This window comes from Scardinius erythrophthalmus (assembly GCF_964197995.2).
Source record: "Scardinius erythrophthalmus genome assembly, chromosome: 9".
Classification (NCBI taxonomy): Eukaryota; Metazoa; Chordata; class Actinopteri; order Cypriniformes; family Leuciscidae; genus Scardinius; species Scardinius erythrophthalmus.
In genome coordinates this window covers 15,116,999-15,238,894 of record NC_138229.1, presented here as the reverse complement: position 1 = coordinate 15,238,894, position 121,896 = coordinate 15,116,999, and the positions used below count along the sequence as shown (strand labels likewise).

Genomic DNA, 121,896 nt, shown 5'->3' with positions numbered 1-121,896 from the left:
AAAAAATCTGGACAAACTATAGGGCTATAACGAGTAGAAAATGAACCAATTTTATTAAGTGCTGAAAGAAAAGTCCAGTGCATCTAGACCAAGAGATCTACCATTTGTTATGAATGCGACCACTGAGGTCGACAGTCAAGTTGTGGTAGTGTGCTAGCTAGAGAATTTCAAGTAATTACTGTAAGTGAGCAAGGGGGCGGGGCCTGTGACGTAGTTCAGCGCGCTCTTCTGTGTACGTCTGGACCGTTTTCTACCAATGACGATGTGATGGACAATATGGCGACGGGAGTAGACTTAGCTTGTGAACCTATCGTTGTCTAAAAGACTGGCGATCCGACAGGATGAACCTCTGCGCCCAATACTTACGGTGAGTAAAATCCGGAGATTCTCAGACTCGAATAGGCGACAGAGACCGTGTTTCTATCATTGAGGCCGAATGTGGTTTATCGGAATGTTGTTCGGCTAGCATTGGCTGTCAGTGCTAGTGCTTGACGCTAGGCTAGTTAGCATGCTTGCCTGTAAACGAGACACGAAACTGAATACAAGCAGAAGTGGATGACGTATTGTCCGGACTGTTACCAAAAACACTGATAGATGGGTGGTTAGGCAAATCGCGACATTTACTTGATCTAACGAGAATTCGTGTGTACATAGCAGCTGTTGTAGGAGGGCATGCTAGATGCTATGTTAGCCCGCGTTAGCTACAAACATACCACTGGATGAAGTCAGAAAACAATCCGGTTACACATGCTCGCTACATTAGTCACGCAAAGCTTCGGGTGAGTGATTATGTTTGCAAATTAGCCCGAAAAAACTAACCAAAACAAGGTTTCATATGTTGCGTATCTGCTAACGTTAGTTACATAGGTTTCCATTTTCCTTTCATTTCAGCATGAATAACGAATTACAGTGATGAGCCATTGGTGACAGTGAACTGATATGATCATTACGCTTTTATAAAGCTGTTATGTTGTTTTATGTAAGGTATGTGAATGACAAGTGTGTTTTGACCTTGTTTTATTCGTGTCACTCGATAGTTTTACCTAACCGTTAGCGTGCATTGATTTTGACATATAACATTCAGATCAAAATCAACATGTAGGATTTCTTAGGAGATGACTTTATCTGTGAGAATGTCTGGTTTGCAAGGCAGTGTTTTTCTTTTTAGTATCCGATGTACTTCTGTAACCTTGGGTTGGTTCAAAACAGTGTGACACGAATCGACCGAGGGAGTATGTAAATAAATTTGTCGGCTGATAATGACAAATCCAGGCCATTTGATCGTGAAAGGTTGTAAGCTGTGTGCCGAGTAGATGCGTTTGTTGTTAAGGAGTTTTGTAAAGAAATGTTGGTGATGTGATGACAGTTGGACGGCACATCTCAGCTCTAAAGTGACTGAGCACAGTAGATGACTTCAGTACTCTGGTTTTGTACTTGCTGACTAGAGACAGCAGAAAAGCTTTATGTTGTTGTGCTTTAATGTCATATAGGGCTTGCATAACAACATTTAATCTGATCTAGGTGTGTGGTTTCATTCTGCCTGTTTGTAACAGGAATTTCATTTAGTATGCAATCCCAAATGTTTGGAAGGGACTTTTTGACAACATTAGGCATGTACTTTTTTTATTATTTGAAGCTGTGCTAAAATTATGGGGTTAGAATTGGTCCTGTACTACAAATAAATATGAAATGAATGTAAAGAGATTCACAAAAATGGAATTATTCACAAATAAGTAGATTGAGGTCCACAAATAAATTTGCAGACGTGCTAATATTAGGAAAAACGGCACCCTTGCTTGTGTGATATTGCTATCAACTCATACAGGAGCATTTTTACCCCCATATATTCAAATTTCCACCTCTGACTTGAGGGCAGTATGTATATTATGACACACAATTCATTTACAAATGTTAAAATCACATTTTAAGGTTTTATATGATTGATAAGAACCGAGTATGCAAATGTTGCTATGTTCATGAATAGAATTGAATTTATCGCAAAGATGGTTCTAGAAACGAACTATTACACCTCTTTCAGAAGTGGTCAGATGAGCAACGGACGAACTGCGAGAATACATTTCTTATATAAATCTATTATAATGTTGAAAAGTGATGTTTGAGCAGCTTATTTTTAAGATCCTTTCAGACCATGTCTCCTAATAAACTGCAGCGTGCCGTGAACAACTATGTGCAACGTCTCTTTACAAAATAAACTGAAGCGTCGGGAAACACTCAATACCACATAAGATGAGAATTATTCTACACAGGGTACAGCAGAAAGGCAACAGCACTCAAAGACTCTTGTGATGTTTTTGCAGACATGCGTGTTCAGAATAATGTTTTAAATAGTTTACCTGCCGCACATACAACATTACTTGCGGTACTGTATTGAGTTGACAATACTACCATTTAAAAAATACAGTGGCATCGATAGTATTTTAAAGCTTTATTACCGGGCCACTCTACTGTGTTCATGAGAATACTCACCAACACTGGCATTTTGACATCATTTTGTGTGTATTTTTGTGTATTGTGTGTTCGTTTAAGCGCAGTAAGCCATGAAAAAGAACTCAATTTGGTAATTGTGAGCTGTTTGAGATGCTGCTTCATGGATTTAAATTCTTGCCCCGTAAAAGCAAGAGATCTACCAATTGTTATGAATGCGACCGCTTTGAGGTCGACAGTCAAGTTGTGGTAGTGTGCTAGAGAATTTCAAGTCAGTTGATTGAATTGTCTCTTGTCCAACTGGTCCGGTGCTGCATTGTTTTTATGCCTTGCTAATGTTTTGTTTTCTATGATGTATTTTGTACATTGTTATTGTACTGTTCATCTATTGTATTCAACTATTATTGGATGTGTGTTACCAATGCAACATTATCAAGCTGGCTTTTTTTTTACCCGTCTGAGGGTGTTTTTGGGCCCTGGTGAAGTGTTGATTTGCCCTGACATTTGTGCTTTGTATTTTTTTTTCTCTTTCCTTTTTTTAATGTTGCCAGCCACCGCCAGTATTTTTGGTAATTTTCACAATTTCATGGCCCCCAGAATATTTTTTTTTGTGTGTGAATATCTGAACATGCAACAGGCCTATATCAAAAGAAAGAACAGACCTCTCTGCTTTTAAACAAAAAAAAATCTGTTTCATTCTAGCTTCATGCATTCTTTTTTATCACCAACACTTGAAGTTTCATAAAAAAGTTACATTTTGAGCAAAAAGCTGAGAAAATTTTATTTTTGTCAAAGACTACATCTGGATCAGATTCAGTACGATGATCAAAACATAGGCTAGGCCTAGATGTAGCAGATCAAGTCCATCAACACCCCCAAAGCTTGCACAGTCCTATAGCACTTCCTGGGCAACATTTCATTCAGTAACATTAGGCCATTTAGATTTATATGCTGTTTATTGTTGATGATCGCATTATTTTTCAAATGCATCTGCTTGCATATGAGATCCATTGTTTCTGCTGCTTCTTTGCCTGTGTTTTGATCTGGAGATACTGTACTCTTTCAGGAGATGTGTAATAGCGCCCCCTACCGTATATCAGTGATAACACGAAAAGCTGTAAAATCTTGACAATGCAGGGAAGCGTTGTCTCATGAATTACTAGATAACTTGTCAATGGCAGGGAAAGAGTTAATGGCTAAAGTCTGATTACACTGTTGAATTTAAAGCCCTGTAGTAGGGGTGTAACAATATATCGTGTCACAATATATCGCAATACAAAAATGCAACAATATGTATCGTGGATAATTCACCCAAAATAAAAATTACTGTGAGAAAAAATTTTTTTTTCAGAGTTTTAGTGTCAGTACTACATTTAACTACTATATATAATGTTGAATATAATGTATAATAATAAAATGGGGGAATCTTTGTGTAAAAAGTGGCCTACATTATTTTAAATATATCTATAGTGCAGGAATATTCGTCTAAAATAATTCTGTATTTTCAGCTTCAGAATCATGAATATTGTTATTCTGGTGTTTCTATTGTGCTGTGTTTCCAGAATTTCAGGCATATTCATTTACACACACAATGTAATATCAGATTTAGCATTTTAATCAACAGTGCATTTTTTGTTAACCTTTTATCATATGTTTTGGAGTATCGCAATAATATCGTATCGTGAGTTCAGTATCGTGATATGTATCGAATCGTGACATGAGGGAATCGTTACACCCCTACCCTGTAGTCAATAATTTTATTCCTTAAAACTCATGTTTGATCACCAAAATGCCAATGCCAAGTGGCATATTTAAACCTTTTTCCTGTGAAAAAACTGTATTCATGCCTTAATATATATTAAATGTAATTTTACACCTTTGCTTCATTTAGTATACGTGTATCCATGATTATGCAAATGAGCCCGGCCTTCACTCACTCATACAGGCTCATCTACAAGTCAATGTATCAGAATGGTAATAATGCGTTTTATGTATCGCTCTCTACAACGTCGGACAAATAACGGTAATTAATATGATTAGCCTTTGGCTGGGCTATGTTATCAAACAGCTAATAATGTTTTGCTAATATTACACAAACCCTGTTCCCATTCGCCATCTCAGAGTCAGACAGCTGCCTTCTAAAAACAGTATCTGTACAATTGCTTTGAAAAACGTAGAACATTAGTGGAGAAAAATAGTTCATCATAACATTGAATTATACATCATATACATAAAAATATATCTGGATAACCTGGCTTCTCTTGACGCTCCCCAGCTTCGCAGTATAGTAATGATGATATGCTAAAGCCCTCACGTTGTTGTGATTGGCTACATGTAGTTTGTCACGTCCGAAAACACCAGCGATGTCAAACTACGTTTTTGAGACTGTCTTTGGTTTACTGCAGTTTCAAGGAGAAAATACTCTGCAGTGGTGTTGACTTTTGAGTTTGCACATGGTTTGTCTTAAAGCATATTGAAAACACCACATAGACATAAAGAAAATTAAAAACTTGATTTTCACCACAGGGGATCATTAGGGCCCAAGCACTGATGGTGTGAGGACCCTCTTGGAATTGCTCCGTTTATTAACAGATTGAATTTAGGCTTTTATGTAGGCCTAAGGGATAAAGTTCAATATTTTGAGAGAACCACCGGCTGGATGTACATTTTCCCGCTTATTACACGGCTACTTGCCACATAAGTAAATAACTAGACATGAAATATTGATCTGAGTTGAAATATTTTATTAGGTCTTTAAACGCAAAGCTTCTGCGGAGAGAGCAATTGCAGCGCGACAAGTTCAAACTAAACGGACATTTAAGAGATACGGTATACAGTCATTCATATCACTTATTACACAGCATTTCACCACATAAATAATAAATTATGAAAATTATGGGGATGAGATACATTGATTTCAGATGTCAGCATGTAGGCCTGTCATGATAACTACTTTTTGTTGAGCGATATATTGTCACAGAAATTATTGTGATAAACGATATTGTCAATAATTCTTTTAACTTTTAAGAATATTTAGATACTAGGGGTGTAACGATACACCAATGCCACGGTTCGGTTCATATCACGGTTTTGGAGCCACGGTTCGGTTCGGTTCTGTTTGCTGTGGGGGCAGGGTTCATGGCAGGGCACCACCAGCAATAATAACACTAGATTCACTTTTAACTTAATAAAAACAACAACAACAATAATTTAACTTAACTTTATTAATTTTATACATTGGCTTCATGTTTTCTTTAGAGCAGTTAGCACACCTGAGTTAACTAAAATGAAATAGCCTAAATGTCTCCACTGACTAGTCAGAAATAAACACACCTGAGTAGGGTTGCCAACTTCAGAAAAGTAAAATGCGGGACAATTGTGGTTCTTTATAGGAAAATAAGGGACACTCAAAATATTTACTGTATCGCACAATGTACATAATTTCAGTGTCTGCAAACTGTAGTTAAGTATAGGCTATGTTTAAAAGGTTATCAGACAAACACATTTGTATTGCTTAACCTATTTATGTACAATTTAATTCTAAAAATAATTTTAATGTCATACAAAAAAATATGTCACATTACAAACAAACCACCATTCAAAATAACCGCATTTATCTGAAATGGAAAGCTTTTTTAACATTATACATAGGCCTACAGTTCAAAAGTTTGAGGTTAAGATTATTTTTTGGGGAAAGTAATTAAAGAAAGTAATTGCCTACTTTTATTCAGCAAGGATGCATTACATTAATCAAAAGTGACAGTACATTTATAGTGTTATACTAGTGTTATAGTGGACAAAACCGTTTTAAACAAATAATAATCAGAAATGTTTTGTGAGCATATTATTCCCTCAGGTAGATTACATATTTTCTTGCGTGGCTGGATGTTGGACTCGTGAACAATAATCACGTTGTTTGCATTCGCCAAAAGTGATTTGCCGAAATCAAAACGTGGACAGTGAAAGGGAATTACCGTTAGCGCGAGACGAGTCAGGCCTGAAGCGGAAGCGGCCAGACGGCAAAGGATTATGTTCGCAAATCAAACAATGATTAAAAAAAGCTGTGATATGTCATCATATCGGATGATGACAGGTGTCGGTGATCATTCTCAAGATTCCTGATCAGCACTGCTGCTGTTGCTGCTGTATCAATATCAGTCAGTGGTTGTGACCGCAGGGTCTTCAATCACAATATGCCGTGGCGTGGAGTTGCCATCCTGAAGTGCGTATGTAAACTCCCGAGCGTGATCGATCACCCAAATCACGTGACATGCACTTTATTTAGTAAATAATATTATAATAATAATATTTATTAAAACTACAGCTCTTATTAGTTGTTAAAAGTGTACTCATTAATTACTATTTAATCAAATGTCAAGGAAGAAAAAATAGTTTTGTGACAAAGTGAAGTGAGAGTTGGGCAGCAGGGGGCGGGGCGCGTTCGGTTCGACATGAGAGTATCGCGGTTCGAACCGTGGCTGTTGTATCGCGGTTTTTCGGTTCGGTTCGAATATCGTTACACCCCTATTAGATACTGAAAATGCTGTCAAAAAATAAATATCCTAAATAAATAAAAAATAATATTTATAAAAATAGTATATTAACTTTTTCTAACAAAAAATTGCATAAGTAGCTAATAAGTATAAAATAAACATCTATGCACAGAAGGGACTTGTATGGAGTTTTTCCTTCGACAGTAAGTAAGGGTTCACACTATTGCTGAAAAACAAACCCAGTTGTCAGATGTTCATATGAGCGTGTCGTGTCCCATGTGAAACAGCCTTAATACTAGCTGTGAGCGTGCACCATTTCGCACTGTGACATTTATGTACCGGAACAGTGGATTGTGGCTTTAAATGTGGATTTATTCTACCAAACTGTCGGTAGTAACTGTCTACCAAACGCCTCAAAATGACGCCGCCTTTTCACCTGTCGATATCCGCTGTGTGAATGAAAGAGCTGCCTGAGCCCCACTTTCGCCTCTGACACAGAGAGCAGACGAGATGACAGTGCGAACGGCAAAATGTAAACATAAAGGGCAATATGTCACGTCACCAAAAATATTGAGGTCATAGGCATATATCGTGCAATAAGTCGATATATTAATTATCGCGACAGGCCTATCAGTATGTAGCCAAAAAAAGAAATAAGGGCCTATAACTAGAGCCGTCATCCAGCTGAAGGCACTGGATACAAACTTGAACATACCCACCAGCCAGGCCCCTCATTACTTATTTCAGTAATGTACTGACACACTTGCCTCTTAATTTCTTTGAAACGGCCGCTGTGATATGGCGTAATGGTGTGTGTCCACTGGTGCGATGCAGAGGGAGCGTTTTTAGTTAATTCCTGTGGAAGTTCAGTGTCATGCTCACGCATGAGCAGGACCAGGCTAGCAAAAACAAATCAACCACTAAAATATCTAACAAGAAGTTATTATTATTGCCAATTACTTATTTGGCACATTTCTTCGTCAGTTAGACCAATGGCATTTCTTTAATGTTGCTGTGTGTCATCACTTGAACTGTGCTTATTGGTCCGTTAAAACAAATAAAAATTAGGTGCAAAATGGCCTTGGGTTTGTGAATATATATAGTCTAACATTGAAGCCCTTAAACTGGAATTCTCTTGTGCTTGTTCCAGAGATGTGTTCACTAGACCTTGTCCAATGATTCTCTCTTAAATCATCACCTCATTAACATATTCATTTCTTGTTTTGAGCAGGCAGGCAGAGGCCCTGAAGGCTGACATGACAGGTATGTGCTACCATCTCTAGTTTAGTCTATTTAGTTAGGACTTGAAACATTTGTCAATGTCTTTTTATTTATTAGCATGCTATTTTGATGCGTTTATCTAACTTGTGATCTTTAAAATAATAATATAATGGCAATGGTCATAAGTTGCACATATTAGAACTATTGATGTGATGTATGAGCTTACTTGGAGTCTATTGCTGTTTCATATTTGTCATCTTATCCCTGTCACTTTGGTAACCATGGCATTGGATGTGGTTACTAAGACGTGCAGATCTTTCTCCAAATGAACTGAAAGGCACTGTTAGACACAGTCACATTCTACAGTGCCGCTGCAGCATTAGCTTTTTAACATGTTCCACTCCACATGTCATGCAGATTCTAAGCTTGGTGCTGCGGAGGTCTGGACATCACGGCAGGCTCTTCAGGACTTGTACCAGAAAATGCTGGTTACGGACCTGGAGTACGCCCTGGACAAGAAAGTTGAACAAGATCTGTAAGAATGATAATACATTGCTTAGTGCTGGGCGGTTTGACCAAAAAATCAACATCACGGTTTTTTTCTAAATTATACCGGTTTCACGGTTTTTACCGTTTTTTTTTTTCAAGCATGATGGGTGTTAACCACATTTTCTACTGAGTGAGAGAGGAAATACTGCAGTAGATTTACTTATAATGCCCTATTTTATTGTCATGAGTGAATATTATAGAAAAAATCCACACTAATATTAATAATACAGGTTTGCAAGGCTGTTTACAAAGAGGTGCCAGCAGGACGCGCTTTAGGAGCGGCAGAAACAGTGGTTTCCCCGGTAACGGCTGTACACAAAGCAGCAACGCTCATAAACACTGCTTTATCAGGAAAGATAAAGAAAGATTCAATCGTAATAACAAAGAAACTTTTCTAAAGACCGTCAGTTCAGTTCAGATACGTTAATACAGTATAAAAACACGCGCGCCGCGAGAAAAAAGACACTCTCACCCCCACACGTCTCGTGCCCATTCTAGTCAATGCTTGTGTTTCAGATCGAAGCTTCCCAGAAGCGGCTCTCCGCGCCGCTTCGCTAAATATAGGCGCCTAGTCTATTTTGACGCACCTCGTGGAGGACGGAATAAAACCTTGTCGCAGCTGTAATGCGCCGCAGACGTGTGTTGTAAATGAGGGGTGAAGACTGTGTCGCGCAGCGCCGCGTTCCGATTAAAGCGACATACACCGGTATTGCGGTATATTAAAAATTCATATCGTAACAAAAATAAACACCGGTATTCGGTATGAACCGGTAAACCGCCCAGCACTAACATTGCTTAATGATTTGCATAATTTACATGCATCATGCCTTGTCTAAGTTTGTGTATTATGTTAAAAATATCTGACTGTCATTTTGTCCCTCAAATACTGCTGTTTCAGCTGGAACCATGCTTTTAAGAATCAAATAACAACACTACAGAGTCAAGCTAAGAACAGGGCCAACCCCAATCGAAGTGAAGTACAGGCCAATCTCTCCCTGTTCCTTGAGGCAGCTAGTGGATTCTACACACAAGTAAGCAATGTATTGAAATGATATTGTAATCATAATTTTTTTTTTTTTATTGATATGCTGTTGCTTTTGCCATGAATGCAGCCATTGCTGCTGATATGGTGTTAAATAATAAATAAATAAATAAACACAAGGAAGCAGTGTTATTGTACAGTGCTCAATGCTCATTGTTAAGCAGATTGATGTCAGTCTGTTATTCTTTGTTGACTGTTTGCCACGACCTGTAGTGACCTTTATTAAAATCTCTTTCTGGATTCTCAGTTGTTGCAGGAGCTGTGCACGGTGTTTAATGTGGACTTGCCATGCCGTGTGAAATCATCTCAGCTTGGCATCATCAGCAATAAACAAAGCAGCACCAGTGCCATAGTGAAGCCCCAGCCCAGCTCCTGTTCTTACATCTGCCAGCACTGTCTCGTTCATCTCGGAGATATTGGTGAGGTTGCTAAGTTGCTGACGTTTTTGTAGCTATTTTGGGGAGAGCATTAGCAACCTGCTCTCCAGCTTTTATAAATATGAAATATTTGGATGTTATTCACTGGGGGGTTTCATTGGTTGTCCATTATTTTACGAAACCCACAGCACGTTATCGGAACCAAACCAGCCAGGCAGAGTCGTACTACAGACATGCAGCTCAACTTGTTCCCTCAAATGGTTTGTATCTGTTTCTGTATGTTTTCACATACTCAAGCCCACCACTGACAGTGAATTAAGAAACTTTTCTCCCTCTGCTCTAAGGTCAACCTTACAATCAGCTGGCCATATTGGCCTCCTCCAAAGGAGATCACCTTACAACAATCTTCTACTACTGCAGGAGCATTGCTGTCAAATTCCCATTTCCTGCTGCCTCCACCAACCTACAGAAAGCTCTTTCCAAGGCCCTTGAGAGGTCAGAATGTCTTTGAAGGGCTTGCAGACATTTATTACATTTATAGGATCATAATATTTTGCTCACATTATCGTAGACAAGTAAGAAACTAGTGTTTAATTCTCTTGCGTCTCTTTAACCCACAGCCGTGATGAGGTCAAAACAAAATGGAGCGTGTCTGATTTCATTAAGGCCTTCATCAAGTTCCACGGCCATGTTTATCTCTGCAAAAGCCTAGATAAGCTGAACACCCTGAGAGAGAAACTAGAGGAGCAGTTCCAGGTGCAGTCAAAACCACCAGCTATAGCACTTCATATCATTTTCTTGGACTGAATTTGTATACTCAAATATTCTCCTGACTGATTCGCTCCACAGAGGCTGATTCTTCAGAAAGCTTTCAGCTCCCAGCAGCTGGTCCACATCACGGTTATAAACCTGTTTGAACTGCACCACCTCAGAGACTTCAGCAATGAGGCAGACGAGCACAGCTACAGCTCGGACGAGCAGATCAGCTGGATCCAACTCCTTGGCCTCTTCAGTATGTCCTTTATATCACACTGCGTCCAAACCCTTTTGTGGTCTTTCTAAACCCTGGGTTAAACACACTTGTAATTTTAAAAGATCTACACATTCAATAGTTGGGGGTGGATATGATTTTTTTTTTTACGTTTCTGAAAGAAGTTTGCATTTATTTAATAAAAAATGCTGTGTAAACAAACAGTAATATTGTGACATTATAGTTTAAAATAAACAATCTCTAATTGAATATATTTTAAAATGTAATTTATTCATGTGGTGGCAAAGCTGAATTTTCAGCATCATTACTCTAGTCTTCAGTGTCACATGATTCTCCAGAAATCATCTTAATTTGCTGATTTGGTGCAAAATAAACATTTCTTACTATTATCAATGTTGAAAACAGTTGTGCTGCTAAAGATTTTTCTGGAAACCATGATGTTACTGTTAAAAATGTTATTTCCCTAGTGTCTTTCCTGGGCGTGATGCTAAGCCGAGCTTTACTCAATAAGAACCGAGAGGAGATCATGGGGGAATGCCCTCTTCCTGCCATCAAAGTGTCTCTGGACTGGCTGAGACTTCGACCCAGTGTGTTTAATGAAAGTACCATGGACAAGCGCCAGTAGTAAGAAAGACTTCTATTTTCTTTCCACCATAGGGCTGAATGCAGGGTTTCCGCGGAGTCATAAAAAGTCATAAAACGTCTTAAATTTAATAATAAGAATTTTAGGCCATAAAAAGTCATAAAAACGTCCGGATTTTCCATACAAGGTCATAAATTTAATTTAGCCACGTCATAAATTGATATGCTCGTTCATTCGTTGGTTCTGCCATTGCCTTTTCCCCTTGAAAATGCACTGGCGGCATAATGTTAAATGCACAGGTTAAATGCGCCAAAAGCGGAACGCTCATTTGAACCGCGCGCCACACGGACCATTTACCCGCTCGGCTCCAAGTCCAAACGGCAGCGCAGCGCGAGCTCAATAGAGCAGACGCGTTTACTCTGATCGGTCTCGGTCACAAGATCCAGTGAGAAGTGCTTGAATTCAGCGAAGAACACACTGTCTCAGTTATTTAAACCAGTTTAAAGGCAGATGAAACAGCGCTGACCAACAGGAGAAACTCTGCACAACGATACAGTCAGAAGGCTTTTCAGTCTACAATCTCCCATCATTTACCATGGATATACTGTAACGTTAGCCTAGTAAAATTAACTGCACCATGTGGGATATACATATTGAATTTTATTATATTATTAGTGCTGATAATGTATTAAAGGACTAATGGAATATTTACAGTATTTAATAATGTATTTAGGCTACTGTTTTTCATACATTTCCTGAAGATACGTGACATCAAAGTTAGGCAACACAAACCTGTTTCAAGACTTGACCCCTATTAGCACATGCAGAAACTAAGTAATTATTTTCCCAATAAAGATATTTATTTTGTTAAGGACAAATGTTTGAATGTCCTACCTCAGATTTGTGAAATGTTCACCTGTTTTAGCAAGTGTTTGTCATTATATTTTCTGACAGTAAAGAGTAAAGTTAGTTTAAAACCACAATTAATGCTCTGGTTTCTACAACTTTCACTTAGAAGCAACAGTCTGCCTTTACATTTGAAAGAAATAAAGATTTGACATTTATCGTGATAATTATCGATATTGACTAATATAAAACAATTATCATGATAATTGTTTTTGGCCATATTGCCCAGCCCTAACTGAAATCTCCCGGTCTATCACAATGGGAAAGTGTACATTTAACGAGCCATGGCTCAAAGATGGTGTGTTTAGTAGTTGGCTCAAGCCTGTTGCAAATAATCAGTATCAAGCATATTGCACACTGCAAGAAGGTGTTGGAGCTGTCTTTAGGCATTTAAATAATACATCTTGTTACTTTCAATGAAAGTCAATAAAAAAATAAAAAAAAACTTTTGAAAGGAATTTTAATGAATTTTTCGTAATTCGTGTAGGTCATAAATTTCAATCATAATGGTCATAAAAAGGTCTTAAAAAGTCTTAAATTTGACTGACCAAACCCTGCAGAAACCCTGTGAATGCTATTTGAAGATGTAGGTTTTATTTCAGTTTCAAAACAAAAGCTCAATTTCAGTAGTTCTGTTGATTTAGCATTTTTAATGAGTTTGTATTTAGTAGGGAACTTGTAGTAGTTTCTTAAAAGGCTGATTCTGTCTCTTTAATCCGCAATCTGCATAATCCCAGCAGCAATACCCACAATCCATTGCATGCCATGTCTGTTTTATTTTTTTTCATGATGACACATAATATGGTTCTGCCTGAGCCAAGATTTTGAGGTATTGAATACTGTTAAAATGACACATCTTTGGCATTTCACAGCATCTGGCCATGGCTGGTGTCCATTCTGAACAGCTTTCAGCCTAAGGAGGAGGATGTGTCGAATACATCAGGTATGAGTGCTGCATCACACTCTTAAATTTGCTTATGAAATATCTTTTGAACAGTTCTTTCCATTAATGGTCATGATTGTTTGTTTCACAGTTATTCCACTGCCCGAAGAGTTCGAGCTGCAAGGCTTTCTGGCCCTTCGCCCTGCTTTGCGGTAAACCTTCATTATAAATTGATTACTGTTCTTGTTTTGACTCTTTATTTTACATACATGACTCTTTTAGCTGTGTTTGTTCTCTTAAGGTTGTTATTCAATGATTCCAGGATGCTAGACTTCTCTAAAGGGCATCAGAGTGTTGTGGAGAGCCTGTTAGTTCATGCCCGACACCAAAGACTCATCAGCCAGGGCAAGTGGGTGGCTGACAACCAACCACGGTGAGCTGTTGTTTTACTTTCATTCATTTCTTATTCATGACTTTTTCAGTCTTTCTTGGACTTTCCTGAAGTTTGGCACCTTCAAAACTGTCTTAGTTCTTTTAGCTGTAAAATATGCATTAAAATACATATTTTTTTTATGTTTGCTTATTTTTTCTTTTTTAATTTGTGTCTTCTTTTATCTTTTTCACCTTTCTTGTTTTTCCTTATTCTTTCTCTTTTTGTCATTTAATAGCACTTTTTTCTTTTATCTTTTTTTTTTTTTTTGAACTTTTTGTGACTAATTCAGATTTTTTTTTTTTTTTTTTACTTATGACCTGTGTTTTAATATTTTTCTCAGCTTTTTGCTGGCATATGTGCAAAAAAAGTAATTTTTTCTTTTGATATTAACAGGTTGATCCAGTGTCGCATAAGTGATGGCCTTCTGCTCTTCATAACTGATATCCCTGAGATGGTGGTAGAAGAGCCACAGGAAAAAGACACACCAGTCCTCCAGGAGTCATCTAATGGTGAGCAGACCTCCAATGACAGCACGCAGGGCCTGAAGTCTGTCCTCTCGGCTGGAAAGAACCAGAACAGTGGGCTGGATGGTAGCGAGAGACCTGTGGTCACCTTCAAAGAGAACATTAAACCTCGCGAGCAGAGTAGAGAACAGAACCGGAACCAGCACCAAAGGGATGCAGGGAAGGACAGAGTTGGATTCAATAAAGGAAATGGAATGCAAGGGAAGAACGAGCAGAAGAAAGAGGGCAAAAGAAAGAGTGAGGTGAAGAAAACCAGTCATGATAAAACAACGGATGCTGGGAAACAGGTAAGGGAGAATCAATTGTGCCTCATTTTGCTGTAATTCTTATTCAAATGTGTAAACTTAAGCTCCTTTTTGTTTTTTGCTACAAGGTGAAGACTCAGACTGAGATAAGGAAGACTCCAGTGTCTGAGGCGAGGAAGACTCCAGTCACACAGACTCAAACCACATGCTCTTCACAGTTTATCCCCATCCACCACCCTGGAGCTTTCCCGCCTCTGCCCAGCAGACCAGGTACACTTAGACACTTTCATACATGCCACACCTGAACATTATTATACATGGGCTGTTCAGTCATTGCTCATTTCCTCATGTTTTTCCTCCTTCAGGCTTCCCTCCACCAGCATATGTGATCCCACCTCCCGTGGCATTCTCCATGAGCCCGGGCTTCACCTTCCCCACAGGTGTATCCGTACCTGCACCCTTCCTCCAGACCGCCTCTCACCCTCAATCTGCCAATCCTGTACAGGCAGGGAAACCCTCACACATTCCCTACAGCCAGCAGAGGCCCTCAGGCCCTGGAGCCCTAAACCAGGGCCCTCCCCAGCCTCAGCAGACACAGCCGCCCCCTCCACAACCATCCCAACAAGCCTTGCAGCAATCTGTGCAGCTCCAAGTACAGCAACAGCAACCGCAGCAGTCGCCCACCAAGCAGAGCTCTCAGCTTGGCAAAAGTCCACCACATCATCACAGCATGCAGCAGGTAATGTGACGCCTTTATTTAAAGCATGTGGTATTACATGAATGCCGACTTAATTTGCTCTTGTGATGCTGAGGTCCAATTACCATGGAGACTACATAGAAACACTTATGTTGCTGACCTTGTTGGGTAATTTCTCTACTTTCTCCATTTTATTTTGTCCTTGCAGGCTTACATGCAGGTGCCTGAACAGCCTGGTCAAATGTGGAGCCAGCACCAAACTCAGCCCACCATGCAGAAAATGCCCATGCAGATGCCAGTCAAACAGCCTTTCTTCATGCCCACCCAGGACCCAATGAAGCTCTTTGATCACCCTATGAGCATGCAGCCCCCTCAGCCCAGCATGGACAAGAAGATGAAGTTTCCAGAGGTCAAAATGCAGGATTTCTACTGGGAGCCACCTTACCACATGGGAGGAGAGGGCAGGAGCGGAATGGGGGACAGGATGGGCAAACGTCAGCCTGGAGTCTTCTGCCCCGACCAGGAGAACATGCCCAGAGGGCCTCCATATGAAGTTAGCACTCTTTTTCATCTGTTTATACAGCTGTTGTATGTTACAAGAAATTAGTGTTAGGCTTAATATAATATGATGATAGCATACTATTGTATTTTAGTTTTCTATGAGTTTAGCATGTAGTATGCATGCTATATGTATAGAAAACAATAACAATAAAATGAACACATATGTTTATAAATATTTCAATAAAAAAAAAAAATATATATATATATGTTATATTTAAATATAAATAAATATATGCATAAACTACCAAAACTGCTCAAGGTTTTTTTTTTTTTTTTTTTTTTTAAGAATTATCTTATGCTCACCAAGGCTGCATTTATTTGATCAAAAATTATAGTAAAACAGTAATATTGTGAAATATTAAAATTAAAGCCACAATTAAACAGCAGTAGTGACAAATTCGTTATTCTGTATTGTGTTGTATAGCTAAATGTAATGGGTTATAGAAAAATAAATGTAGGACAGGGATTTGGTTCTGTGTACCTGTTGTTGTTTGGACTTTGAGATGTGGGCGTTGCGCTGAAATTAAATCTAGCTTGCTGGACTAAATCATTGGAGAAGTCCTGCATAAGTAACCAGAGAGAACTAATATTCTAGTATCAATGTTGAAAACAATTAAGCTGCTTAATATTTTTTTTTGGAAATCTAGATTTTTTAATCTTTTTTCTTTCTGGATTCTATCTCTGGATTATAAATGTTATCACACTCTTTTTATATCAATTTAATGCATGCTTTTGAATGGTAATGTTAAGGCATTACCAAAGAGTTAAAGCATTTTAATCAAATATGGATTGAAACCGTTTTAATTTCATTTTTAAAAACTGGACATCACTCATTAATTTAAAACATGCAACATTAGGTATAGCATGCAATGTAGTTCATTAATGCTTTAAACATGTATAGTTTCATAGTGTGTTCTGTTTCACATTATTTATTCATAGCATTCTGCTTGGTGCAGTGTTCCCTAAACAGTAAGCAAGTATTCTAATGTGAACACGACCTCAGTCCTCATCATTCTCAGTCAATTCCTTCCCCTTGCCATTGGTTTATGTAGGCTCAGCCTCTGAAAGAGATCTGGTATGACTCTGTGATTATCATGGGTTTTCCGGCATAAGCTGGGGATCATTTACATCCACATTGGGTTTTATAGAAACTTGATCTCAGTGGTTGTGGAGAAGCGCATGCTTTCTAATTTTTCATCTCTTCTTTCACGTTTCCACCTCTGTCTAACTCTGCTGTGAAGTATTCTGTGATTCATTTGTGACACTATTTTACATTTGAGTCAGTCAAAGAGCTTTATCACCAGCCGTGAGCAGAAGTCAGTTTGAGAATGGCACTGATCTTCACAGGCTGCTGTTTTTCTCTCAGATAGCTCTGACAGGCTGCTTCCTATTTTCTTACATTCTGTTTCTCTCATCCTTTTTCCTCTCTCCCTCTCCCTCTCTCTCTCTCTTTCCTTCCCCTTTGTGGCTCGTTTCTCACTAGGACAACAAGAGCTCCCCTCTTCTGCCCCCAGACCTGTTAAAGACTCTGGCGGACTTTGAGGAAGAGGAGGAGCTGCTCTTTACTAAACCTCATGATTTCTACCAGGCCTTGGCTGGCCCTCTTAATTCTGCTCCTGGAAGGAACATGTTTGTATGTAGTTCTCCTATCTTGTCGTCTGGTGGGAGTGGATAGAGAGTTTTCATATGAGCTTCTATGGATAAAAACAATCAGGTCCCTGTTTACAATACCAGTTGAAAGTTTGGACATACCTATTGTTTTCCAATATATTAGAGCAATCGTATAATAAGTCATCGTAACTAAAAAAATAACACAGTGATGGCATACATGTAACATCATGAGATGCATCCTGGGATACTTTTTAAACAGTATTGAAAGAGGTTCTTATTAATATCTAGGTATTAGTTGTTATTATTTGTCTATAAAAAGCTTTTACATTTTAAAAAGGTTTTAAGATCTTAAGAAAAACCAATTCAGTCTAATGTGCCCAAATGTTGGACATGTATCAAATGAGTAGTGTGCTATTACGTACTATATCTTTCATTTGTTGTAATGTGTGGCTAGATCTAGAAATATATTTTTTTCTTGTACTGTGGTTTGCCTAAAACTGATTTATCTGTTGGAATGCATGTTCTTCAGAGTACTCATCTTTTGTGCTTTTCTCCCTCTGTAGTTGCCAAATCCATCACGACTAGACAGTGGAGCTGATGTGATTGGGCAGTCTTCTCTTCTCCCCCGATTTTCCATTCAGGTAAAGCTGCAATGCTTTTGTTAACACTTTTGTCCACCTTTGCATTGTGAATCAAAAGTCACCAGGTGGCAGTGTTTTCCTTCAAAACACTACCAAAGTTTGTATTTGATGGTCTGGATGTTGCTTTATTTTTACTTGCCAACCATACACTGACTGGTAATGTTACTAAAAATTTCTGGGGTTTTTTGCCAGCTCTGACTAGTTAATTTGTTTAAGAAGTACAATAACCAAGTTTGAATTTCCTGATACTATTTTTCCTTTTTCTGTCCTCTGTTTTACAGGACAGCTCCTATCAGAACAACAGTATTTTTAGCGAGGCATACGGTAAAAATATGGCCCCTTCGTCTAAGCCGGATGCACCCATGATGCACCAGGAGCCCTCACTCTACTCCCTATTTGAAGGAACCCCATGGTCCCCCTCCCTTCCTGCTAGCTCAGGTACCATATAGTGATTTTGCTTTACTGTAGTATGTGAGCATTAACTAGATGGCTTAGAGACATCATATAATGAGGATTCATTTCATTCATAGCCTTTATTTTAGGTTTGTACATGTGAACTAACAGCATCGGTTTATTAATATTCTGTTTCTGTCTTTTGCTATAGATCACTCAACACCAGCCAGTCAGTCCCCTCACTCTTCCAACCCAAGCAGCCTGCCTTCATCCCCACCCACCCACAGCCACGGCTCCCTGCCCTTCTCCAACTTCGGCCCCATTGGGACACCTGACAGCAGAGACCGTCGTGGAACCGACCGATGGAAGGCCGATAAGACTGGTAATTCCCATGCTGAGAGCATACTCTGTTGGTTCTATGTATCTCTTCTAGTGGTCGACCTATATATTGCCAAAGCACACTATATTGCCAAAAGTATTGGGACACCCCTCCAAATCATTGAATTCAGGTGTTCCAATCACTTCCATGGCCACAGTCATATAAAATCAAGCACCTAGGCATGCAGACTGCTTCTACAATCATTTGTGAAAGAATGGGTCGCTCTCAGGAGCTCATTGAATTCAAGCAAATTTAAGTCGCCAACTTTCAATAGCTACAGACCTCCAAACCTTCAGATTAGCTCAAGAACAGTGCATAGAGAGCTTCATGGAATGGGTTTCCATGGTCGAGCAGCTGCATCCTAGCCTTACATCACCAAGTGCAATGCAAAGCGTCAGATGCAGTGGTGTAAAGCACTCCTTCACTGTAAAGTTTGGTGGAGTGGGGATTGTGGTGATGGGTTGTTTTTCAGGGGTTGGGCTTGGCCCTGGCCCCTTAGTTCTTGTGAAAGGAACTCTTAATGTTTCAGCATACATCAAGACATTTTGGACAATTTCATGCTCCCAACTTTGTGGGAACAGTTTTGGGATGGTCCCTTCCTGTTCCAACATGACTGCGCACCAGTGCACAAAGCAAGGTCCATAAACAGGGTGTCCGCGGGGTTGTAAAAAGTATTTAAAGGTAGTAAATGAAATTAGCCAAAATTAAGGCCATTAAAAAGTCTTAAAAAGTAATAAATGTCATCTGTCGAGGTATTAAATTTTCGAACCCGTATCCAGCTAGGCCTATGAGTTTCAATTTGTGTTAAGTGCAGGCGTTTCTTCTAAAATTCGCGTGGATTTATTTACAGGTTGCGAGTAGAACCTGAGCGATATCATGTGACATGGTTTTTGTTCGCGCGCGCGCTGAAACAAACTGGGTAAGTTACCCGGCTGGCTTGCTGCCAAACCTGTTCGCGAGTTCGCTTCTATTTCAGTCATTTAAGAGACATTCGGGGTTTTTACTGCATTGAATTTTTTGGCGGCCGCCAAAGCCTTATTTGATCGGTGAGTAGCCTAATGTAGATGACTGCTGCGCTGACAGGGTGCATGACATGTTAACTGAAAGAATGAGCAGAGAGAAAGAGCCCCGGTCGCGCGGGCGCGCGCACTCTCTCCTCTCTTGCTCTCTCGCCCTCGCTCATATTAATCAAAATCTATTGACACACGATGGTAAAAGGTCGGAAGACCGAAGTTTCACGTGGCGCATTCGGATATTTATTTCTTGCATTACCGCTGGGTGTGAATTGTGCTAAAATACACTGCCTTATGTTCTCTGAAAAGCGTTCCGCCCATTCAGCTGACATAAACCACATTTTCAATAAACAAACAAAACTATCCAGTAATGAAATGTTTTCTGTGTTTGACACAAAACTTGTGCGATGTCCTAACTGCCGGGATAGTCACACAACACGTAGACGTCCGCTAATGACACATCGCATAATTCACGAACTAATGACTCCTTTGAACCGATTCACTTTAATGAATGCTTAAAATAACTGATCTGTCCGACACTGAACTCACGAGACGTCTGAATCGGTGTGTAACAGATCGGTAACATTTTATATGGTTCCATTTATTAAACTCTAGTCAACTACATTAACATTAACTATTAATAAGTTAGACTGCAGACTGCACTTCTACAGCATTAATTAATCTATCTTAATGCTAATTTCACCATTTACTAGTAGCCTACATTATTGAAATCAAAAGTTGTATTTGTTAACATTAGTTAATGCACTGTTAAGTAACATGAACAAACAATACATGTATTCATGTATGTATACTACTAGTATTTTCAGGTTATTTATATCATAATGTGTAGAAACATTACCAAAAAAAAAAAAAAAAAATCATTTAGTTTAGACTGGAGTGAGGTGAAACCAGAAAAAAAAGTGCAAAGCAAGTTATCTAATAGCTATTTTTTTATCTGGCAGCTAATTTTATTCAATTGTACAGTTTATGGTAGAAAATTACACTATTAGTTAAAATAAACTTTTTAATGCTATACTTTTTTATTCTACTTTTTGATATTGATATGATTATAGACCAAAATAATTATTAGGTCTAGCAAAGAAGGATTTTATCTTACAAAGCTATGAAATCAAGTGGTAAAATCACAGCTTAAAAAAAAAAAAAAAAGAGGGCAAGAAAGGATCGGCCACTAATCTCTATCTGTCTCTGTGTTGGTTTTTGAGTCCAGGCCAGGGTTGAAGTTAAGTTATAATCACCGAAATGTTTTATTATTTTTGGAAAGATATTTCATTACTTTATACCGCTACAGTTGCATCTTGAAGTCGTGCTGGTATTAAAAAATATTGTGAAGGTATTAAAAAAGGTATTAAAAGGTATTAAATTCAACTTAAGAATTTCTGTATATACCCTGATAAAGACATGGATGAGCGAGTTTGGTGTGCAGGAACTTGACTGGCCTGCACAGATTCCTGACCTCAACCCGATAGAACACATTTGGGATAAATTAGAGAAGAGCCAGGCCTTCTCGTCCAACATCAGTTCCTGACCTCACAAATGCGCTTCTAGAAGAATGGTCAAAAATTCCCATAAACACACTTCTAAACCTTGTGGAAAGCCTTCCCAGAAGAGTTGAAGCTGTTATAGCTGCAAAGGCTGGGCCGACTCCATATTAATCCCTACAGATTAAGAATGGTATCGTCAAAGTTCACGTGCCAAAAAGGCAGGTGTCCAAAAACTTTTGGCAATATAGTACATATAGCCAATGTTTTGCCAGTAAGTATTGCGAGAAGGACTTTTATTTTGACAGCAATGAAACCTGAGAAGATGCACAGGACCTCTTCTCCAACTTTAACAAATGTTTAAAAATGGATAGGCAAAACCTATGATACGTTTTAAATATACTGTTGGAATAAAAAAAATTGCACTATATCATAGAAATTAAAGTACAGTGCATGCAAGACTGTCTTTCTGTGCAAATGATCTAAACCGTGTTAACTGAGGTGTGGATAGGAGAGTTTAGCTGTCAATGGACACGTATGAGTGAGCAACAAACTACGATGAGCTAAATCCAGCTTCCCGCTGTCATGTCATATTTACTGTGTACTATATGTATAATTGGCCACTGCTAGCCTCTGTTATTTTAAGTAATTAATTAACTGTTAATCATTTTTGAATATGTACATTTTATGGTTGGTATGTAAATATGACTATCTTCAGGTGTGAGCGGTTTTGGGTTGGACTACCTGCCCTCTGCCTCGTCCTCTTCTGTGTCAGAGACCAACAGCTGGCACCAGGGGGCGCCAACCAGCAGCTGGGCAGCCCAGGACATGCCAATGGAGGACTCATCTACTGTCCTCCTTGACAGTTTCAAGGTAGCGTGAGCATTATTTTCTACACGTTCTAACCGCAGATGTGCTACAACATATTTTGTCAGTTGCTTGGTTGTTTTACTTCTACCCCTTTTTCTGCAGTCAATCTGGTCGAGCTCTATGATGCAGCCCGGTCCGTCTGCGCTGGAGCAGCTCCTGATGCAGCAGAAACAGAAGCAGCAGCGTGGCCACGGCAACATGAACCCGCCACACTGAGAGCCCACAGGAAGACGCACTTGTGTCAAACATGATTCAACAGAAGAGGTGAAACACCACAAGCTCCAATCGGAAATTTCCGGCATTATCTGCGCGCGGAGGCTGGAGACGGCGAACGATGTGAAGCGACAGGCTCAAAATGAACCGCTCGCCTGACCGACGAGGGACGTGCAGCCCTCTCCTCTCCTCTCTCTCTCTCACTCACTCTGTCTGTCTCTCTCCCTGTGCCTCTATGGCAACGAGGGCGTGCAAGCACCTGACCTGTCACGCTGCTCAGCACGTAGCCGCTGCAGAACACTGACTCTGAGGGGACAAACTCTCTCTGATTGCCACCTCGCTTCCTCTGGGGGTCAAAGGTCATTCTCCCGTCTCATCTGGACTTAAGACTCTGGACTAGACGCCCACATGCCACCTGCTTAAATCGCTCTGTGCGACCGGCACGCCGCACGTGGAGGAGTTAGGTGTGGCTGTGCGTGTCGGAAAGGGATGTTTATTGACAGCAGATGTGGCTTTACGAGGGACAAAAAAAAGATGAAAGGAGTGGTTTTGTTTTATTCCAAGTCTGGATTCATTTTCTCAGAGGGATTTGTGTCGCTATGTCCAGAATAAAAAATAAAAAAACGGAATGAATGAAGGATGATGCAATCGGCATGAACGTGCGCATCTAGAGAATGTGCTCGAATATTAGGACTTAGATTGGCACAGGCATGGATCATGGTGTTGTCATGTACAGTCTGTTGATTTGTAAGAAGAGTTTGGTGAACGGGACAGGGAAAGTCTCTAAAGTTCGAACCATTATGAAGCTCATAGCGACATTTATAGCTCAATCAGTATCAAGCGGAGTTGGGGGTTAGACTATAGATGTAGGATGTAGTATCATTAGCTGCAATAGAGACTGCAATTATTAACAATACTGTATTTTGTGACTTGTTCTGTAGCAGTTTTAGCTCTCTGAAATATTATTCAGTAAATATGTTCAATAGTTTACTGCTAACGGGGGAGTTCATTCGATATAAATGTGTGCCTCCCCTTCTCCCTCCTTTCCTCGTTTCTTTACTCTAGCTTACCAGCATAGCGGCTTCTTTTGTTCCTGTTCTGCCTTTTTATTCATATTTTTAAGCTTTATCAGCTCTCTTTGTGCCTGATCTGTGTTTTCTCTCTTCCTTTTGTTGTTCTTTCTCTATTTTTGTTTTAAGGAATCGTTAGCATCGCGGTCACCTTGGCACTGTAGGGAAGGTTTGGGAAACTTAGGCGAACAGGTCAAGCTGCGACGCTGTTGGCTTGTCAGAAAGGGACGCGAGCCGGGGAAGCCCATTTTCCCACAGCAACCTCGCAGCCACTGAATTGTTCTTCTTTCAGGTACCATCTCCACAGGAACTGTACTCCGATCGGTTTAAAAACCACAGACCGGATCTCCGAAAGGATGCTTTCCCGCGCTCCCGTTATGCTAAGCACTAAAAAAGAGGAAAAGCAGTAATCAGGCTGACGCTTCACTCTGAAATCTTAGAATGGATATCATCAGTTGCCTCAGGTTAGCGTCAAGTGACTCACGTCATCATCATCAGACGCCCTGTTTGCAGCCTGTTTTTTTTCCTCTCTCAAGGTTAAAATCGAATATTGTTTATTTCCTCTCTCAAGGTTAAAATCGAATATTGTTTTGAAAACTAACGGTTCTCTTTTCAGTAGAGGTTATAGCACTGAGTAAGCCTTCGAGACCCTGTAATGGGTGCCACTGTTTGGTAAAAGTTCTGGGGCCAGGGGTTAGCGTTGGATAGGCTGAGAAATCTATAATGCGTTCACAGTGGTTAATTCTTCCTGGTTAAGCAGTGCGTTTTTGTTCGGAGGTTATATGAAAGACGTACTCTCTTGTATGATGAGAATAAAGCGTGTTTTTATTTTTGAGTAGAGAACATTTTATTAAAGACAAACTTTAAATGATGTGTCTATTTGCCGTGTGATTGTGCTTCTCTTGTTGCATTTAAAATTGTATAAAAAAAAAGAGGAATTAATAATTACGTGGAATCTTAAAAGTTGAGTTAGGTCAAAGTATCATTTGCAAAAAATAAAAATAAAATAATTCTACAAGCAAAGCAAAGTTTAAGTGGGAGCTGAGGCCCCATTTTGTTCATTTTTTTGTTTTCCTCTTCTAATCGTTCAGCAAGGAGTTTTCAGAAGCCTGTGCTCTGATTGGTTGCTGTGGACGTCTAACATTCTTTTATTTTGGATGGACTTGTAGTGCACAGTCTTGTGTGAATGTGCTTTTTTTTTGATACCCTGTATCTCACTGCATTGTAAATGTGGATTTTTCCCTGTTGTCCAGTATCCATCTTTTAACTGTGGCTTCTGTAGCGATGTACATTACAATGCTGATCACAGGACAACAGCCTTGCGCCTTTGGGCCGTAACATAACATTCCAATAATAAAGCTAAAAATAATAATAATTAAAAAAATAAAAAATAACAGCCAGCTTTTTACATTAAATTTACCACTATGAAAGTTTGTCCCAACCCTGAATTAAGTCTGCCACTCTTGAAATTCTGCATGAAATCCATCTTTCAGAATGCCTTGTATTTTGGATGAGGGAGATATCCAATCAAATTCTTTTGTTTGTTTGTTTTTTAGAGGATGTTGTCAGGGAATAGTTGGGTTTGAGGATATCTCCTTCTATAATGGGCTTGATTTATTGTGTTCTTGTCTCTTTGTGGACACTTGTAAACGCTGGAATCAGCTATGCCTTTAATAAAATAAACCATGTCCTCATAAGCAGACTTTGGATTCTTTTCTGTACCTCACACTTTGGTTTGTCTTATTCCGTCAGGACACTGATGACTGTTACATCCAACATTACTCATACGTTTTAACTGTATTGTTTGTGCCTGTTATTATGCTTTGAGCCAATATCCTATGTTGTAGCTGTTAAAAATATTCAGTACCATTGGGGTGTAACGGTCCAGATATCGTTCTTCATTTGTTTTTGCTTTCACATATGAAAACGAGAAAACAACTCCTTTTTCCGTGTTTTTTTTTTTTTTTTCGAAAAACGAAATTATGACTTGACGTTCTTGCACTGAAATCTGAAAAAACACTTGATATTCCGATTTTTCCCTGTGTGTGGTGCTAAATCTGATTGGCAGATTATGCATTGATCTTTTTATTTATTACAGCAATCTTTTCTTTTTTTTATTTAAGGTGAGAATGTCATGATCAATTCTACTGGTTGATTAAAGTTAAAATAGTGCATTATTCACTTCAGTTAAAATGAAAGAATAAAATAAAGAATAGTTGATTTTTATCAACTAGCTTGTCAATGTGTTTAAAGCATTACTGCATGTTAGGGCTGCATGGTGATATGACACTACATATCATAGTGATGATATAAAGTGTGAATTGATGACTTTCTAAATCGTTTACATAGATAGGCCTATTTGTGGGGTAAGCAAATATCCGTGCAGCTTTTAGTGGGCAGGAATTATTGGAACATTGGAGTGGAAAAATAAGCACTGATGAATGATACTCCATAAAAATCTTTAGCTTTTAGTTTTATTGTACATAAAAAAAAAATCAAAAAGAGGTAAATAGTATCAAATTAATCAAAATTAATTCTAATTTTAATTTTTAGATAAAATTTCTATTATAAAATTTTAAACTTAAAGAAACAAATAAACTTTACATAAGATAAACATAAAATTACTTTAAAAGCATTGGACTTCAAAACTGATATTGAGAATTGTGAAACCATGATATTGTTACTGTGAAGTAAAATGGAGATTTTGGTCATATCGCCCATCCATATTCTTTGCTAGATATCAGAAAAGGTTCCCACAGTTTTACATACAGTATGAATTTTTTTTATAGTGTTCACAAGTAATAGACTACATTGTAACCAGAAATAAGTATATAAATGTCTGCTATTTTGCATAAGTTAGAAAGAAAGAAAGAGAAAGAAAGAAAAAGAAAAAAAAGAAAGAAATTAAGGGCAGAGATGAGGTTAGGAATGAAAAGTCAGTAGGCCTATGTAGTTTCTTCATTCACTGTGACCTATACCTGCACTGGATGGCCAATTTCACTTGTATTTTGTGTATTTTCAAAATACAAAATACTGTATTTGTATTTAAATAAAACATTTTCACACAGTATTTTGTATTTGTATTTAAATATTTTTTTTCACACAGTATTTTGTATTTTAAATACATTTCCATGTATTTATGACCATCTCTGTACATAGAGGAATACATGAAGATGATAATGGTAATTGGAGAAGCATATAATACATGTAACATAGAGCTCATGCTGCTCTAACTGACTTACTGCTGATATCAAGTGTTGTTTACATTTAAATGATCCTAAACATTATATGTCAGTCCAGTTATTGTGTTGATTTTTTGAAATCAACAACTGTTTCTGAAGCCTTGAAGCCTGAACGCACTTGCTGCAAGCTCTTCGCAACTCTACAATTTGGTAAGTCTTTGTAGTTCTTCTTGATTCATTATCATGGAGCAGCGTCGGTCACGAAGAACCAGGGCTCTTCCCACACGCCTGAGGGGATTCTTGGTGGAGGACGTCTCTTCCAGTCCAGACCCTTAGAAGCTTCCACAGCTGGCGGCTGTAACGTTGGTCGGGTTAGATCACACTTACAGCTGCATCTCTGCCAAAGCTCGAAGACCCACGGGTTTGGAAGAACGCTACTTGAAGAACGCTGCTGTCCTTCCTGACATCCGTCCAGCAGTCTCAGTCTCTTCAGTGGACGTGTGTCAGCAGGATGAGCCGATCTCCATCCACGGCTGCAGCGTAGAGGCCTACCAGGACATCTACCGCTCTGTGGTGGAGCCCATGATGAAGACGCCCAGTGGTCGGCAGCATCCCTACAGCCTTAGACTGAAGATCAAGCAGCGACTGTGGGAAGCACTCAACCGCCCTTCACTGGAGGGCATCGAATCCACTCGAATCCACTTGGACATCAGTGAAGAGCCCCTGCCTGAGGAACCCCGAAGAGAGAAGCCCAGACACTGAGTCATCACTGTGTCACATGGAGCATGGAGTATCACACAGCGTGACCTGTATGTAAATACTGTATAGTTACAGAGTAACGTTAAGTTTATAGTTTTATAAGTAAGTTTTATTTTGTAGAGTAAGTTTAGATTTTTATTTTCTAGAGGTGTTTTGCACATTGTTGTGAGGTTGTCAGGGTGTTTTTGGTGATTGTCAAAGCATTGGTATGCTGTTCATAGTTTGCTCTAAGAGGTTTTTAGCGTTTTGCTACACGGTTGTTGGGATGTTTTGGATGGTTTCCTGTGTGTTGACGTGTTTGCCAAGGTTTTTTGCGCGGTTGTTGGCGTGTTGACTCTTCTGAGTGGTTTTTCATGCTTTGCTATGTGGTTGTCAGGATGTTTAGAGTAGCCTAGTTGGTTGATATGCGGTTGCTTTTAAGCAGTTACTGCAGGTTAGGGAAGGTTAGGGTCCCTCACACGGTTTGCAGCTTGACGTGCTGTGAGGGCTTGTGTGCATCAGTGATGCTGAGAGCTACGCCACTGGTATTTCACAACTACTGCTAGGGTCACCCATAGTGGACAGGTCTCAGCTGAGATGCCAGACGAAGACACACCACTTGATTCTGGACAGCAGAAGATTGACCTGATGTTCCTGGCAGAAGATCACTGTCTTGTTACAACGACAACAACATCAGCGGTACCTGAATGGAAGAAAATTCATGATTCAAGAAAAACTGATTATTTGTAGAAGTCATCAATGGATCAATGGAAGCAACTGATCGAACAGAACAAGGTAAAACAGTTTAATATTAGCAAAGGCTGCATTCTTTCTTCAGCATTTTTGTAAATCATTTGGCCAATTAAATCAGAGGAATGCTAATATTATTATGCTAATGCTAATATAAATTATCATAATTTAAAATAGCAATAATGGGAAATGGAAACAAATAATAATACAAATCAATATTGCATGAGTTCATGTTATCATAATACTGTACTTGAAACAATGAATCAGTCCTCCATCGGTCAAAGAGCTCAATCGTCAATCGCTGTTGTCACAGAAATGGACATTTGTTTTCTTTTCTCGTTGTTGTATTTCTGACTGCTGACACAGTGTCGTCTGCTGAGGGAGTCAAAGCTGAACAATAAGAACAAACAACATTTTTATGTTATTTTCATGATTCTAATTGGTTAAATTTAGATGTTTTTATTTTTTTTATTTCTGTGGTGCCATGTACTTACCTATGCTTGCAGGGTCCACAATCTGGTCTTTTTTTTTTTATGTCTTGTCATTATGTTATATGTATGAGCCTCATCACAAGCATTTCAATGCACAGTTTTTCCCTAGTGTTAACTATGCAAATGACAAATAAATGCCTCTTGACTCCTCTTGAATGGCCTGTCCGTCCTCCAACAAGATCTGTGTGATGCCACCTGCAGCTCCGGCATTAGTCACCGAGGTCACACTCACCAGCTGGCCCATGCCGAGCAGGTTCGGGAGGTCACACAGAGATATGCTTTCACCAGCACTGCCACTTGACTGGAGGAACTGGGACGGACTCAGCAGAGCAGGCTGTGGAGGTGCTTCTGGTGGTGGTGGGGTTGTAGGTTGGGCAGTGTCTTGGCACAAGGCAGGCTGTAGCTGGATGGCCTATCAGACGAGAGGAGAGCACTCTTAAAAGATAAGTTTGCCAACCAGCTTTGTCCCAGGCAACCAGGGTATCTGCACAATTTTTAAAGTCAAATTTAAGGCCTGAAGAAATCAAAATTAATACCGTACAATAGGGGTGCGCAATATTGACAAAAATATGTCTAGATATTTTCAAAGTTTTGTTGATAATAATTAGATGATATTTTACTCATTGTGTTTTTGTACTGGTATCCTGGCTAGTTTAGGCCTGTTGTTGACAGCAGTCCCACAAAGATATTCATATTTTTTATATTCTATGCAGTGGTCAGTTCACAGTAGTGACCGACATTAACATTTTTATTAAGGGACAATATTTGCCACCTTAAATTGATTTCCAGGGGCATTTTCACCTATATATGGACATTGTTTCTAAACGTATTTAGAGGTATGCATCACCTTTTATGTCAAATTCTAACAATCAAATTAAATTATATTAGAATAACACAGTACCAATGTCAAAATAAATCCTTGCAGTCCAGAGGTGACACAGAACAGAAGCGGCATCAAAACTGGCATTAGCCTACTATATTTACATTTCATTTACAATTGCATAAATAAAGCTATTCAATATTTAAATATGAAATGATTTATAATTTTTAACGTTTTGAAGGATAGCCTACTTTAAATAAACTAAAACCACCAGTAGGTGGCGGCAATTCACTGTCTTAATAAGCGAGTTGTTGGAGTCATTTATTCAACCGATTCGTTCAAACGGCTGATTCATTCAGAAAAACAAGTGATTGTTCATTGAATCGTTAAAATTATTCGTTCAAAAAGCGGATTTCAATAAAAAAAAAAAAAAAAAAAAAATCGCTGTCTGTTGGACCACGGCTTCATTATGAAAGTCTCGCGGCGATATAAAGTGAAAATTGACAATATTGTGTCCAAAAAGTAACTCACAGTGTTAACTTTATTGTTAATTTAACTGTTGTATAAAATAAATAGCACATTTGCAAATGTGCAAAGGAAAACGGCACTCTTTCTCATGTGATCTTCTAATAGGCTATAACAACATAATATGATATAAATATAAGACAAAAACTCATTTGGGGACATCCATAATTGCACTGACATCACGCAGTGAAAGCAAGCATGAGAGACAAACGCGATGTCAGCTCGCACTCGCAGTGCCAATATAATTTTTATATTGTATACATCTTAATGGGATAAAAATTTCCTCATTTGTATACAAATAAGGCTAGTCTATCAGGAAATTGTTTCAGGGGGGAAATGGCTCATTAAACGGACTGTGATATAATTGGTAACACTTTAGCTTGAATAGTAGCCTATTTAATGCATTAGATTTCATGTAACAATGTTCATCTTTTTTCAGCATTATTTTGGTTAAAGTTAATTTATAAATAAATTCTTTAATTTGTTAATACATTAATGTTGTTTTACGATTTAAAATGCAGAAATTAATGTGAAACTATTACTAAATGCTGTAAAACACATTTGACATTCTTTGATAGCTAATGTTTAGTTAATGTAGAAAAATAGAACCTCGCTTCATTGCGTTACCATTTATTTTTGTCATTGTCTAATCTGAGTTGTCATAAATCTGAGTTGGTGCAAAATTGACTTTATAACTAGGAGAGGGAAATGGTTTAGTGTAAATCACAGAGGAAAGAGCTGTGAAGTTGATGCTGTCTAGAAATGGAAGGGGACGGGTTGTTCTTAGAACACCTCTCAGCTCCTCACCCACTTCCTGACAGGAAACCACAGTGGTTGAAGATCAGCTTACCACATATACGCCAGCTGCCTTATCATCTCTCCTTAATGCAAACTCCATTGAACCGTTTTTGCCAAAGAATATTTCAGTGTGTACTCGGGGGCACGTTGATTCAATATTTGAGGAGCCCCTACAAAAACTCTTGGCATTTGATTTCAACATACATGTGTTTCCTACCCTGTTATATGATGTTAGTTTCAGTTTGACCAGACCCTCAGTCATGGCCTGACAGCTCTTAACACTACCATAAATCACTTAGGCCTACACTGTCAAATTGCACAGTTCATAATATTATTTACTTCTAAAGATGAAGTCAAGAGTCAGAATCAATGTCTTTGAATTTAAACTAAAATATAAAGTTAACATAAATTACAGATTCTTACAATGCTACTGTTATTATACAAAACTGGTACATTAAGGCTTTTTCACACCAATAACTATTGCTATAACGAGCGTGCACACGCACACACCAACGCACTATATCGTTCTGTTTATTATAAACCCGCACTGCAGTTTTGTTGTTTTTTTGTTGTTTGTTGTAAATATTGAGTAATGATGAATTGCTTTGACTTGTGAAAGTGAAAACTGATAAAACTTATGTTAATGTAAACATATTTTGCCGTGAGTTATTGATCACATTTTTCCAGAGTGTAGCTCATTTTAATGACATTGGGTTTTCCTCTTTTGTGCACTTTTACATAATACACCAACACTTGTATCTGTTCCCAAGAAAGTGGTGGCTGAAATATGTGCAGTAAGTGGACATTTTCTAACTTTCCAAAGGAAAGAAAGTATAAGACTTTGTAATGTCCATTTGTTTCCATTGCACTGGACAGTGAATAAACCCTCTCAGATAACTATATGCCATATATGGAGGAACTATAGCCTACCTGCAAGTGCATAAACAACTTTACTTAATTTATACTTGTATGCTTTATGGCTGCAATATGGATTCCACATCTACAGAAAGGCCTACAGAAGAGTCTGCACAGACAGAGAAGACATAGGCCTACAGGTGGGCAGTGTATAGACAACTTTTCCTTTTTATTTGTTGCATGAGGCATAATATCTCTTGTTGCAGGCACTTGACCACTTTTCTTTACAAAGAACAATTGAAATAAAACGAAAAGGAACTAATCATATTTGTCTTTTATTAAACATTTAATGAAAAGTTTTTTTTTTTTTGTTGTGTAATATGGCACATGCAATGTCACAGGCCTTGTCAGGTGTGCAACCCTCAGACTTTTCAGACACTGAAATCTTCCCTTTAGTTAGCCAAAGTTCATTTCATTGTGTGCCATTGTCCTGGCTAGAGCTGCATTGTAACTGGTTTGGGTCAGGGAATGGGGTCATAAAACACCTGTCTGCAGGCAGGAACATGTCATAATCACCTATGAAAAAATGCAGTTCTGTTAGGATCAGTAAGTGTATGTAATACAGTGAGCTTGATATTTAATTGTGGAACTTTCCTAACCACTTTCAAATAATGTGCATAAATGTGAATCTCTGAAAATTCTTAAGTCTTGGTGATCATTTCACATTTGTGATATGGAAGATTTTAGTCAACTGCCTTTTTTTTTAATTTGATATAATATTACTAATCTGGAATATTAAGAATCACCATAGTAACTGGGCCGCACATTTACATTGTGAATCCCCTTTCTGTTCACATAATACCCTTCATTGAGGCCTTGATGGCAGTCTATGGTCTAGCCTAGTACCAATCACGTTAGTGAAGCCTGAGTGACATATCTGTAATCGGCATGGTCATGATTGCATGATCTTCATAAAAAATTATGATAGCCTAAAAAAATAAAACTGCTTTTAAAAAACTGCTTTACAACATTGGGTCTTAAAGGAGAACTCCGGTCAATTTTAACATTGAGCTCATTTTTTGTACATTTGGAGTGCTGTCAATACAGAGAACAACGACAAAAATCGGTGTTGCCTACACCGAGTTATTCTATTTTTAAAATTTGCACCCTGTTGACTTCAATGGGGCGCATAAGTTTAGTTACCTATGATCACGCGCGTGAACTCGGCAATCGACTACTTTGGACTTCAACCGAAAAACAGGATGTAAACAGGTATTTGCGCTGGCTTAAATAACATCATTTTTATACATATCTTTTACATCTACTGCAGTCAGATCCACTCGTGTTCACTCAGAAGGAATCACTCACATTAGCTGTGCACTTGTAATGACACATCAAGGATGTTAAGAGACTAAAAGCAGGTTTAGTAGGTATACTTGCCCCATTGAAGTCAACAGGGTGCAAATTTTAATAGAATAACTCGGTGTAGGCAACACCGATTCTTGTAGTTGTTCTCTGTATTGACAGCACTCCAAATGTACAATAAAATGAGCTCAATGTTAAAATTGACCGGAGTTCTCCTTTAAGTGGATTGGAAATGCCACAAAAAAACTAAAACTTTTTTAAACCTAAAAGCGCCAGGTAAACTCCGAATGACACGACAGACAGCACTTTCCATCAAGTTCTCCGCATCTTCAATAGTGTAGGCTAAAGGAAAGAGCCTCTCGCAAAATAATCTTAGGGCAATGCAAACAGTTTGTGCTGTAGTTAAATTCCGACTCCGAAGTCAAAAATAAATGTGCGTTTCCAACAAATTAATAATGTAGGCTAAACGACAATCTCACGAGTCACGAGAAAAAAATATAACTTATAGCCAGTGGCGGAACTAGAGTTTTATACATGGGGTGGCCAGGGGGTGGCCACTGCTACTTGCGGGGGTACACAGTACACACACACACACACACACACACACACACACACACACACACACACACACACACACACACACACACACACACACACACACACACACACACACACACACACACACACACACACACACACACACACACACACACAGTAGAAAAGCTTATGGAAGGAATTGGGTCACTCTGTTTGTGTCTATAAGTGTTGACCATCCAAAATATTTGCAGAAAACAAAGCTGAAGCACCAAGGAGATAAGATACCGTAGCACGTGTCTGTTATGAACTGCTGCATTTATTTACAAAAAAAAAATCACATTTACAAAAATTATTAATTTTTAATTAGATATAGCAGGCATCAAGCAGACATTTACTTGAAAAATTTAAACAATTTTATTGCCCATCAATATAAAATCTTATCCTAGGAAGATTTAATACAACATAATTCTTTCATTATAATAATTTATAATTATTCTTTCTAATTATAATTATTTAATTTATATTTTTTTTTGTGTGTGTTCATTTTTTGGTGAACTATCCTTTTAATCTGGCAAAATCTTCTCAACTTAAATTCCTGAATTGGGTATGTGATTGACTGCCTGTGTCTGGTAGATGCTCTGACCTGTTGCTGGTTCTGAAGTCTGACCACACTGACTCTGCTAGCCAGTGGTGATGCAAGGGCTGGGGTCTGATCTGCCTGTTAGTCCAGTCATTTTAAGCCAAAATGGGGGTCAACCTTGAACAAATTGCAACAGAAGCAAACTCAACTGATTTTGTATCCTCAATATGTCCTAAGTAAGGAAAAACAAGTCCCGAAGAATCCCATTAGGGGAACGTTTCGAAAAAGACCCAAATATAGCCTATTCATTCTTTCTCTCACATGAATAGGGTAAAAATTGTAACCTTTAAATATTACCATGAAAATTACAGAGTTGATTACTTACATCAAGACAAACAAAAAATGTATTACAAGTTTTTTTTTTTTTTATTGTTTGTAAACATGGACAAATGGTGCATAATCTTATAATGTATGTGCTAATTTGCATAAATACCACAACAGATCTAAACATTGGGTATAGCCAGGTGAAAATGTCTTGTTGAATCTTGTTGACATATAACAGTAAAATACTTAATGTTAAGGTCTGAATGGAACCCATTTAGGCGACCCATGAGCATTAACACATAGAGGCAGGAAGAAGTACTTTAGAAACCAGCCTTTATTTATTTTTAAGAGATGGGGTTTTGGGCGGGGTCCGTGGGACTGTTTCTGGGGGACGAGTCTGAGGGAAGAACAGGAGTAAGGAGAATGCAGAAGACAAAAGGTAGGTAAAATAAAAAGTGAATACCCAGAAACAGTTTTCAAAACTTTCCCCTAATGGGATTCTTCTGGACTTTTTTTTCCTTACTCAGGACATATTGAGGATACAAAATTATTTGAGTTTGCTTCTGTTGCAATTTGTTTAACCTTTTTTCATAAAATGACTGGACTATGTTTGTGCTTATTAAAAATAACTCTTAGCCTATCTCTCCCTTTCTTTTCATGTTTAATTGACCCTGTTCAAAAAAATGCCAAATTTAAAATATGATTCCAATCATATTCATATTCTAATCATCATCCAATTACCAACATTTTTATCTTAACTCTTTCCAGTATAAAAAAATGGTGTTTTTGGTAATTTTCACAATTTCATGGCACCCCAAAATATTTTGTTGTATGAATATCTGAACATACCAAAAGAAAGAACAGACCCTGTGCTTTTAAAAATAAAAAATAAAATCTGTTTTGTTCTAGCTTCGTGCGTCTTTTTTATCAACACTTGAATGTTGGCAAGTTTCATAAAAAGCAACATGAGCTGAGAAAATCGCATTTTTATCAAAGACTACATCTAGATCAGATTTAATGATGACCAAAACACAGTAGATCGAGTCCATCAACACCCTACACCCATAAAGCTTCACAGCCCTAGTGATCGCATTATGATATCGCTTTGTTTCTGCTCTTCTTTGCCTGCGTTTTGATCTCCTATCCTCACATTAGCTAGAACATTTGTATACTGTAACGTACACACGGCAAGGTAGCCTACTTTATATGCGTATTAGGCCGAATGTATTCGGAGCAAACCCCCCTGATGCTAAACCTTAAAAACTTACTTCAAATATGATGTTTTCTTATTCGGTGGTGAAGTTCGGTTTCTTCTTGCAACTATCTCTCGTCCTCTGCTCGTCCATTTGAAAACTGCGCGCGCACCGCGCCCGCGCTGCCGGCGAACGTTTTTTTTTTATTTAATCAGCATTAGCAACTGCCAGTAGCAAATAAAAATTTGGGGTGGCACCCGGGGTGGCCAATCGGACCCCGGACCCCCCTCTGGCTTCGCCACTGCTTATAGCCTATCTCAGAAAGTGCATTATCGCGCTGCGCTGGACTTCCCGTATCAGCTCCGCTTATGATGAAGCCGCAGTCTAATCCTGTGAACATAAAATAAGCCTGCTCGCAAGCAGGTTTAAGTTTACGGACCTGTTGCTATGACAGCAAGTCCAGGATGTGCTTCGAAGAACCAAACAATCTAAGATCATGCCAAATCATCAACAATCAAATCCTATGGAGTTAGAATCATGCCAAAACCTCACACACACACACAACGTGTTTTACTCACACCCAACGATACGAAGAACGGGCCCCAGTTTCTCATGCAGTGAAAAATACATCGCGGAGCAGAGAGGACACTGACAACGCGCTGACAGACAGGACAGACAAGGTTACTTTTTATATGAAACAAAGTCTCACCTTTAAAATTTGGTCTTTTTTTAAAGAAATTTAAACAATAAATAAGCTAGGCCTACCGTTTCATCTCTTCCTTCTAGACTAGTTGATTTGTAACATCAAATAGGCCTAGGCTAAACATGAATGAACATAAGAAGGAATGTGGTTTTAACCGCGGAAAGACGTCAGTTGGCCTAACTTACACATCGTTTTTCAAGTTCAAGTCCTCCAACGTTAATCTACTAACTCTTCTGACTGCTTTGTCGGATAAAAATGGCGGATGGCGGAGTATGATTTGTCAGATCTTACAAACTTAGCACAAGAATGTATTCTTCCAAAAAAAAAAAAAATTGTTGGGAAACAATTATTAGTCTACATTTTCTTGCCTCACATTTATTTATAAAATAATTTTGTACAGTTATGTCATTTCATGTCATTTCAGATTGCAACACAGTGCTGAGTTATGGATACAGCAATAGAAGATCATTAACTGCATATTGGGAACTAACCTTCAAATAAATTTCATAATGTGCACAGGAGGAGATAATTTACCTATTTTAGAAACAAGGAGCCAACAATCAAAGTGAGCATCTGCTCTGGTTCTTATTGCTATTTCTTTGAATATCATTGTTATGTTTGTATAATTTGGAATGCCATGGGGAAATTATGTTATACAAATAAATACTTTTCAAAATATCAATTCATTGCACTAAGAATCAGAGCTGTATGTTCCATTGCCATTAAACTGATTTATTCACAATGAGTTATAAACATTATATTATTTTGTATTTTATTATATATTGTTCTCCTAGATTTTGGGGCACCAACTTTATTTTAATCAAAGGTAAATAAATCCATCTGTTTTTTTTTTATTTTTGTTTTTTTTATCTATACATAATGATGAAAGAATTGTATCTTGTGTATTTATTACACCAGGCCACTGTCTGCATGAATTAATATATTTATTTTTTTTGGAAACCATTTACTTATAACCATTTCTTAATTATTCTTGAATAATGGTTTTAATATAAATCAGTAAACTCTAAACATTTATAGTTAAAATTAATCTAATAACACATTATAAGTGTGTTTTCTAAATGTCATAATAATTTGTTAACAAACTCATATTCATTAGTTCAATGAGCTCATTGTTTCTGCATTAAATTATTACATTTTTAGCTAACTGATTTTTGTATATGTACATTTCTGAAATGCATAACTTAGACAGTTACCTCTGATAACTGAACACTCTAAAATTGTAATATGGACTCATGCACTTTCTGTAAATCTGCTTTGAAATGATGTGTATTGTGAAAATCATGATGTGTATTGTGTATCGCTATACAAATAAACGTGAATTGAATTGAACTATAGTGCCTGTTACAAATAATATAGGCCTATTATTAAGTATTATGTAATTACAGATAGCTCCACAATAGGATCTGTAGTATTCCTCACTTACTGTTCTTACATTGTCACAAGATCCCAAATGTATGATAAGACCAATTATTTACTAAAAGTTTCTGAAGATTTTTCATCGAGTGTTTTAGGCACCAATTTCTCCATATATTTTGTGAAAAGATATTCTGTTTGATGTGTCATTGTTTGCTCTTTCACCCAGAGGCTGGCTGTTGGTTTTTGTTTCGAGTTGTGTCACTGTGGACTGGGGTACCACAGTGATTCACTTCTCGCTTTGCCTCATACAAAAACCTCACAGAGTTTAAATGGCTGCCACTGCGCTGAATGATTCTTCTGAGGTTGTTCTGTCATCTTAGACATGAAGATTTCCACTGCAGCTTGGTGTTTCATCTCATGGCAATGGATTTTTAACATAGATTTAGTCAAATATGTCTATTGAGAAGCTTTTTCAGAAGACAGCATTTCAATCTCTCTTCCGTATAAGACAACCCCCAACATAGGGCACAATTGCGTCAGGTTTTTGTACTGACGTTTTTCATTGTGTCTGGACTACCACAGTGATACATTCTTCAGTAGGGACTGTACAAAAATCTCATAGCACTGTTAGGAAAGAGCATCTGTTTATAAATTGTATTAATAGCTTTAAGCCAATATCTGACTGAAAAACTGAACGATCACAGTTTTGATTCTCACAGTCTTGTTGTTTCTGTTTTGAAGGCTTTTGTTCCAGTCTCCTGTTTGTATCTGAATGGAGCAGACATGGGTTTATCATGAGGACGGACCGGCAGATGGAATTGTCTTTGAAAGAAAATCAAACTATATCTTTTCAACTGGCTATTTCACATCCAATTTCAGATGGGTCTATATCATATTTCTTAAGATATGAAAATACTTTCCATTACCAAAGGATATTGTCAGAGGGCTGAATGAAGTGCAGATCCTCTAACTTTCGGAGCTCCCATCCGTCTCACGGTCAACCCAAGTAAGTAAATTCACTTCAATGTTATTATTATTATAAAGCATTTTTCCAACCCATGCACCTGTTTTGTGAATACATGCACTTTGCTTAGTTAGTTGTTGTAAATAGGGCTTATTTAGGTCAGTTTGTCCGTCCTAATGCAGATGTAGGGTCAGGGGTGTTTTTGTAAGGGTTACGGTAGCAGTGCATTTTCAGCTACTGACACTTTAACATTCGGAAAGCCGATAACCCTCACCGTCTTACCAAGTAAGTACTTATTTTTATTGCATGCTTTTACACCAACCATTTTGCTGTAGAAAATAGTGGAAAACCAATTAGGTTCAAACGATGTCTGTAAGTTGCTCTTAGTTGGTTGTGCTGCTGTGTTGCGTTCAGCTTGAGATCGCAGTATGTTCACTGTTAACCCGTTGCTCTGAAGAAAACATTTGTAGTAGAGTCATTATTTGTTCATAAAACTAAAAGAATAGATGACTGCAACGGTTTTTTCACTACATTATGGGCATAGTTTTGCAAATACCATATGTAAAGAACTGATAAGAATGTAAATGTGTACCTTGAAATGCAATGTAAGTTGTTTTGTATAAAAGCGTCTGCCAAATGCATAAATGTAAATGTAAAATGTAAAGAAAGTACGGTCTTGCCAAAGAATTGAAAAACTGATGAAAACTGCTTATTTTTCTTTGCTTAGAAGATGTACCGTCTACTCCTCCGGTTTTGTCCATCCTGTCCCCTGTGAATACGAAGGGCAAAGAACAGGATATTTGTTTGGCCGCCGGGTTCTATCCTCAAGAAAAGACTATGGATTTGACTTCTGAAAGTAAAAGTCTTGTGAGTCTAAATACCAAGAGCGCAGAACTGTTCAAATCCACCAAAACCTATTATTATGCTGGATTCAATGGTGACACAATCCAAACATGCAAAGTGGATAATATAGAAGCAGACAAAACTGCTACTGAAGATGCTTCTGCTCCTGTGACAGGTTTGTACTTAAATTGATAATTATAGTTTCATTTTTGTTTTATGAGACTTAATATTTTAAGTATTGTACGTTATTATGTATATATATATATATATATATATATATATATATATATATATATATATATATATATATATATATATATATATATATATATATATATATAAGAATTCTTTGTTTTCTACTTAATTCTTATTCTGCAGGAAGTCCTAATAAACCAACTTCACAGTCTTGTGAAACAAATGCTCCTAGCACTCCAGCCTCAGAGTTCAACAGGGGTTAGTAATAAAATAGTGTATTATATGCTACACATATATCTTGCATTAGTTATCTAGATTATGCTATATAAGTAAATTAAACATCAAGGGATGATTCATTTTGTGTGTTTTTTTTTCTTTTTTTTCCTCAGATGATCCAAAAATGAAGTCATTGACCCTTCTTGTGACAGGTCTGAGAATTCTGCTGGCTAAATGTGTTGCAGTCAATGTATTGATGACTGTAAAGGCATTTCTATTTTAAAGGCATTCGAATTTCTTAACTGATGCTTGATCAGAGCCTGGCAAACAAACAAATGCGATTATAGTGAGCCACAGTGACAGTATTTATCTATATCTCTGTCTGTTAATGTTAAATGGAATGATACAATTTGTTACTAATAGTTCAAATATACAAAACATAGATACAACCTATATTGTATTTTTTTTTTTTTTACATTATAAACATTTCTGAATTAGTGCTGTAATGTGCATATTGCTTTGTTGTTGTGTGTTTTTAGATTTTGTTGCAGACAAGTGCAAGTTAGAATTTTTATGCTTTTTAAATCAACAAGATATAATTTTTTTTTTACATATAGCGGTATCACAGAGTTCAAGACTCTTACATTGTCTAATTGTGTTATTGATTCTTATTATATGACTTAAATACTGAGGCTTTGCATGTAATATGATTTTTATTTTTTATTATAAAATAAAATGCCTTCATGAAAAAAATGTCATGCGAGTATGTCTAAACCACAGTTTCAACAGCACATTGGTGCTCTCGGCAGACGTTAACCACACTTTCGGATAAAGATCTACTGCTCGCTTCGGGTTCCAAGAATTACTGTTTTGTTGCTAAGTTTTTTCCCCTCGGTGCCTCTGTGATATAAAACGAAAAACAACTGTAAAAAAGTCTTGCATCTACAGCTTCTGGGGGCATTTTTAAAGTAATTACTTAACTTGATTTAAAAATAAATATTTCACAATTGTTTGTCAAAGCACTGTTTTAATGATGAAATTTGTGAGACATGCACTATACTGTTTTAAGATTTTATAAGAAAAGATAAGATTTTTAAAATGTTTTTAAAAGAAGCTGCTCACCAAGGCTGCATCTATTTGATCAAAAATAAGGCAAAAACAGTAATATTGTGAAATATTATTTACAAATTAAAATAACTTTTCTTTTTTAATATATTTTAAAATGTAATTTATTCTTGTGATGGCAAAGCAGAATTTTCTGCATCATTACTCCAGTCTTCAGTGTCATGATACTTCTGAGATAATTCTAATATGTTGAGTTATTATTATTATTATTTATTATTATTATCAATGTTAAAAACAGTTGTGTAAATTCTTTTTCCAAGATTTTTTGAATAGAAAGTTCAAAATAACAGCATGTATCTGAAATAGAAAGCTTTTTAACATTATAAATGTATTTGCTGTCATTTTAGATCATTTTAATACATCCTTGCTGATTAAAAGTAGTTTCTTTTTTGTTTTTAAATCTTACTTACCCCAAACTTTGAAACGGTAGAGTGTATAATTGTTACAAAAACTTTATATTTCAGATAAATGTTGTCCTTTTGAACTTTCCATTCATCAAAAAAAGTACAAAAAGCACTAATAAGTACAAATAATAATAGATGTTTCTTGTGCACCAAATCAGCATACTGGAACTGATGCTAAAAATTCAGCTTTGCATCACATGAATACATTGCTTTGTAAAAATATTCAAATAGAAAACAGTAGGCCTAATTTTAGGCCTAATTTAAAAATATTTCACAATATTTCTGTTTTTGCTGTATCACTACTATACTGTTTTTGGAAAAAAATAAATGTAGAGCAGAAGAGATTTTTAAAAAAAAAAACATTAGAACAATCGTACCAATCTTAAACTTTTGAACCTTAGTGTAAGTTACTAGTCTCTTCAAAGCAAATATTTGTTCTGTTGTATTTACAAATCACTTAATTGTATTTATTAAATATAATTAATAAGTAAGATGTTTTCACTCACACATTTTATTGAAATAGTGAGCTTGCTGCTAACCGAGACCATGAAATAAAAGCTGTACTGCCCTCTTGTGGCCTATAGTGGGATTTTGCATGCCGTTAGGCCGGTTGTCTAAACAGCAGGCTTGAGTGACACCTAGTGGCCGGCAAAACCACTTTCTGCTTGTATGTGAACGCTCAAGAGCTCAAGGGGATAATGGTTCATGTCCGGCCTGGCTCATGTCCCGATTTTAATCCGGCTTTACCCCGCTATAAGAGGACTCGCAGAATAAAATGAATATCGGCTGTCTGCAAATAACACATTTCTAAAATGACATCAAGTAGCATCGTGCTTTTACTTGATACTCCATCTAATGCAAGGAGGCATTCAAAAGTGTTTTGTTTACAGCAGATTCGTTACATTAGAGCTCGTAAACATTCAGTTTTAATATGCGTTGACAAAACAAAACCGAGTAATATAAGGAAAAGCCCAATGTTATTAACCTATTTTAGACACTGCTTCATAGGTTGACAGGAATGAGCAACAATAACGCCATGTGTCAAGGTAAAACTAGGCCAGTAGAACACTGATGTCTATATGAAGAGGTGAGTTACTATGTATTCCTCATTTGAATGGTTTCTTCACCTAGTCTAAAATGTTCTGTTTTGTAGGTGTTATTTTAATTCTGCAGCTAAACTCATGTACACATTCAAAGGAAGTGCAGAAATATCCCAGGATCTGATGTAAATTGGGAGCAGTGACACTAAGGTAAGGATTTAAACTGCTACAAAATTGAATGTATTTATTCAATTTGTTTCACCGCACCACAGTAAAATATTCTTTGTAAATGAATTGGAAATCACAATATATCACAATCACTGATATATTCTCAGATGTCAGTGATTGTCTATAGCTTCTAAAGACTCTTGGCTACATTATAATGTATCTCAGGCCAAATTTGAGACAAATAGTAAAAATTATTCTATTCTCTAATGCAAAAACAATAATTCAATTTTTTAAATTTCAAAATAATTGAAAATATTTTAATTTTTCTGAATGCATTTGATAATGCTAAAATGTATGGGGAAAGAATGTAAAAATGAAGTATATTGAGTATTTTAAGATAGTGTCATTGAGAGTTTGGTAAAGGATGATTTGAAGATTTCCTGTTTAAATCTATATTTTTTATCTCTACATTGTAGGGAGAGGTTTTATGTATGGGAATGCAACACTGTGGTCGTCTGGTTCAGGCTACAAGCTCTTTATGGGATCTGGAACAAAATTAATTGTGCAGTCCAGTGAGTATATTCTTTTTAATAGCTTTTGTTGTTGCTTTTATAGCATGAAAAGTATGGCTTGAAATTATTATTAGTTTTTTATATTATATTTATTATTCTTTAATTAAAGGGAAGTGGAATGAGTGCAACATTTTCATATCATTATCACTGGTGATAATTCAAAGATTATAAATTAAAAATATTTTGTTTGCACATAGAAATATTGCTCAGTTGAGGATGTTTGCACTGAAGGATATTTGACATGGTGTGTAGTGTTGTGTGAATGACCAGGGAATCAATAAGATAATCTTTGGCACCGGTACAAAACTTATAGTGGAATCAGGTGAGATTTATAATTCCTTATGGCTTTTAAGTCTTCTGTAATGCAAGAAAGTGACATTTATGTTGAGCACTTCTCCAATTATAATAGTTATAAATACCGGTCACTAATCTACTCATTTACAAACCAGTTAGCTCTCCTCTGAAACTATAAAAAAGCTAAAGTGAAAACTGCATTCTGTCTGCATTTGATGGAATATTAGACCCCAATTCAGTGTTTGACTAATGTAGTACATGATGAATGTGTGTTTTTTTTTTTTAGAAAAATAGTTTGAATGGCAATAATCAGAGGGAAATAACACATTTTCAGTCCTTAAATGAGATAAAGTGATGCTCATTGTGTCGAGGCGTTTTTGTTAAGCAGTGTAGCTCTGTGAGAATGCAATAGGGGTTAACCAGGTCGTATTTGGCCAGGGTACCAAGCTCTTTGTGGAATCAAGTAAGTTGTATTTATTTGTTTAACAATTTATTTGGTAACACTTTACAATAAGGTTTCATTAGTTAACTACATTAGTTAACATGAACTAACAATAACAAAAGATGAATAAATACTGTAATATATGTTACCAATAACAAATTCAAATGTGTAAGATTAAAAACGAACATTGGTTGCAGGTCTCATTTAGTGTGTTGTGTCTAAATAGCAATCTTTGTAATTGTAAAAATAGTCTTAGTATATATTTTTGAGACATACAATCATGTTGCATTTACATGAAAACATCCAACTAGCTGTTAAATTTGAAAGACTTTATATTCAGTTACTTTAATCCAATTTCACTGTACACAAAACCTCAATTAAATGTCATGAATTGCTCGCATAAGAAAATATACATTTTTTATTGTTGAAATTAATTTGAAAATATATCTATCTTTAAAATTTGCTGTTTGGCGGGTTTGTGTTATGGTGTATAACTTTGTGTGACTAGAGGGAATGACAAGCTTATATTTGCAAGTGGCATGAAACTAACTGTGGAATCAAGTAAGTTCCGCTCTCTAATCTTAAAAGAAATGTTTGTTAGGTGTGACTTTTAAATACTAAATAAGAAATTTGCAAAAAGTAGTTTAGTAAAATACAACATGTATTTTGTGTAAGTTTTAGAGATGCTTACTTTTGACTTGCAGAGGTTTTTTAACATAAATATTTGCAGCCTTTGTATACTTAATTGATCCTACAAGTACTGCAGTCTTGATGGCAATGCTGGGCTTTTTCAAGAGTTAAAACATCTTATATGTAACATAGAACATGGCATTTTAACAAACAAAATTTTAATTTTAACAAACAAACCTAAACAATAACTTTAAAATGATCAATGTGCAGTGAAATCTCTTTTGATAGACAGCATGTTTTTAGAGATTGCTTCTCATGCAATGGTTTATGTATGGATGTGTAGCCATGTGTGAATACTGGCAGCCTTGGAAAGATAATCTTTGGTAAAGGAACCAAACTTTCCATCCATGCAAGTAAGTTTGCATGTCTGATATATTCAATAATTGCAACATCTTCAGAGTTGTATGTTTTATCCTTTTTTTGTGAGTGCATTCACTCTTGAGAAAGTTCTGCGAGTTAAGTGGTAGTATTGGTCTAGTATCTGGACTAGTAATCCAAATGTTGAAGGTTGAAACTATAAAAAGTGATTCATAAACTGTGTTGCTGAAAGATAATCCTATAGAGAAATTGCTCTGAGGAGGTTGTTGAGTACACTTGGAAAGCACTTTGATTGAGAATGCATCTTATATATGATATCTTAATTCTGTAAATCTTTTTTATATTCTCTTTAAACATGCCCAGCTATTATGGACTTAAAATTTACATGCAGATTTAATTATATGCTTTGAAAACAAAAGGTAAAAATAATGCAGTAAAATAAATTATACAAAAAAAATTATAGTATATGTTTTATAAAAAAGTATATATATATAATTAAAACTGAAACATAGTTCAAGATAGTTGAGTGAACAGTAGCTGTTAGTGTTTGGCAGTATTTGATATGGAGTGTCTCTTTGTGTGACTAATGCTGCAGACAAAATCATTTTTGGGAAAGGAACAAAGCTGCTAATTCAAACCAGTAAGTAACATGCGTATGATACTATATCATGTTTGACAATGGAAACTAAAAACTAAACGTATAAATTATATTAATCCTTTCAATAGTTAAATTCCTGAACACTGAATGACAAACAAAGATGCATAGTCAAATTCTTCATTTTAAATTCTAAAATCAAAGGTACAGTTCTGCAGTGGTTTAGTTTCTATCATTTATTGTACAGTAGAAATGGTTATTGTAATGGGGAAGTGTACTGTGTGAATGTTGGTGCTGGCAATAAGCTGATTTTTGGTCAAGGGACCAATCTCATCATTGAATCAAGTAAGTAAGAGTTGTAAAAGTATGTCAGTTATAGAAACTAATTAAGAAATGCAGATTAAATATGCTGCACTATTAGAATTTGTATAAATTACTAGCTTTACCAAGGCCATTATCATGTGCTAAGACTTAAACTTAAATTTTTGTGTTATATTTTTGCAATAAATAATTTAGCACTGAATATAACTGTTAAAAATATCCAGTGAGGGAATCACAATGAGGTTTGCAAAAAGAGAAAAAAAAAAGAGTTTAAAAAGAGAAAAAATGAAAATTTAAAAGACATTATTGTCCACGGAAAAAGTCAAGTCTATATTTCTATAGTGCTTTTCATCAAGCTTCACCAATTATGAAATGAGTTTGAAATGGCACAACGGGTGTAATATTACACAATACTGTAAATTGTAAAATATTTTCTTAGACACTCTGATTTAAAAATTCTACCTTTAAAGTTTCTATCTTTTATGTTTCTGCAGTGGCAGGTTAGTACCTTGAGTATTTGATACAGGCTTTAGTGCTGTGTGGATGCAAATACTAACAAGTTGTTTTTCGGCAGTGGAACAAAGCTCGTAGTTGAATCAGGCAAGTATTTGAGCAATTTTACAACAGAACACTGTTCACATTGTATTATTTGATAGTGATGTGTTGCTACAGTCAAGCTAAAGCCATAATGTTTTTTCATCTCATTAGATCTTTGACATTTAAATAGCATTTGTTGTCAGGTGCATGTTGTTCACTTGGTTTAGTTGTGTGTGGTAGTTCAGTATGATAGGTGGATCATTAAAGGTTCACTGGCCCCAAATAATTTTGGTGTGAACAATACATGAAATTATCATAAAAATACAACATAAGCCACTTAAGTTTTAGAGGCTGAGAACTAATAGACTGCAATTTAGGGTTAGGTGTTTTGCACTGTGTGAATGCTGGAGGTGGATATAACAAGCTGCTCTTTGGGTCAGGCACAACTTTACATATTCAGTTAAGTGAGTGATACCGTAACATCTCTTTAAGATATTACATTTAGGATGTTTTTCCATGTGCACTACAAATCTAAAAAAAACAACAACAAGGAAATTAAGGTGCATTAGCTTTATTTTAATAATAGTCAACACCAAAGTTGAAAATTAATATCAGAATACACCATTATTTTGTTCATTGTGAAAAGTCATGCAACCAAATAGTATATTTAAGGAAGTATGAGACAAGATGCAAAGATAAATGTTAGATGCACTTAAAGAAATTGCACGAAAAGAATAAATAAATCGCATAAAAGCAATTCTTAATTAGTAGTTATTGTCAGGTATTTATATTTGTGCATCTTCGCTTTATGTTATGCCATGACAGTTGGCATGTATTTGTTAGCACCAAAAGCACTGTGTGTCTAGTAGTGGGGGAACATGGAAGGTTATTTTTGGAAAAGGAACAAAACTCATAATAAATTCAGGTATGTATAAATCTTAAATATAAATACACAAACATACCCAGTCTCATCACACCTTTAGACAGTATTGCAATGTAAAAAAAGCTTGGCTAAAATATCCAATTGGATCCAAATAAGGATTAATTTATATTGATATTTCCAGCAGGTTGATTTCAAAGCCTCTATTATTAAATCAAACCAACCTTTGTTCATGATTTTTTTTTTTGCAAAGTGAAAAGAAAACTATATCTTTTTCCTAATGAAAATCCAGCTCACTGGTTAAATCTTTACCATCGCTGACCTGTTGTTTTTAATAGTACATGTACCAAATATCTATATAATTGTAATACTGCACAACAGAAAATGCATATTTGTAAGAGGAATCACTATTCTCTAATCACATCTTTAGTTATTAAACACTTCTATGCGAACATCAGTTCTCTGCGCTCAGAGATAGTGCATGGGGTATTTGGTATAGGTTGTATCTCTGTGTGAATACTGGAAATTATAAGCTTGTATTTGGTGGCGGAACAAAACTCATTGTTGAACCAGGCAAGTATTTGTTTCTTGAAGTTGAAAACCCTTTTAAAAAGCTTTGCTTTATGTATTTGTTTGCATTTAGTTTAGTCACGTGCTATGAGTTTTCTCATATTTCTCACTCCCTTTCTATGCAGCACATGAATATATTCCCTTCTTCTATAGAGGGCTAAATTGAAAACAGGTGAAAACGTGATCCCTGCTGGGCTTTTGTTACATACCAACTCATTAGATTCATTTACTTGTAAAATCTAAATTATTGACCAGGTCTTTTGCCATGGATTTATTACGATGTTTCCAATAAAAGAGAAAAATCATAGATATTAGAAAATTCATGAACTGTTGGGTGCATTTCACACTGTATTGATAAAGGTTATATTTTTGAGAGTGGAGGGAGTTTTTGCTAAAGACAAAATTGGTGTGTGACTAGTGGAGACTTGAAAGTCTATTTTGGCTCCGGAACTAAACTGACAGTTGAAACCAGTAAGTGCTTTGTATTTGCATAAATGCATAACATATTACTAGCAAATTGTTTTTATAAAGCAATACATATCAAGTTGCAGAACATGTTTCAACAAACTAAGCGTGCCATTGATTGCGATATTATGCAGAAATATAGTACTTAATACCTAGGCTAGTACAAGTGAAAATTATTAAATTAATATTTTTCTTTGTTTTTAAACATTTTTCCGTGTGGAACAGAACCTGTAGACTTCCCTATAGATTAGATATAGTAATAGGGTTTTTGATTTGTGATCTGACATTGTGTGAATGTTGGAGTCGCAGGAAAGGTGTTCTTTGGAACAGGCACAAAACTGATAATCCAAAGCAGTAAGTTCATAAGAATTAGTGATGCTTACTTTAAATTGTTTTATTTTGCATTTCTTAGATTAGAATTGAGTGGATTTAATTAAAATGCAGTTAGACATTAATAAGACATCAGATAACACAGCCATCTCATTATGTGTGACTAAAAAGTACATCTAGTACTAGTATCTTTGGGAGATGCATTGAATTAAGTCAATGCCCGTAAGTTGTTTACTTAAATGCTTACTTAAAAGGAATATTTAAATAAAGTATATTCCATGTTGATGTAGTCTTCAGGGGAAACTGACACATAATATGAAACCTGTTTTAATAACCTGATCATTCTACAGTTAAGTTCTATATGTTTATAGACAATTCTATTTTGAAGCTGGTGTTTGCTTTCCCTTAAACAATCAGGATGTTTTTGTGTAGCTATGTAACTGTGTGTGACTTCTGGAGCACAGAAAATAATATTTGGAACAGGCACAAAGCTCAATGTAAATACAGGTAAATAATTTCTGTTTGATTCACTTTAGATTCAAGCTGAAATGCAAACAAGAATAATCTTGTTTCCACTTGCATTATTATTAATAGTGCACGTACTTTATATAATATTGGATGTACATTTTAGGTAGCATGTGAGAAAACAGTAAATTTAGTAATACATGACATATTACTAGTAATGTATTTAAATAATGCTAAGCATTATTGTATATGTTTAAATAAGGGAAATGTTTATGAATAATTTGTAGTGTTGATTGTTACAGTGAAACACTCATCTAGTGTGCCATAATCAGTTATAGTTATGATGCTTCACATTGTGTGAATGATGGATATGGAAAAATGATCTTTGGTTCTGGCACAAAATTACACGTTAGTTCAAGTGAGTATGCAGAATCAAATATATTTCCCCTTTTTTTCTACTGTTACCAACTTTCCTACATTGACCTATAATGGACAGCAGGAGATTAATTGAGAGTATTTTCGCATGGCATGTGATTGTGGAAAAGGAATTTATCAAATAGAATGTGCCAGTTAATGACCGGTCATGAAACTCTAACAATATTCTATTTTTTATTATGTGAAAGCAGCTTAATCAAATAGCAGATTTGTGACTGTGGTGTTAGAAGGTTTTGGTTGTGTGTTGTCATGTTGTGTGACTACTGGAGGAGGTTATAAGATTATCTTTGGGTCAGGCACAAGGTTGATAATTGACACAAGTAAGTTTATTTATTTCAGCAGTACTTTAAAAATGGCATGACTTACATTCTTTTTCTTTTTTTATCATACCGTATTTGCTTAGAAAGCTATTGTTTGTTTGTAGATACATTTTTGTCTTTACCTAGACATCGAACACTTTAAATTTACCGTAATCTGTTTTAACAATCAAGCCGATTATGCCAGAGCCAAGGGAAAGATGCTAAAAAGATGCAATTTTGCACTAAACAAAGTTGATCCATGAAAAAGTATTGCCAGTAAATACACTGTAAAAAAAAAAAATCCCGTTAAATTTACGGTATAAAACTGGCAGCTGTGATAGTCATAAATTCACCCTGACAATGTTTCCAGTTTTACAATGTATATCTGTACATTTCATTAAGTGATATACTGTTAATCTACCTACTTTAACTGCCCAAATCTGCCTTTTTACCTTAAAATGTACTGATAACCACCAGAATAGTAATTCTTACTTTTTACTTGCAAAAATCATGCATTTGACCATATTTTACAGTAAAATTACATATACTGTGATGTTAAACCATAAAAAATGTTCACCGTATATAAGGTAACGTAGTTAACCAATTAACATGTTTCCTGTAGCATTTTTTAATGTTGTTTATTGGAAACATCTTATAAATTCTATATTCATCATTGTCCTTATATACATTATCCTTATAACCTCACTGTTATTAAACAATAACAGTTGTTATAACTGTTAATAAATGCAAGGGTACATTTTCAAAATCTTAGCCAGTAGTTTAGATCATTGATTTATATGTAGAAAGTTATTGTGATGGTAAACTGCATTGTGTGACTTCATCTGGACTCTCTCAAATCTATTTTGGCTCTGGAACCAAACTGATAGTTGAAACAAGTAAGTGTCTGTTGAGAAGTAGAAACATCACAAACAGTTTCCAGATCCAGATCAATAGTTGTGAAATTGCTGTAATTTATTCAGATGCATAGTCCCATTGCCACAATACTTCTGTTTAATTTTTTTCCTAGTTCAATACGTTTATCAAAATGCAAAATGCTTTTAATTAGCAATGATTAGTTTTCACTTGACATAAATATATTGGCAGGTGAGTTGATTTTGGTCCTTCAGGACAGTTTTTGTTCAGTGATCTGGTATTGTGTGACTACTGGTGGTGGAGGCTACAAGATTATCTTTGGAACAGGCACAAAGTTAATAGTTGAAAAAAGTAAGTTTGTTTATATTGGATTATCAGTGCCTCTTTACGGTGTGCTGAATTCTTCATTGTTTTGTTCATTTGTGAAAAGCCATGATTGAAATATCTACTGTTCATTTAATATTGAAAAGGTTAGCTCCGTTTCAAATTTAAAATTTAGTACTGTTGACAAACAGTAGGTATCGAATGCTTTTACTTGGTAGTAAACCCTGTCTTACAGGATGAAAACTTGGAAAATGTGAGATTTTTAAGGTTTTTTAGTAGCTTAAGCTTTCTTAAGCTTTTCTCAGAAACTTCCTTGATGCTTTTAAGATTTAGAAGAAAGCAGTCACACTTTACAGTAAGGTTCAATCTAGTTCAATGTTAACTTTTACATATACTAATGCATCTAAGCTACTGTAAAGCAGTAACACTTTACAGTAAGGTTCAATCTAGATCAATGTTGATTTTTAAAGATGCATTAGTATATGTAAAAATTAACATTGAACTAGATTGAACCTTACTGTAAAGTGTTACTGCTTCTATATCTTAAATAATAGCATCTAGGAAGTTTTTGTAGAGGCAAGATATTGTGTGTGACTCAATCTGGAGGCATGAAAATCTTTTTTGGCTCTGGAACCAAACTGACCATTGAAAGTAGTAAGTGTTTTGCCAATATAGAAATTGCACACATTGTTCTATAGTATAAAAATGCATTCTTTGGTATGAAAGTGGGCTGTAAATTTAACGCAAAGAAATAAAAAGTCATTTCTTTGGAAGGTTGTAGTGTATAACATAGGTTATAGCATAAAAGGAACAATTCATTTGACACAATGTAGGCAATGTGCATAAAGTCATATAATGGAATATTTTAGTCAGATATAATTGAGGTTTAAATAGAATTGTCTTTAGAGTTTATACAGAACAGACTGTATAGTTATATGTGTGTTTGACAGAGTTTTAACTATGGATACAGATTTGTTTTGCATGTGACAAGGGATTTTGATGTGTGGTGTGACATTGTGTGAATACTGGAGGTGCAGGAAAACTTGTTTTTGGGAGAGGCACAAAATTAACAGTTGATTCAAGTAAGTTCATTATGTTTAGCGCTACTCACATTGACATGAACACTTAATCTGATATCGGGTAAATAGCACTAATAGTTAAAACTAAGGCAATTGTTTTGAGAAGACATTGTTTTCCTTTTATCAATTCCAAACATGTCTTTTGCTGTTGAAAAAGAACTAAATTACACTTTTCGGATTGATTACATGCAAATGTCATTTTTGAGTTGAATTAGTGCAATCAAGTTAAACTTTACTTAACATTTTTACGTAACTTAACTGACTTTCCTGGCTATTTTGAAGCAAAATAGAAAATGCACATCTAATTCACAACATTTGAGACAAATCAAAGTGGTTTTGGGAAAGATAGTATTACATTTGAATGAATAAAAACGCTTGACTAAAGCGTCTCTGAAAAATCTAAATCAGGTTAAAATGATTTAAAACATACTTGTTCTATTCAGCCGAAATGCATTAAGCAATATTAACATGTAGCAGTTACACAGAAAAGTTTAACAGAGCGATGGAGGGCTCTTTGGCTGTCTCAATAGTTTTTGCTGTTTGGTTTTGTAATGTGTGACTACAAGTGGACTCAATAAGCTTATATTTGGGACAGGCACAAAGCTGCTCATTGAAACAAGTAAGTTAGTTGTAATCACCTTTATTTAGAGTACACTAAATTCCTGACATTGTTGACATTGTCCCCGGTTTGGTAAATTAAGAGAGACCTTGGTTTTGGGAAAAGGTATTTGTTAAGAGTTAATGTTTGAGTATTTTATAGGCAAACTCTATAAGCAGTCAGCATGTTTTTGTGTGACTATTTAACTGTGTGTGACTGGTACTGGAGTACAGAAAGTAATATTTGGGAAAGGCACAAAACTCACTGTAAATGCAGGTAAAATTTTTGCACTTCTCTACAATTCACATGTTCTCAAGAGAGCATGAGTAAAAGTATATATGGTAACACTTTACAACACTGAAAAACATGATTTGTTGAATTTAATCAATTTTTTATGGTAAGTGATTGCACACAATTGATTTAAGCTACATTTAAACAAATGCATTAAGTTTAACTAAAATTGAATAAGTTCAACTTAATGCATTTGTTTAAATGTAGCTAAAATCAATTGTGTGCAACCACTTACCATAAAAAAATTGATTAAATTCAACGAATCATTTTTTTCAGTGAATGCGCTCAATTTGTTAACATTAGTTTATGCATTAATGCATAATAAACTATGACATTTCTTAAAGTACTTATTACTCACAATAGATGTTATTTACACAATGATCTGTTAAAATATGTATAAATAAATATTAGAGATTATTAAATGCAATAAAAGTATTGTTCATTGTTAGTTCATGATGACTAATGCGTTAATGTTAATAATTGCATAATAAGACACACTTACACATACTTTTACCGAACAAACTTTACAACTTGCATCATTTCCAGCATGTTTTTGTGTAGCTATATAACTTTGTGTGACTCAGACAGGACTACAGAAAGTGATATTTGGGAAAGGCACAAAGCTCACTGTAAATGCAGGTAAACACCAAGTTTTATAGCTCTTACACATTCTTAAAAGAACAGGGACATAAGAATAAACATGCATTTAAAAGATTAGATAATTTAGACATTCTTAAAGGGGAAATTTGTCATTCAAAATCATTTCATATCAGGTATCTAGGTCATGATATAAAATTAATTGGGTTTATACATGTTCAATAATTTGATTTAGTTCTAAAAATAAATTAATTCAAACATGTATAAAGTATGCCAAAATTGGTGCATCCTGGGCAGGATTTGCTTTAAAATACTGGATTGCTTAATAAGATTATAAAAATTATTTGTAAGTGAAAACCAATCATTGCTAATAATTAATTTATGAAAGATTGATTGAGATACTCTGGCCAGATAGTTTTTGTTTGGTAGTCTTACATTGTGTGACTTATGGAAGTGGAGGCAATAAGATTATCTTTGGGACAGGCACAAAGTTAATTGTTGAAACAAGTAAGTTCAAGATTATTAAGTATTATGTGTGCTGAATTCATTGTATTTGATTTCGTCTCTCTATAATTGTCTTCAATCTGAGTGGAAAAAAGTATTGCATAAGGTAACCTCTTGTCAGATGTCAAAGTTAATCCAGATGGTATTTCTCGGGATGGATTTTAGTGACATTTTACTCATAAGCTAAGAATATAAAATTAAGGTACCTGTATAGCTAGCATGTAATCTTTAGGGCAGATACTGTATAATGGATGTTTAAAGAATAATCTTTTTTTACTCTAAAATTAATTTAGACTTTCGACCCAATGGGTATGTTGGATCTTATGGGCAGAAATGCACTAAGCAAAATACTACAGTAATCAAATTGCAACTAAATCCAATGTTATAATATGAGTTACATTCGGTCTTTGTCGGTCGAACATTATTATCAGAGGCTAAGTTTTATAGTATCTTGGGTATCCCTAGTTTTTGCTGTTTGGTTTTGTAGTGTGTGACTGGAGGTGGATTGAATAAGATTACATTTGGGACAGGCACATATCTGATTATCGAAACAAGTGAGTTAATTTTTACACACTATACACCAAAACTATCACTGACATGGCATTGTTTTATGAAAAGCCTTGTTTTTTCTTTACGGGAATAAAACTTAAGTAATTAATAGCACAATATCTGTTAGCATGAGAGCAGCTTTAAAGCCTAAAATAATATTTTTTCTACTGAAGCTTAATATTTTTGTATTAAATTCTAAGTTGAATTTGTTTTTCCCTTAAGCATTCAGTATGTTTTTGTGTAGCTATATAACTGTGTGTGACTGACACTGGAGTAAGGAAAGTAATATTTGGGAAAGGCACAAGGCTTTTTGTAAATTCAGGTAAAACTCTTTCCTGCTTTTTTCATATCGACTCACTTTAAAAGGACTTACAGTATAGTGCACATAAAAATAGATCAAGTTTGTATAACAATATGGAATTCGAAATTGAATTATAATTGAGTGGCATAAGATGAATTTCTTTTTAGAAAATCAGTGTAAAGACAAACATTCTTAATGTCTAACATCGTAACCATATGCGTATAAGTAATAACCAGTTATAGTTATGAAGTTTCGTACTGTGTGAATGATGGAAGTGGATATGGAAAGCTGATCTTTGGCTCTGGCACAAGAGTATATGTTAATGCAAGTGAGTATACAGAATCCCACATATTTGTTTTTTATTGTTATAACTACTGTTGCTAACTTTACATAAAAATGGGAAGCAACAGTAAAAGATTGTTCCACAAAATAGAATGTAAATTATATAATAACAGGAGCTAAAACGTATTTTTAGTATTAAACTTTAAAATACATGAAAGTATATTCATAAAAACAGAGCGGCGATGAACGTGTTAGAAGGTTTTGGTTGTGTGTTCTTATATTGTGTGACTGGAACTGGATATAAGATTATCTTTGGCACGGGTACAAACCTGATAATTGAAACAAGTAAGTTTTTTAATGCTAGTGGTGTTCTTAGGCGTATATATTCATTTATATTCACTGTGTATTATGAGCTATTATTTGCTTTATTGTACCTGCAAAAAATTATACGATCAATGTCATATTTTTTACATTACGGTCATATTTTTTAAGTTTAAATTTCTCATACATCCAAGTTGATTGAACTTAAAAAAAATCCTTATAGCTTTTATTGCTTATAAAATATATAATACATTGAAATCACTTTTTATTCAAAACATATCAGTTTTTTCATGAGTATGAAGTTATTGGGGTAACACATTTTACTTATATATCTTTAAAATCAATAGTTATATCTGTTAACATTAGTTAATGCACTGTATACTGCGAAAGATTAGTAAATTCTGTAAAAAATATACTGCTATAATTGATAGTTTATTTTTGGTAATGCATTATCTAGCATTAACAAATGAGACCGTATTGTAAAGTGTTAGCGTTATTTGTTTGGTAAACTGCATTGTGTGACTTCATCTGGTCTCAGGCAAATCTATTTTGGCTCTGGAACCAAACTGATTGTTCAAACAAGTAAGTGTTTTGGAGGCTAGTTAAAAAAAAAAAGTTTTTTATACATATCAACATTACATATTAAGATAAAATGTAACAAGTCAATCTTATAGTTATTTGACCGCACATTTAAAATACTATCAAAATGGTTCATTAGTATTGCACTTTTATACCAAGAATCATTTATACTACGCTTTGTAATGCATGTTTAATTCCCTTTATCAATGACAAGTTATCACCTTAATCATTGACTGTATGAGAGAGTCTCTCAGGTAGTTTTTGCTTAGTGGTCTTATGTTGTGTGACTTCTGGAAGTGGCCTTAACAAGCTTTTCTTTGGGAAAGGCACAAAGTTGATAATTGAAACAAGTAAGTGTTTTGAGGCTATAGCAAATAGCACACATTTTTTTTATAGGGAATGCATATCAATATACAAATTTCCGAAACGAAACTGATGCATATTTAATCACATATATACCAGACCAAAATGGTTATTTACACATGTAATTGACTTATGGTTATTCATTGCTTTAAAATACACCTTATAATTACAATTTGTCATATTCATCTTTAAGATTAACTGAGGAGAATTAAGTTTCAGGTCAGGTAGTTTTTGCTTAGTGGTCTTATGTTGTGTGACTTCTGGAAGTGGCCTTAAGCTTTTCTTTGGGAAAGGCACAAAGTTGATAGTTGAAACAAGTAAGTGATTTTAAGGCTATAGCAAATAGCACAAATCTTTTATAGGGAATGCATATAATTTACGAAACGAAACTGATGCATATTTAATCACATATATACCAGACCAAAATAGTTATTTACACATGTAATTGACCAATGGTTATTCATTACTGTGCTTTAAAATACACCTTATAATTACAACTTGTCATATTAATCTTTAAGATTAACTGAGGAGAATTAAGTTTCAGGTCAGGCAGTTTTTGCTTAGTGGTGTTACGTTGTGTGACTTCTGGAAGTGGAGCTTACAAGCTTTTCTTTGGGAAAGGCACAAAGTTGATAATTGAAACAAGTAAGTGTTTTTAAGGCTATAGCAAATAGCAAAAACATTTTTTATAGGGAATACATATCAATATAGAAATTTCCGAAACGAAACTGATGCATATTTAATCACATACTGTATATACCAGACCAAAATGGTTATTTACACATGTAATTGACTAATGGTTATTCATTGCTTTAAAATAATTACTTGTCATATTAATCTTTAAGATTACTTGAGGAGAATTAAGTTTCAGGTCAGGTAGTTTTTGCGTTGTGGTCTTGCGTTGTGTGACTTCTGGAAGTGGAACTTACAAGCTTTTCTTTGGGAAAGGCACAAAGTTGATAATTGAAACAAGTAAGTGATTTTGAGGCTAGTAAAGAGGAATAAAACAACACATTTTATACATATCAGGAATGCATATCAATAAGTTAAAGAGAACTTATGCTTATTTAGTCACACGTATACCAAAAAAGTGTAATTTACGAATGGTCATTCATTACTGTGCTTTAAAATGCACATTTAATACACCTTACAATTACAAGTTGTCATTATTAATCATTGAGATTCAATACCGAGAGTTAAGTTTCAGGTCAGGCAGTTTTAGTTTAGTGCTCTTACATTGTGTGACTGATGGAAGTGGAACTTACAAGCTTATCTTTGGAAAAGGCACAAAGTTGATAGTTGAAACAAGTAAGTTCATGATTATCAGTGCTACTTAATGTTTTATGATTTACTTTTCGTTGCTATTTAATCTTATTCCCTTGTTCCAGAGAGAATGTTTCTGAAATAAACATAATAACGATTGTAACTCTATAATTTATCTGAGATCTGCCATTTAACAAGGTATCAGTTATCTTTTCGGCTTGAAGTTAAAACTGGAATGGTCACTGGTGTAGGATGGTCATAGTTTTAGGATATTAAAGTTTCACCTGGTACCAATTACCCTGCCTTACATTAAGAAATTAATACAACAGGTACATGAAGTTCAATTTATAAGCTTTATTTTATCATTTCAGTGGCAGAGGTATCACAAATAGTTTAGGAAGTTAGTGTAGAGATGGAATATAGTGTGTGACTCAAACTGGAGGCTGGAAAATCCATTTTGGCTCTGGAACCAAACTGACCGTTGAAAGTAGTAAGTGATTTGTAAAAAAAAATCTTGCAAAATATTATTTCCTCCAAAATATAGATTGGTCAAAAGTATTAAAGTACATTTTATAGTTGTATAGAAACATTAACTAGATATAAATAGATATTAAACATATTGGATCATACAATTTGTGTTATAACTTTGAACAGATTCATAGTATGCATGAAGATTGGAGAACATTAATAGTATGCACAAAGTTTTGTTTTATTTTGGTTTGATATAACCGAGTCTTAAATAGTAGTTATAGTTTGAGGGATTTTGCTGTGCTGTTTCGTACTGTGTGAATTTTGGAGGTGGACAAAAGCTTATTTTTGGAACAGGCACAAAGCTAATAATTCAAACAAGTAAGTTTTATTCTGTTATTTTTATTTGTACAGCGTGATGATATATTTGTAAAGATTTCGACTTCTGAGAGGTTCTTTTTTGTTTACCATTGAAAAAGAAAAGAAATATTCTAAATCTATTTTAAGAATTGCTTGTCCCTTTGCTTGAGAACTTCTCAAGGTACATTTATCTCAGGGTAAATGATGTTGGTATTCAAATCGCACATTCAAGGAGATTTTCGTGATTTATTGTCTATGGGCCAGTATAGTAGTTTCTGGCATGGCCCTACTGGTTCTTCTGTCAAGAACTAAGCAAACTTCCCATGTTTCAATGCAGCTGCATCTGTTTCTCAGTATTAGTGTTAATTTAGCTGGAGATTGGAGAACATTGAATTTTCTAGTATTTTTTAAATTCAACAAATTCACATTAATTCAGTATATTTTTAATCTGCAAAATATCTTGACTAAGGCACACAAAATCATGGACCTTAATAGTCTTGTGTCTCTAAGGCACATAGTTTTTGCTCTGTCGTCAGGTACTGTGTGTCTACTGGAGTTAATGTCAATAAACTATTCTTCGGGACAGGCACGAAATTGATAATCGGAACAAGTAAGAAAAAAAACTAACTCTTTTCCTTTTAATAATTTTATTATGAAAGTTATTGATTTTGAGCCTGATGGGTAAATCTTAGGATCCCTATTTAGGTATCAATGCATATAATACCCATGTGTGTCATCTGAGTAATCTGAGTAATAAGAAAATAATAAGTATTAACTGACTACACTTTAAGCTGGTATGTGGCAAGAACATTTGATACATGTACACATACAGAGGTTTGAAGTCAGAGATGTTTTTGTGCAGCTATATAATTCTGTGTGACTAACACTGGAGGTGGTAAAATGATATTTGGGACTGGAACAAAGCTCACAGTACAGTCAGGTATGGCAAAATAGTTTATTCCCCAATTTATTTTCCCTGTCTCTAAAATATCCTGCTAGATCTCCTGTTTTCATCAACAAACTGAAATATATCATCATAAGAAAGAGTCTGATTGTAATTGCAAAAAAAAAAAAAAAAAACAATTAGCAGAACTTTAGATGAGGAAACAATGGCAGGGCGAAATTGTTATGAAGCTCAGCACTGTGTGTTAACAAACTATGGAGGGAAACTTGTACTTGGTGAAGGAACAAACCTAGTTGTTGATACAAGTAAGTGCCTGCAATTGCAATTCATAGTCAACAATAATGGATATTATGGATATGCATTGTTGAACAAATTCAAATGCATTATCCCAATACAAATGCCCTCGGGCACACCATAATAGAAGTTAGAGGTATGAGGTTTAGCAGTGTGTGGATGCTGGATTTGGAAAGCTCATCTTTGGGTCTGGCACAAAACTACATATTTATTCTAGTAAGTCTCTAAAATCTCAAACCTTATACCATATACAGGTCATGTTCTGCATTGATGTGAAAGATGTGCTTATAGACACTTATGCTTAATATAAGAATGTAATATAATGGTATTTAGAATATAATAGTAAGTAAAATGTTGTTGGGGGTTTAACATCAGGTTTAGTTTAGTTGTGTATATTAAACTTTTGGTAAGGAGTTTTTCTTGTGTGGCAATCCACTATATGACTACATCCGGCATGTACAAACTTATTTTTGAAAAAGTTGAATATCAAAACAAGAAAGTTCATTATAATTTACTATTTCTCAGATGAAGTTGTATTGTAAAACTTTAATTTTAAAGAACAGCATAGTTGGAAACTGATATCTGCTCTTGGTGATTGAGAGCATGTTAGTAGAGCAGTCAGAAAATGTCATGAAGTTCAGTACTGTGTGTCTAATAACTTTGGAGGAAAACTCATTTTTGGTCAAGGTACAAATCTGCTTGTTCACTCAAGTAAGTGGTTTTGTATTTAAGTATTGCAATATTAAAATATCCATTATTTGATATACAGTAGTACATACAGAAAATATTTAAAAAAGTAATGGAAGTACTGTAGTTCTAGAGTGAAATGATGTACACTGTAAAAAGCGAACAGTTGGATCAAAAATTACTTCAATTGGTAACACCTAAAGAAATTAAGTTTACTCAACTTAAATTATCACGTTTTTCACGATAAAACGTGATCATTTAAGTTGAGAAAACTTGATTTCTTTAGGTGTTACCAATTGAAGTAATTTTTTTAGGTTGATCCAACTGTTCACTTTTTACAGTGTAGAAAAAGAATGAATGCATGAGAAAGAAATGAAATTACAGATATTGGTCACTGAAAAGCTATAAATTACCATTTGATTAATCTGCACAATTTTATTTGAAGTATAATAAAGGGTAGATTTTTTTTTCACCCTGGTAGATTTCCAGGAATGTTAAAAACACCTATGGCCTTAAATACTTAATACATACATAGTATGCTAAATGTTTTGGTAAGAGTCAAGCAGTCTAATGTAGAGAGTTTTAGTTATCAGGTTTAGCACTGTGTGAATTCTGGAAGTTCTTACGGAAAGCTAATCTTTGGGTCTGGCACAAAATTAGAAGTTCACACAAGTGAGTATCCAGATCCTTATCCCATCTATTCATATTTTATATATTGTTTCAAACTTTTTTGTCATAATTTTAGTCATAACAATACTATTGTTTTGTTTTATTAAAAATCATGCAGGTTCATTTATATAACGTAAATATATAATTTTCCAAGTGGAATTGTAAAATTTTTAATTCCTACAAATGTTAGAATGAGGGTGTTTTATGTGAGCATGTAGAGTAATTGCTGAGAGGAAATTCAGTGTGTGACTGGATCTGGAAACTGGAAAATATTTTTTGGCTCTGGAACCAGACTTAATGTTGAATCAAGTAAGTCAATAATATTTAATGTGATGAAGCTATAAATGTAAATGAGAAAAGTAGCTTGCACAAATTCATTAGAACTTAGAAACACTGCACTGTTTTTTTCTATAGATTTTAAAAAGTCTTGAATTTTCTATTGTGTAATTAAAAAAATGAAGAAACCTCACACTATAGTCGAACACAGATAACGCATTATGTGGATGTAGAGTAATTGCAAGGGCGAACTGCAGTGTGTGACTGCAACTGGAAACTACAGAATCTATTTTGGTTCTGGAACTAAACTTCATGTTGAAACAAGTAAGTGATAAATACATTGACAAACATGGAATTGTAATTCCAAACAAAATTGTACCTGTCCTAAAGATAAAGTTGATAAACGAACACAAAAAAAGCTTTTAGTAGGCTATTGTCACCATATGCAACAAAACTAATTCTGAACTTGTTTCAATTAAAACGGAAAATATTCATCAAAATATAATTTCAGTTTATATATAATCTTTAGTTTCTCAGTAGAATATTATCCACATGATGTTTGTGGTATGAAGTTTAAGAAGTTCCCATAAGTAGTTTAGGAAGTTTGCCATAAGTAGTTAGCATGTTTGTTGTTAAAAAAATGCAAGCACTTAACACAATATAATGCTTCCAGAGATTTCAATATAAAAAAAAAAAAAAACAACCAAAAAAACTTAATTGCAACAGAGTACTATTACACAATAACTTTATTTTGATTGCAAAACTTAAAAATTATAATTTCCCCAGGCAGTACATTGTGGGAATAAGTAATTTGTATGGTTGCTAACACTGTGTGTCATAAGATATATAAGATATACTTTGGTCAAGGAACAATGGTTTTCATAAATCCAAGTAAGTAAAAACAAACCAGTCGGAGTTATTAATTTATTATTTGATGTATAGTGTCTGCATGTTTTCTGGCTGCTTTTCAACCCAAAAAGTCAGGTCTCTGATATATTTGGACCATGCAAAATAATAATAGTAATGTCCTGGGTTAATATAATTCACTTGTGGATCAAGTTCTATAAGACTTGTTTCTCAGGTTTGATAGATTTTGCTGCGCAGTCTTATACTGTGTGACTTATGGAAGTGGAGTGAATAAAGTTATCTTTGGGACAGGCACAAAGTTAATCATTGAAACAAGTAAGTGTTCATTTCTGTTGAGTATAGTTTAAAAAGAAAAACTTGCCAAGATTTTTGTTACCTGACACCATGACAAATAATATTTTAGACATAAAGCATTAACCCACGCAAGGTCTAACATTTATGATGTGTCCCATAAGTATGTTTTAGGGCTGTCATAACATGAAAAGTTACGTTTGTAAAAAGAACAAAACTTATGTCAGCTCATATAATGCTTTTCATAAATGGTTATTTTCATGAACCAATATCTTTAAAGAGAAAAAAAAAACGTTAAATGCTTTATATAATTATAATATTTCAGTTACATTTCTGAAAAAGCAAACAAACATGAAAAAACTCAATATCGCACCATGTAAAAAAGTACTATTGATTATAAAAAAAATCACGATAACATTTAAAACAATCGTTTAACCATGAAATATAGTTGATTTATATAGGTTAATTATAGATTCATATATGTTAATTGTTTCTCTCAATTGATTTCTCGTTTCAAAAATGAAAACATTTGGTTTTGGAACCAAATTAAGCGCTGAACATCTTACATTGACATGGCCAGTCTATAATTTCTTAGTTTTTGTTGCGAAGTTTTTCATTGTGTGAATAATGCGGGACTGGGGAAGATTATCTTTGGAACAGGAACTAAATTAATAGTTGCAACACGTAAGTGAACAGTCTTTGCTCTTGATTAAAGTTTGATTGTATTATTTCCAGAATTTGCCTTTTCAAATGGTTTAGATTTAAAGTTCTCAATAGTGCAACATAAACCTTTGTGAGTTTTTATATAGGTTCTTATTAACCGGAGCTACTCATTACTGTATTAATAATAATCTTACGTTTTTGTAAAGCCATAAAACTGTGTGTGACTAACTCAGCAGGACGTATAATATTTGGGAAAGGAACAAAACTTACTGTCGATTCAGGTAAAACTAAAATCTATCGTCACAGCATTTTCATTAGCTTTTTATATAAATTATTATTATTTTTTTAACAAAGTAGCAATTATGTTTTCCATTATCCTTTTATTTCAACCAGTCAGTTCAACTAGTTATTGTTTTTCTTTAGTCATCTTGAAACATTTCTATAGCCTCATTCTAGATAGTTTTTGTTGTGTAGTTTTTGGTTGTGTGAAAACTGGGGGATATGAGAAGATTATCTTTGGAACAGGAATTAAAATGATAGTACAGTCACGTAAGTTTATCGCCTTCTGACAAGTTTTGTTTGATAAATTAGTTTTTGGTCTCAAATTATGTTTGGAGATTAGGATTAGTTTTCGAAAGTATAGTCAATCTCAAAAAAAAACTTTCTCTTGAGATTTTTGAAATGATGTTTCTTGATGTGTGAATGTGGGATTGGAGAAGATCATTTTTGGAAAAGGCACACAATTACTAATTGTTTCAAGTAAGTGTATAGATCAATGTTATCTGATTTGAACCAAAATATAAAGTTAAATCTTAAGTCTTATGCAGAGATAGACATCATTTTATGTAGACCAACATACAAAGTATCTAATTACAAATATAAAAAGAAGATTGAATGTTTGACACATTTTAACTTAAACATTTAGTATTTCATTATTTTTTAAAACATACCAAAAAGTTACGTTCACATTTAGCAGACACATTTATTCAAAGCGATTGACATAGCATTGAAGGTGTACATTTGATCAGTTCTTATATCCCTGGGGATTGTGGACCCTTGACTTTGGCATTGTTAGCTATATGCTCTACTGTGTGAGCTATATATGCTTTACTAGATTTTATTCATTCTAAGTAATTGCACTCTAAGTAATTGCTAAGGTGTTAGCTACTGTGTGACTTACTCAGGGGACAAAATAATGTTTGCCTCCGGAACATCATTGACTGTCCATGCAAGTAAGTGTATATAAGCTATTACAATTAATTGGCAATGTAAAAAGTTTATAAAAGTAAATTTGCTTGCATCATGTTTTCACAATGTGATTCTGACCCTAAAGTTAAGGATTTTACTCAAGAACACTATATGAGTGCTGCATAGTTATTCTATGACAGTAAAACCCTTTACAAACTTCAAATCTGCTTTATATTAGGGATATCTTTTGAAATGCATGATTTCAAATTATGTTTGTAACATAACTGTGTTCTAGGTAATAAATCAAAAGGACTTATTATATTACCAAAACTGTATAATAGATATTGCCAAAGTTTGCACTATTGTGTGACACTTGCTGACAAAATTATATTTGGTCAAGGGACAAAGCTGAATGTCGACTACAGTGAGTATTTAAATCATCATAGTTGTCTGCATTACACATTTATCATTACCGACATTAAATATTGTTGTACCATTATCTTAAAACAATGTAACAATGAAAGATTTTATACAAATATTTAAAAAATATTGTTTGACACAGTGAAAATGAGTACATATAGGCTTTCAAAATTCAATATTTGGATAAAAAAGAAACAATCATATGCAAGTTTTAAAAATGAATCTGTGAGGTCAGGTAGTGTTTGAAAACGTTTTCACATTAATAATCAACATGTATATCGAACACATTAGCCAATTAGCCCCAGTTCATGGTAAACTGGCCATGTTTTTGGTGTGGTTGTTTCTATTGTGTGGATGTTTCTGGGAGAAAGATCATTTTTGGTCAAGGAACAACTTTAAGAATTGAATCAAGTAAGAGACTTTTAGTTTCTTAATACCACTTTTTAATTTATCCACAGACCAGTTTAGTTAAAAAACAAGACTTTATCAATAAGTTTTTTCATGGCATGCGCACAGATGGTGATATATACAACATCACCAGTTATACATAGCATAACCATCTTGGTGTTTTGGTTATCTCTGTTTTAATTCATATTTAGATGATTCCTGTTATAGTCCTAATGGATGAAACAGTAATGGTTATTGTACATAGAAAGATACATAGTTCTAGGGCTTGAACAAGCTTGTTTTTGTGAGGGCTGTTTCTGTTGTGTGAATATGGGGGCTTCCAGGATATTGTTTGGAGAAGGGACAATGCTGCATGTGGAAGCAAGTAAGATTCCCATTAATGTTGTTTTTATTGGTAGCCTATAAAAAGGTGAAAGGTTGTTACTAAATACAGCGTGATGTATGATAAACTCATATTTAGTCAGGGAACACAGATATATGTCTATTTCAGTAAGTATGATATACATTAAAAGAGCAGTCAGAAAATGTCATGAAGTTCAGTACTGTGTGTCTAATACCTATGGCGGGAAACTAATTTTTGGTCGAGGTACAAATCTGCTTGTTCACACAAGTAAGTGGTTTTGTATTTAAGTTTACAATGAGTATTTAAATCATGTTAGTTGTCTGTGTTACACATTTATCGTTGCCAATTTTTTTTATTTTAAATACTGTATTTTGAACACTTACACAGCAATGTACATCACATTTCTGTAACAACACATATAATGTACAAAAACAAAACAAACACCGGGGCTCATATTACATGTGTATATATATATTGAAAAGTGCAATAGCATAAACCAACATTGGATAATACAAAATGTACTTTGGAAGTAAGAATTAACAATACATTGCAATCAATAATAACCACAGATATAAGCAATAAAGTAGGGTTAATAAAGTGCACGTTAAAATTGTATCGTAGTATAATTGTCTCAAAACAATTTAAAAATTAAACATTACATAAAAACATTTAAAATATTAGTATCATAATACTAAATATTAATATCAACAGTGTAGATGTAGACTATGTATAAAAAGAGAGAAATATAAGAATAAAAATGTATATTAAATATAAAAAAATGGAGTAAACATATGTATCTTTTAATAACAGGTTTTAAAAAATGAAACTGTTTTTGCTGTGAGGTCAGGTAGTGTGTGAATGATGGAACTGGGAAGATTCATTTTGGAAAAGGGACAACTTTGAATGTACAGTCAAGTAAGATATTAATCTTTTATTTTTGAGAAATACATCACAATAGCATTATACATTATACTCATTATAGCATTATACAGTGACTTACATTAACTTTAAAACATGAACTTTAAGACCTAACAGTAATAGGCTAAATGTTTAAAAGACCAAATAGTAATCTCAAAAGAAAATTCAAAACCTAAAATATATTATTTATATAATATTTGTATTATTAATATTATTTTTTACCATTTATAATCAACATGTAAATCAAACACATTAGCCCCAGTTCATGGTAAACTTGCCATGTTTTTGGTATGATTGTTTCTGTTGTGTGGATGCTGGGAGAAAGATCTTTTTTGGTCAAGGAACAACTTTAAGAGTTGAATCAAGTAAGAGACATTTATTTCCTGTAATTAATACCATTTTCTAATTTCTTCAAAAACCTGTTTAACGTGCACAGATGGTGATATTCATAGCAATTTGAACACAGAACACACAAACAAGTTATCAGCACAGATAAACAAAGCTAAGGCTTTTAAAGTAACATCACCAGTGATATATAACATAATTTCATTGAAAATAATGATGTACAACAGAGTCCTTGTTGCATGTGAGGAAGAGTTTTTTGAAGAGATGTTTGTTACTGTGTGAATGATGCACGAAAGCTCATCTTTGGATCAGGGACAAGACTATTCATTGAACCACGTAGGACAACATTTTTATTCTATTTTATATAGTTACAGTAGCATACTCTTTAAAATGATATAATTCAGTGATAAAAATGACCATGATAGCAATCCAGTATAAGGAATGTGTTGGTCCAAGCAGTGTGCGATGTCAAATTTTAAGATCAAAATGATAAAAATTCAAACTAAAGCTTGAATATTGAAATTAATACTCTAAATGAAATCTCAATCCCTAAAATATTTTTGCACAATATTTTGTTTTACAGTTTACCATCAACTATATACATACATATTTTAGCCCCAATTATGTTAAACTGGTCCCATTTTTGTAGTGATTGTTTCTGTTGTGTGGATGCTGCTGGTGGAGGGAGAAAGATCATTTTTGGTCAAGGAACAACTTTAATAGTTGAATCAAGTAAGAGTCTTTAAATTAATATTATTAATTTTTACATCAATTCTGCAATAATGGGATGTGATTAATACCATATATATATATATAATATTGCCATCAGACCACTGACATTGAAACAGTATAAACTTTTAAAAGAATAATTTATTCATCAATTAATATTTATTTATTAATAGGCAATCAAGATGTGTCTTGTCTTGATGTCTTTCGTCACATACACATAATTTGAACTACAGTACTTTATGAAGGGCGTCCTCGTGAACATTTTGTCTGAGTGTTTGTTACTGTGTGAATTATGGGAACAAAAATATCATTTTTGGAAGTGGAACAACACTGACCATTGAATCTCGTAAGACACAATTTCTTCATCAATATTTCATAGATGTGCATAACAAAATCATCATCCATAATTGGAATAATGTCTTCGTTTATACCACAAAATATCTGTCTTACCTTAAGTCAAAGTAACTTTAAAACAACCTTTAAAATTTAACAATAATAGGCTAAATGTTTAAAAGACCAAACTAAATGTAATCTCAAATGAATATTCAAACTGTAATATATATAATGTATATATTTAAAAAATGACCATTTATTGTCAACATTTACAGTTCATGTTAAACTGGCCATGTTTTTGGTGTGATTGTTTCTGTTGTGTGGATGGTTCTGGGATAAAGATTGTTTTTGGTCAAGGAACAACTTTAAGAGTTGAATCAAGTAAGAGACTTTTAGCTCCTGTTGTTAATGCTGCTTTTTAATTTATTCAAATACCAGTTTAATTTAAAAAACATGAAAAAATACTTTATTAACAAGCATTTCATCACATGCATGCTCACAGATGGTGATATTCATAAGTATTTGAACACAATTTAAACTACAAGTTATCAGCACAGATAAACAAAGCTAAGGCTTTTAAAGTAACATTACCAGTGATATATAACATAATTTCATTGAAAATAATGATGTACAACAGAGTCCTTGTTGCCTGTGAGGAAGAGTTTTTTGAAGAGATGTTTGTTACTGTGTGAATGATGGAACACAAAAGCTCATCTTTGGATCAGGGACAAGACTATTCATTGAACCACGTAGGACAACATTTTTATTCCATTTTATATAGTTACAGTAGCATACTCTTTAAAATGATATAATTCAGTGATAAAAATGACCATGATAGCAATCCAGTATAAGGAATGTGTTGGTTCAAGCAGTGTGCGGCGTCAAATTTTAAGATCAAAATGATAAAAATCCAAACTAAAGCTTGAATATTGAAATTAATACTCTAAATGAAATCTCAATCACTAAAATATTTTTGCACAATATTTTGTTTTACAGTTTATCATCAACACCTACATTACATACATATTTTAGCCCAAATTATGGTAAACCAGTCCCATTTTTGTAGTGATTGTTTCTGTTGTGTGGATGGTGGAGGGAGAAAGATCATTTTTGGTCAAGGAACAACTTTAATAGTTGAATCAAGTAAGAGTCTTTAAATTATTATTATAATTTTTTTTTACATCAATTCTGCAATAATGGGATGTGATTAATACCATGTAAAAAAAAAAAAAAAAAAAAAAAAAAATATATATATATATATATATATATATATATATATATATATATATATATATTGCCATCAGACCACTGACATTGAAACAGTATAAACTTTTTTAAAAAGAATAATTTATTCATCAATTAATATTTATTTATTAATAAGCAATCAAGATGTGTCTTGTCTTGATGTCTTCGTCACATACACATAATTTGAACTACAGTACTTTATGAAGGGCGTCCTCGTGAACATTTTGTCTGAGTGTTTGTTACTGTGTGAATTACGACAAGATCATTTTTGGAAGTGGAACAACACTGACCATTGAATCTCGTAAGACACAATTTCTTCATCAATATTTCATAGATGTGCGTAACACAAACTCATCATCCATAATTGGAATAATGTCTTCGTTTATACCACAAAATATCTGTCTTACCTTAAGTCAAAGTAACTTTAAAACTTTAAATGTAATCTCAAATGAATATTCAAACTGTAATATATATATATGTATATATATATTTAAAAAATTACCATTTATTGTCAACACGTACAGTTCATGGTAAACTGGCCATGTTTTTGGTGTGATTGTTTCTGTTGTGTGGATGCTGGTGCTGGGACAAAGATTGTTTTTGGTCAAGGAACAACTTTAAGAGTTGAATCAAGTAAGAGACTTTTAGCTCCTGTTGTTAATGCTGCTTTTTAATTTATTCAAATACCAGTTTAATTTAAAAAACATGAAAAAATACTTTATTAACAAGTATTTCATCACATGCATGCTCACAGATGGTGATATTCATAAGTATTTGAACACAATTTAAACTACAAGTTATCAGCACAGATAAACAAAGCTAAGGCTTTTAAAGTAACATCACCAGTGATATATAACATAATTTCATTGAAAATAATGATGTACAACAGAGTCCTTGTTGCCTGTGAGGAAGAGTTTTTTGAAGAGATGTTTGTTACTGTGTGAATGATGGAACACAAAAGATCATCTTTGGATCAGGGACAAGACTATTCATTGAACCACGTAGGACAACATTTTTATTCTATTGTATATAGTTACAGTAGCATACTCTTTAAAATGATATAATTCAGTGATAAAAATGACCATGATAGCAATCCAGTATAAGGAATGTGTTGGTTCAAGCAGTGTGCGATGTCAAATTTTAAGATCAAAATGATAAAAATCCAAACTAAAGCTTGAATATTGAAATTAATACTCTAAAATATTTTTTGCACAATATTTTGTTTTACAGTTTATCATCAACACCTACATCATATACGTACATATTTTAGCCCCAATTATGGTAAACCAGTCCCATTTTTTGTAGTGAATGTTTCTGTTGTGTGGATGCTGCTGGAGGGAGAAAGATTATTTTTGGTCAAGGAACAACTTTAATAGTTGAATCAAGTAAGAGTCTTTAAATTATTATTATTTTTTTTACATCAATTCTGCAATAATGGGATGTGATTAATACCATGTAAAAAAAAAAAAAAAAAAAAAAAAAAAATATATATATATATATATATATATATATATATAATATTGCCATCAGACCACTGACATTGAAACAGTATAAACTTTTAAAAGAATAATTTATTCATCAAATTATATTTATTTATTAATAGGCAATCAAGATGTGTCTTGTCTTGATGTCTTTCGTCACATACACATAATTTGAACTACAGTACTTTATGAAGGGCGTCCTCGTGAACATTTTGTCTGAGTGTTTGTTACTGTGTGAATTACAACAAGATCATTTTTGGAAGTGGAACAACACTGACCATTGAATCTCGTAAGACACAATTTCTTCATCAATATTTCATAGATGTGCGTAACACAAAATCATCATCCATAATTGGAATAATGTCTTCGCTTATACCACAAAATATCTGTCTTACCTTAAGTCAAAGTAACTTTAAAACTTTAAATGTAATCTCAAATGAATATTCAAACTGTAATATATATATATATGTATATATTTAAAAAATGACCATTTATTGTCAACACGTACAGTTCATGGTAAACTGGCCATGTTTTTGGTGTGATTGTTTCTGTTGTGTGGATGCTGGTGCTGGGACAAAGATTGTTTTTGGTCAAGGAACAACTTTAAGAGTTGAATCAAGTAAGAGACTTTTAGCTCCTGTTGTTAATGCTGCTTTTTAATGTATTCAAATACCAGTTTAATTTAAAAAAACATGAAAAAATACTTTATTAACAAGTATTTCATCACATGCATGCTCACAGATGGTGATATTCATAAGTATTTGAACACGCAAGTTATCAGCACAGATAAACAAAGCTAAGGCTTTTAAAGTAACATCACCAGTGATATATAACATAATTTCATTGAAAATAATGATGTACAACAGAGTCCTTGTTGCCTGTGAGGAAGAGTTTTTTGAAGAGATGTTTGTTACTGTGTGAATGATGCAACACGAAAGCTCATCTTTGGATCAGGGACAAGACTATTCATTGAACCACGTAAGACAATATTTGTATCCATTTTATGTATAGTTACAGTACTCTTTAAACTGTGCACATATTTCACAGTAATTTCTAACTGATATAATTCAGTGATAAAAAATGACCATGGCAGTAATCCAGTACAGGGAACATGAATTTGTTGAGGGTCCAAGCAGTGTGTGACATCAAATTTTAAGATCATTTTTGGAACAGGGACAAAGTTAACTGTTGAAACCAGTAAGTACAAACACATCTCAATGTTTTTATTAGTAAGAGATCTAGTTTTATTTTTAAGAAGTGAAAAATAGTCATTACAAAACATCACAATAGCTTACATTAACTTTAAAACCTAAACTTTAAGAATTAACAATAATCGTCGGAATGTTTAAAGACCAAACCATATTCTCAAATGAAAATTCAAACCCTAAAATATATTATAAAAAAAAAAAAACGTTTTCCCATTAATAATCAACACGCATATCGAACACATTAGCCCCAGTTCATGGTAAACTGGCCATGTTTTTGGTGTGGTTGTTTCTGTTGTGTGGATGGTACTGGGAGAAAGATCATCTTTGGTCAAGGAACAACTTTAAGAATTGAATCAAGTAAGAGACTTTTAGTTTCTTAATGCCACTTTTTAATTTATCCAAAGACCATTTTAGTTAAAAAATAAGACTTTATCAATAAGTCTTTCATGACATGCTAATGATATTCATAACATCACCAGTTATACAAAGCATAACTATATTTGGTGTTTTGGTTATCTCTGTTTTAATTCATATTTATTAGTCCTAAATACAGTCCTAACGGATGAAATAGTTCTTGTACATAGAAAGATAAATAGTACTAGGACTTGAACAAGCTTGTTTTTGTGAGGGCTGTTTCTGTTGTGTGAATATTGGGGCTTCCAGGATATTGTTTGGAGAAGGGACAATACTGCATGTGGAAGCAAGTAAGATTCCCATTAATGTTGTTTTTATTGGTAGCCTATAAAAAGGTGAAAGGTTGTTACTAAATACAGTGTGATGTATGATAAACTCATATTTAGTCAGGGAACACAGATATATGTCTATTCCAGTAAGTACGTTAATTGGATATTGATTAATGACATTCTCAGTATTTATGTTAGTAATGCAATTGTTTTGAGTATCATATTGTTGCAGGTAAAAAAAAAATACTTAAAATACTTTCATTTACATGAACGTCGATAATGTTGCAGTTTTCAGTCACATTCAAAATAATACAAGCAGTTTTTAACCCCTCAAAATTATAAACATTCAGACGTATTTTTCGAATGCTCAGTCAGTAGTAAACTAAATAATTATAGATTAAATATTGAAATTAATACTCTAAATGAAATCTCAATCCCTAAAATAAATTTACACAATATTTAGTTTTACAGTTTATCATCAACACCTACAATCATATACATATTTTAGCCCCAATTCTTGGTAAACCAGTCCTATTTTTGTAGTGGTTGTTTCTGTTGTGTGGATGCTGCTGGAGGGAGAAAGATCATTTTTGGTCGAGGAACAACTTTAATAGTTGAATCAAGTAAGAATATTTGAATGTTATTACATAAATTCGACAACAATAGTATGCGATTAATACCATGGTTTAATAAATATTGAACAGCTGACATTGAAAACGTTTAAAAGAATAATGTATTCATCATTTATTTATTAATAGGCAATCAAGATGTGTCTTGTCTTGATGTCTTTCATCACATACACATAATTTGAACTACAGTACTTTATGAAGGGCGTCCTCGTGAACATTTTGTCTGAGTGTTTGTTACTGTGTGAATTATGGGAACAACAAGATCACTTTTGGAAGTGGAACAACACTGACTATTGAATCTCGTAAGACAAATTTTCTTCATCATTATTTTATAGATGTGCGTAAAAGGCCATAAAATCATTATCCATTATTAGAATAATGTGTTCGTTTATACCACAAAATATCTGTCTTACCTTAAGACAAAGTAAATAAGTAAAATGGTTACAATAAACAACCTGCCTGTGTTAAACATGTACAAGTCATGTTAATTGTACAAATTTTACATAAATTATATATTTTAGTATATTAAATACATTTTTTGCTGAAACAATGATTGAAAGTACTAGGCCTTTTACCAACCAGTGTTGGTATAAATCACTATGTTAAAATAAAATATTTAATAATGTTCTCTTAACAATTGAAGCAATTGAACATGTAAGTGAAGTTTTCACTGAATAACTTTTTCGAGTATTAGATCTATTTACCAAACTGTAACAAAGGTAGTTTTTGTGAGGGACGTTTGTAATGTGTGACTTTTGGTGCAAACAAGATCATCTTTGGAGAAGGGACGAAGTTACATGTAGAAGCAAGTAAGAGGCTGATCAAGATTCATTATTTTTTTTAAATCTCTGTTTGTGTCCAGCGGACAGCATTTGTAGATTGTAACTGAATTCATTAGGTGTAAGAATTTAAGGCAAAGTAAGGCAATGCTAAGGCATTGCAGTTGACTCCAGAGGTTGATGCTCTGGTATTCAACACAGTGTGAATTATGGCAACAAGATCATATTTGGTCAGGGAACACCGCTTTATGTTTATTCCAGTAAGTATACTGCATTTTCATAATGAAATTATATTAATAAATCTATAATGAAAAATATATATTTGAATAATTCTTGTCAGCTTAAATCGGTAAAGAATGAAATAATGTGGAATGCAGAAATGGCTTTCTAATTGTGAGACCAGTATATCCTCTTTACTTAAAAGTATGAATAATATGTGTTTGTGATGTCCTAAGTCATTCTATGCCAAAGTCAAAGTCATGAATAAATAATTAAAAAATGTCAGTAAATCTAACGAATCATAAAAAAAAATCAAAACAGGAAATAATTTATGAATTTTAGAACTTAAGCACTAAGATAATCAAAACCCGATTTTATCACGGCCCTGTTAATGTGCTTAGAGAGTTTTTGCTGAGGCCTTTTTTAATGTGTGAATTATAACAAGATCACATTTGGAGCTGGAACCAAGCTAATTGTGGAAACACGTAAGACCAAACAAATTATTTCTATGAATTCATCTTATTAATACAGTATTAATTCATATAACGCTTCTTACAATATTAATACTCTTCGCAACGTAATTTTTTTTGCATTGCATTTAACCTATATACCAGATGAAACAGTCCAAATTTAAAACTTGAAAGAAGTGTTACATATTCTCTTAAACCAGGAAACTTAGTAAAAACAAATGAATAAAAACAGAAGGGATAAGGTCATGGCTTTCTTATGTGACAAAATGGAGTAGCAAAACATATTTTGTAATGTAACATTTAAATGAGTAGGTTTTAGTCATGTTGATAAATAAATATTAATATAATCTGAAAGTTTTAGAATAAATTTTACATGCTTTTTTTATTAATAATGATCCCAAAATAAATACAGAACAATTTCCAAGTCATGTACCAAGTTTTTGTAGTTAACCAGATAGCTGTGTGACAACTGGAGTAAAGATAATATTTGGAAGTGGTACTCAACTTATAGTTGAGTCAAGTAAGTGAAATTACTTAATCAAACTTGTTCCTCCTTTTAACTCAAATCTACTATTTTTATAACGTTCAATTTGATCAAATTTACAAAATCCAGAAATTCATTTGATTAATTTATATTTCATGAAGACAATCCAAAATGTATACGTTCAAATTTCAACGTGGAGTACTGTTTAGGGATGTTAAGACAGTATTTAAATCTAATTTTAAAAGAAAAATGCTAGATCTAAAGTCTCATATCTGTTGGCACATCTGTTGATTCAAATATGCATGAAAGCCCAATACTTTAAAAAGGTACAATTGCAATAAACACTCTATTTGATATCAAAAATACAGTTTTCATATGTACTTTACGTGTTATACATAACCTTAGGATGGTTATTGTGTAAGGCTATAGCAATGTGTGACTGGAACTGGAGCAAGAAAGATCATTTTTGGAGAAGGAACTAAACTGACAGTTTCAGCCAGTGAGTATTCATATATTTCAGTCAAAATTATTATGTTCTATTTAGGGCTGTTGTACTGTAACCCCTTTAATTTCACTGAGGTTTCATTGTAACTTTAGATATGTTTCATTAATATGCGTTTTACACATTGATCAGGAAAGACCAAATTCGTATTATTCATAGCAGCACATTTCCATTAATGCATTTGGCAGACGCTTTTACTCCAAGTGACTTCGCAATCGGGGTACACATTTTTTTAACTGTACTTGATTTCCCTGGGCATCGAATGCATGACTTTGGGGTTGCGAGCGGCATGCTCTACTCATTGAGTTACAGAAAATGTCATTTATAGTCAAAAAACATTTGTGAGTGCAGTTATTTATGATTAGTTGTGGAAGTTGTACGTTTTTGCTATGTAGCTAGTGTCTGTGTGACTAGTGGTTACAAGTTAATCTTTGGAAAAGGAACACAAGTGCATGTTGAAGCAAGTGAGTTACATCTTTACCGTTTATATATTGTATAGATGTTTTCTTTTAAGTTTGTTTAAATCTCTTATTTGTTATAAATTTATATATATGCATTTGGAAGAAGCTTTTATCCAAAGTGATTTACATTGCATCACATTCAAGGGATATCTTTTTTTCAGTTCATTCTCTGGGAAAAACCCATGATTTTGTCCAACTTATCTACTTTTTGGAGAAATCGCATTATCATGAAAATTTTAAAAGGCTGAAATTAAAACTAACTTTATTCCCCTTAAAGTTTTACGACTAAATTTTTAAATTGAAAATAATGTTCATTTGCAAATGGCTAATGGGCAGTTTTTGTCTTTGTCGTTTTAGAAATTTAGCAATATGGATTTTTATAAGTTTGCATGTCTACAGGTGAAGCATGTACTGTAGTTTTTGTTTTAGTAATATATTGAAAAGTCATTATTGAACTGACATTCAGAAATTAAACTTCACCCCATAATAAGCCCTATAATATATCCCCATATATCAAAAAACAGAGTTGGAACTTTAAATGTGTTTTGGGACCCCCTTTTTGTCAAGAGCTTTAGCAATGTGTGTATGATGGGACATACAAAGTCATTTTTGGAAGTGGAACTTTGCTCTCAGTGGAATCCAGTAAGAAACATATTTTTTCCCAGTCAAATTTATTTTCAAGTTAAATAAAATTATTTTAAATGTAAATTATTGCCACACTGCTGTTAATAATTTGTTATATCTAAATACTTAGCATTCAATCTAAAATCACCAAATATTCACTCAGTATAGCACAAATTACACTTTAGACTTTAACCTGTCTTGGGGCAGTTTGTTCTGCATGGAAAATCACCATCACATAGGCTACAAGTCAGACAAATACACAACATTAATAATACATAAAAAAAACTACCTAAAAAATGACTTTTTTCTATACACAATATGTAACAAATATTAAACACACATCAACCAACACTACACATCTACACTGTACTATACATAACAAAAAACTTTGATAGTATCATAGAGTGTCAGCTACATAAGAATGATAAGTTATTGATGGTGTGTATGTCAGTGTGTGACATCAACTGGAATAGGAAAAGTTATATTTGGAGCCGGGACCCAATTGAAAGTTCAAATTAGTGAGTATAGTGCCCAACATATTAGTACATTAATGTTTATTTAAAGTTTTCTTTCACATGATGTGCAGTGTATTTCTGTCTTATGGTTTTGACATTGAGAACTCATTCATTGAGTTTTTGTGCTGTGGTTAATTGCTGTGTGTATACTGGCAATAAGATCGTATTTGGAAGAGGGACCCAAGTAGTTGTCGCTGCACGTAAGTCATATTATGATTTGACTTCAAACACTAAATTTGTAGTTTCTTAGTACAGACAATTAGAGTCCTTTAAAGAAATGACCAAACGTGCCAACAAAAGTCTGAGCAATAATGAAAACCAATATTTTTTATTCCTAATCCCAATCGTTGTCTTCCACTAATGAATTAACTAAAATAACAGTTTATTTATTCATGAAATTGGAAATACAGCGCCTGCTGATTAACTATGATCTCGCAAATTCAGTGTAAACCTTAAAATGACAAGATATTACTTTAGTACTATTCAATATACACTGAAAAAAATGATTGTTGAATTTAATCAATTTTTTTATGGTAAGTGGTAAGATTTATGGTAAGTGATAAGTGGTAAAATTCGTTGAATTTAATAAATTTTTTTATGGTAAGTGGTTGCACACAATTGGTTTAAGCTACATTTAAACAAATGCATTAAGTTGAACTAAAATTGAATAAGTTCAACTTAATGCATTTGTTTAAATGTAACTAAAATCAATTGTGCGCAACCACTTACCATAAAAAAATTGATTAAATTCAATGAATCATTTTTTTCAGTGTAATGACTACATACTGTGTGAATGATGGATTTTGAAAAATCACATTTGGCTCAGGGACAAAATTAATTGTTCATTTAATTAAGTTATTTTATTATCTTTTTACAGGTTTTTGTACTAACACTATAATATTAAAATATATTATTATAATATTCAATTGCTTAACAACTCTAAAAAACTTGAACTTGAAACTGTAAAGCACAATGTCCCCAAGAACAAGACAGTTAGCATTAGGTATTTGGAATGGAGACAGAGGTTGTGTGACTGATGGAGTTAGAATAATATTTGGCAAAGGAACAGAACTCAAAATACAACCGAGTAAGTGTGAATTCATCTTAAAGTTAACATTTTCAGACTAATGATGTGCATTCAAATTCTGCAATCAATCAGTTGTATTCTATATATATATAATTTTTTTTGTAGAGAGTTTTTAAAATTAGCTCTGCAATGTAGAAATCACAGCAAAAAAAAAATAGGAAAATAATTGATATGGCATTTGTGCTATGTACAGTTTTTGTGTACACTGCTTTCATTGTGTGAACACAAACTGGAAGGTCATTTTTGGTTCAGGAATTACACTGAGAGTTGAGCAAAGTGAGTATTAATCAGAGCATATTTTCTGTTCTTCTTTAGATATTATTGAAGTATGCTAGTTTTATATGAGTTTGTGAGTGTTCAGGTATGACATCTTTTGTAGCATTAAAAAAATAATTTTAAATAACTTATTTAATATGTTGTTTGGCATTCCAATCAGCAGTTTTGTGTTTTAGATCTTAAATTTAGTCAGATTTGAATGGAACATTAAGCATCTGAAAAATGCAAAACTTTTTGCTGCATGTCTAAAGGCTGTGTGAATACTGGGTATAAGATTTTCTTTGGCAGTGGAACCAATCTTGTCATACTATCAAGTAAGTTGCATTTAAAAACAACAAAAATAATATTCATTAATGATCCCTTTTTGTTCCTTTCGTTAATATGATTCCAAATTAATAACACAAAAATAGAGGTTGCGCAAATTCCAATAAGGTTGCATTTGGCAAAAGGATCAAACCTTTAAGTTTTCATTTTCATTTAAAATGATGAATTCACTATCATATGTAGTGTTATGTGAATTATGACTCATATGACGAGTTGTTGGTGCACACTCAATGTCTGTGTGAATAGTGCCAATATGAATTTCTTTAGTGAAGTGTCAAAACTCAAAATGGAAGCAAGCAAGTTCTGAACATTTGGAAGCCTAAATGCTATTGGGTAGTTTGTAATTAATGCAAATAATCATAGTTATTGATAAAATTATACTGTCATTCTTTGCAAAAACTTTAATAGCTAATCATTCATGTTCATAAATTACTATTATATTATAATTAAACACCAGTTGTATAATTTAAGGGATCAAAAGTTTCATAACTTTATTAAAAAATTCTATTGAGTATGTTTCATGACACCTACACCTACAAAATTATTTTGGTTTGACAAATATGAAACTTAGAGTCTATTGTAAGTGACTTCTGCTATTATGTTAATATAGAGTTCTTACCAAAAGTAGCTTGTATTAATGCACAAACTATAGTATTAAAAAGTTTATAGAAAATGTATATATTATATAAAGTAAATATATATCAAGTGTTCATACACGATAACTTAGCTATAGCAGACACAAGTTACTGTAATGAGTGTATATGCTGTGTGTATCAAGGAGGAAAGCTGACATTTGGTTCTGGGACAAAATTAATTGTTCATTCAAGTGAGTTTTAATATTTTACATTTCTTTTACATTACCTTAAAATAGTACTAAAGAAAATCGCCACAGTTTAGAATTTGTTAAAGTACAGTACAGTATGTTTAGTATTACATAAACTATAAAAACTTAAGCTCTCAACACAAGCTCACATGGTTTTTGTTATGGACCCGGCCCATGTGTGACTAATGCTCGAAAGATAATCTTTGGGACGGGGACAATACTCACTGTAGAAACAAGTAAGTTGTGATGCTAAAAGGCATTAAAGTAAAAAAAAGAAGATAAAAATCAAAACTGTAACACAAAAGTACTTGATGTTATACTCTGTGATGTTTTATAATAGTCTTAATGTAGTTTTATCATATAGTTTGCACATTGCTGGATATTTTTATTAAATCTTATTTAAATAGTAAACAATTTGACATTCTCCTAAAAACAACCATTATCGAAATATAATTAAATACCCAACAAGCGTTTGTTTATCCTAAATGTTCATAAACCTAGTTAAAACCCTAATTTAGTTTATTGTTGGAATTTTTAAAGTAGCTTTTCAGTAGTATAAGAATTTGAGTATAGTTTTTAGTTCATTGAAAAGGGGACCAAATAGTGAGTTTTGTTGTCTTATATTCTTTACTAAACATTATTGATGTTTTGGACGCCATTATGAAAATATAATGTAGGGCTAAACGCTCCAAAATTACAATTGCAATATGCCCTTCTTAAGATAATAGACAAAAATGTTACATGATCAAACCAGTTATTTCTCATTTAATTTCAGTTTCACGAGAAAGATTAGGTCAGTACGTTTTTGTAACTAAGTCTGTCCATGTGTGACTCCGGGAAATAAGATTATCTTTGCAACAGGGACAGAGCTTATCATAGAAAACAGTAAGTTACTTGAAATATATTTAGATTTTTCCTTTCAATTTATTAAGTTTAAAACTTGCCGTGTTAAATTATTTAAAATTTGTCTTCATATATCATTCCTCGTAATACACATCACATAAAATTAGTACTGATTATAATCTAGCTTTTATAAATGCTGATACTGAAACAGTTTGGACATCATTAGTGAATTCATTAGCTAGATTGGACTTGCTTTACTGTAGTCTGTAGAGATGCTATAAAGAGCTGGAAGGCATCAGTTTTTGGCACATAGTCAATGGGTGTGTGAATGTGAATAAGATTATCTTTGGGAAAGGAACCAAACTTGTTGTGGAAACAAGTAAGTAATGCATTTCTGACAGTCAACATGAACAAATACTAACCTTTTAGAGGTCAGTTCAAACTGATGTCCAGAAAAGATCAAATCTGTGTTCAGATATTTCGATTTTTTTCCCACTTCTTTAAAATGGAACGGAATCATTTAACAAACTTGAAGAATGTTTGTGATGTTGTAAAAGTATATGTGATGTTGATAAATGGTCAAGATCAGAAATTCTTTAAAGTTGGAAAAAATACATTTGATAATGGTTAGTTTTCTAAAAACTAAATTAGCTTATCGTTATCACACTTGCATTATTCTTTTCTAGATTCTAGCTATATTTTACCAAACCAATCAAACAAGTCATAGCTAAAAATAAATATAATGACCCCCAAAAGATGGAACCTCATTGGCCAAACGTGTGCTAAGGGTAAATGTACTATACTATACTGATGTGTGAATAGAGCGAACAACAAGATTATATTTGGGACCGGCACCAGTCTCATTGTTACTTCAAGTAAGATATTTTGTTTCATCAGATAGAATTGTAATAATAAAAATTGTGATCCTTAACATATTTCTTTTGAAACTTAAAAAATGAAGAAAGTTTAATCATAAAAAACAAAAAAAACTGTAATTAATATTTGTATGAATCAAAGTGCTTCCCAAATGCATATATTTATTAATTCAACAGTTTATGTGTGACTTTCACTTAAAAGGATACATATTTGCAAAGTATACTACAAATTTTACAACTATAAAGGTCATACAAGTTACAGTAGCACTGAATATTAATATATTATACTATTGTAATAGGGGTTAAAGTGTTTCATGTAGTGAGCTACTTGTTTTCGCTATATGGTCAATGGCTGTGTGAATAATGGATTTAAGATTTTCTTTGGTAAGGGGACAAAAGTCATAGTACAATCAAGTAAGTTAGGATATTTTTCATATTATACAGTTAAATTACTTCAATAAGTCAATTAAGTTAATCAGATTTTCATTTAAAAAGATTAATTCAAAATCATTTATAATGTGTTATGTGAATTATGGCCTATTAAATATGACACAAGTTATTGGTTCACACTCAATGTCTGTGTGAATAATGGCAACAGGATTTTCTTTAGTAAAGGGACAAAACTCAACATAGAAGCAAGTAAGTTCTGAACATTTGAAAACTTAAATGCTATTGGTAGTTTGTTATTAATGCAAATAATCATAGTTATTAAAAAAATTATGCTGTCATTCTTCACAAAAACATTAATGTAGCTAATCATTCATTTGCATATTAGTTAAATTATGAAGAAACACCAGTTGTATTAATTTAACAAAAATTATATTGATTAATTATGCCTCATGACAGCTACAGGTAAAAATGTTTTTGGTTTGACAAAAATGAATCTTGAAGTATGAAAGTCTATTGTAAGGTATAGTAATATAATTCTTACCAAAAGTAGCTTGCAGTAATGCACAAACTGTATTTTTTGAGTTTATGGAAAATGACAGTATTAAGTAAATATCAAGTGTTCATACACGATAACTAGCTATAACAGACACAAGTTACTGTAATGAGTGTATATGCTGTGTGAATCAAGGGTTTGGCAAGCTGACATTTGGTTCTGGGACAAAATTAACTGTTCATTCAAGTGAGTTTACAGTTTTTTTGATTCTTTTATACATTAACATAAAAATAGTACTAAAGAAAGTCAATCATTAGCAGAAAAGTCTTTTCAAAGTGAAATATTATTGCAAAACAAAAGCCCCAGTGTGATTAAACCTGACAAAGGTTGTTAAAGTACTTGCATTTATTTAATTTATTGCATTAAAAAATGCAATGAATTAAAAAATGTTCATCCTAAATGGTCATATACTTAGTTAAAACCTTTAGTTTGTATTGGAATTTTCAAAGTAGCTTTTCAATAGTGTAAGAATTGGAAATTTTTTGTTCATGGCAAATGATTGTGTGAATGTTGGGCATCAAAAGGGGCCAAACTTTTATTGTCTTATCTCATTTTTTTTACTAAACGTTATTGATTTTTTGGACGCCATTATGAGTAGCTTTAAAATATAATGTAGGGCTAAACGCTCCAAAATTACAATTGCAATATGCCCTTCTTAAGATAATAGACAAAAATGTTACATGATCAAACCAGTTATTTCTCATTTAATTTCAGTTTCACGAAAAAGATTAGGTCAGTAAGTTTTTGTAACTAAGTCTGTCCATGTGTGACTGTGGGAGATAAAATTATCTTTGCAACAGGGACAGAGCTTATCATAGAAAACAGTAAGTTACTTGAAATATATTTTGATCTTTCCTTTCAATTTATTAAGTTTAAAACTTACCGTGTTAAATTATTTAAAATTTGTCTTCACATATCATACCTCATAATACACATCACATAAAATTAGTACTGATTATAATCTAGCTTTTATAAATGCTGATACTGAAACAGTGTGGACATCATTAGTGAATTCATTAGCTAGATTGGACTTGCTTTACTGTAGTCTGTAGAGATGCTATAAAGAGCTGGAAGGCATCAGTTTTTGGCACATAGTCAATGGGTGTGTGAATGCGAATAAGCTTATCTTTGGGAAAGGAACCAAACTTGTTGTGGAAACAAGTAAGTAATGCATTTCTGACAGTCAACATGAACAAATACTAACCTTTTAGAGGTCAGTTCAAACTGATGTCCAGAAAAGGTCAAATCTGTGTTGTGATATTTAGATTTTTTAAGTTATTTGTTGACAAATGATCAAGAACATAAATTCTTTAAAGTTCGCAAAAATACAATTGCTAATGGTTAGGTTTTTTTTACTTATCATTATCATACTCACTTGCATTATTCTTTTCTAGCTTAGCTATCATTTTCCAAACTAATCAAACAAGTCATACCTAAAAATTAAATATAATGACCCCCAAAAGATGGAACCTCACTGGCCAAACGTGTGCTAAGGGTAAATGTACTATACTATACTGATGTGTGAATAGGAACAACAGGATCATATTTGGGACCGGCACCAGTCTCATTGTTATTTCAAGTAAGATATTTTGTTTAATCAGATAGAATTGTAATAATAAAAATTGTGATCCTTAACATATTTCTTTTAAACCTTAAAAAATGAAGATAAAGTTTAATAATAAAAATCAAAACAAATCTGTAATTAATATTTATATGAATCAAAGTGCTTCCCAAATGCATATATTTATTAATTCAACAGTTTATTTGTGACTTTCACTTAAAAGGATACATATTTGCAAAGTATACTACAAATTTTACAACTATAAAGGTCATACAAGTTACAGTAGCACTGAATATTAATATATTATACTATTGTAATAGGGGTTAAAGTGTTTCATGTAGTGAGCTGCTTGTTTTCGCTATATGGTCAATGGCTGTGTGAATGATGCATTGAAGATTTTCTTTGGTAAGGGGACAAAAGTCATAGTACAATCAAGTAAGTTAGGATTTTTTTCATATTATATAGTTAAATTACTTCAATCAGTAAACTGAGTTAATCAGATTTTCATTTAAAAAGATTAATTCAAAATCATATATAATGTGTTATGTGAATTATGGCCTATGAAATATGACACAAGTTATTGGTTCACACTCAATGTCTGTGTGAATAATGGCAACAGGATTTTCTTTAGTAAAGGGACAAAACTCAACATAGAAGCAAGTAAGTTCTGAACATTTGAAAACTTAAATGCTATTGGTAGTTTGTTATTAATGCAAATAATCATAGTTATTGACAAAATTATACTGTCATTCTTCACAAAAACATTAATGTAGCTAATCATTCATTTGCATATTAGTTATGAAGAAACACCAGTTGTATAGATTTAACAAAAATTATATTGATTAATTATGCCTCATGACAGCTACAGGTAAAAATGTTTTTGGTTTGACAAATATGAATCTTGAAGTATGTAAGTCTATTGTAAGGTATGGTAATATAATTCTTACCAAAAGTAGCTTGCATTAATGCACAAACTGTATTGTTGAAAGTTTATGGAAAATAACAGTATTAAGTAAATATCAAGTGTTCATACACGATAACTTAGCTATAGCAGACACAAGTTACTGTAATGAGTGTATATGCTGTGTGAATCAAGGAGGCAAGCTGACATTTGGTTCTGGGACAAAACTAACTGTTCATTCAAGTGAGTTTTAATATTTTTCATTATTTTACAGTAACATAAAAATAGTACTAAAGAAAGTCAATCATTAGCAGAAAAGTCTTTTCAAAGTGAAATATTATTGCAAAACAAAAGCCCCAGTGTGATTAAACCTGACAAAGGTTGTTAAAGTACTTGCATTTATTTAATTTATTACAAAATACTTAAAAGCTCACAACACTTCAGGCTAGATGGTTTTTGTTATGGACCCGGCCCATGTGTGACTAATGCTCAAAAGATAATCTTTGGGACGGGGACAATACTCACTGTAGAAACAAGTAAGTTTGCATTGTTTAATAAATGAAAAGCCAGTATTTAAGTAAAAAGATAAATACTGAATATCAAAGTATCACTAATATGCAAAAGTAGTCTTGATATTATACTCAGTGATTTTTGTAATCAGTCTTATAATGTAGTTTTATAATATAGTTTTCACATTGCAGCTTAATCACAGTATATTTTGATCAAATCTTATTTCAATTGTAAACAATTTGACATCGTCCTAAAAACAAACCATTTCCATTATCAAAATATAATAAAAAATTCAACACGCGTTTGTGTTCATCCTAAATGGTCATATACTTATAGTTAAAACCTTAAGTTTGTATTGGAATTTTTAAAGTAGCTTTTCAATAGTGTAAGAATTAGAATTTTTTGTTCATGGCAAATGATTGTGTGAATGTTGGGTATCAAAAGGGGCCAAACTTTTATTGTCTAATCTATTTTTTTTTACTAAACATTATTGATGTTTTGGACGCCATTATGAGTAGCTTTAAAATATAATGTAGGGCTAAACACTCCAAAATTACAATTGCAATATGCCCTTCTAAAGATAATAGACAAAAATGTTACATGATCAAACCAGTTATTTCTCATTTAATTTCAGTTTCACGAGAAAGATTAGGTCAGTAAGTTTTTGTAACTAAGTCTGTCCATGTGTGACTGCGGGAAATAAGATTATCTTTGCAACAGGGACAGAGCTTATCATAGAAAACAGTAAGTTACTTGAAATATATTTAGATTTTTCCCTTCAATTTATTAAGTTTAAAACTTGCCGTGTTAAATTATTTAAAATTTGTTTTCATATATCATTCCTCATAATACACATCACATAAAATTAGTACTGATTATAATCTAGCTTTTATAAATGCTGATACTGAAACAGTGTGGACATCATTAGTGAATTCATTAGCTAGATTGGACTTGCTTTACTGTAGTCTGTAGAGATGCTATAAAGAGCTGGAAGGCATCAGTTTTTGGCACATAGTCAATGGGTGTGTGAATGTGAATAAGATTATCTTTGGGAAAGGAACCAAACTTGTTGTGGAAACAAGTAAGTAATGCATTTCTGACAGTCAACATGAACAAATACTAACCTTTTAGAGGTCAGTTCAAACTGATGTCCAGAAAAGATCAAATCTGTGTTGAGATATTTAGATTTTTTAAGTTATTTGTTGACAAATGGTCAAGATCATAAATTCTTTAAAGTTCGCAAAAATACATTTGCTAATGGTTAGGTTTTTTTTTTAAATCTAAATTACTTACTTATCATTATCATAATCACTTGCATTATTCTTTTCTAGCTTAGCTATAATTTTCCAAACTAATCAAACAAGTCATACCTAAAAATAAATATAATGACCCCCAAAAGATGGAACCTCACTGGCCAAACGTGTGCTAAGGGTAAATGTACTATACTATACTGATGTGTGAATGGAGTGAACAACAAGATTATATTTGGGACCGGCACCAGTCTCATTGTTACTTCAAGTAAGATATTATGTTTCATCAGATAGAATTGTAATAATAAAAATTGTGATCCTTAACATATTTCTTCTAAACCTTAAAAAATGAAGATAAAGTTTAATAATAAAAAACAAAACAAATCTGTAATTAATATTTATATGAATCAAAGTGCTTCCCAAATGCATATATTTATTAATTCAACAGTTTATTTGTAACTTTCGCTTAAAAGGATACATATTTGCAAAGTATACTACACATTTTACAACTATAAAGGTCATACAAGCTACAGTAGCACTGAATATTAATATATTATACTATTGTAATAAGGGTTAAAGTGTTTCATGTAGTGAGCTACTTGTTTTCGCTATATGGTCAATGGCTGTGTGAATGATGGATTCAAGATTTTCTTTGGTAAGGGGACCAAAGTCATAGTACAATCAAGTAAGTTAGGATATTTTTTTCAAATTATACAGTTAAATTACTTAAATCAGTCAATTAAGTTAATCAGATTTTCATTTAAAAAGATTAATTCAAAATCATATATATGTGTTATGTGAATTATGGCCTATTAAATATGACACAAGTTATTGGTGCACACTCAATGTCTGTGTGAATAATGGCAACAGGATTTTCTTTAGTAAAGGGACAAAACTCAACATAGAAGCAAGTAAGTTCTGAACATTTGAAAACTTAAATGCTATTGGTAGTTTGTTATTAATGCAAATAATCATAGTTATTGACAAAATTATACTGTCATTCTTCACAAAAACATTAATGTAGCTAATCATTCATTTGCATATTAGTTAAATTATGAAGAAACACCAGTTGTTTAAATTTAACAAAAATTCTATTGATTAAATATGTTTCATGACAGCTACAGGTAAAAATGTTTTTGGTTTGACAAATATGAATCTTGAAGTATGAAAGTCTATTGTAAGGTAATGGTAATATAATTCTTACCAAAAGTAGCTTGCATTAATGCACAAACTGTATTGTTGAAAGTTTATGGAAAATGACAATATTAAGTAAATATCAAGTGTTCATACACGATAACTTAGCTATAGCAGACACAAGTTACTGTAATGAGTGTATATGCTGTGTGAATCAAGGGCTTGGAAAGCTGACATTTGGTTCTGGGACAAAATTAACTGTTAATTCAAGTGAGTTTTAATTTTTTTCATTGTTTTACATTAACATAAAAATAGTACTAAAGAAAGTCAATCATTAGCAGAAAAGTCTTTTCAAAGTGAAAAATTATTGCAAAACAAAAGCCCCAGTGTGATTAAACCTGACAAAGGTTGTTAAAGTACTTGCATTTATTTAATTTATTACATTAAAAAAGAAAATACTTCAAGCTCACAACACTTCAGGCTAGATGGTTTTTGTTATGGACCCGGCCCATGTGTGACTAACACTCAAAAGATAATCTTTGGGACGGGGACAATACTCACTGTAGAAACAAGTAAGTTTGCATTGTTTAATAAATGAAAAACAACTAAGTAAAAAGATAAATACTGAATATCAAAGTATCACTAATATGCAAAAGTAGTCTACTTGATGTTATACTCAGTGATTTTTTGTAATCAGTCTTATAATGTAGTTTTATAATATAGTTTTCACATTGCAGCTTAATCACAGTATATTTTGATCAAATCTTATTTAAATTGTAAACAATTTGACATCCTCCTAAAAACAAACCCTTTCCATTATCAAAATATAATTAAAAATTCACTGGCACTTGAGACAATTGAATATATTCGTAGCAAATTAATTAACTAATGTCTTTCTTGAAAAAGACAGTGATAAAATGAACTCTTTCTCTCATTAAATCAAACCCATTTATACAAAATAACACAATACAAAGCAAGGGGAAAAGTTTTCAATATTTTCGATATTAAGTAACTCACAATACAACAGTGAGGTTTTTGTGATGGGGTCAGCACTTGTGTGAATGCTGCCAACAAGATTATATTTGGGAGTGGGACAAGACTAATAACAGAAACAAGTAAGCTTACATCAATGCCACTGAAAATGTTACATTGAAATATATATTATATATCATATTCCAAATGTATTGAATTTACTCTTAATTTCCACTTAAATACCAACCAGATTAACTTAATACAATAGATTTATCTAATCATCAAAATGTAATATTGGCACTACCCTGACACTTTTATAAGCACTATATAAGCATTAAATGCATACAGTATATGGAACAGTTGGACTCTGTAGAGGGCAATGTTTTTGTGTAGATAAAGTTTACAGTGTGACATCAACACAGTGGAAAGTAGTGTTTGGAGAAGGAACTAAATTGACAGTTGAAATAAGTGAGTATAAAATTAGTACTGATTATAATCTAGCTTTTATAAATGCTGATACTGAAACAGTTTGGACATCATTAGTGAATTCATTAGCTAGATTGGACTTGCTTTACTGTAGTCTGTAGAGATGCTATAAAGAGCTGGAAGGCATCAGTTTTTGGTACATAGTCAATGGGTGTGTGAATGTGAATAAGATTATCTTTGGGAAAGGAACCAAACTTGTTGTGGAAACAAGTAAGTAATGCATTTCTGACAGTCAACATGAACAAATACTAACCTTTTAGAGGTCAGTTCAAACTGATGTCCAGAAAAGATCAAATCTGTGTTCAGATATTTCGATTTTTTTCCCACTTCTTTAAAATGGAACGGAATCATTTAACAAACTTGAAGAATGTTTGTGATGTTGTAAAAGTATATGTGATGTTGATAAATGGTCAAGACCAGAAATTCTTTAAAGATGGCAAAAATACATTTGATAATGGTTAGTTTTCTATAAAACGAAATTACTAGCTTATCGTTATCACACTTGCATTATTCTTTTCTAGATTCTAGCTATATTTTACCAAACCAATCAAACAAGTCATAGCTAAAAATAAAATATAATGACCCCCAAAAGATGGAACCTCACTGGCCAAACGTGTGCTAAGGGTAAATGTACTATACTATACTGATGTGTGAATAGAGGGGACAACAGGATCATATTTGGGACCGGCACCAGTCTCATTGTTACTTCAAGTAAGATATTTTGTTTCATCAAATAAATAGTTTAGTATAATAAAAAGTATGACCCTTAACATATTTATTTTAAACCTAAACAAGATGAAGAGAAAGGTTCATCATTAAAAAAAACACAAAAATAATTTTAATATTTGCATGAATCAAAGTGCCTCCCAAATGCATATATTCAATAATTCAACAGTTTATTAGTGACTTTCAGTTAAAAGTATATATTTGAAAACCATACACATTTTACAACTATAAAGGTTAGACCAGCTACAGTAACTTTGAATTTTAATATATTATAGTTTAAAGTGTTTCATGTAGTGAGCTACTTGTTTTCGCTATATGGTCAATGGCTGTGTGAATGATGGATATAAGATTTTCTTTGGTAAGGGGACCAAAGTCATAGTACAATCAAGTAAGTCAAGATTTTTCCAAATTGTACAGTTAAATTACTTAATTTTATGCAGTTTGGTTGGATAAAAAATGGTAATAGTAGATATTCAAAATCTATTTATTTACAGTCATATCCAAAAATGCACTATGAAATAAACACCAAACAAGAGTGGCTAGAGTGAAATCTGGGTAAATGTACTATGTTGTTCTAATGTGTGAATGCTGGCTATGAAAAGATCATATTTGGAAAAGGCACCGGACTAACAGTTGATTCAAGTATGTTTTCTGCTACTTACAGTAAACTAAGAAATAGAGCTGCAATAATTTTAAAACTTAAAAAAAGTTTTTTAATTCTGATATATTCATCAAACCAATCAAAGTACTTGATAGCTAGTGATACAAAATGGCTTCAATTTCATTTTGATATACTTTAGCTGACTTTAAATCATAACTGCCTCCATGAAATGCTTACTTCAGAGAAATACAATTCACAAAGGGCATTAACATCCTTATACGTCTGTATAATAATAGGTAACTGTGATAGGCTATAGATGATATAAATAGATTCCCTATTATTATTCCAATCAATATTTAAGGCTACTGTAGTTTGTATGACCTTTATAGTTGTACAATTTATAGTATGCTTTTCAAATATCTATACTTTTGAATGAAAGTCACCAATAAACAGTTGAATTAGATTCCAAATAAAGTATTCTAAATAAATATAGCCCTTTTTGTTGGGCTTCAAAGCAAGGAGAGTATAGGCAACATGTTTACGTGTTCAGATAAACCACTGTGTGACTCAAGGAGTTAACAAAATTATTTTTGGAAAAGGCACTCAACTCACTGTCCTTTCAAGTAAGTGTAGATCAAGCTTGTCTTTTTTTATTTTATATTTTAAAACCAATGTTAAATTTAAAACTGTGCTCCCATTATTTTCCCATTATTAATGAGTATTGTACACTTAACATTCATATGACACTAAATTGCACAGGGGGAAAAAACAATTATCGAAAGTAAATTGACGAAAAGAATTGCGATAGCCTATTACTTAGTCTAAAATGTAATAGTTGTACACAGTCAATATAGTCTTTTATGTATCTCTTCCAAGTACAGTATATCAGGGCAAGATGTCAAGTTCTTTATTTTTAAATATAGTATAGAGGAAAATTAACATTTATGTAAGTAAAATATGATTAGATCATATAATTGGACTTTTTTATTATTATTATTATTTTTAAATCAGCTAAGCTTAACTAGTTCTTAGGGTTTCCATCATCGTAACCCTAATACATAACTTTGAATTTGGGACCATCAATATGTAACATCAACAATAATAGGCATTTATTTTAGAACATCAAACATCATCAATACAAAATTTGGAATAATACCTGATACTTAACAGATAAATTATAGTATTAATTCTTAATTCGATTTTAGGTGATAATAATATCATTATCATAACATACCTTATGCAGGATGATAATATGTTCAGCAGCAGTTATGTGTTTATGGTCAACAGCTGTGTGACTCAAAGTGGATTCAAAATTATATTTGGGAAAGGCACTAAACTAACTGTGTTTTCAAGTAAGTGCGGCTCAGTTCTCTCAAATATCGCATAGCTTTTTCATCAAATATGCATGTTTTTATAAGAGCAATATGATTATTATCAGAACAATAAATCAACAATGATCTTCTATCTTCTTAAAAAGATTTGAAGGTATTTATCTGGGAATTAGTACTTTATCATTTTTCTTGTAATATCCTACTTAATTCCCAGATAAATACATACGAAACTTACTGCTTGTTGTTAACTTTAGGAACATCAACTCTTCTTTTGTCTTTGAAACATAACAGTTAAAAACAGATTTTTATTCTACCACTAAACTTTGATATAAATGGATGTCGTTCCTTCTTTAAAGTTTTCACTCTGAATCTTATTTAAGAGCGATTGTGGCAGAATTGCTTGCAGTGTTTTTGATATCAGGATATTGCTAGTTTTTAGTATATGGCCAATGGCTGTGTGAATGCTGGACAAAAACTTTTCTTTGGGATGGGAACAAAACTTCTTGTACAAACCAGTAAGTTGTACTTTAATCTTAGTATGAATGCTTGAATATATATAAGGGCAATATGTCAAGTCTGTTTTAGAGTTTGAACATATAAGTGACTGAATCTGAATATACTGATGGCCATCATTCCTCAAAAATACTTTTATAATAGTAAAAGAAAAAAAAAATACTAGAGTTGGACTGCAATTATGAATGAACTTGGAACTCCTCACTAAAATTCAATTGGTTAAGTGCTTAGACTCGACTTGTACTGAAACTTGACGTGAACTTGGACAGTCAAATCCACATCATGTAACATGAAAGAAAAATAAGAAACAAGAAAGAAACATAAAATTAAGACAAAAATACATTAATAAACATTCCTCACTAAAATTCAATTGGTTAAGTGCTTAGACTCGACTCGGACTCGACAAGGCGGACTCGGGCCCAACACTAAAAAAATACCCTACATTTTTTGTTAAAACTGGAACAACAATGAACTATTTAGATTTTAAGGGAACTTTTTATTCCATTGTTGTAAAATGCTATCTCCTCTATGCTGTTCAGTGCCATCAGGATGTCAATACTTTTTTATACATGATGAATGACTGTGTGAATGATCAAATTAGACTGTTATTTGGCAAAGGAACAAAACTCATTGTCCAGTCAAGTAAGTTATATCCAATATTCATACCAATATTGAATTGTATGCATAAAATGTTTATTTAAAAATGCTAGTTATCTCATATTTATGTTATAGAAAAGCAAATAATGTAATGTAAAAGTATGTCAGATAAGACTGCTAGTAAACACAACTAATGTATTAACATTTTAATTATGCAAACAAAAACCACCAAAAAACATACTGTCAGCATAAAGTCAAAGAACGGAACTTTATACGGTTTGTCTAAAGCTTTAGTTATTTTTGTTTATTTGTAGAAATGAATAAAATCTCAAAAATGAATTTAATATAAATGTATCCACCCTATAACTGTCCACATACTCAGAATAAATGTACTGTGCTTTACTGATGTGTGAATCCTGGAGGCACCAAGATCATTTTTGGGACAGGCACCAAACTAACAATTACTTCAAGTAAGTTAATTGTCTTTTCAAAAGATCATATGTCCATATTCTTGTAGGACATTTATTTGGTATGGCTGGCATTGCTTAACAATGTTAATTTACATATTTAAACTTTTACTATAATAGATAACTATTATGAGGATAATATAGATGAGTATAATATTGCAAGTTCACATGACTTGAAATTAGTATGGTGCTTGTTGTTAACTTTAGGAACAGCAACATCAATTGCTTGCAGTGTTTTTGATATCAGGATATTGCTAGTTTTTAGTATATGGCCAATGGCTGTGTGAATACTGGACAAAAACTTTTCTTTGGGATGGGAACAAAACTTCTTGTACAAACCAGTAAGTTGTACTTTAATCTTAGTATTAAATTTATTCTGTGATAAACCCATTATTTCATCAACCAAACGTGACTTTGATTGTATTGTAAAATGAGAATGACATGTCACAATGTAAACAAAATGCATTGCAAAAGGTTTATCATTTAAACTATAAAATACTTCTGTTCAGTGATGTTGGACTTTGGGCTAACTAAACCAAAAAAAGAAAACTGACACATATAAAAGGATAAAAGTGCCAAGCAAAACCATTTGGTCAATTCCAGGCTCAACAACAGTCATATTTGGGGCAGGCACCAAAATACTAATACATTCCAGTAAGTTTTATCTTTATTAGTTGTTCAATATATTCAGTATATATTCATTTGTCAAGCACATTGAAAGATGGCCGCTCCAAAAATGTTGAGGACATTAAAGAGACAGAAGTGTATGTGTAGTGAAATTTAATATTCAATTTACTGTTTCACCAAATATCAGTAGGCTAATTATCATACAATGTTTTTAAAACCCACTTTATCCACATACATTAGTTATTAATCTAATTTTAAATAGGATTTACTGTAATGTCAAATTACGAAACTCTTGTCCTTTATCCCTATCAGAGGAAAGAGTATCCAATGTATTTCTGTGTTGAGCTTTGTAGTTGTGTGACTCAAAACACAGACAAACTGATCTTTGGGCATGGGACTCAGCTCATTGTGTTATCGAGTAAGTTATGGATTCAGTTATTTAAAGTAAACTGTAATTGATATTACTCAAACTCTCTTCACTAATCCACTGATTGAACAGGTAGACTTGTACGTGACATTTTCACAGCTTTTTTAATATAATTTATTTGTTTTCTAAAAATTAAATCTATGCAATTATTAATTTGACTGATACAGTACATTGATATATTTTAGATTTAGAGACTTTCCGAGTATTGTCGAGTAACGACATAAAATTACGATAAAACTATAATAAACATCTCTCACTCAAACTCAATTGGTTCAGTGCTTAGACTCAACAAGGTGGACTCGGGAACAAAATCAAACACTGCTGTGCAAATTTCGTTATAATTCTAAGCATCAAGATAAAAGTAGTAAAATATTTCTCATTTATGATGTTTAAAGGTATGATCTTTAAAGTTATTTTTGAAAGACTGAAAGACATAGGCCTACAATCCATGTACACGACTGGTTTTTGCTACAGAGTCGATAGCTGTGTGACTGATCAATTTAAGATGTTCTTTGGCAAGGGGACCAAACTTATAGTCCAAGCAAGTAAGTTTTATCTCTAAACTTGTAATAATCACTCATTTATTTTACTTAAAATATTTTATTAAACTGCTGCATGAAAAAAAAAAACTTATATTTTATGCAATAGATATGTTCGTGATGATAGGTTTTCTTTCATTTTCTAAATATTCTTACAGACATTATCATCATATAACGTTCTAATTAAAAAAGAGAGTATCGTGGAAAATTGCTATTACTGTAAAATATGAGTAGATCAGATAATTGTACTGATGTGCAAGGCTTTGGAAAAGACAGACTTGAGAGAGGAGTTTAAAAGCGTTTTTTATTTTATTAACTTCAGACTGTGCAGATTGCATGTAAAAAGAACAAATTAACAAGTTATTAGGATTTCCCTCCTCTTAACTGTAATACAAATCTTTGGCATCATCAATTTATGTGACATCAACAATAATAGCCATTTATTAGTACATCCAAACAGCATCAATACAATCTTTGGAATAAAGCTGACATTTAACTGATACATTAGTTAAATTATTTCTAAATTAGAGTTTAGATGATAAAAATCACATTTATCCCATTTGAAGGAATGAAAACATATATCCAGGATGATAATATGTTAAGCAGCAGTTATGTGTTTATGGTCAACAGCTGTGTGAATCAAGGCGGATACAAAATTATATTTGGGAAAGGCACTAAACTAACTGTGTTTTCAAGTAAGTGCGGCTCAGTTCTCTCAAATATCGCATTGCTTTTTATGAAATATGTATTTTTTATGATTAGAGCAATACATCAACAGTGATCTCCTGATCATAATCTTTCTTGTAATATCCTACTTAATTCCCAGATAAATACATACGAAACTTACTGCTTGTTGTTAACTTTAGGAACATCAACTCTTCTTTTGTCTTTGAAACATAACAGTTAAAAACAGATTTTTATTCTACCACTAAACTTTGATATAAATGGATGTCGTTCCTTCTTTAAAGTTTTCACTCTGAATCTTATTTAAGAGCGATTGTGACAGAATTGCTTGCAGTGTTTTTGATATCAGGATATTGCTAGTTTTTAGTATATGGCCAATGGCTGTGTGAATGCTGGACAAAAACTTTTCTTTGGGATGGGAACAAAACTTCTTGTACAAACCAGTAAGTTGTACTTTAATCTTAGTATGAATGCTTGAATATATATAAGGGCAATATGTCAAGTCTGTTTTACAGTTTGAACATATAAGTGACTGAATCTGAATATACTGATGGCCATCATTCCTCAAAAATACTTTTATAATAGTAAAAGAAAAAAAAAATACTAGAGTTGGGGTACTTGGACTGCAATAATGAATGAACTTGGAACTGGACACACTCGGGTGGACTTGTACTGAAACTTGACGTGAACTTGGACAGTCAAATCCACATCATGTGTAACATGAAAGAAAAATAAGAAACAAGAAAGAAACATAAAATTAAGACAAAAAGACATTAATAAACATTCCTCACTAAAACTCCTCACTAAAACTCAATTGGCTTAGACTCGACAAGGCGGACTCCGGCACAACACTAAAAATACCCTAATTTTTTTGTTAAAACTGGAACAACAATGAACTATTTAGGTTTTAAGGGAACTTTTCATTCCATTGTTGTAAAATACTATCTCCTCTATGCTGTTCAGTGCCATCAGGATGTCAATACTTTTTTATACATGATGAATGACTGTGTGAATGATCAAATTAGACTGTTATTTGGCAAAGGAACAAAACTCATTGTCCAGTCAAGTAAGTTATATCCAATATTCGTACCAATATTGAATTGTATGCATAAAATGTTTATTTAAAAATGCTAGTTATCTCATATTTATGTTATAGAAAAGCAAATAATGTAATGTAAAAGTATTTCAGATAAGACTGCTAGTAAACACAACTAATGTATTGACATTTTTATTATGCAAAAAAACAAATACAAACAAAAACCACCAAAAACATACTTTCAACATAAAGTCATTTGTAGAAATGAATAAAATCTCAAAAATGAATTTAATATAAATGTATCCACCCTATAACAGTCCACATTGTACTCAGAATAAATGTACTGTGCTTTACTGATGTGTGAATCTTGGAGGCACCAAGATCATTTTTGGGACAGGCACCAAACTAACAATTACTTCAAGTAAGTTAATTGCCTTTTCAAAAGATCATATGTCCATATTCTTGTAGGGCGTTCATTTGGTATTTAATGGCTGGCATTGCTTAACAATGTTCATTTAGATATTTCAACTTTTACTATAATAGAATGCTATTATGAGGATAATATAGATGAGTATAATATTCGAAGTTCACATGACTTGAAATTAGTATGGTGCTTGATGTTAACTTTAGGAACATCAACTCTTCTTTTGTCTTTGAAACATAACAGTTAAAAACAGATTTTTATTCTACCACTAAACTTTGATATAAATGGATGTCGTTCCTTCTTTAAAGTTTTCACTCTGAATCTTATTTAAGAGCGATTGTGACAGAATTGCTTGCAGTGTTTTTGATATCAGGATATTGCTAGTTTTTAGTATATGGCCAATGGCTGTGTGAATCCTGGACAAAAACTTTTCTTTGGGATGGGAACAAAACTTCTTGTACAAACCAGTAAGTTGTACTTTAATCTTAGTATTGAATTTATTCTGTGATAAACCCATTATTTCATCAACCAAACTTTGATTGTCTTGTAAAATGAGAATGACATGTCAAAATGTAAACAAAATGCATTACAAAAGATTTATCATTTAAACTATAAAATACTTCTGTTCAGTGATGTTGGACTTTGGGCTAACTAAACCAAAAAAAGAAAACTGACAAATATAAAAGGATAAAAGTGCCAAGCAAAACCATTTGGTCAATTCCAGGCTCAACAACAGTCATATTTGGGGCAGGCACCAAAATACTAATACATTCCAGTAAGTTTTATCTTTATTAGTTGTTCAATATATTCAGTATATATTCATTTGTCAAGCACATTGAAAGATGGCCGCTCCAAAAATGTTGAGGACATTAAAGAGACAGAAGTGTATGTGTAGTGAAATTTAATACTTAATTTACTGTTCCACCAAATATCAGTAGGCTAATTATCATACAATGTTTTTAAAACCCACTTTATCCACAGACGTTAGTTATTAATCTAATTTTAAATAGAATTTACTGTAATGTCAAATTACAAAACTCTTGTCCTTTATCCCTATCAGAGGAAAGAGTATCCAATGTATTTCTGTGTTGAGCTTTGTAGTTGTGTGACTCAAAACACAGACAAACTGATCTTTGGGCAAGGGACTCAGCTCATTGTGTTATCGAGTAAGTTATGGATTCAGTTATTTAAAGTAAACTGTAATTGATATTACTCAAACTCTCTTCACTAATTCACTGATTGAACAAGTAGACTTGTACATGACATTTTCACAGCTTTTTTATTTATTTATAATATTTATTTCAGTTTTCTAAAAATTAAATCTATGCAATTATTAATTTGACACAAATATTTTAACTGCATTACTGAGTGGCTCTGAAATCAAAATGAACACTGAAGTTTTGACGTGCCGTTTATTGAAGTATTTATAACACTGACAGTCACTGTGTGACTAACAACTTTGACAAAATGATATTTGCGAAGGGAACTCAGTTGTTTGTACAGTCAAGTAAGTAAAACCTTACTTTTGTTTGGAAATAATTCATCTGAACATCAGATAAAAAACGAAATAAGGAAATCATGAGTTTTAAACAGAACTACAGGAGTGTCCACTTTTGTCACACAGTAGTCCAATTAATTGGACTAAATGATATCTATAAGCATGATTGGTACAGTAAGAATCTTTGATTCAAGGATAATTTATTCTGTGTAAACCCATTATAACATCAACCAACCGTGACTTTGTTTGTATTTTAAATGTAGAATTACTTTTGTCAAAATGCATTACAATAGATTTAGACGTCAAACAGTTCTGTTCAGTGATGTTGCACTTTGGTGTTACTAAACCAAAAAAGTAAACTGACAAATATAATGGGCCTTGAGTAAAAAGGATAAAAGTGCAAGACAAAACCATTGTGTGAATACTGGGTTCAACAACAAAGTCATATTTGGGGCAGGGACCAAAATAACAATAAATTCCAGTAAGTTGTTTTAAATTTTTTCACTAATTGTTCAATATATTCAGTATATATTCATTTGTCAAGCACATTAAAAGATGGCCGCTCCAAAAATGTTGAGGACATTAAAGAGACAGATGCGTATGTGTATCTAAAGTACTTTATAGGGATCCACCTTTATATAAAAGTTGCACTTGTGCCACCAGTCCATAAGCATAAATGTTTTTTATTATTATTAATATTTATAAATCCCTTTAATGTAGAAGAAAAACAGTATAGTTAAGTTGATGTTAAATCTAACATGATGGAGGTTGTCCCTGCTACTCATGGAAGTTATTATCCCACTACTAACCACTGTGTGAATAACAATATTGGTAAAATATTATTTGGGAAGGGGACACAACTCTATGTACAAGCAAGTGAGTACAACCATTCAAGTATTATAATATAATAACAGCATATTATTTTCATAGGACTTGGTATCTAATTTTAGTGTCATGAGTAGAGAAATTTACTATTAAATTTACAGTACCACCAAATATCAGACGTTTTCAGATGTTTTTAAAACCCAATTCATTCACAGACATTAGTGATTAAATAATCTAATTATTAATATAATTTAATGTAATATCAAATTACGAAACTCATGTCATTTATCCCTATCAGAGGAAAGAGTATCCAATGTATTTCTGTGTTGAGCTTTGTAGTTGTGTGTCTCAAAATGGATACAAACTGATCTTTGGGCAAGGGACTCAGCTCATTGTGTTATCCAGTAAGTTATGGATTTAAAGATTACTCCAATTGATATTACTCAAGCTCTTTTCACTAATCCACCGATAGGACAGGTAGACTTATACATTCGATTTGCACAGCCCCTTTTATTTATTTACAATATTTATTTCAGTTTTCTAAAAAATTAAATCTATGCAATTATTAATATGACAAATATTTTAACTGCATTACTGAGTGGCTCTAACAATTAAAATGAACACTGAAGTTTTGACATGACGTTTATTGAAGTATTCATAACACTGACAGTCACTGTGTGACTAGCAACTTTGGCAAAATGATATTTGCGAAGGGAACTCAGTTGTTTGTACAGTCAAGTAAGTAAAACCTTACTTTTGTTTGGAAATAATTCATCTGGACATCGGATAAAAAACAATGAAATAAGGAAATGAAGTAATTAAATAATGAGCTTTAAACAGAACTACATTACTACGAAAACTACGAGTTTCCACCTTTGTCACATATATTATTATTATATGCAATAATATGATTTTTACACAACAGATGTTTATGCCTAAATAAAATAAATAAAGAATTGTTACAGATAATTAGCTAAATAAATTGCTGTAATAAGAATCACTAGTACAGTAGTACAAATCTTTCATTTAAGGATACTATCCATATCTCTTTCTTACAGATATTATTGGAAATCTATAATTACTTTATTTTATCTATTTTATCCAGTATACAGGTACCATCCAAATGGTTTTTGTACTGATATATAAATCTGTGTGACTTCTAATGTTAAAATAGTCTTTGGAGGAGGGACAAAATTAACAGTACAATCAAGTAAGAGAATAATTTATTTTAATCAAAGAACTCTGATAATGTTGTGTAACTGTCTAGATTGATTGGGTATTTAAAAATAGAGTTAGATAAAGAACACAAAGAGAGGTTTGATTTTACTTTAAACAACAATTATTGTTTTACCAAGTAACCTTTGTAACTCGTAAGGATTTTTCACAAATTCAGTCATTTATAAGGCGAAATAGCTAAATTGAGAAATTGATCAGCATTATAATCAATCAGCTAGACATCTGACAGCCTAGATTCACCAACATGTAATAACTCTCAGTAAAAATTCTTAATGGCACATATTTCGTCATGTAATGATCGAAGACTATATTCGATTTCTTTTTTTAGCATTACTAAATAGATTTACAAACATCTTTTGAGTTGGTTAGTTTGATAAGTGTCTAAAAAGGCAGACTATCAGTATTTTTATATTTTATATTTTATATTTTTTATATTTTTTGTATTCTAAAATAAACTAAATTTGATATTGTTTTGATTTTGTTAGGAACTATAGTATGTATTGTACGTATATAGAGCATCAAGCATGCATACTTTTGGCCACATGTATTGGATTATGATATGTGTGCTAATCATTGTGTGACTAACACTGCTAACAAAATCATATTTGGGAAAGGGACACACTTATCTGTGCACCCAAGTAAGTAGCAACCTATGGATAAGAATCTACTACATTATATCGTACAAAACATTTTTTTGACATGGATTTTCCAGTTTAAACAAGTGTTACATTTAATTGACATTTATTTGTGTTTAATTTAAACATGGTCTGGCATGGCAGAAGATTCTAATAATAAAAATGTCCAAACTTGGACTAGTAGCGGGACTCGTAATCGTTACCCATTACAGCAAATAAAGGAAGAATGAAATACAGAAATATAGTATAATCAAAAGAAAAAGTTCGTATTTATTGAATATTAAAATTTATATGATGCAGAATATATTACCATACCATTATGAAGTAGTCTATTCATTAGGCGAATTGTGTTGATGCAATTAAAAGCCATCTACATCTCAGCATAATTGCTAAAAGCATTGTATTACGTCAGTAAGAGTTCGGATGATTGAAACTGTAAGGCCTTGTGATCATTGTGGTATAAATTCAACTAACAAAAAGCTAGACAGTCATATGCACTAAAAATATCTTAAAAATATGTTTTCCGATACAGTGTTATATTGTTAATGTGAAATTTACATTTCATAATATATAATAAACTACTGGTTTACGTATTGAAAGACTGAATGAGTTTTTGAGGTGAGGTATCAGCCTGTGGGCCTAGAAAAATCAGTTATTACTTTTGAAGTATGAGGTGAGAATTTGACATTATCAATATTTGAAATGTGTAGGACTTTGGTGTCATTGATTTGAGGCAAATTCTATTCTACATTCTATTCATTGAATCGACAACACGATTTTTTTCCATTTTAATTTGAAATGTCTGTCTGGAAAAAAAATTTCACATATGTAAAATTACAATGTTTATTGTCAGCGAATGTACTTTCTAATCCAGTAAATCTGCCATAAAAGCTAATTATGACGAAATGTAATTGCCAAATTCTTGTCTGCATCAAACACATACACTTCATGTTTGTGAAACTAATGTGTTTGATTTTTTTTTTCTCTTATATTTTTACAGAAAAAGAAGAAAAACCAGCATTTTACAAACTTGGAGACTCGTGTCTGGCAACTGACTTCACGAAACATAATGCTACACATTTCAGCAACAGTACAGCTGTAGTGAGATATTCAGGCAAAGACTACCAAAACCTCTACAGTAGCTTTGCCATTGGACCTGAAGAAAAATGCCCAGAAGGAGGTAGGAATTACCACATATACAATAAAAAAAAAAAGTCATCTTAATTAATAAAATATTTGGTTGCATTAGATTAATCTACTTTATTCCACATTCAGACAGCTGTCAAGGATCATCCAGTGAAAGTGGTGATATAGAAAAAGGTGAGTGTTTTCTTTCTTTCTTTTTTTTTTACTGTATTTTTTATTTAGACTCCCATAGATTTCAGATTGTAAGGTTACTATCATACTATCACTATCGCACATGCTGGATTGTGCAAAATACATGGTAAACCCTAAAGACATACTAATTGTATTTTTATTTCTGCAGATGAAAAAATCAACTTCTTGTCACTGGGTCTCTTTTGGCTGAGAATTCTCTTTCTGAAGACTGTTGTGTTCAACGTCTTGATGACTTTCAAAGCATGGATGAGCTAACGTGAGTGACGATGTTATATCTTGTGACAATGGGTCTCATTCACTAACTGTGTGTTAACATTTGTTCGTAAAAACATTTTCATGCAGAAATTATGATTTTTTAAGTTAAGCATTTAGATTTATTATAAGTTTAAGATAACATTTGAACTAACTGAAACATACATTCAAATAAGACAGCGGCTATTTGCATTGTGTTCATTTGCATTAACAAAAGGTATTTTCTTTGCACTAAGCGCAAATAATGTTAAATGCTATTTATGCTATTTGCACCTCAGTGTATTGTGGTATTTTATAAAACAATATGCAATAAAAATAACATTTTCAGCGTATATGATTATACTTATTAAAATCATAAATGGATGCCATCTTATTGAGACATTACTTGTCTCTGTCTTGAAAGCTCTACCCTACACTAGTGTAAATTAAACAAAGTTAAAAAAATTAAAAACTTGACCAAAATCACTGTTTTTGAAAAAAAAAAAAATGCTTTCATGCTTACGGTTGCCAGAATTTAAGAATTGAATTCCCCATTCAGAGCTTTTCTGTTAAAAGAACCACGTTTTTTGCTTAATCTTTCTTTGCAATCTGGCAACCATGCGTTTTGGATCGCGGATAACCTGTAAACCGACAAACAAGTAAGCTGGAGTTTATCAATCTCCAATTAGATGTTCTGCTTAAATAAAAAGTGTCATCCAGTCAGTCTTTGTTCTGCCACTTTGTTGCTGCGACTAAATCTGCGATCAAACCTTCTCAGTGATAATAATAAATCCAAACATAGATCTCGACTTTATTTGCGATTGTGGTTGTTAAATAAATGCACTTGCGCTACCTTTGACAAAAATCGTTGTAATTATATTTTTGAGCAAAATAATCAGGATTATCAGTTTTACCATTATGTAGCATGACAGAAATGTGACTTGGTTTTCATTGACTAAAACTAGACTACAATGCTCAGACATTTTGTCGACTAAAACTTGACTAAACAAAAAACAAGGTTGACTATATGATAAAAACTAAAAAGTACACTTGACTACCCTACACCTACCCCTAACTTTATCAGATAATCACTTTATTCACACTATTAAATACCTGTTTGGCACTTTATTTCCACTTTTTGAATATTTCCGTAATCTTTATTTAAAATAAACGCTTCTCCGAGTTGATATGTGATGGGAAAACGGAGAAGAATGTGTTCGTAAAAAAGGCAGATTCATCACAAGCTAACGCCACCCACCTAACTCTCCACACCACTACTCCTGTTATCAGCAGGAGTTCTTTTGTAATGTTGTCTGGCTCAATTAGACAATAGTGGGCGGAGTTAGTGTAAATAGCCTCTGCCTACAAGGTGGGCTATTTGCACTTGGTGTAAATAAACACTCAGAGGAAAAAAGAAGACTCCCGGCGAACTAAATTATAGTTCTATTACATTCATTTAACACAAATAGTGCACGAACTGGGATAGGTTCTATACTTTTGATCTTTATAAAATATATTTAATGAGTATCAAGTCAACTGGCTGTGAGTGGCTCACATGGCTTTACTCGAAGATCTTGCTGCAAATTTTCTCAGAATATTTTCTGCAAACATACAGTAAGTATGCAACTTGTACGCAATCATTAGTGAATGAGACCCAATATTTCATTAGCAAACTCTATAAAATATGTGCTGTTTTGTTTGAAGAATTACAATTGGTCTATTATTTGTCTTTCAGGTCTCACAAATCCAAGTCGTTTTTCATCAGTTGGATTTATCACAGTGCCTTCACTGAAGACAACAGAAAATGCTGCATCACATTTGAAAGCCAGTAGATTTGCACCGTTGTTGTTAAATGATGATCAAGGGATTATGTAACCACCCTCAGTTATGCTATAGTGCTTATGGTTTTAAGAATCATATACGGTATACACATTTGAATGTAATGTGTTTATATGCTTTTATATTATGGGCTCAACTATTCTAGTTTAGGATGCGATAGACATATGCCGCAATTTAATTGTCTCTAATTTAGCAACTTAGATGTAGTTCATGTTTAATTTCTCTTTATTTTAATGATTTCTACATTTATTATCTAAAAAAATATTATTTTGTAAAAAAATAAAAATAAAAAAAAAAGTTTAAATTACTTTGAAGCTGGATTACATCTGCATAATTCTGTCTATATACCTTTATACGCAACATATTTACATCCACAATTAAGTGGACTTGTGCTTCCTTCCACAATGACTGACTTTCATGCAATAATGACTGTGTATTGTGCAAAACATATGAAAATAAAATGCATAAATAACCAACTCTGGGCTTCTGTGTATTATAAACTCACAAAATCCAACCAGATGAAAATCTATAAGTACATTTAATGGAACCTTGATTGACCATTAAGATCACTTTAACTAAATGATAATCAAATGTATTACAATGAATGAGAATGGATTAAAGTACTTGTACTTGCATAAAAAATGAGGTTCAATGTTCATGCCGTAGTGCAAAACACTTTTGCTGCTATTGAGATGGGATATACTGTACATACTGTATGGGTAAAGTTAAGGACAGGTTTAGTCAGGTTTGATGGTTTAGTTTAAGTGTGGGTTAAGGTGTAAGGTCAACAGTGTAATTACAAATAAATGAGTATGCAGTGTCTAGCTTTCCATATGTAATCAAGAGTGCAACAGTGGAATTAATTACAGCTGTAATTATATGCAGTTTTTATTTTTTTAAATGTATAATGTAAAAACATAAATGTACACGATAAGTGCATTGTATCAAATTATTAATTTAAATGTTGGTATATTAAAGTTTAAAACACGGTTTAAATTAGGAGCAGTTTGTTAACTGCATTAAGAAAAGCAATGACCTAGAATTTAACTCTGATATGAAACACTTTTAGGTTTATCGGAAATGGTGGATTTTGTGTGTCACACAATGATGAAAAATTTGTAATTTGTAAATCCCCAAATACCAGAAAATACTGATCATCTTTCTCAAAATTACTAACTTTGAAGTTTTGTGGTGTTTACAAAATGAACTTATCAAATATGCAGACTACCATAGATTCTTACAGGCCTACAAACAAATGGCTGCTAAAGGGGAAATAACATAAGGCATAGTTTAGTGTGTAATAATACAAATAAGGAGGAACATGCAATACATTTCTATTATTTTTGATGCCCTTTCACATGTTTTTTTACTAAACTTGGTATAAAGTAAAACTGAAAAAATCCCCATGTTACTGTTGATTATAATCAACAACAACAACAAAATTTATTTATAAAGCACATTTAACACAATACAAATTGATCCAAAGTGCTGTACATAGTGCATAGCAGAACTACACTATAAAAAACAACAATTACAAGTTTCCAAAAGCTAAAGAATAAAAATGTGTTTAATAGATTTAAAAATGTCCAATAAAGGAGCAGACCTCACATGACAAGGGAGAGCAATCCAAAGCTTGGGCCCAGCCACAGAAAAGGCCCGATCACCCTTTCATTTGTAGCGAAATCGTGACACATTTAAAAGCAAGTGATTTGAAGATCTAAGTGCCCTAGCAGGACAGTACGGCACAATAAGATCACAAATATACCTTGGTGCACAGCCAGACAACGCCTTATAAGCAAACATAAGGATCTTAAAATCAACTCGAAACTTAATGGGAAGCCAGTGAAGGGATGCCAAAACAGGAGAAATATGATCCCTCTTTCTAGACCCAGTCAAAAGTCTTGCAGCTGCATTTTGAACAATTTGTAAACGAGATAGTGAAGACCACAATAAAGAGAGTTGCAATAGTCTAATCGTGATGTTACAAATGCATGAATTGCAACTTTTAAATCTTAGCTTGAAAGAAGGTCATAGGACACGATTACAGAACTTTAATCACATCTCAAAATCTCATATGTTAAGACAAAGAAAAAAAAATGGTGATGAGTATCTACTCATCTACATCTACAGACTTTTTAAATAGACCTCTTGCAGACAAAAACTCTGATTAGCTAATTAGGCAAGCTGGCACTTTTGGAGCTAGACAGTGCAACAATGGTAACATACTACAGACAGTTCTGGACCTTTAACTAACAAATAACTCATCTGCAAACCCTGAGTATTCAGATTCAAAACTGGTCAGAACTCACTGAGTCGCAAAGCATTCTGGGTACCCAGCAGCACTGCAATACTTTACAAACTCAAAGCAGTGCAAAATGTATTTTACTAAATGTTGATTATCCTTGTATTACAATGAATGAGAACAGATTTAAATGATATGGTTTATGTTACTATGAAAAGCAATGACTTTAAATGAAATGCAAGTATAGATGAAACACTTACAAGGTGTACTGAAAATGGTACTTGATTTGTGATTTTAAGTTTCTTAACTTTATGTTAAGAAAACACATTTGCAATGTGGAACCACTGGCCACAGCTGAATCAAATGAAGCCACAGAAATATTTTTGAGTGTGCCAGTTAGTACTTGCACTAGTAAAATGACAGCATGCTAAATATATTTTAACTTATGTATGGAATGAGCAAGTAATTATAAGGTTTTTGTAATCGTCTCAGTTATTTCTCATTAAGTGAATGCAATACACAACAATACACAACAGAAGCTAAACTGCAGCCACCCACACCCGATTCATAATCTCCACTCTTCTGCAAAGCGGCAACCACAGAAAATAAACAACATGAATTCTTCTAAATCTCCAAATAAACTGCACATTTAACACTTTTAGGCCCGGTTTCTCAGAAACTAGGCCTTAGTTAAATAGCTTTTTTAAGTAGCTTTTATAAATGTGCCTTAGAATTTTTATATATTTTTTTTTTATCTTAAGACAAAACAATGGCAGTGACACATTTTAAGATATGTCAGTGCAACTTTCAGTTAAAACAGCTCAAAAATGCATTTAAGTCCGGGACTAGGACGTACGTGTGTGTGTGTGCGTGTGTGTGTGTGTATTAAATTAACAGAAAATATTGTTTGAATGGACTTGTTCAGTCTTGCTGTACAAACCTAAATTGTGTAAAAAAAATCCTCAGTTTAATTGAGGTTAATTTAATTGAACAAACATATCTTTGAGCCTAACCAGCAATATTACACAGCATCATGCAAAATGCTACAATGTTCCTTATTTTATTTATGTATTATACAGTGCTTTTCTTAGCACTCAAAGCACTTTACATAGTGGAAGCGGGAATCTCCTCAACCACCACCAATGTGCAGCATCCACCTGGATGATCCGACAGCAGCCATATTGCACCAGAACGCCCACCACAAACCAGCTTATTGGTGAAGAGGACAAAGATTTATGAAAAAAAGAAAAAGAAATAAAAAAAAGTAATTTATATTATGAAGACAAAATACTCCAATTCACTCACGTGGTGAGGTAAAAAAAAACTTCAATTTGTGGGCTAAATCATTAAAAACGCGTAGATCTACGTGTTTCGGCTGCACAGTGTATTTTACTTGAAATTGTTTATGTTTACAATGATTCTTTGAGTAAGCATCACAGTTATAAGATTTAGTTAAACCTACTCAACTTTCTGATACTGATGTTCCCATCATGGCATGAATGGGCATGAATAATAAATAAGGTTGCATTTGTCAAATTTTTTTTGTTGCATTTGCTGTTAGGTTTAGTAACTTGCTGTTCTGTGACATCTGGAGTTCATTTTCTATTCAAAATTACCCATTCATGGTCAAAAACTATATCCCTTGAACGTTACCGTTGAGGTCTCAGTGTTCGGTTCATTATATGAGATATGTTGTTACAAAGTGTAAATCTATTGTGTTGTTTACTAAAATGTTTATAACCATACACCTCACAATCATGGCTTAATTCAGCACTACATTGTTTGAATACAATTTACAGCACAAACAATGAGTGAGTAAAATGTACTTGAAACAAGTTAAAATGAGTTAAAATGAAAAATTACTCAAACTCTAATTCTCTTTGTTAATTTTACATAACGTAGTTAAGTAGATTTTAGTTAATTCCATTCATGTGTAATTTATTTAAAAAAAATGTCCTTATTTATTTATTTTTTTCAATGTGACATCATAAATGTAAGTGGATTGAACAGAATAAAATTAGGTTTTGACAAGAAATTGACTCAAGTAAATTGAACAAGCAATTCATTATTAAGACATTCAGCAATAAAGTATGTGACCATGCACAAAAAGACATGTTGCAAACTGCAACACATTTACAACACAGTTTCACTGTACAAGGCCAAATAGCACATTCAAATTTACCAAGCACTGACATAACTAAAAAAAATAAATAAATTAAGTAAACACAAAGGTCTTCCTTTATTATACTATCACTTGGAGCTCTCACATACTGTACATATAATTATTTGTATTTTTAATTTGTTTTTACTTTAACTACACATGATTTTCTCAAGTTTAGTAGTGCACAGACAGATGTGCTCAGTTTCTCATGCATGACTTCCTTTATACTAATGACTATGCATCTCACTTTGTTCTGAGTTTGCAGATGAGATCACACTGGTTGTTGACCTAATTTCAAATGGTAACAAAACCACATATTGAGAGGAAGTCAGCTGCCTGGAGACAACAATCTTGAATATAAAATGATTTTAAACTTCTAAAAAACATCCACAATTAGAAATACATTGTTCGATGGATATATTCTTTTAGATATATCAATGTTTAGGTATTAACAGGACAGGAATTTGGTTTCAATAATCAGGATAGCTTGAAACAGTGCCCTTGGTCCAGTTCTACACTACAAGGTTAATTCACTTTCTTATTTTGTTTAAGCCCTAGTTCATGACACTCACAATAAAAACACAGATTTGACCTAATCGACCTACATGTATCTAGGATGGAAATGAGTGAAACCCATACATCCTGGCCACCTGACACCTTCATTGTTTATTCCTCAAGTCATAACTAATGCAAACTAGGACACTTTTTCACCTTGTTTTTTGCTATCTGTCATATTACATCTTTACAACAATTTTACAACATTAATATTAAAATGTAGTGTTCAAGACTGAGATACTCCATGATCTTCTGACTTGTAATTTTTATTTTATTCAATGCTTAAAAAGATAAACAACCTATTGCTGATTTACTCTACCTGCACTGAACTCCAAATATGGATTCTAAATGGTCTAATTTAAATTGTCGTTTAAAACTTGCCTGATATTTGGTGGATGTTGTTGGTTCACTTAGTAATTTTCCCTCAAAAACATTTTACACATAAAAAACTACTTTTGAAAAATATGTTTAAAAGCTGTTTTATTTTACATGTAGAGAACCACTCCACGAGGAACTCGCATGATCACATGATCAACCAAATATTAGTTACCCTCAGACACTTTTTTCCAGGTCAAGTTGTCAATTCATGAACTAATTTGGAATATTTTTTCTCTTTCGACTCACTTTCAGTCATTCCATCCATGCATCAAATCTGTGCATCTGCTTAACTCACAAGTAGGCTATGTCAATCTGATCAAAAATAAAGCATTTTAAGAAGTCTTATGAACACTTTTGATTGTGGAATAAATTAACTGTCAGTCATTAAAACCAGAGACAAATTCTCATAAAATATTATTTTCCAAGATGCTGTCAATAGCATCTGACAACATGTATCATTGATCAGTCTAAATTATATCTCTGAATAATAGGCTTTATATGCCGATCGTGACATGAACAAACAGGAAAACAGGTCTCATTGCACCCGCTTGTCATGTTACCAGTACGAACTGACAGCAATATCTATGAACTTTTAAGGTAATCAGCTAACCTAGCTAGTTCTTTTGTTTGCTTAAATATTACTGAGAAGAAGAAAATTAAAAAACTTGTAGATAATAATCTGCATATGCTATGGATATCACTTATGCTTATCTTTGCTCACTCCTTTGAAGGTATCTTGAGTAAAACGGCTCTATATTAGAGTGGAGCCCATAAGACCTTAACTGGAAGCGATGCGACCTGTTTTAAAGAAAAAAATGGAAGTTTGTTGCGCATTACCGTCATTTATTTCTTCAAATAAAAACACCAATGATTTGTATAAAAAAAAAACAAAAAAAAAAACAGACCATTTGAAAAGTCTCTTCTTCCTCTGAACTTTGACCTTGGTATATTTTTCATGTATAGGCCTATACATATAGTATAGCCTACTATACAATTATTTTTCTGTATTTTCAAATTACAAGATTTTGATACACCTGCTTACATGAAATTGAGGGACAAGCATTCTTTTTAAATTATTTATATTATTAATTGCTTATTTTAGTCTTGTTTTTGTGCACTCAGTTTTAGCACTAAAGGAATAGCTACAAACAAGCAAATAAATAAAGCAAATGTTTAAAAATATATGTTTAATTAGATGTTAGGTTAATTATGTTTTATATAGGGGGTTTCTTGAATATTTGAAAGCTTTTCATGACAGAAAATTCAAGTGAAATGTGTAGGCCATATTTTATGAATGACCCAATTATGGCTCACACTGAATTGTGCACTTATACAATAGCACTAATTATGGCTGAAAGGTGAAGCAGGTTTTAAGTCTCTTCTAGAGTCCCTTCACATGGGACTAGTGGTGGGGCCTTCCCTGCATGGCCACATGCTGATGAATATAGGTGGCTGGCTGCAGGAGACCTGTTGTGACGACTATGGATGGGAGGTTTCATTGCCACACAAAACATATACAATTTTAAGTAAAAAACAACTAACTAACTAAATTAATTAAAATAAAACAAAAGTATTAGCGTTGGAGTGATGTTCCCCTTCAGGCTGACTGATATTTAGCTTTAGTTATGAGGTTCAGATGGATATAGCTATTAGTTTTGAATATACGTATAGATTCTTTTTGAATACATGTAGCGATTCATTTTGGAAAAAGTAGCAATTCATTTTAGGAAAAGTAGTGATTCATTTTAGGAAAAATAGTGATTCTTTTTGAAAAAGTAGCGATTCATTTTAGTATAAGTAGTGATTCTTTTTGAGAAAATTAGCGATTCTTTTTGAAAATAGGAGAAGTAGCAATTACTTTTCTGGAAAGTACGATTTCTTTTGGAAAAATTTGTGATTCATTTTGGAAAAAGTAGCAATTATTTTTGAAAAAGTAACAATTCTTTTTCGAAAAAGTAGCGATAAGAAAGGTTGGCGTTTATATGCTGACCAAAGGAACTTACATTATCCTTACAATGTAGAGAAATATCAAACATTTTGTTCATGTTTCATCATGCTACACAATCCTCATTCCTTATAGACAATACTTCAGTCGACATATGCATCAGCGGAGAACATTTGCTATATTGCATATACATTCGGTTAAAAAAACTCATCCCATGTCTCTCCATATAATCCTCACACACATTTTCATCTACATTCTGGTTCACTAAATACATAACACAACTGATTATTAATACCATTAAATAATAATAACACTGAAAATAATATATAACAATAACATTTTAGTCTTCAAGCAATAATAAGCAATTCCTGTTCTATGAACAACATCTAATGGGCTGATGGACACCATGCATATCCATGTCATGGTAACATTCCAGGTAAAGATAATGAGGATATTACATTGTTTTTAATTGCTTCCTTCACCAAGTGCATTACAAACGGCTACATTATGACACAAGTCATTCCAAAGTCCCCACTTCAAGGGCTCTGCCCTTTCGAGTGCATAGGGATGCTCACTTCCGATTGGAAGTGATATGTGTAATTTCGTCTTGTTGTTGTATAATAATATAAAATAAATGTGCAGTGATAGACAAATTATTAACTGGAGTTGTAGTGATTTGCTCATAAATACAAATCAAACAGAAGGATATTATGATACTCAGCTCTCTTGATCTTTCGACATATTTTTTTTTTTGACAGGTCCAACTGACTTAAGGGGGTTTTACCGGTTTTAAAATATAATATTTATATGAATATTCAACTAAAATTTTAAATTATATTTAATTTTGTAAAATTTTGTAGCATTAATTAATTTTGGATGTACGATCTTGAGTCTCACATACTTGTGAAGAACACTTTGGTCATAAATAAAATGGCATTCACCTATGGGAAAGCATCCTAAATACATGCTTTTTATGAAAAATAATTTTAAGGATTCTCGTAAAAATTGACAGATCTAAATATGTTCTCAATATTCTAAGACCAACGCTCTGGGCCTTGTATAGGTTACATTTTATTTTGATGGTTCACTTTAGACAATCTAAGTAACTTTGCAACTACAGTACATGTCAACTAACTCCCATTAGAGTATTAATAGACTGTTATAATGTATGTTGGGGGACCATCAAAATAAAGTGTTAGCAGACATTAAGCAGACAGTCTACTAATAATGTAATGACTTATAGTTGACATTAAGTTACTTATACTGTAGTTAGTAGAATGTCTAAAGTGGACAATCAAAATAAAGTGTTACCCTTGCATATGTTTTGGCTATATTGGTGTGTTGAGAACAGGTATCATGGGACTTTGTGACTTGTACGTAGATGGAATAGTGTGTTAAAATGTATACAACACTGTACAGTATATGTTATGCAACAGCACAATGTATAATTGTTGATGCCTTTAAAAAATATAAAGTGTCAATGTTTTTAAGAATATGAAAATGTGAAAGTTACCACAATTTTGGGGGTGCACTGAAAAACCACAAGTACTAAGCATGTATGTAAAACACATTTTTAAAAGCAACATCTGTAAATAACGGGCAAAAAAAGTACACGCCCAAATTTCTAAACTTATCCACATCATCCGGGAAGTGTGTTGTGTTTTCCATGGTTAAAAACCAGAGCTGTGTGAAGCGGAAAACCGAGCTCTCGAGATAGACCAGCTGTCAGATCTAAGCCTGTAAACCCCACATCCACAACACCTGTTTTCCACGCAAACAAAATCACTCACACTTCCTGTTGATGTTTTTCTGTGTCATCTTATCTTTTATCTGCAAAAATAAATATTAACATTTAAATGTAAATATACCGGTATTATTATTATCTCGCAAGGTATGAGCATGCAGGTTCTTAATGGATTAAAGGTTGGTAAAGACTATTTATGCAATCTCATATTTTTGTCTATATTTGTTTGCATTGTACAGCATTCTAAAAGAAGTTTAAAATTGTGGTCTGCTTTTTAAACAAGTTTATGACAATAACATTTTATTAATGTAGCATTTTTTTGGTTCCCCAAAGAACTTTTCAGTGATCTTTCAAAGAACCTTTTGTGCAATGGAAAAGTTCCACGGATTTAAAGGTTCTTCATGGAACATGGAACCTTTATTTTTAAGTGTGTGTGTGTGTATTTTTGTAATAAAGTCCAGATATGTTTTATAGGCTATCCTCATTAAGTACAGCAGATGAAGATATGGTCCTCTGAATAAAAACAGATCAACATTGTGTCTCAAGTTCATTCTCATACAAGGTCTACCCCATTAGCACACAGAGGTGAGCACTATAGTCTTGTGACCTTAAATACTGTACATGAGGTCAGGATGACGCCTTTTGCAAAAAAAAAAAAAAAGTCCAATATGAAGAGACATTTTAGGGGCAGGACAATGATTACTCTGTTGGCCAAGAACCACCTTTGATCAAGTGACAACTTTGACACAATGTTGTCCTCTAGTTTATTCAACTTTAAACAAACTGACATCTATTTAAATGCAAGCTTAATCAGTGACCTAGTGACATAATGCAATATTTGATTAATATTTAGTCAAGATAAATAAGGCTCTTAACTGGCCCTTTTCAGATCTGAAATTAGAAAGGATGAGAAACTGACTAAGGGTTTAAAAGCTTTTGCAAGTAAATATGAAAATTAAAATAAAATAATTATGAAACAAAGTTTGCCAATAGTTCCTACATTACGTAGTGATTAATGTTAGCAATGTGTCATTGTTTAGGAATTTATCAGAAATCAGACTGCAATTTAAAACAAAATTGGGTAACACTTTATTTTACAGTGTCCTTTTCACATATGTTACATGTACTTACCATAGTAATAACAGTAAATTATGCATAATTACATGCAACTAACCCTCAACCAAACCCTAATCCTACCCTAACCCTATAGTAAGTACATGAAGTTAATTAATATTACTAAGTAGCCTACTTAAATATATAATTACACTGTAACAATGACACCTTAAAATAAAGTGTAACCCAAAATTGTTAAACTTGATTGTTAAACAACAGCAACAGACTACTACTAACTTGACTAGTATGGTAATAAATAAATTAAATAAATACAAAATAAATTTTCTTACCACAACAGAAATAATTATTGCAGAGATAATATCAAAATAATGTTTAACTGGAGCTGAAGTGTTTATTTGTAGGAAATATAAATTACACAGAACATTAACTAGGTTATTCTTTTATTTTATTAAAGCTATTTTTGACAAGTTCATCTGTGAATATGAAAAATTTAAAATTGTATTTAATTATGTAGCATAACAGTTGTATATTTCAATGAATGTTTACTGTATGTAAAGTAATTTTTCATTATGTGTAGTAATGATAAAAGAGTATAAACAGTAAAAATATTTTATATTATATTATTTTATAATTATGTAAAATAAAAGTGATAAAACATAGTATCTGCATTATTAAAAGTCACCTTAAATGTCTTAAAACTACTCTCTGGCATCATTTTGAAAGTGGGTTAGTAGGGTGATTTGAATCAAGGGTATTCATTGAAAACATATGAAATATAGGTGGATTCTACATTAAATCTGGCAACCTGAATTATACGAAAAGTTGTACAAACCAGAAAACAAAAACAATATGCAATTGGTGAACAACCACATGGAAAATATTACACTTTTTTTTCCAAATGTAACGGAGAAACACAAATGGAAATTTGTGTCCTGATCTTATCCACCCCTATATGTTGTAAAACATCAGAAAATGTTTTACAGTTTTGAATATGCATTTCAAATAAATATAAGTTTTACGCTTCAATGTGTCTTTGACAATCACATGCATGTTGCTTTGACCTGAATGCATCTAAATATCAATTGCACGATATAATGAAATGCATGAATGCTGTAAGCTCTATTTAAAGGACTGCAGTGAACAGTTTAAAACTGCAGCAGGTGATATAATGCTGTTCTTATTGTGCAATTCACATAATAATTATTTTACTACATGCAGAAACATATATTTTTCATGATGATGGTACTGTAATAATGCAAGAACCCAGGCTATAAATTATGTAAAATAAACGTGACTTAAAAAACAGTTACTGTACAGTTCTAGTTATACAGTAAATGTATGTCACCTTAAACGTCTTAAAGCTAACCTCTGGCATCATTTTGAAAGTAGGTAAGTGGGATGATTTGAATCAAGGGTTAGTATTATTTTCCACAGGAAGCGGGCGCTGTGCAGAAATAAGACATGATGCCTAACTTCCTGCCTACGTCACAGACGTCTGTGGTTGTTTTTCTCTTGTGTGAGGCAAGCAAGACAGGATGTGTGTGTTTGCGCATGTGTGTGTGGGTGGGTGACAGAAATGAGGACAGGAAGACTGATGCATGCATATCTGCACATTTTGCAGCTTGCAGAGACAGAGAGAAATGTAGCACATGCACAACTTTGGTCTACAATATGAACCTTATAATCTGCCATCATGTAGGCCTAGTTTACCAACAGTACTTACTGTTAAATACTGTTAAAAAACACACTTCCTCTATCATTAGGATTTTTCCACTGTTGCACCTACTTTATACTTTCATTGTATTGTTCATAAAAATTATTCATAACTGAAACAGAGGGTGTGATTAGTCATAAAAACACATCAAATGAGCATCACAGAAAAGAAACTGCAAGAGAAAGAGAGATTTAATCATTACTCTAAATATTTTTTTCCGATGCTTAACCTTTATGCTTTCCTTGAAAAGTATGATTCATGATAAACATCTTGCTCATTTTAGTTAAATAAGTACCAGTACAAGATGCACACATGTATAAGTATGAATAAAGGATAAACTGAGTTGCGGTTTTAAATGCATTATTTATTCATTCCCATTTTGCATTGCATTGTGTTTGGTACAAAAATGTCAAAGATATGCTTTGTTTGTATTTATTTTAATCATTAGTCATCAGTTATCATTAGTTATAATATGCGCATCAGTATTTCATTATATGCTGTATGTGTACGCACATTCATGTGCAAAACACATTTATGAAGTCTTGTGCAGATCAACAGTGTCATATAGTGTCATCATGCATCAGTGGTTTGGACTAATTCCTCAGTAAATGTACAGGACTGCTGAAGTGAAGACAGTGACAGAAGCCTCCAGCAGAGGGCCTACAGCAAGATCATCCTACCAGACAAATCTAAGTACATACTGACACCTATTGTCATTATTGTAATCTGCAGCTCTGTGCTTTTAATCATATGTTTACTTAAAAATGAACACTAGATGACGCCATTGCTCCATTAATCACACCTGTGTGTTAACCTAAAAACATAACTGAGTTTACTTGAATCAGAGATTTTATATTGGCATTGTGTGAAAATTCTTAATGTTATCATTGTCTTATAGTTCAATGTAGTTAATATATTTTCAAATTAATTAATTAGACAACTTAATATAACTAGCCTGCATAGCACAGTTTATTGATTGCATGCAATGACATGCAGCTTTTATGATCACATAAAAGCTTTTATGCTTTTATGAAAACAATTCGGATTGTTTAAATTAACCTTAAAGTCAGCATGAAATGAAGTTAGGATAGTCTTTTCTTCCCGATTCTGATGTTTATTTGAGTGAAACGGTTTCTAGAACAGGAATAAAATGTAGGGCGGGACTTGATTTTATCCATCAGGAGTTGATTTTTACATTGGATTTGTGGTTTGCTATTGCTGCAAGAGGGAGGGAAAGTTATTTTGCTTAAAGATTACAAGGGCACATGAATAAAAAAAAAAGTAGAATGATTTGCACTGATAAATACGGCAATACTCCATAAAAAAGTAAGAATTGTCCATTCTGATTTATCTGTGACTTTAAAAGGTCATTTCATGCTCTATAATAAGAAACATCATATTGGCCTTAAGCTTTAACAGTGTCTGATTTTATTGTTGTGTGTTGGGTGTAATGCATTACTAGGTGATTAATTACTGTAATTTCATTACTTTTACCATGAAAAAGTAAAGTAAGGGATTACTCTTCATTTATCAATAATTTAATTACAGTTACTTATAATGTAATTGCATTGAATACTGTATAGACTATAGAACAATTCTATAAAAGACTGAGCTCCCTGCCAATCTGTCTCTACAAAACGACTTCACTATCCAGATGGATTCATCATCAATCACCCCATCAAGGTTGTTCAGAAATCTTGGAGTGATATTTAATGACCAGCTCAGACCAAATTTCAAAGACAGCTCGACCATGCAGGTTTGCACTGCACAACATCAGGAAGATCAGGCCTTTCCTAACTGAGCGTGCAACACTTCTCGTCCAGGCCCTGGTCATTTCTAGGCTTGATTACAGCAATGCTCTTCTGGCTGGACTTCCATCATGTGCAACTAAACCTCTACAGATGATCCAGAACGCTGCAGCTCGTCTTGTCTTCAACGAGCCCAAGAGGGCACACGTCACTCCTCTGTTCATCTCTCTGCACTGGCTACCTCTCGCTGCTCGCATCAAGTTCAAGGCATTGACGCTTGCTTACAGATCTATCACTGGCTCAGCTCCCTCCTACCTTCACTCACTCCTACGAGTCTACATCCTTACCTGAAGCCTACGATCAGTCAATGAGCAACGGCTCGTGGTACTATCACAGAGAGCCAAAAAATCACTCTCCAGAACATTCTCATTTACGGTTCCATGCTGGTGGAACGCTCTCCCCACCCTCATCCGGAATGCAGAATCCCTGACAACATTCAAAAGACAGCTGAAAACTCATCTCTTCCGTGAGCACTTAACCTCATCATTTTTTTTTTATTTAATTCTTTCCTTTTTTGTACTTTGAGCACTTCTTGCATTGTTTTTGCCTCTTCACGATGACTCGCTTAATTTAGTCCTAATTTGTAAGCTTTGGACAAAAGCGTCTGCTAAATGACTAAATGTAAAATGTAATGTACTAAAACATGGTGAATTTAAATCCAAAATTTTGTGTCTAGTGTTAAAAAATATGCTTTTAATGTAACATTCTCCCTTTAAATACTTTGGTCAGTTCAAGAATAATTTATGCAATTTTATATTTATTTGAAAGAATTAAAAGAGCAGTTTCATGTCTATCCTTGTATTGTTCAACTGGTCTAAAATAAACTGTTACTAAATTTAAATTATATGTGTATAATCCCACCATCCCCTCCCCTTTTTTTAGAAAGCATCAAATAAAAGGGGTTGGGGTGATCAGGAAATGACATGAGAGATTAATCAGATTGTAGTCCTTAAAACCTCTAGGATCATTCTAGCCATTTCAAGAAATGTTCGCTTAAAGGGGACATAATACGCGCAGTTTCTGCCAATCTCATGTTAATCTTGAATACCTAGGGTAGTAATGCATCCTTCATATCTCAGAAGAGTCTTTAGTTTTATCAGATTTATAAAAGAGAGATACGCTGTACCGAGTCTTTCCGAAAGCAGCCGATCTCCTGGAGGCGTGCTGTGCAGCGCTGCCAATGGCTTCCGTTGTGGTGAAGAGATGAGTCCCACCTTAGGACCCAAGCAATCCGATTTTTTTTAGTGCCTGGTTGGTTACAAATCAGACAAAATCACTTTATTATACGAGTCATTTGAACTACGTTATAACGACCATTAATGTCTTTTAACTTAATGATTAAATGTAGGCCTACTAATGTTTCATACTAGAATGTAACCGAAGCTATAGACTGTGAAATTAAACATTTCTAGTTCTTAGTGTTTTTTTTTTTTTGTTAGCTTACATACTGCATAGGCTACAATTCAATTACTATACAATAGCTGTCTGTCTTTCTGTAAAGCTGTGTGTAATGTGAAAAGCGCTATACAAATAAATATAACACTTGATGGCAGACTGCTAGACTAGTACCTGCTTAAAATGTTTTTACAAACTGTTTTTGTACATGTCAGCGGGATTTAGCATGCTACATAAAGCTACCACATAAAACTAAAACAGCTCACGCTAGCTACAAGTTATTGTGAGAACAGCTACTACCAGGCATACTACTGGGTTCCTAAGATGGGTCTCATCTCTAGACCCATCTCTTCACCACAGCAGAGAATGTCTAATAAGGCTCTGACCACACTGTAACCCGAACTTGCATGTTGGTGGGCACGCTCTTGCTCTCGCTTTTCCGGGAGAAGTGTCCATACAATGAATTCAGACCTTTATGAAGTCATACAGGGCCATAATCGAGAAAAAAAAAAAAAACTTTCCAAAACTTACAGTATACGAATCCGGAAGGAGTGTATTTGCTATTTAGCACAGAAATACTCATGTGATATGTCCAACTCATTTTTTTTTTAAACTTTGGCCATGTTTAGCATGAGACCAACCAACTATTTAACAGTTTAAATAAGTCAGAATGCATGAAATAGCATTAGACATCCCATTTAAATGAATAGTTCACTTCAAAATTTAAATTTTGTCATCATTTACTCACCCTCAAGTTGTTTCAAACCTGTATGAATTTCTTTATTCTGCTGAACACAAATGAAGATATTTTGAAGAATGTCGGTAACCAAACAGTTGCTGTTTGGAGACAGAATTTTTAATTGAACTATTCCTTTAAGAAAACCTTTAAGAAAAACAGAGCTTTTTCACTTTGCTTTAAAACATTACGAGAAACAATCTGCTCTTTTGTAAAATACTGAAAGTAAGAAGTATCATCAACCAAAAGTACATGACATTGTACATGATATATTATCAACATGCATTGGATGTTGTAATGTACATGTTTTCAGTTACATTTTATATTAAGTTATTTTATTGTGGCAAGGTGGAGTAACCAAAGCATTATTTAACATGTCACTTACCATGGAAAATAGTCCAGAAATTACACTAAAAATACAAAAGAAATAACTGCAATAATTATTAATATTAATATTAATAATTACATTTAGTGCGTGCATTTAATTAGACTTTATTAACAAGATATTATTACATTATATAACACTAATAATGTTATTATAATTATAACGTTGTTATTATTATTATTATTATTATTACATTTTGTTCTGATTGTAAAGTATCCCACATTTCGGTTTACAGAACAGAAGAAAATGTTTATGGGTAATTTAAAAAATAACCCTGCACCAAAGCCTTTTAAACGAAAGGTGGTGCTGTTGGCCTTTTTTAGAATAAATATTCAGCTTGATAGATATGGGCATGGTTTTCAGTAAAGAAAAATAATGTCTTTTTGGTTTCTTAGACAACAGAACTTTCTTAACAGAATAATTCTAGATTAAATAAATAGTCATAAATAGTCAATACAACTTTTGTCTTCACATTTTAATACACACAGAAGCAGAATTGCCAGTCATATGAAAGTCATCGTTAGGAGAGTGACCGTATTATTTAACCGTAGTTTGTATCCGAACTTAAGTTTTCAGGACTCATGTGTGGACGGAACCGTACTGGACTAGTTAGTCTGTTAAAATGCACATACAAACGCGTTGTATTTCATGTGGTGTCCGTCGCCTACCTTACAGAAATGGAGAAATGTTCTGGTGTCATCTGAAGGTTTCACTGCCATCCACCGCTGCTGCTCGGTCAGTTTTGCAGTCCGCGCGTAACTCAAATGT

At 33.3% G+C, this 121,896-nt stretch overlaps 3 protein-coding genes across 6 annotated transcripts; all 3 read left to right on the top strand.

Moving 5' to 3' along the window:
• Positions 1–240: 240 nt before the first annotated feature.
• On the top strand, positions 241–25,338 carry smg7 (SMG7 nonsense mediated mRNA decay factor). 4 transcript variants are annotated; one of them, XM_081375510.1, is made up of 23 exons: positions 242–367; positions 8,170–8,201; positions 8,577–8,694; positions 9,607–9,739; positions 9,998–10,169; positions 10,316–10,387; positions 10,472–10,622; positions 10,748–10,883; positions 10,977–11,139; positions 11,586–11,742; positions 13,480–13,550; positions 13,642–13,702; positions 13,813–13,923; positions 14,317–14,734; positions 14,821–14,962; positions 15,058–15,431; positions 15,598–15,942; positions 17,434–17,583; positions 18,125–18,202; positions 18,484–18,640; positions 18,807–18,977; positions 22,205–22,359; positions 22,459–25,338. In XM_081375510.1, the coding sequence occupies exons 1-23, from the start codon at positions 342–344 to the stop codon at positions 22,570–22,572; spliced, it is 3,507 nt and encodes a 1,168-aa protein (XP_081231636.1). In that variant the 5' UTR covers positions 242–341; the 3' UTR covers positions 22,573–25,338. The 4 variants fall into 4 exon arrangements, with proteins under 4 accessions (XP_081231638.1, XP_081231636.1, XP_081231635.1 ...); XM_081375509.1 differs by having other exon boundaries at positions 13,792–13,923; XM_081375512.1 differs by lacking the exon at positions 17,434–17,583 and having other exon boundaries at positions 241–367.
• Positions 25,339–39,070: 13,732 nt separating this feature from the next.
• trdc (T-cell receptor delta constant) lies at positions 39,071–40,841 on the top strand. Its single transcript, XM_081375216.1, has 4 exons — positions 39,071–39,126; positions 39,569–39,859; positions 40,063–40,137; positions 40,269–40,841. Exons 2-4 carry the CDS (start codon positions 39,679–39,681, stop codon positions 40,376–40,378), a joined length of 366 nt encoding a protein of 121 aa, XP_081231342.1. The 5' UTR covers positions 39,071–39,126; positions 39,569–39,678; the 3' UTR covers positions 40,379–40,841.
• Positions 40,842–45,177: 4,336 nt separating this feature from the next.
• Positions 45,178–105,465, top strand: LOC308695586 (M1-specific T cell receptor alpha chain; the record flags this gene model as incomplete). The annotated part of the gene is made up of 6 exons (XM_081373771.1): positions 45,178–45,183; positions 46,598–46,664; positions 102,584–102,763; positions 102,859–102,903; positions 103,070–103,177; positions 104,888–105,465. 5 exons carry the CDS (start codon positions 45,178–45,180, stop codon positions 103,174–103,176), a joined length of 405 nt encoding a protein of 134 aa, XP_081229897.1. The 3' UTR covers position 103,177; positions 104,888–105,465.
• Positions 105,466–121,896: the final 16,431 nt, after the last annotated feature.

Bases quoted from the DNA above. Each gene is read 5' to 3' on its own strand.
- trdc (XM_081375216.1), top strand. From the start codon at position 39,679: ATGGATTTGACTTCTGAAAGTAAAAGTCTTGTGAGTCTAAATACCAAG. The intron at 39,860-40,062 runs GTTTGTACTTAA...CTTATTCTGCAG, and splicing joins TGCTTCTGCTCCTGTGACAG to GAAGTCCTAATAAACCAACT. The intron at 40,138-40,268 runs GTTAGTAATAAA...TTTTTTCCTCAG, and splicing joins AGCCTCAGAGTTCAACAGGG to ATGATCCAAAAATGAAGTCA.
- smg7 (XM_081375509.1), top strand. From the start codon at position 342: ATGAACCTCTGCGCCCAATACTTACG. The intron at 9,740-9,997 runs GTAAGCAATGTA...CTGGATTCTCAG, and splicing joins CTAGTGGATTCTACACACAA to TTGTTGCAGGAGCTGTGCAC. The intron at 22,360-22,458 runs GTAGCGTGAGCA...CTTTTTCTGCAG, and splicing joins TCCTCCTTGACAGTTTCAAG to TCAATCTGGTCGAGCTCTAT.